Raw genomic sequence first — 144179 nt, 5'->3', positions numbered from 1 at the left:
CAATTGAAATAGTACGTGAATATATACCGGTAGTCCTCAACGTATGACCACAATTGAGCACATTTCTGCTGTTAATTGAGATGTTTGTTAAGTGAGTTTTGACCCACTTTATGACTTTTCTTGCCACAATTGTTAAGTGAATCACTGCAGCTTTTAAGTTAGCAACCCGGTTTTTAAGTGAATCTGGCTTCCCCATTGTTAGAAGGTCGCAAAAGGGGATCACATGACCTTGGGACACAGAAACGGTCATAAATATGAAGCAATTGCCAAGCATCTGAATTTTGATCACATGATCATGGGGATGCTGCAAATGTCATAACTGTGAAAAACGGTCATAAGTCATATTTTTCAGTGTGCCGTTGTAACTTTGAATGGTCACTAAGTCAAAGACTACCTGTATTATTAACCAATATTTATGCCTTTGTTAGGTTTGAATAGGAAAGGCCTTCTACAGTGCAGAGGAGATGGAGATTATGGTTGGGGTCTTCTTAACATGTTCATATTGTAAGGGTACTTTTTAAGAACCCCTTTTCTGGCATCACAGGAGGGGAAGCACCCCAGAGTTGCAATAAATATCTCTGAACTTGTTACCTTTTCAAGACTTGAAAGCAGGGAGTGCAGAATCTTCTTTTTGTGCCTTTCTTCACTTTCTCCAGTTTGGGAGGGGAAGAACCCTCCTGGCTTGGCACATTTTAATGGGGACAAGGTTGGCTTTTGGAGATTTTACTTAATTCCAGTTTTCACGTGTTTCCAAACGGAAGAAAGTACTTTCATTGAGTTTCAGCAGTTGGGACTGTAGGAAGCTTCAGAGAACCACTCATCCATTTATTTAGTATTTATTCTAACATTTCAACAGATTTTTGGTTTGCATAAAGGTTCAATATCGCTTGGGCTAAATTGAAAAGCAATGCAAGATTATGTTGTGCTTTCCTAGGTTAAAATGTTTCTATTTTATGGGTAAAGTATTAAAAAGCTGGCTCACTAAAGGTTAAACTGCTAAATGTGTGTGTATGGATAACACATACCCATCTACCTCACCCACCCCCAATCTATTTATATTAGCCACTATATATAATATCTTACATACCCATACTCACATACTCACCCAGTATGCCTGGCCAATTGTTGTGAACCATATCTCCTCTCTGACAATTTTCCAAAAAGAACTGGCTTTGCCAAATTCTGTACCAAGGCTTTCTTGCATTTGCTGATTGATAATTGTATCAAGATAAAAGTGTTGTTTACTGGGTCATTGAATGGAAATTTGTTCACTCTGATTACAATGAACTAATGATAAAGAACCAAGCTTTATACAATAAATGGGAGTAAACTACATTCAAGCATTTGAAATGTTCTTACAATTCCATGCTGACCATATTACTAAATCTTTTTTGTTTTTATTTTGGTTGTTTTTATCAATTTCTGTTTTATTGTTTCTATTAAACATATACTGTCCTGAAACAAGTTGAATGGATATCAAATTTTTAATAAATAATGCTCTCATTAAATAATTTTGTTCTTTCTTTGAATAAATGACTTCAAGCCACTTCCATCTGCCTGATCCAAACATTAATTCCTGTAGTAGCTTTAAAAAGTGTTCATTTTCCATTCTAAAGGTACTCATGTCCTGTTTTTGTGCATTTGGCTTCAAGCCAACAATTGTCTTTTAATATAAGTGGCTTTCACTTTGTTTGATGTTCATACCATAATTCGATTTATGGAGACAGAGTGTCCACCTTCAGTTTATAGTCTGCAAGAGTAGACATTGTAACTTTTCTGTGTTTCCCAGGCCAACCTAAATGCCCTTTTATGAGCCAAATCCAGTTTTCCTTCATCTTTCTGAAAAATGTCAACCGGAAATGCCCTGTTCCAAATGTGGTCTTTCCACTGTCTTATATAAAAATTCCAATATTTGTACATTGGTGGTTATATTAAGTCTCATCAGAGCAAGTATTTTTGGACAAAAATATCTGGTTTTGGTTTATATATATGTATATATAGCAGCCCAAAGATTAAATTTACTAACTTAGAATTCACACTGATAGTTTATAGAGGGGCTGAATTAATCCAGTTGTGTTTATTTATACAATATATTTATTTAATCATGGTCTACACACCCACACCCACCAATACGCAACTGGATTTACAGAACCTGCTAAATCACAGTAATCCATTCATATAACACATCAAGGTATAAACTATATTATGTTAACCCAGCAATTCAGTCACAACCAGAGCTTCTTTAACTTTCTCATTCCTTTGCTTTAAATTTGTTTTGCTGCTTCCTCAAATGGTAACCACAGCATCACTGTTCCCTTCCCAGAGATTCTAGAATAATTTTGTTTCTCTCAGAAGCCCTGGAGACAGCATAATTCATGGGGCACATTGAGTAAAAATAGTAAGTCACCAAAAAAAAGGACAGTGTTTATTAAAGGCTTACATTTCCCCTAAGAGTGTTGCATTTGGACTCACAAGAAGAATAAAATGGTGGATCAGCTACAAGGAAGATTATTTGTTTCTACCTATGATGCAGTTGAACACTACATAGTCCTCAGCTTCTAACCAATCACTCAGCAACTGTTTGAATTTATAACAGACCTCTCCAGAGTTATTTACATCCCAATTTTGAAGTTCTGACAGTCCTCCCCCCCCCCGGTCATGTGATCACATTTTGAATGTTGGCAACTGGCTCACATTTACTGCAATTTGCAGCATCTTGCAGTCATGTGACCATGAGAAACCAGCTTTTAGTTCTGGTTTCTGGCAAAAAAAAGCTCATTGGGTATAATGGTTCACTTAACAAATATGTGCTTGCTTAACAACCACTGCTGCAAAAACAGTCCTAAAAATCAGATGAGGTCATGTGATTATACCTGATTGCCATGACTTACAACCATAATTCTAGGCTTAATTATGATTGTAAGTTGAGGAGTATGTCTTTCTCTTTATACCTATCATTTTTTAGCCATTAAGGCAAATGGTGAGAGACAGATAAGGGAAGAGTCTTCAGTAGGGCTACCAGACATCCAGCAAAAGGTGAGCGTGCCCTTTCTTTTATCCTCACATCTGCTGTCTGACCAGCATAGCCTCAAAATCAAATATTGTCCAGCTTTTTGAATGTCTTGGGTTTTTTTGGACATGCAAACTTTCATGTATTGTGACCTTATAAATTGTCTGCTGCTCATGTGTTGACAGTCTCAACAACCTTGATTTACATTATTTTATTTATATACCGATTTCAGCAATCAGCTTCAATCCAGTCCCTTCAGATCTATGATCATTCTAGTCCAGACATGTCAAACACAAGGCCCAGGGGCCAGATCCGGCCTGCGAAGTGGTTTCATGCGGCCCGTGAAGCCATCCTGGAAACAGTGAGGGAACGGCCCCCACTGCCTTGGCCCTGGCCCAGAGACCCTCCTTCTGCCAGAGACCCTCAGATCTGTCCCACTCCAGCCCAGGCCCCCATAGGTACCCTTGATGCGAACCATGTAGAGTTGGCCACACCCACCCAGTAGGCCATACACACTCTAGCCACGCCCACCCGGTAGGTCATGCCCACCCTGGCCACACCCACCCGGCCCCCTGAGGGCAACCGCAATGCTGATGCGGCCCTCAATGAAATTGAGTTTGACACCCCTGTTAGTCGATAGATCATATGACTCCTCAAATGTTTTGATGATGAAATTTGAAAAGCACATCATCATTGATTCTATATTATCGCTAACACATTCTTGAAAATAAAGATTTATTGGAAAAACATTGCCACAGAAAAACTATTGTTTCTGATTTTGAGAAAGGAATTTCATATAAATGTAGACTTAAGTACGTTTAAGAAAATGAAAAGAAATGAAGAAGCTTCTTGGATGAGAAGTGAAACATTTTCAAAGAAAAAAAAATCAGAAAGTCCAGTTGCCTTTTGGAAAAAGCACCTTTGGGATGTATGTTTCTATTGTTAATAAAATGAGTCTCTTTTGCAGACAAAAGGAACTTCCTCTTTCTCTCTCTCAGGTGGGATTCAAATATGTGAACAACATGTTCTCTGTGTGGATGCTGCATCCGGAAGTCCATTCTGGGCCTGGGCAACAAAAAATTAGCTACCGGGTCTGCCGAAGTGGTGCGAACTGGTTGAATCCCACCACTGCTTGGTGCCTTCCCTTCTTCAAGATGTAATTTATAAGTTAGTGAGCTTTTTCCTCTCCTCATGTTTTCCTTCAAAAGCCTGCTTTTCACTTCAAATGTAGGGAATATCCATGACATTCATTGATAGCTGAGCTGGGGCATCTACAGGATCCAGTTCTGTTGTCAAAATGCCGAAAGCAGGATTGCAAGGCAAGTAACGCCCCCTTTTGTACACTCACATGACATGACAATGCAATATACAAAAGGGGAAGAGCTTGTCTCACAACAAGATGCTTGTGTTTTGAGAATATGATGCTGCTTTTGTCATTTTACCACCATCTGCCCTCCTCCATGGATACTTCTGGGCCAGACTAAGTCTATAAATCTGCATACAAACAAACATTTTACCTTTGCTGTGGGGAGGAGGAATATCCTGCTACTTAATTACTTGGTATTCTCTCAGCAAATGTTCAGCAGCAACATCCTTTTAAAAGGTTCTTGCTGAATTCCTATTTTCAACAGCTAACAACAAAATAAAGTTTTAAAAACACTACACGCTGCACTCATTATACCCTGCCTCCCTGCCCTAAATGTCACTTTTTTCTTTTGTTTGTCTGGAGATAAACAAATAGCAAATATGGTACTTCCTTGCCACTTATTGGTTGTGACTGCTTTCCTGTAGATTGACTAACTCTGCTCTCTAAAAATATTGTCTTCCTAGAATTGCTTCTTCCTCTTTTCCCTGGAATTAAGTCTCAAACAAACCACTAGTTCGGATGAACACAATTTCAAGTGGAGGCTGACGAGTGGCCCTGCTAAGACTCATCTTTTCTAGGAAAGAAAACTACCATCTTGTAGAATAGCAAACTGTGACTGATTGCTGGAATATGTGCCATCAAATTGTTATCAGCTCCTAGCAAGTACATTGATAGATTTTCTCCATAATGATCTATCCCTAACCTGGTCCTTCAGCTCTTCCAAACTGCACCCTTCACCTCTATAATTGACTCCATCCATGTTGCTGTTAGTCATCCTCTTCTTCTCTTTCCATCCACTTTTCCCAGCTGTAAAGCCTTTTCCACACAACTAGGTTTGGGCATAGAGGTAGTCTTTGCTTACAACCATTCATTCAAATTACCATGGAACAAATGATAGTTATGACTGGTCCATAAAGTTACAGCTGATGCATTGCCCACCCACTTTTACAACCACAACAGGTACTTCAATGCCCATCTCCCTGCCATCTCTGTCCTTTTGACTGCCCTGCTCTCCAGTGGTGCCACCTGTTTTCTTAATGTCGTTGGCTTCCATTTCTTTCTTTCTTTGTTGATTCCTTGTGTCTTTTAAATGTTAATCTCCATTAGGTAGGGAGTTCTTGTTGTATCATTTCTTGGCAAAATGCTACATAACAGACTTTTATATTTAGGTGTAATGAGATGTAGAGTCTGGAGTCACAAGAGGGAGGGGGAGGGGTCCTTCCCAGAAGGAGAAGAGATGGTGGAGCTTGGAATGTCTAGTGGGCAAGAAAAGAGCACAATCAGACCCTCCCTATCAATTCACAGAGAATACCTGTAGTTATGCAGACAGTAGCTTTAATCTACCAACATTCTGTTTGTAGGTGAAATAACAATAAAGAAACTATTCAGAAGCAATTCCTCATGTTGTTGCTTGGTTGATATCTAGGATCTTCTTGCATATTGTTCTGCTGTTTGAGGCTCTGCTCTCACTTTTGGATTGATTTAAGGGCCAGGGGAAGGACAAAGGGCATGAACATGGAGCAACTTCACAGTGGGGAGAGATCATTACAAGTGATGCAAAGCTAGTCTCTAATCTTACTGCCATATGTAAAAAACTTCCCCACTTGTTCCTGGAAGCAATATGGATTTGAGCCCACAGTTTGTGAAGCTGTGAAAGTATATAAAAGCATTCCTGGAACCCATGTTGTTGAAGCTACCAGACCTTGGCAGTGCTTCTATTAATTTTGGTGAGACTGACTTGGTCTTTGGCTTTAGTGTAGGCTTCCTTGATGGGAGACAGTGAAGTATTAGTGGAATATTCCAATTGCCATTTAGAGGACAGTGCAGGCCTTCTATGAGATAATTTTAAAAATCACCAGTTAGCTATCTCATCTTAAATTGATAATTTCAAGATTCTGATTATGACTGCTGTCAAGAATGAAAGGAACAATGTCGGCATATACCCAGAAACTTGGCTTCAGTAATTTTGTGTTTTCTTTTGTACCTCCTTCCCCTTCTGATCATGAGTCTGTGTTTCTCAGGAGTTCATGGGACACATCTAGACCTTTATTGTCTCAAAATAACATTTTGTAAGTGCTAAGGATGCTGTCCCATTGAATCAGGATTCTAAGAGTCACTGATACACGTGGGCTAGGTGATGGGAATGCTATAATGAAAAGAATAGAAATAGCACTTAGATTTATATACCACTTCATAGTGCTTTTAAAGCCCTCTCTAAGTGGTTTACAGAGTCAACATATTGCCCCCAACAATCTGGGTCCTCATTTTACCAACCTCAGAAGGATGGAAGGCTGAGTCAACCTTGAGCCGGTCAAAATTGAACTCCTGGCAGTGAACAGTGAGTTAGCCTGCAATACTACATTCTAACCACTGTGCTGCCACAGCTCCTGACATGAGGAATGGCATGAGAATGGCATAAGTAGAAGCATAGGTCCCCCTTTTTGAATTGCAAATGAGGTAGACTGCAATTGTCCTTTCATGACTGCAGTTGTCCTTTCTCTGCTCACATAGCCACATTCATAAATTTTGTTTTGTCCAGAGCACATTTGGCCAGGATGACTCATACCATCCTGTTTGGTCTATTGGAATGAACTCTGTGAAGAGTTGCTTAAGGAAGAGTTCAGAAATTTCAATTGGTTCAACATTTTAGACCCAGTCTATTGACTAAATCTACATACAGATCACATCTGACCCTTATAACTTCTTCATAGCTGAACGATAAGGACACTTAATTTTGGCTTGAATGTGGGAAACAGTGCTAGTGAGCTAATTATTCTAAGGTTTGGAATACCGGTACTTTTACAAAGAACTTTGATTAGCGGTATCTCTTGTCCTTTCATTAGAGAGATAATATTACTAATATAGAGGTTGCATTTTCCAACTATATTTGTTATATCTACAGTATGTGTTGTTTCTTGTTACCTACCCTGGATACACATCACAGGGAAAGGTGCAAAAAGAAAATCTATGTTTCTGCTTGTCCCATTATTTTTTAAGGAATATTTCTTTTCTTTATTTGGTGTTCAAGTCCAAAGAGTCCAGCTGAAGAGGGAGTCATGGACTAGGGTAGAAGAAACAAAGGATGTGGAAAATACAGAGGGAAAAAGAAGTCTGGAGACACAAAAAGAAAAGGAGTCAGAAGATTGGAAATGGCATCAAAAGATCAGAAGGTACAAGAGCAAGGCTAAAGAGATGGCAACATGGAAAACCAGATGGGGCTTTGCTTGTTTGTGTGGACCGGTTGCTGGCATGCCGCAGCCCGGTACTGGTCCACAGACCGGGGGTTGGGGACCCCTGGTCTAATGGGCTTCAAGACTGATCATGAGAGAAGAGAATACTAAGCAAATATTAATAAATCTATTCTTTATGTAAAAAAAAAAGCTATGCTTGAGAAAAGTGGGAAGATCCACTGATCATGTTGTTCCAGAGTCTAGGATGAATCTCATCACCACAAGGACTTTTAAAAAAATTATTTACCATGGAAACTTGGTATTTCTTCTTTCGTAAGCTAGCGTTTCAGTCTGTGGGATTGGTCCAGTTCTGAACATGTTATTAAAGCATTATTTTGCCTGGGAAAGCATAAAAGCAGGTTTGCTCCCACGTTCAACCTCATTTGTGACTTAGCCAAGCATTTTCCCTGCTTAGGCTGCATTTAGCTTAAGGTTCTTTGTGACAGAAAATATCAACAAAGTCCTTTTTAAATTATAACTTAATACTTGAAGTTAGGATTTGTTTTCTATTGGGGTTCATGTCCTTATTTTTCATTTGGGGTCCAAAAATATGGATATGTGCCTCATCGAAATAATTATTCTGTACAACATATTGTCATGGTTCTGATAGACAGAGGTGAATAAAGCAGAACTCCAAGGCTTGTGAATTCCTCAAAGAACATGTTTATTGGCTACAAAATATCAGCAAGGTCAAAAGTGAAACCAAGTCTGAAACCAACCACAGAGTTGACACATATAACAGATTACGACAAAGTTACTTTGTATCTCTTTCTCATGTTTCCTTTTCCTCCTCTGTACTTGAAAATCTGTTATGTAATGGCCCTGTTTCATCCTTCGTCCATTTTGTTGTCTCTTCTGTCTTCCTAAGGTCATTTAGGCATTCTCTCACACAAATGAAGTGGCTTGCACTTTCACAACACAGGGACAATTTGAAGTTTCCAAGAACTCTGGGCTGCACAATCCAATGAATAAGAGCCTGTCTCCTATACTTATTGACTAGATCACAGGTCTGCAACCCGCGGTTCCAGAGCCGCATGCGGCTCTTTCAGCCGTCTCCTGCGGCTCCCAGTCCTCTGCCATGTGCAGTCCAAAAAAAAAAGTGGGACTAAAAAAGTTCAACCAATCAATTCAAATATGCAGGGTAGGTGCATATCTTGCCTTGGCTCCACTCTTCAGTCAAACCCTGTTCTGCGCATGTGCGCATGTACGCGCATGCACACACATTTTTTTGCAGCTCCCAGTTTTTCCTTTTGTGCGGGAACCGGTTCCGAGTGGCTCTTTCACTGTTTCAGGTTGCTGACCCCTGGACTAGATCACCAAAAACAGTAGTAATGAGGGTAACATCAACAGAAATAGCAGAAGTGCTTTTTCTAATCTTCATTCTCCCACAGTGCAATGCTACAGTATGAAATATAGAAAGAATGAAACATTATACAATATTTTAGATCAGTGATGAAATGGAAAGTGCTTGTTTTTCAACTCTATGAGAATCAGAGCTTCATGTTTATAGAGATTCTCAGCCATCCAGGTCATGGTTATCCCAAAGGTGCTTTTTCAAAAGGCAACTGGACGTTGTTTTTCCTTGAAGAAGTTTCACTTCTCATCCATGGAGCTTAATCAGTTCTGACTGAATGGTGGAGGAAGGAAGGAATTACCGGTACATTCTTTGCAGTCATCTGGTTGTTAGCACTCTTTCTGTAAGTCATTGAGGTCACTTGGAGGTTTAGATGTGCCCTCAGTAGGTATGGGGCCTTTTTGGAACTGCTGAAAGGACTGTGTTGTAAACAGGAGATAGGTGGTGCCATAGCCATACCCCTCTGTTGAGAGACAGCTGGTCGGTCTTAATGTAGATGGCCTCTTTGACCTCTCTTTCAAACCAGTGGTCCTCTCTGTCTTGTCGTAATGGGTTTATTCTCCTTTGTTGGGCCATACATTTGTAATAATAATAATAATAATAATAATAATAATAATAATAATAATAATAATAATAATAATAATAATAATAATAATAATAATAATAACAACAACAACAACAACAACAACAACAACATCTGTCAAATACAGACAGATCGCCATTTGGAACACAACACACCAGATATGGCAGTCATAGAGAACCGAAGCGTACAGCTGATTGATATCGCTGTACCAGGAGATGCCAGAGTCGAAGAAAAAGAACTGGAAAAAATAATGAAATACCGCAATCTGGCCATCGAAACTGTGCGATTATGGATGAAATGTGTAACAGTGATACTCATTGTCATCGGGGCACTGGGAACTATGTGCAAAAACTTTGCAAAATACATCAGGAAATTCCAGCTTCCTGCAATAACTCCAGCAAAGCTACAACATTTTACATTTTAAGGAGATACCTGGTTGATACCTAGGATGCTGGCAGCAGCCCGTGTCAACCATTAGTGCCAGTCAATTTGAGTGTTCAGTTGACTGAGTTTCCTGTTTTATGAAAAAAAATAAATAAATAACAATAACAATAATATTGGAAGGGATCTTGGAGGTCATCTAGTCCAACCCCCTGTTCAGGCAGGAAACCCTATACCATTTTGGACAAATGGCTGTCCAGTCTCTTACGAAGTAGTTGTTTTGTTTCTCCAATATACAGATCTGTACATGTCTCATTGCTGATATATGCAATATGGATATGTGTCTCACCGAAATAATTATTCTGTACAACATATTGTCATGGTTCTGATAGACAGAGGTGAATAAAGCAGAACTCCAAGGCTTGTGAATTCCTCAAAGAACATGTAGGCTTGTGAATTCCTCAATGAGACATGTACAGATAAGGTCAAGATCCCGCAGTCCATCTGCATTTGAAAGACAAAGGTCACTCTTTTGAAGACAGCAAAGTCCACATTCTGGAAAGAGAGGACAGCTGGCTTGAAATGCCTTCTACATTAAATAAAGTCCAGTTGCCTTTAAAAAAAACACCACTTTGGGGATCAGGGCTTCATGCACTGGGATCAATATCATGAATTAAATCTGTGGCCTCACGTAGCTAGTATATTATATTCAAAACTACTGATCAGGGACATTGGGTGGGTTTTTTAAAAAAAAATGTCAGGGTGACAGTTGGGACTATGAAGTCAAGGTCCCACTCTTTTTCATCTATGCCATAGTTGCAAGGAGTATTAAAAAGGGGCAGGGCTTTGATCACATGGCTGTAGCTGCCACTTTCCCTTTTTTACTCTCTGCAGATAGTCTCCCATAGATGCCATTTGACAATCTGAGCTTTGATCTGTACACCATCTGTTATGTATGCAGGCACCTGCATAGCAACAGCCACCAGGGGGCGTTGGCCTGGACGGTTTCGGCGGGAAACCCAGTTTCGGTGGGAAACCTAGGGCCAACCCCATTGGCTGTCCGCTTACCTGGCTAGGTATTTAAGGAGGCCAGGTAGCCCTCACTCCCCAGTTCACTACCCCCCTTCAATAAAGAGCTGAACTCACACACCGGCTGGCGTCTCTTCCTTGCGTCGGACCCACTACACAATACCATCCATACTGCCTTCAAGGGTGGCCAAACTTAAGGGCATCGCAGCTGTTGAGATGGAGAACTCTCTTAGTCCTTGCCAAAAGAAGAGTCCAGTCAAAGATTCTGCTATCAAAACATTTGGAAGACCAGATTAATTATCTGCAACCTGAATCTCAAACATGAAAGCTACCAATCAGCTTAAAGATGAATACCAAGAAATTATGGGCAGGTGAGGAAATAATACATATACAAGTAAGGAAATATAGCAAAATGTTATAAGATAACATTGCTTTCTGGATTACTAAAATGCTCTTCCAGATTATTCTTTCCTCTCCTGACTTTCTATCTCACGCTCAGTAGGCAGGAAGCATTTTGTAGCTACTGAAGGCGCAGAGTCCTGATAGCACTTATTTATTTGCTTGCCCATCTTACAGATGCAACCAGGCAATTAACAACATTATTAAAAAAATAAAACAAAAAATAACTATAAGAACAAAACATTAAAAAAACCTACTACAGTTGCCAAGAACCAGTCTCAATATGACAATGTTTCACCTCACGGACCATCTAACTTCCCAATTCCCACGTCCTGGACCACTTCCAGGTCTTCAGTGCTTTGGAAAAGGCCAGCAGGGTTGGGGCCAATCTAATCTTGAGAGGTAGGGTGTTGGGTGCCCTTCATTTAAAAAAAATGACATTGTGAACTTAATGCTGGATGATATATGTGGATGGTGCTATTTTGAGATGAGAAAACAACAGAAAATCAGTTTTTTTTTATTAAACAGTAGCAGTGTGACCATGTTATAAAGTGAAGAATGTAGACTTGTCAACAGTCTCAGAAGAATTATGGAGTTGAGGATGTAGTGAAAGTTACAAAGAGTTAAGCTTCAATAAAATTAACTCCCCAAAAATGAAGTCTGCTGATCATGAATTGGAATGGTGAGTTAAAGGTGATGTAAGTTGTTACATTTTGTCAAGAACAATTTAATAATATTCTTTAATGTAGTATTTTATGGAAAGTGAAACTTCTTTGATTACTCATGTTTAATCCACAAGGTAAACCTCAAGAAATATAGCTCCAAATGGACAAGTCTCTACATCTCCCTGTTCCAAAGTGCTTGTCTCGTTCGTCACAAGATCGGCTATTGGGACAACAATCCCATTTGGCAGATATTTTGTGTTGTCTTTGCTTAAGCAAATTAAGTTGGGGGGAAATGTAACTGTGATGCATTGTAATACTAAATTTATTTTGCTTTGAGTAACGTTTGGGTTCATTTGCTCCCTTAAAATGTCTGCTTTGTCCTGTTACGGAATAGAAAGCATGTTGAAACAAAAATTGGTTAATTTTCTCCACTGCAGCATGATTCTTAGTTGTGCAAGGATTTCAAATAAGACTATTTAAAAAGACAGCACATAAAGAGGGCTATCTCAAAATAAAACAATGAATTAATTTCATGAAATATAGTGTTATAGGGGCACAATGGGACCTCAGAAGCTAAAACTGTTTCTCTGGCCACTTAGTTTTTCCCACTTTGAGAAGGCTCCTTCTCTCTGTCCTGTGGGTATACCAGCTACATGCCTTACACCTAGAGAATTGTTGTAGCTCTTAGTCTCTTCTTCCATTCTTCTAATTTTTCAGCCAATGCTTTAAAATGAAAGTGCATTATGTAAGATTTGACAAGGTGGGAGAGGTGGATGAAAGCAGGAAATCAACATTAAAAAAAAGATTGGTTTAAGAATAATACTGTTTTTATTGATATCATGCCCAGTTTCTCTTCAAAACACATTATGCTTTCTAGTCTGCCACACTTTGTACGGGACAGAAAAAATAACCTTGAGGAACAAGAAGAAAAGTAATAACCAAGACAATTGGTAGATACAAACCTATCAACCTGACCTCAATAACTGGGAAGATTCTGGAAAAGATAATCAAACAACAAATCAGCGAACATCTTGATGCAAACAAAGTCATCACTAAAAGTCAACATGGGTTTGTCAAAGACAGATCATGCCAGTCAAAACGTATTGCATTCTTTGACCAAGTGACAAAACTAGTGGACCAGAGGAATGCTGCAGATATAATTTACTTGGACTTCAGTAAGGCATTTGATAAAGAAGATCACAACCTACTACTTGATAAGATAGAAAAATGTGGGTTAGATAACATCACCACCAGATGGATTCGTAGCTGGCTGACAGGCCATACTCAGTGTATGGTCCTCAATGGAACTGCATCTACATGGAAGGAAGTGTGTAATGGGGTGCCCCAGGGCTCTGTTCTGGGCCCAGGGCTCTTCAACATCTTCATCAACGATTTGGATGAGGGAATAGATGGGGAACTCATCAAATTTACAGGCAACACCAAGCTGGCAGGAATAGCCAATACTCCAGAAGATAGGCTTAAAATACAGGAGGATCTGGACAGACTCAAACACTGGGTGCTATCTAACAAAATGAAATTCAATGGTGAAAAAAGTAAGGTTCTACATTTAGGCAGGAAAAATCAAATGCACAGGTATACCATAGGTGGTACCTTGCTCAATAGTAGTAGCTGTGAGAGGGCTCTCGGGAGTCCTAGCAGACAATCACTTAAATATGAGCCAGCAGTGTGCTGCAGCTGCCAAAAAAGCCAACACAGTGCTAGGCTGCATTAACAGAGGGATAGAATCAAGATCAAGTGAAGTACTAATACCACTTTACAATGCTTTGGTAAGGCCACACCTAGAATACTGCATCCAGTTTTGGTCACCACGATGTAAAAAAGATGTTGAGACTCTAGAAAGGGTACAGAGAAGAGCAACAAAGATGATTGGGGGACTGGAGGCTAAAACATATAGGGAACAGTTGCTGGAATTGGGTATGTGTACTTTAACAAAGAGAAGGGTGAGGGGTGACATGATAGCAGTGTTCCAATATCTCAGGGGCTGCCACAAAGAAGAGGGAGTCAAGCTATTCTCCAAAGCACCTGAAAGTAGGACAAGAAGCAATGGATGGAAACTAGTCTAGGAGAGAAGCAACCTAGAACTAAGGAGAAACTTCCTTACAGTTAGAAGAGTTAACCAGTGGAACAACCTGCCTCCAGAAGTGGTGAATGCTCCAACACTGGAGGTTTTTTAAGAAGAGACTGGACAGCCATTTACCTGAAACGGTATAGGGCACAGGTCTGCAACCCGTGGCTCCGGAGCCGCATACGGCTCTTTCAGCTGTCTTCTGTGGCTCCCAGTCCTCTGCCATGTGCAGTCCAAAAAACAAAAGTGGGACTAAAAAAGTTCAACCAATCAATTCAAATATGCAGGGTAGGTGCATATCTCGCCTTGGCTCCACTCTTCAGTCAAACCTTGTTCTGCGCATGCGCACATGTACACGCATGCGCACACATTTTTTGCGGCTCCCAGTTTTTCCTTTTGTGAGGGAACCGGTTCCGAGTGGCTCTTTCACTGTTTCAGGTTGCTGACTCCTGGTATAGGGTTTCCTGCCTGAGCAGGGGGTTGGACTAGATGACCTTCAAGGTTACTTCCAATTTATTATTATTATTATCATAAAGAAAGCTGAGTCCAGGCAAGGATGGAAACCCAAGTAAGTTTCTCAGACAAGTTCCTCTTTAGTTCTGAAAAAGATTAAGGGAGGGGGGGAAGCTACTCAGACTTGCAAAATTGATGTCAGCATTCAAGGTAAACCAGACTAAGAAATCAAAGTTATGCATGCTAATACTACTTTTATTATAAGGTTACAATAACAGAATCTTGTCTGAATGTGCTTCTCCTTCTCCTCCCTTTATTTTAATGTAATCGTATGTGGGAAAGACCTTTGGGGGATGGGGCAAAGAGATGCTGCCTGGGGAATGGTCAGATAAGAGAAAGCATAGCCTGTGGCTGTACAGTGGGCAGAGAAAGAGGCTCAGAAAGAACCCTCCTTAGTTTTAGAGACTGTAAAGGAGAAAGCAGGAGAACTGCATTTTTAGACTTTTAAGATTCTGTTAAAGCAGCTTTACAATAAAGTGGAATCTTCTTATCTGGTTGTGTTTCCTATCTGGTTTACTTAGTAATGCCGCCACTTAATGAGAACTAGAGAACTTGTTTGAGATACTTGCTCAGATTACAGTTCTACTCCAGGCGTATTTCTTTTATCTGGGTGTTGTTTTGGTTGTTGATTCTTCTTCCTGTTCCTCAAGGTTACTCCTTCTTTCCCTTATACACTTTTTCTTATACAGGCTCTTTGCTCAAAAAGTGTACTCATCTCAGCTCAAAAGCAGGAATATTTTGCTTTCATTCCATGCTTCCATTAGCAAGTTCCCTTACCAACCGAGCTTGGAATCAAATAACTGGCAGTGCTAAGAATACAGCAGTTGGCCTTTTACAGTCTGACCTTGCTAGAAACCAAGCTAATTGGTGGTATTGGACAAGCTTTCCCGTTTCTTTGTTCTGGTCACCTTCTTCTCTTGAGTAGAGGTAGGAGAATAGATGAATAACACACAATAAGGATAACAATTTTTTCACATTAAAAAAAAACCCCTAACAATTAATGTAGTCAATTGGCTGGGATTTTGAATCAATAGTAGAGAATTCAGAGGGTTGAGGAGAACTTGTTGAGGAAAAATCAACAATGCATTAAAAGGCAGGACTGAACCAGTATAACTGCAAAGAAAGTGAAAACTGGCAAATTTAAATTCGGCTCCTCCCTTCCCCTGATCCACTTAGATTTCCAACTTTGATGAAACTTGATGTAAAATAGACTAAGAGGAAGGAAGGATGACATAATTTTTTTAAAAAGGGAGAAGAGTTTTATAATTCACACACCTAATTAAGGCATGAAATATGTATTTATTTTCATTACTATGGCTTTATATGATATCTTTCTGTAGAAGCCCTGGAGGTAATGGATTTACTTCATTTTATCCACACAGCAACAATTATGTGAATACAGCTGGAGTAAGAGGAGTTTTTTATTTGTTTATTAAATTTATTTGCTGCCCATTTCATAGTTCAAAGCAACTCTTTGAGTTAGCCCCAAATCATACAGCAAGTCCCAAGGAAGACTTGAACATTGGTTATGCTTGATCACAACATTATACTGTATCTTATTTAGTTTGGTCTTCAGGTATTTTGGTTTATTCAGTAACCCAGAGTTAAAGAAATCATGGCTTTAATTCATATGTGAGTTCAAAACAAAAACCTGAGTGTAATTCCCTTATCTGTGCCAGGTTTTTTGCATGATAAATTGGTTAATTAGTTTTAAAAGTGTTTTCAATTACTAAAAAAAGATCTCTCCTATTAACTAGCAAGATTTGGGCAGTGGGCCGGTATGAAATATGTCGATTTCTACTCAATGGCTGTTTTAGCTGAAATTAAGTAGGGAATTCTCACATCTCCAGAAGTTCATTTGGCACAACATTTTCCTTAATTTAGAGAAACATCATAGTTTTATACAGTATGAAATTAGGCTTCTGGAAAGCCTGCAAACTTTTGAGAGTTAGGCTTTGCAGAGATAAGATGAGGAAGGAAAAGACTGAATGGTTTTATAATCTGCAGTAGACTCTTAAGGAATGTGTTCTTGTTTCCTTTGATTACACACTCATAGCTAATTTTAATTCTTTTACACGATTGTTTAGTGCTGGGGATCTTTTACCCAGAAAAGTTATGTTTAGTCAGGAAGACTGTGTTAAATATTCAAATAAATTTTCTTATATGAAGTTAATTCCATCCACCCCTTTTGATTTTTTTTTCTGGTGTCATAGTAAACACTACACAACAAACACTTTGATTGAAAGTGATGTGAACAATGATAGGAACGGTGGAGCACCTTTTTCCATTTGGGAAAAAACAAACAAAAGCAAAAAAGGCTACAAGTTTGCAATGTGTTCTAATACTGACTTTGTAACCTTTGCTGAGGTTTCTTTTCTTCCATATAATTTGTGCCTGATTTCCAGAGACTGCCCCAACAAGTCCCTGCAGTCTTCATTGCAAGGTTTTTCAGAAGTGGTTTGCCATTGTTTCTTTCCTGGGCTGAGAGAGAGTGACTGGCCCCAAGTCACTCAGCTGGTTTTGTGCCTCAGGTGAGACACTACTACTCATTTTTAGCCTGATGCTTTAACTCAGGAGGTCTTCAAACCTGGCCCTTTTATAACTTGTGGACTTCAACTCCCAGAATTCCTCAGCCAGCATTGCTGGCTGAGGAATTCTGGGAGTTGAAGTCCACAAGTCATTCAAAGGCCAAGTTTGAAGACCCCCCTGCTTTAACCACCACATCAAACTGGTTCTCGACCTACTTGCTACTTTATTCTAACAGAGAAGGTAGCAGCAGAGAATTAATACATGTAAATATGAATAATGCTTATAAATAATGCAAACAGGAATGTATGTGTGTGTGTGTGTGTGTGTATTTGTGTGTGTGTAATGTGTTATGTGTTATGTTTATTATATAATAACCATTTCATGAGAAAACTTAATTGTTCCATCCTGTTGCTGAATCAAAAAACAACAACAACAAAGTGCACAGAAAGTTCCAAGAATTCAACGCAAGGGAAAATGGTGACAGAGGAAGTGAAATGCATTAACTTGTAGTGCCATCTAGTGGTAATTTAAAGGACTCCCCCATTGATTTTGTAAGCAGATTGACTTGAATACCATGATGATACATAACAAATACAAAGCCCACTTTTATAAGCAGTAAAAAATAACTATGTGAGGCTTATGCTTAGATACACAAAGAGGAAAGTGCATAGTTTACAGCTATTGAATGCCCCAACTTCTACTGTGCTGGCGTTCTTTTGGGAGGGACGAGCAAAGAAGTTCAGATGTATATGCTAGGGATATAGATTCCCAGAAGGGTCACCCAAGGTGTGATGGTCATCCCATATAGCCAGATAAAGCAAGCAGACACATATATCAGGCAGCAGCAATAGAGGAAGACCCTGGAGGCAGTTCACTTTGGTGACAATTGTAAAGGCTTCAATTCATACACATAGTCCTCGACTTATGACCACAACTGAGTCTAAAATTTCCATTGCTGAGCAAGGCAGTAAATTAATGAGTCCTGAACAATTTTGTGAGCTTTTCCCCATGGTTGTTAGTTAAGTGAATCACATGGTTTTTAAGCAAATCCAGCTTCTCCTGTTGACTTAGTTTATTGGAATCCAGCTGCGAAGGTCGCAAATGGTGATCGGACGACCCCGGAATGCTGCACCGTTCATAATTTCATGCCTGCTGCTGAATTTTGGTCACATGACCATGGGAATCCTGTGGCAGTTATAAGTGCTATCATTTGCAGTGCCGTTGTAACTTTGAAGGGTTGATAAAGAAATCGTTGTAAGTTGAGGATCACCTGTGCTGTGTGAAAGAAGGTAACAGGAATCCATTTCTGTATTTTACCAAATGGGCACACAAGGTAAAATGATTGATTATATAGTGCTGGATGCTGGGCCTCTCAAAATGGAAGACATTCGATATGATGATGGGAAGATCTGAAGATAGAACATAGAATAATAGAGTTGGAAGGGACCTTGGAGGTCTTCTAATCCAACTCCCATGTGGTTGTCCAGTCTCTTCTTGAAAGCCTCCAGTAATGGAGCACCCACATTTTATGATGCAGCTAGATTGAAGCCTTCAGGATGTTTAGTTGCTGATGTTGTATGTAGGAAAAGAAAGTTCAATGCTGTAAAGAAGAGAGCATGAAAAGCATGAACCCAGGAAAGCTCAACACACTGCAAAAGGAAATGAACTGACTACACATTGAAGTCTAAGATATCAGAGATGGACTGGAACTGGACACTTTTGGTCAGAAGATCATAATGTTTATAAGGACATAAGAAATGAAAAGGAACACCGTTCTTTCCGTAGTCAGAAATGATGCAGCATTGGCTACAATGTGGTCAGTGAACAAATAGTTAGACTTTGCAGGCAATCCTCAATAGGATGGCTAGCTAAGTTTAAACTCCAACCCCTGATGCAATAAAAGGGAAGTTGATGAGTTTAATGGTAAAGTTCAGTATGAAATCAACAACACATGCAACACACATGCTGCTTGTGGTTGGAGCAAGTACCAAGTTTGAAATAGGTGGGTTTATGAATAGGGCACCTGGCAGCATGCCAGGAGGGATGTATGGGGATATTTCTACCTGCCCCGCCACTATTTATTCTTTCTGCAGCCTCCTTCCTGATCTGGCCCATTTATAAACTTAATGCTCCTCTTGCTTTTTTTTATACCCCCATTTCAAATTTAGTAATATTCACTTCAGTTTCTGGAAAGCTGTCACATTGGAAAGAATAAACAAGATAGGGACATTTGCAGAGCAGAAATTATGGAGTTTTTTTGTTTAAGTAGCATACATGATTGAATTTTCTTCTGCGAAATGAAGAAATATGTGTCTCTGTGTGACACTAGTTAGAATTGGTTAATACGTGTGCCTCTGAGCATTTTATTTGGATGTGAGAAAGTGTATGTGTGGGGGTCTAATCAGGATAGAATCAGTATACATGTTTATCCTGCCCACTCATATTGTGTTGCTTTACGTATACATGTATGGGTGCAATTGGAAACACATAATAAGCTGCATACATGGTGCTCTGGGTCATGTAACCAGAAGGGAGAAGGGAGGGGCCTTCGAATGGAGGATCTGGCCACATTCTGAGCCCCTCTCCCATAGGCATGCATTGGGTGGGTGGGGTCTATCTAGGAATATTTTTCTTTTCTGCTCCTGGCCTGATCCAGCCCATTTTCATTCCATATTTTGTTCGCTGCCTTCTTCACCACATCAGATAAGGCTTTATTCTTTCCTGTTTTCAGAGGGTTATTATGGACAGATAGGCTGATGAACAGGGTTCTGACCTGGTTTACATAGTTTCTTTCCAACATTTCATTGGGCTGCAATGAATACAAATGCTCAGGAAATTCATTACAATTTCACGATAAAGCATTCAGAGCTGTGTGGGGCTGGCTTTAAGTCCTAAATTATTTTCTTTGAACTTGATCCATAATTATACATCCCTGGAATTATTACAGAGAGTTCATTTATCATGTGAAAAAAATGTGACAAAGTATATTTTATCTCATCCCCACAAAGAGTCACCTGAAATTTTCACAATGGGAATATCCCAAAGTTTCATTTAGTCAATTTATAGGGCTGTCTGTTTAATACAAGGGACAATTAAAAGAAACACAAAAAAGAACAAAAATAAATAAATGGACAATTGGCAGCTTAAATAAATACAGCCCCCCACACAAATATGTCAATACACTACACTGCACTACAATACACTACAAATATTTCTTAAAACTAAAAAGCATAAACATAATATATGAAAATTACAGAGTAATCTCTCTTGCAGCACCATCCCCAAAATTTAGGGAGTTGGGATAAGAATAATGCAATTGTTTCCCAGATTGTTTCACGATGGGGCGGACACAACTTCACAACTAACAACGACAAGAAGTTCCCAGATACAAACACTGTATGATTCCAAGATTTAGTAACAATACAATGAAAATGTACCCTAACATGTTTTTGCCTTTTCACATTTTTAATTACATTTATTACAAAGCATTTTATTGGCTGCAATCCAAGTTCTATTTCAGAACTGTGTCCAGAAAACAAGCAGTATTCATTTCTATAAAGTGCAAAAATATGCCTTATAATTTTCGTCTTTGAGATGCACTCTCTAGAATATGATTCCAATCCATACACTTACGGGACTTATTTTACACATTCTAAAACACCTTCATGCAAGTGCTTTCCTTGAAATAATATGGAAACATGTGTCTGAGGATTCTTATGAATAAGGACTCAGTTAAGGGTTGTGTTGTTGTTTTTTGCTGTGTTCGCCTTCAGGGCAGCCAATCAAAATTTTGAGCAGCCAATCAAAATTTCACTGTGATATTGTTTATATATACAAGCTTGGCCCTTGATGATTGCACCTTTGAAGTGATTTTGCACAGGTAGATGATTGTCACTGGTCCAACACTATAGATAGAGCTTTCATATAGCAGCAAACTACACATAATACACCTGCAGACAGAACCTCCACTTATCCCTTCTCAAGTGAGGTTATTTGCACCAAGAAGGAAAGGAAGTATTTTGTAGGATTCTTTCTGCAAATCTTATTCCTTCTCTTTTTTTTCAAACCAGGAGAGTTCACGCCATGCAGGCAGTTAGAAACAGATTTGGAATGAAATTTCCTTTTGTTTTGAGCTTGAGATGCCTCTACTGCTTGGTCCCTGAAAGTTACCCCTGCCATTAACAAAAATGCATTAATTTGACAGCTCTCATTTCAAATCTGAATCCAAACTGCATTCCTCAGCGACCCTGATTGCTGGCTTAATTTCTGGACTTTCTTGTAACAGAGCCATCCTCCCCATTTTGTAACCCTGAGGCCGACCAAGAACCACGATGTACATCACTTTAATTCTTGCATATAATACCCATCTGCCATTGTTGCACGCTTTACATCCGTATACAAATAGAATCATGAAGGAGACATACCACTTCTCCACATCACCTTCCAAGAAACTTTCTGTGGGTCTTTGAGTTTATTTATTTATTATTTATTTATTAATTGAATTTCTATACCGCCCTTCTCCCGAAGGACTCAGGGCGGTGTACAGGGCAATAAAAGCAATTACATACAAAAGTTAAAAATAAAATTAAATTAATTAAGCCCTAACAATAAATAATTAAAAATACCCCAAACCCTTAAACCATGCCGGCCTGTTCAAATAAATAGGTTTTCAGATCACGGCGGAAAGAGCAATGGTCGGGAGCCATCCGGAGCTCAACCGGTAATTGATTCCAAAGGGCTGGCGCGCCCACAGAGAATGCTCTCCCCCTGTGGGCCGCAAGCCGACACTCTCTGACTGACGGCACCCTGAGGAGGCCCTCTCTGTGGGAGCGCACAGGACGAAGGGAAGATGACGCCGGCAGCAGGTGATCCCATAAGTAATCCGGACCCACCCTAAAGTTAGCTTTAGGGTGCTGTTTTTAGCAGTGCTAAAGCAATGTTTAGCTTGAAAAAGGGCTTGATAGATCCTGGAGTGGAGGCAGCAGTGGTAACTTTAAAGTCTGAAGACTCTCTCTCTTTCTCTTTCAAATCGTACAGTAGCCAAAAGATAAGTTTAGATCAGGGGTCAGCAACCTGAAACAGTGAAAGAGCCACTCGGAACTGGTTCCCTCACAAAAGGAAAAAATGGGAGCCGCAAAAAATGTGTGTGCATGTGCGTACAAGCACGCATGCGCAGAACAAGGTTTGACTGAAGAGTGGAGCCAAGGCGAGATATGCACCTACCCTGCATATTTGAATTGATTGGTTGAACTTTTTTAGTCCCACTTTTTTTGGGGGACTGCACATGGCAGAGGACTGGGAGCCGCAGGAGACGGCTGAAAGAGCCGCATGTGGCTCCGGAGCCGCAGGTTGCAGACCTGTGGTTTAGATTCTTTTAGAAGGATGCTAAAATCATGTTTTAGAAATACTCATCAAATCAGCCTTGACTCCTTAACAAGTCTCTTGCTGTTTTTCTTGCCAAGGTTTTCCAGAAGTGGTTCGTCATTGCCTCCTACCTAACGTGTGTCCGGCCCAAAGTCATCCACCTGACTTCATGACTTACAACAGGACTAGAATTCATATCTCCCATCTTCTAGCGTAGTGCCTTAAACACTAAGCACCAAACTGGCTCTCTCCCACCCTGTTTTAGGAAAGCCTGAGAAAGCCACCAATCACATTTTTTAAAACTGTAAGAACAACTTCAGTTGCCAACCTTGGTGCTAAGGCAGGGGTTCCCAACCAGGGGTGGTTGCAAGACCCTGGGGGGGGGTGCAAGACTATATTCCAGGGGGTGTGAAAACTTGGGTTTTCAAAATTATAGTGTATATGCATAATTCATTGCTGTTATTTCAAACATTTGTAAGGGGTGCGAAAATATATCAGAAGCGTTCTAGGGGTGCTGGGTATAGGAAAGGTTGGGAGCCACTGTGCTAAGAGAAGGTTAGGAAGTCATGGCTGAAAATTTTAGGCTGCATATTTTAGAGCTCAAAGACTGCCGAATTGCACAATACTTCTCAATCATTGGCTGGGCCTGGTGGAGACTATCTGTGGCACCCATTTCAGGAGTTTGCAGTTCCCTGTTTGAAATTAGTCAGATGGCTCCAATTAGAGCAGCTAATTAGAGAGTGCAATCATTTAGCTTTTTTCCTCCAGTTCTGTGCAGTACTGAGTTCAAGGGACAAAAAACAACAAGAGGCAGAGAGAAAAACGGCATTGCACTTTTATCTATTTTTACAATTTATTGAGCTAATCGAAAGCCTATTGATTGAAATCCCTGACTACAGGTAACGGTTTTGTCGGAGGATTGAACAGCTCAGCCCAAAAAAAAAAAAAAGGTTATTTAAAACGAATCTGAAGAAACGACGAGATGCTAGGATGTGCTGGAGAGAAAAACGCCGGGATCTTCACTTTGAAGCGAGAAACAAATCGCTCCGTTGCAAAATAAGATCCTTGGTGGAGCAGTGGGCTAATGCCTCCTTAAGTAACACCAGCTGCCTGCAATTAGTGCAGGTTCGAGTCCCACCAGGCTCAAGGTTGACTCAGCCTTCCATCCTTCCGAGGTAGGTAAAATGAGGACCCAGATTGTTGGGGGCAATTAAGCTGACTTTGTAATAATGCCGCTTGTGGGGGTGTGTGAAAGCCCTAATAAGCAGGCATATACATAGAATGAAGGCTATTGCTAAGCACATTGGTTTGTGCTTAAATTGTAAGCCGCCCTGAGTCTTCGGAGAAGGGCGGGATATAAATGGGATTTAAAAAAAAAATTGTCCGCTGAGAAGCACCTTTTTTATTTTTTTTATTTAAATCTAAGGGGCTTCCCAGGTCAGCCTTTCGGCGGAATCCCCGCCTTCCTCCCCGGCACCGCGGAGGCTCCTCCAGGGCCCGGGAGGAGCCTTCCAAGAGCGCATCGGGGCTTCCAGGAACGCGGTGGAAAGACGAGCTTTCGCAACTGAAGTTCCTCCGCGGGTTTCTGCAGAAATTGGGAGGGTTCGCACAGACAGGCTGAGGCGGGGGATAGGACCGCGAAGCTCCACGTGACTTATCCCCACGATATTCACGGGAAGCTGGGAGGACTATTCGCAAAGTTTTGTCCCACCGCGGACCTAAGGGCAAGAATCGCCTTCCTCCTCCTCCTCCTCCTCCCCCCCCCAAATTTCCCCCCTTTGTTCTCGGAAAGCTATTAAGGGTGGGGAACCGAGGGGTAGCAGACGGAAATTGGAATTCTCTGCGATTTGCCCTTTCCCCGACACGTGTTCCTCGTGTAACGTGTGAACGGAGTACAGCGGGCCGGCAAGGGTCTCTTCCCTCTCCCCTTCCTCTCGGGAGCATCTTTTACGCCCACCTCGCCGACTGAAGACGTGAGTACCTGAGATCCTCGTCTGAATCGGCCTCTTTTCCTCCCGTGTCTTTTCCTTTTGACAGCTGACCGGGTTTCGGTGCTCTGGCTGGACTCGCGGGTATTTAGCGGCGGGTCGAAATGTAAACGCTCCGCTCTTGGATGGGAGAGAGGCTGCTAAGGAGAGCCAGCAGCTTCGTCCATCTGACGAAGACTGGCCAAACTTTGTTAGGTTTTAATTTTAGGAGCAAGCTTATTTATAGGTCAGGGTGTAAGACCCAGCTCTTTTCCTAAGTTTTGTTTAGCCTCGTTGAAATTGGAAGGGGAGACATTTCCTGCCTTGTTTTGAGAGAGTTTCTCCCTCTCAGCAACTTAAACGTTGGTGAAGTTGAGAAACTCTGGTCAAGGGGAGCCAAAGAATTGCTTTGGGGCTGCAAACCTGGTTCCCCCCAATTTGATGCTTTGCACCACCTCAAGTGCCCTTCGTCTTCATCTTCCTCCAGCCTAACAGGAGCTGTTGCCCAGGTCTTGCTGGCATCGCAGGAGGGGAAGTGCCCCAAAGTTTAAATATTAAATTTATTTGCTGCCTATCTCCACGTGGGGCTACTCTCACCACATTGACAATCGAGAAATGAAGTGTAAGCATAACAGTAGCAAAGTAATGGAAAAATAGAATAGGCACCTGCTTGCAACTTGGACATCTACAAGATTGCACTCTTTTATACATATACATATACATATACATATACATATACATATACATATACATATACATATACATATACATATACATATACATGCGTGCGCCTTTGGCGTCTAGTCATGCCGGCCACATGACCACGGAGACGTCCTCGGACAAGCGCTGGCTCTTCGGCTATGAAACGGAGATGAGCACCGGCCCCTAGAGTCGGAAACGACTAGCACGCATGTGCGGGGGAACCTTTACCTTTACCTTATACATATACATATACATATACATTATACATATACATTGCTCAAAAAAAAATAAAGGGAACAACACAATGTACTGTATTTAATAGTAGGATGTCTTATTTTCTGTTCCCTTTATTTTTTGAGCAGTATACATATACATATATATATAATTTTTATAAAATAACATTTTTTAGTATTTAGCAAACAGCATGTTGTCTGGATTCATGTGTTTAAAAAACAATCAGTAATAAGTTTTTATATGTTCATAATATATTAGTTAATATATTTCTTAAATCTTCTCTTCACCTGATGGTCTTACTAATACATATTTAATGTTATGTAGTACGTGTTACGTTCCTTTCTCTCTAACTTGTTTTTCTAGCGATTGATTAAAAATTGTCCCATGTTCTAAAGATTGCACTCTTCACTTGCTAACTTTTCAAGTCTTGAAAGCAGGAAATGTCCCTGTGCCTTTCTTTCCTGAATGTCTACCCTCTCCAAACTGGGAGGGGAAGAGCCCCCCACCCCTCCCTGAGGAGGCCTTGGCTTTTGGAGATTTTGCTTACTTATAGTTTTTATGTTTTTCCTGTGTCCAAAGGGAAGAAATTACTGCAATGAGTTCAGCAATTGGGGTTGTAGAATATTTTTGATAAACATTTATTTATGTATTTATTTTAAGATTTAAACATAAAGATTCCAGGCAGCTTAGGATAAGTTTAAAAATACAAGGTCATGTTGGGCTTTCCTCGTTTAAAATGTTTGTATTTTATGAGTAAGATACTAAAAAGGTGGCTCATTGAAGGATGCTATGTGAGTTTGTATTTTGTCTATACAGGTAGTCCTCAACTTACAACAGTTTACTTAATGACTGTTCAAAGTTACAACGGCACTGAAAAATGTGACTTATGACCATTTGTCACAGTTACAACCTTTGCAGCATGCCCATGATCACGTGATCAAAATTCAGATGCTTGGCAGCTGGTTTATATGTATGACCATTGCTGTGTTCCAGCATCATGTGAATACCTTCTGCGACTTTCTGACAAGCAAAGTCAGTGGGGAAACCCGGTTCGCTTAACAGCTGGGTGACTGATCCACTGCAATCATTCACTTAACAACTGTGGTAAGAAAGTTCGTAAAATGGGACAAAACTCACTTAACAAATGCCTCAACAGAAATTTTCAGTTCAATTGTGGCTGTAAGTCGAGGACTGCCTTTATATACTGGATATCCAGTATCCATACATAATCATAGATAGTATGCATGAGTATACAGCACTGTGCAAAAGCGTTAGGAAGTTGTGCTGTAAATGAAGAATGCTTCCAGAAATTGAAGGGTTAATAGTTTATCAATTGACAAAGTGGAAAGTAAATGAACAGAAGAGAAATCCAAGTCAATTCAGTATTTGATATGACCGCCCTTTGCCCTGAAAACAGCATCAGTTCTTACAATTGCACAAAGTCAGGGTTTTTTTGTAGGATTAGAGTCAGGTGTATGATTAACCAATTATACCAAGCAGATGCTACCATAATGATATCCATTTCAGATGTAGGTTGAAACACAGTTATTAACTGTACGAGGCTTAAAACTGAGTGAGGAACAGCCAAACTCTGCTACTCAGGTGAGGCAGAAGACAGTTTCATGTCACCATGGCAAAACTGAGCACAGGAACAAGGCAAAGAGTTAGTTATAATCTTTGTCTCTCCCAGGTAAAGATTTTAAAGCAGACTGGGGTTTTTAGATGTGTTGTTCAAGCTCTTTGGAAGAAGTGCAAAGAAATGAGCAACGTTGAGGACTGTAGACAGCCATGGAAACATAATTCAGCAGATGGAAGTCACATCATGCTTACTCCCCTTTGACATTTGAAGATGTCCAGCAGTGCCATGAGCACAGAACAGGTACACCCATCTACTGCCTGGACAAGTCTGGCCAGAAGTGGTCTTCTTCAAAGAATTGCACCCCAAAAGCCACACTTCTGAGGTGGAAACAAGGCTAAGTGACTCAGCTATGCATGAAACTGGGGTGGGGTTGGTTGGGGTGAGGGCAGAAAAATGGCAGTAGGTGTTCTGGACCGATGAGTCAAAATTTGAAAGATTTAACTGTAACAGGAGGCAGTTTGTTCATTGAAGGGATGGAGAGCAATATAATAATGAGTGTCTGCAGGCAAAAGTGAAGTTTGAAGCTGCATGTCTGCAAATGGACTTGGAGATCATCGAGTCTATTTGGGCTTACATGAAGAAAGAGAAGGATTTGAGGCAGCCTACATCCACAGAGGATCTGTGATTAGTTCTCCAAGATGTTTGGAACATCCTTGAAGGAATCTGGCCGAGTTTTTTCAAGAATGTGCAAGTGTACCTAGAAGAATTGATGCTGTTGTGAAGGCAAAGGATGGTCAAACCAAATATAGATTTGATTTAGATTTCTCTTCCATTCATTTACTTTCCATTTTGTTAATTGGTAACATAAACTATTAACACTTCTATTTCTGAAAGCATTCTTAAGTTACAGCATTTTTGCACAACTGCCTAAAACTGCACACTACTATATATGTATAGGATCCACACATATTAATACACACTTGCGTGCACACATAAACATACCACACACAGAGGCATCAGTGAATGGCAAGATGTTAAATTTAAATTTGTGACTTTGCTATTGCTTTATGCAGGGAATTACTCCTTTAAATTATTCCTTAGAATTCCACCCAAATATAGTTTACACTAAGCTATTAACTAGTGTCAATGCAATCTGTAATGTGACAGAGAAGGAAAATTATTAAAAACATTAATTGCATTAGAATACAATAGAGCTGGAAGGGATCCTGGAGTCCAGCCCCTGCTCAAGCAGGAGAACCTACACCATCTTGGACAGGTGATTGTCCAGTCTCTTCTTAAAGATCTCCAGTGATGGGGCGCCCACGATTTCTGAAGGAAAGCTGTTCCACTGGTTGATTTTCCTCACTGTCAGGAAGTTTCTCCTTAATTCCAGGTTGCTTTGCTCTTTGACCATTTTCCAACCATTGTTTCTCGTCCTTTCCTCTGGTGCTCTGGTGAATAACGTAACCCCCTCTTCTTTGTGGCAGCCCTTCAAAAACTGGAATACTGCTATCATGTCTCCCCTATTTCTCCAAATCCAAGTCCTGCAGCCATTCTTCATATGTATTAGCCTCCAGACCTTTGATCATCTTAGTTGCTCTTCTCTGAATGTTTTCCAAACTCTCAGTATCTTTTTTGTGACATGGTGACCATTAATTCATTAAAATTAAAACTAAACCAAACCCCTTTTTTGTCCTGGTTTTATCCACATCTTAGCCCTGACCTAGACCACCTCTTTTAATGTAAACCTAGCAAGCCAATTGCAGTCTATATGCAGCCCTCCCCAGCCTAAAAAGAATCCAGTTATGTATCCAGCCACATTCCATAAGTTACACTGGACAAGACCATGCTAAATTGCAGGGTTGTATGATCCTTAGGTGCAATATGCTGATAATACTGGCATTATTTGTAAGCCAAGCCTCAAAGGTTGGTTTTGGCAAGCTGCAATAAAAATAATTTTGGCTTAGCGCTATACATGAGCCAAGTCTGTGTATAAAAATGAGTTCTGTGCCCCTGTTGTATGTGAGCTGAAAAAGGATGGGTTCTATGATAATTCAGGCTTGCATTTTACTCCCCAAAAACTGATTTTTGGGGTGTGGGGATTTCCATAAGTAGTAAAACTATATTTGCATTGCTACTTTACAACCACTGTTTTATTATCCATAAGTATTTACAAAGTGTGTCTAGATGTACATAAGGAAAAAGTGCAAAAATGCCAGTTTACATGGATGTAAAATAAAGCATTTTAACTTTTTTGATCCCTATGCAGATCCTTGAACGAGGCCTCCTACAGGCTATTCTTCAGAGCCCATCTTGGCCTTGATTTGTATCCAGTTAGTATAAATTATGATAAAGCAGTTCCTTAGATATTGTTTCCTGAATAAGAGGAAGTATTATTTCACCAGTTCCCAAATATGAGAACTGTAATTAGTACAGTCCCATTTCCCCCCTGTATAATTTATCATATTTTCTGTCTTTCGCATGTTGCCAACCCATTTGTTCCAACTTCCTCTTTTCTGACTGTTTTCCCCCCCCTCCTATGCTAACAACTTATGAGAAAGACAATGATCCATCATGTGCACGTATTTCTTGATTTCAGAAACTTTAAGCTGGATGAATACAACTCCCAGAATTTAAGCTTGGTGGCCTGTAAGCTGGATAGACTTCAACTCCCAGAATACCCCAGCTGGTTGGGGAATTATGTTGTGTGGACTTCAACTCCCAGAATTCCCAAGCCAGCACACATAGTGCCTGGGAAATTCTGGGAATTGAAGTCCACCTGCTTAAAGTTGCTGAGGTTAAGAAACACTGATATTTGCAAATGACACAAATCACAAGGAAATGCATGCTGCTGTTTGTTTGTTTTTTCCATACAAATTTGTTCAAGCTGCCATGTATTGTTTGAATTTTAAGCTTCTGTTCAATCTTCCTGACTTTGCCTGTTCTTTTTTTATGGGGGGGGGAAGAAATGAGTGTCAGCTGATGATTTACATAGAAAGGGCTGCTGTTTACATTCTGAATGTTTTCCGTTTCACTAGGAACCCATTTCTCCTGTTGGCAAGGGGGATTTGTAATTTTTCTAACATGCTGACCTTTCCCACAGCTGCTATTCAACCTCCACAGGCTGGTAGATGTAGCTAAGCATTGCCAAAAAAGCAGGTGACCTCTTTGGAGAAGTGGACTTAGATGGGCAGAAAATGCTAGGAAACCAATTCAACGCAGGCAGTCCTCGACTTATGATCACAATTGAGATCCAGATTTCCATTGTTAAGCAAGGCGGTTGTTAAATGAGTCGCACCTAATTTTACAGCCTTTTTTTGCCACAGTTGTTAAGTGACTCACTGCAGCTGTTAAGGGAATGATGCTTTCTTTAAGCAAATCTGGCTTTTCCAATTGACTTTGCTTGCTGGAAGCCGGGCTGGGAAGGTCGCAAATGATGATCACATGACTTCAGGATGCCACCATTGTAAATACATGCCAGATCCCAAGCAACCAAATTTTGATCACCTGACCATGGGAATGCTGCACTGGCTGTTAGTGCAAAGACTGCCTCTAAGTCAGGGGTCCTCAGGGCTGGCTGAGGAATTCTGGGAGTTGAAGTCCACAAGTCTTAAAGTTGGCAACGTTGAGGACCCCTGCTCTAAGTCATATATTTAAGTGCTGTTGTAACTAAATGAATGGTTGTACGTTAAGGACCACCTGTATTCCTTCACCCAGAATCCTAGTTTGGATCCACAGACTCAGTGTTAAAGAAAACATTAAATGCATTTAATTTGTCTTTAGTTTATTAAGTTTCATTATAAAACAAAAATGTAGAAGAAACAAAAGTTAGAAACACAAGAAAAAAAGAGAAAAGAGCAAAGAGAAAAAAAAAGAAATAACTTCTTCTTTTCTTCAGTGCAGTAGATTACAAAACTAAAACAACCTCAATCTTTTTCTTTATATTTCACAACATTTCAAGCAATTTCTATAATTCCAAAATCATTCGAATCATCAAAATCTAAAATCAAAGTTTCATTTTCTCAGTTTCAACCCAAAAGTCCAAAAGCGTTTCCCAAGTAGAAATAAAATTAGATAAATTGTCAAGAAACCAATAAATAAACTTAAAATATCTTTATATTTCTATTTTTATTTGAATTTATTTGCTTATATATAAAGTACAGTGTACATAAAGCAGTTGAACATTAAACAGAATACATCCTATTTTAAAGCAGTCTTACTTTGGCATAACCTTGTGATTCATGTTTAGGTTTTTTTAGATGGAGATTAGAAAAGGGCATATACTGGTGAATATATGTGTGAGTGTGTTGCGGATCAATAATGAAGAATCCTGCTGTGGTTAAGCTACTCTCTGTAGGTGGATAGTGTAGCATTTGGATACATTCTTATATTTTAGTGATCAGCTTATTCATGTCTGCTGATTCACACAGTGCTTAATGGTGTAGACCAGGGGTGTCAAACTCAGTTTCATTGAGGGCCGCATCAGCATTGCGGTTGCCGTCAGGGGGCTGGGTGGGTGTGGCCTGGGTGGGCATGGCTAAAGTGCATATGGCCTACTGGGTGGGCATGGCCAGCTCTATATTGTTTGCATCAAGGGTGCCTATGGGGGCCTGGGCAGGAGTGGGACAGATCTGAGGGTCTCTGGCAGGAGGAGGGTCTCTGGGCCAGGGCTAGGGCAGTGGGGGCCGTTCCCTCACTGTTTCCAGGATGGCTTCGCGGGCTGCATGAAACCACTTCACTGGCCGGATCTGGCCCCCGGGCCTTGTGTTTGACATGTCTGGTGTAGACGTTCACTATTGTGTAGACAAATGGACTATGTGCGTACTGACCCCTCAAATTTCTTAGCCTCATTTCTGGATCCCAGTTAGCTTCAAACGTGTCTAAATGATTGCATATTTGTCATAATAGAGAAATTGTGTATTATTGGGAAACCACAATGTTATGTCATTGGTAGAAATAAAAATTACTGGATGTGAGGGTTGAGAGAGAAATGCTTGTTCATTGTCTTTCATCTAGAAGATTGAAATAATAAAATGCAAGAAAAATCTTAAACACACATATAAACCCATTTGGAAATTTTCCACTCCCAAAACCATGAAGCCACTCCAGTGAAACAACTCAACTTTGACAGCACCATCTAGTGGTATTCCAGGGGTTCACTTATTGTTATTACTTAGATTTGTGAGTGGTTTATGTGGAGATTCTCCTTCATTTCTTCCTTACAAGTCCTGCCTTGTGATGTAAGTTGGTCTAAGAGGCAGTGATTGCCTCAAATCACTCAACACATTTCTGTGGCTGTGATATACCTGAGTCTCCCTGCTCCTAATTCACCAGGGTCAGCAAAAAGATAACGGCCAGCCTTATTTTGAAATACTCTTCTTCTTCCTAGTGTTATTCCCACATTAAGGCAGGGTCTATTCCTTTTTTGAAAGACTGAAGTGCTTTAAAAAGTCTTTCAGATCAGTGTGAATTGACTGACTGAAAACGACTTTCATTCTTACTTTCATACAGTAATAACCTGAAGAGATTCATGTAGTGCCTGAGAGAAACACCAGTCAATTCACACTGATAATAATAATAATAATAATAATAATAATAATAATAATAATAATAATAAAACTTTATTGTCAAAGTACAACGTGTGTACATTGAGATTAGCTGAGCCTCCCCCCATGCTCCCTCCCCCAACAAACCCTCCATCCTGTCACACCATGTGAACCAACTACACCACACACCGGCCTCCCAAGTCAATTCTGCATAAATTCACAGAGATTATATCCCATTCAAAAGCCTAACAGCCCACGGATAAAAGCTGTTTTTCAGCCTGTTGGTATGGCTGGCTATACTCCTATATCTCCTACCGGATGGTAGGAGAGTAAAGAGATACCGTCCAGGGTGTGAGTCGTCCCTGAGAATTTTCCTCACACTTCCAAGGCAACGAGCCCTGGCGATGTCATCCAGTGGTGTCAGGGGACAACCCACAATGTCTTGTGCTTTGCTCACTACCCTCTGTAATACTTTCCTGTCCGCGGCTTTCAGACCAGCATACCAAACCACAATACCATATGAGAGGACGCTCTCTATAGTAGACCGGTAAAAGAGGGTCATTAGCTGTTGTTCTACCCTGTTCTTCCGCAAGATCCTAAGAAAGTGAAGCCTCTGTTGGGCCTTTCTAGCCACCTGGGTTGTGTTAACTTTCCAGGTCAGATCTTCACAGAGGTAGACTCCCAGAAATTTAAAGGAGGAAACTCTCTCCACACAGTCCTCCCCAATGTAAAGTGGTGCAGGTTCCTCCTTTTTTCTCCAGAAGTCTAACACCATCTCTTTGGTCTTGCCGATGTTTAGGTGCAAGTTGTTGTTACTACACCATATGGATAGTTTTTGTACCTCCGCCCTGTATGCTGTCTCATCCCCACCTGTAATAAGACCCACCACAGTTGTATCATCTGCGAACTTGATTATTGCAGTGGATGGGTCAGATGATACACAATCATATGTGTATAAAGAGTACAGGTAGGGGCTAAGCACACAGCTCTGTGGCGTGCCGGTGCAAAGCTTCAGGGAGGTGGACAAAGTAGACTCGACCCTCACTGTTTGTAACCGGTCCTAAGAAAGTCTTGAATCCAATCGCAGATGGTGGGGGAGAATTTCAAGTCAGTCAGCTTCTCGATGAGAATGCTCAGCAAAATGGTGCTGAAAGCCGAGCTGTAGTCAACAAAAAACATCCTGACATAACTTCCAGGTTTCTCGAGATGACTTGCTACAGAGTGTAAAGCAGTAGCTATGGCATTGTCTGTCGACCTATTCCCCCTATAGGCAAATTGATGTTTTATCAAAATCCAGTGGGAGGCATGTCCTAAGATGTTGGAGAACCAATCTTTCGAAGCATTTCATGACTACAGACGTTAATGCAATAGGTCTGTAGTCATTCAGTCACTCAACTGCAGTTTTCTTGGGGACTGGGACAATGGTAGCTGCTTTCCAGCACGATGGTATACATGCCGTTTGCAAGGAGATGTTAAAAATCCTTGTCAGGACCCCTGCTGATTGGTCGGCACAATTCCTGACCACTATCCCCAGCACCCCATCTGGGCCTGCGGCTTTGCTGGGATTCACAGCCTTCAATACAGCTCTCACTTGGTGTTCACACAGGGTGAGTGGCTAAGAGTCAGAAGGCCGGCCAGCAGAGGCTATGGGGTCTGGTCTTTTAACCTCGTAACGGGCGAAGAAGATATTCAGCTCCTCAGCCAACGAGGCATCGGTGTTTGCCATGCTCCTCGTGCTGCCCTTATATTTGGTTAAGTGCTGCAGTCCCTGCCATACTTGCCTCGGATCGTTATCTGCTAAGTGGTTCTCCACCTTTTGTTTGTATTGTTGTTTTGCCATCCTAATGCCTCTTCTGAGATTTGCCCTGGCCTCTCTGTATGCGTCCCTGTCCCCTGCTTTAAAGGCAGAATCCCAGGCTCTCAGGAGTGTTCGTATCTCTGCAGTCATCCTGGGTTTACAGTTCCCGTAAACTCTAATGCACTTACCTAATGCACTTATTCAACCTTCTAATCCTTTCCTGATCAAAAGTCCTCTGTGATATCATAACTCTCAGGCAGTTCAGTCTGGCTGGAAATCTTAGGCACTGTATTCTCAAATTTTTGTTTCTGATTTCTGGCAGGACAGCAACTAAAGAGTAGAGGAAGACATCCAGATTAGAAGTTTCCATTACATCAACTTCCACCAAACAAGACTATATTCAGCAGAAGAGCCAAAAGTTGAACTTTAAACAACAACGAGGTTGAAGAACTCTGTTGATGTGAAACTTAGAGTGTGGTTGTGTGAGGCATGTATGATTTCTTGTATCTTCATTTCTTTTCCTGGAAGGCTGACTAAGTGAGCAATGAGAATCAACTAAGTCCAAATGAAGTCAAGAAATTATGTTTGATCATAACCAGCAACAGTTCTGCTGGCATGCAGAGTGAGTGAATTCTTGAAGTTTCGATCAGGCTATTCAAAACAGATTCTGCATCTGTCAGCCTGGAGTTCTAGTGGAAAAAAGAAATAGGAAAAAAAGGCTTAAATAATAAAGCAATAGCAGATTTTTAGAGCTATTAAAGAAATCAATTTTTGTCCAGGGTTTATACACCTGGCCTTGCAATATAGTGTTTTATGGAGTGCTTTGTGTGCACCACAGACTGTTGAGGTTAAAAACTGAAAGTTTGTAAGTAGGATTGAAAAACCCTTTTAATGTACGGTAACCACTTTTTAAAAATTACAGTCCAAAATTTCATGAGCTTTTAGATGTAGAAAGCAAATATGTTGCACCACCTTGACTGCCATTTAACTTTTTAAATAACAACATAATAAACATTTTGGGCAGCAAAAAAAAAACATCTACAGCTGTAAAGCATAGCAGGCCTCCCATTATAATGTATTCAGTTTTTATTTTTAGTCATTGGGAATAACCTTTTTCTCAGATAAAGTTTTCAAACTGGTTCTTCTTCATGGGGAAAAAATGCATTTGTCTTTCCTTAGTCTCCTATCTGCAGTTGACCTTTCTTCCACCCTACCTTCCTTCTTTAGTTTCCCTTTCCAGCATTCATGTTTCTTATATTTATTATTGATTTTTTTCTTATTTGTGTTTTTCTTTATCAGTAAAAGCTTTGGAATGTTTGAAGGTTCAAGAACTCCGTGAACCAGAATCACAAGAGGATAACCTGTCAAAACCATGCTGTGAATGTCATCATTTCAGATCACATAATATCTCTGGAACTGGTAAATATTTGTGCCCTCTTCTCTTATAATTTCCCCATTTCCTTCTGCATTAGGTCAAGAGCACGTCTCTACCTTTTAAGTTTGCTCCATTTCACCTATGTGTCAACAGTCCCCTGTTGTCTTGGACTAGGTTCACACATTTGTTTAACAATGGCTTGTTGAATAAACCATTGTTAGCTGGGCTTGGAGAACATGCTATTGCAAAAGCAAGCAAACTGAATTAGAGTTTATTTAATGTGTGAGTCCAGAAATTCCTCATTTATTTTATATGCGTTTCTGAGTTCATTTTACTTTATTCAATTTGTTGTTGTTAGCTGCGAAGTTGTGTCCGACTCATCGCGACCCCATGGACAACATTCCTCCAGGCCTTCCTGTCTTCTACCATCTTCTGGAGTCCATTTAAGCTCACGCCTACTGCTTCAGTGACTCCATCCAGCCACCTCATTCTCTGTCGTCCCCTTCTTCTATTGCCCTCGATCTTTCCCAGCATGAGGCTCTTCTCCAGTGAGTCCTTCCTTCTCATTAGGTGGCCAAAGTATTTGAGTTTTAGCTTCAGGATCTGGCCTTCTAAAGAGCAGTCAGGGTTGATCTCCTCTAGGACTGACCGGTTTGATCGCCTTGCAGTCTAAGGGACTCGCAGGAGTCTTCTCCAGCACCAGAGTTCAAAGGCCTCAATTCTTTGGCGCTCAGCCTTTCTTATGGTCCAACTTTCACTGCCATACATTGCAATTGGAAAGACCATAGCCTTGACTATACGCACTTTTGTTGACAGGGTGATGTCTCTGCTTTTTAGTGTGCTGTCTAGATTTGCCATGGCTTTCCTCCCAAGGAGCAAGCGTCTTTTAATTTCTTGGCTACAGTCCCCATCTGCAGTGATCTTGGAGCCCAAGAAAACAAAATCTGTCACTACCTCCATTTCTTCCCCATCTATTTGCCAGGGATTGAGAGGGCCAGATGCCATGATCTTGGTTTTCTTAATGTTAAGTTTCAACCCAAGTTTTGCACTCTCCTTCTTCACCCGCAACAAGAGGCTCTTTAGTTTCTCTTCTAAAAAAGAGGTTAAAAGAATTAAATAATTATGCCCAATATAATACAATAATTAAAACTATGTTAAAATTAGATCCAACCCTAAACCCATCAGACCAGGCCAGATTGTTCAAATAGATAAGTTTTTAAATCGCGCCGGAAGGAGCAAAGGTCGGGGGCCATCCGGAGCTCAACCAGCAAGTGGTTCCATAGGTCTGGCGCGCCCACAGAGAACGCCCTCCCCCTGGGGGCCACCAATGAGGTTGAATGTTCTTTTAGGCTACCCCAAAAACTCTTATGATGTAGCATCTACTGAATTGAGGAGATTAACTCCTGTGTTATTTTATAAAGGTCGGAACAGAGTGGTATGTTTACCAAGTGTTACACTTGCAAAAGTGACCTATCTCTTTGGTGAGATCACACCACCACGAGTGGCTTTCTACTTTCTCCCAGGTGTGTGTGGGGGGGGGATGAGGGGCTGACCTACTGGGAATTCCTTCCTTCAGCAGTCTAGTCCTATGTTTCTCAGCTTCAGCAACTTGATGGCATATGGACCTCAACTCCCAGCAATCCCCAACCAGCATGCGGGATGGGGATTTAGCATGGGGATCTAGTGACCCAAAAGATTGACAGATTTCTGATAGCATAGAAGAGTCCACGGATTACACATTGATGCCTCAAGGGCAAGATTTTGTGCAGCTCAAAATGAGAGAAGGGCTGGCTTATCAGGTTTGAAAATAAAAGAAGCAATATAGACGGCCATCTTAAGAGGAGATAATTTACAATTAGGACCCTAGTCAGTAATGGTCCATTTGCAGCCTTGGGTGCAGCCCTCTTCAATAACAATATTATTGTTCTCTCTTGTGAGTTGAGCATAAATATTTTCTTTTAGATCAGATTATGCTTACTCAACAGCTAAGATGTTTGTCTTATCAGCAACTTTTCTTAAGCCATTATCATTACAGTTGATAATGTGGCTTTCAAGTTACTTGCTGCATTTCCTTTGCTTCTGACATTAGTTATTTATTATCTTTTCCTCTTACTGAACAATTTGTGTGTATTTTAACATGTTAACATTTTAAGATGTTTCATGAATCGGAGCTGGAGTATAAAGCACCAAACCTGGAATCTTAAGCAGGCAGCTGGGGGGCTTTCCTATTCTATATTAAATATAATGACTAAAAAGCTCAAGTTAGAATGAATATGTTAAAGGACCTATTTTAAATTGTCCATTAGAGAGGCAGAGTTATGCACAATCACTCCAATTAAAAAGTTACTTTCATAGTCCCATGGATTTCGATGGATTGTACCCTCAAAGTGTTCAAGAACCATCAATGTGATGGATGCTAGGGAATTTTGGGAGCCATAGTTCACACATCGTAAAGTGGAAAATTAAAAAAATGCTGATTTAAAGAAATATTTCCCAACCTGATACCCTCCAGATAAGTTGGTTACAATTTCTGTACTTTTCAGTAATGTCGATTTGGATTTAAGGCATTGTAGCCCAATACCTTAGGAAGCCTTATATGATGATGGCTCATCTTATTGTATAAAACCCACCAACTGTTTTGATGTTTGTTTATTTTAAGGTGCATGAAAATTAGTATCAGATTGCTGAAGAACTGGACAATATGATTGATAAAAAACCTGTATTCTGTTATTGCTTGTATCTTTCAGGAGTAACAGATGGACCATTGGGTTTTTCAAACAATACTTCTCTGCACACCATTATTTCTTGGTCTGGTTCAGAATCAAGGTATATACAGCAGTGTTTTTAATGGAACTACTAAATTCCTGGACTCTTTAAAAGAACTGTGAAAGAATTGAGTTTAAAGGACATGCTTAAATTAGGCAGCTTTGTAGCCAATGACAAAGTATTCCCAATGCAAGACAACTTAGGATGGTCACTCACTTAAAGTAGTCCTAATTGATCCTATGCTTAACTCAGAGATTGATGATGGCTGGATACATTTTAGACTGAGCTGGGGATGGTAGCAGAGAATAAAGTCTCAGGTGGATTAGAAGCATAGCTGGCTGCCAGGGGGTAAATTAGGGAAATATCAATATGCCACAGAGCAGAGATGAGCAGAGCAGAGATGTGGAAACCAATTTCTTGGCTTGGGCTCAAGTTTTGTTAATCTGATTGTTGCTTTGTTAGCATGTTTTCTCTTGTCCTTGAAGGCCATCCACTATATTCACTACACTGTAATACTGCAGGAATCTTTAGTGACATGACTATTGTCCCATGAAGCTTCTGGTTCTACTTGATCTCAGTCCTCCTCTGAAGAAACATATTCTAGGATCGTCTCCCATTCTAAGAAGTAGTGTGATAGCCAGCTCTAGATCAGGTCTGAAGGCGATGAACGTGGAATCTAAATATAAATGCCATGTCTAAGACTGTAAGAACTATCTCCTCTCTTATGAATTTCTGTGAATAAGCAAAAAAAAGGTGGATCTGGGGGAAATTTATGGATTGTCATTTTTCTCAGCTTAATTTTCTTTTTCTATTATGATTGCACTTTGGTTTTAATTGATTGTTTGCTACTCAGAGTCAGCCATTTGAGATGGGCAGCCATATTGAATGAATGAATAAATGAATGAATGAATAATTTGGGAGATGATGAGTGTTGGTGTTTTCCTGTGTTGGTCTCTTCCATTCTAATGCATACATACTGTTAAGTCTTGGTTTTAATCTTTTCTCCCCATTTTAATCACTCTGAGCTAGTGGGTGGGGAAAAAGACCAAAATTCAACCTGAATCAGACTCATGGCCCCCACCCCCAAATGTTTTGGCTCTTAATTAAAAGAGCATATTAAATTAAAATTAGCATGTAAACCGAACCTTCAGATTAAGGAAAATAATTTGCAGAAATAAATGAGATTCTTTTTGTATAAATGTTACAACCTATAACTACTTCATAGATTCATCTGTCTTAGATCAGACTTTCTCAGCAAATTTCATATTTGTGGTCTTTGAGCCTGGAATATCCCAGCCAGTCATGCTGGATAATTCTTGGAGTTGAAATCCTTATATTTTAAAATTGCTGAGGTTAAGAAACACTTTGATCACTCATTATTTTTGCATTTTTCATTCTTTTTTTTCCCATCAGGCAACCAGGTGTTTGAACCAAGAAACCTTAGGATTTACTCAAATAATTCAGTTCAACGACTGCTACTGGAATGGGATGTTAGTGATTACTCTAATTCCAAAATAGACATTGTTTTTAACATCCAAATTCGTTTAAGAGAAGAAAATGGAACAATTATTTTGAATGTAAGTATCATTTTCAAAATGGGGCTCAGGAATTTATACCACCTTCCTCTTGAATCCAAGTCTTCGGTGGAAAGAAATGTTCAAATTCAACCTAAATCCAAACTAGATGCATAGATTTCAGAGGTGGGAGTTATTTACCTGGTCCTTAAGATGCTCTCCCTCTTTTTTTGTTAAAGAACAAGTTCTCATAGCTGAAACAGGAGACAAAATAAGAATTTGCTATTATGCCCATGTTATGAGAAATGCCTGTTCCTGTATTTCTGTAGTTTTTCCTAATGCATAAATAGTGTTACAGGTAATCCTCATTTTACCTTGTTTAACAATCATTTACAGTTCTGAAGTTGATAAAAAATCAACTTTTATGACCAATTGTCACATTTACATCTTCGCCAGTCTGCAAAGCAAAGCTGAAGTCAGATTATACAGTAAGCTCAGTTGCAGTTTAGTGACTGCTCCATTTAATGACCCAAGTGTGGTTACTAAACACAGGCTATCTGTAGCAAAATTCCATCTTAGAGAAACAATGTCCTGATCAGTTTTTCACAGAATGGCATATGACTAAAAAAAAACAACTTCTGGAGGGAAATCATTGCTGCCCCTTTAAAAGAATTCTAGACTTTTAGTATAGGTGTGATTGGGGAGGTAGGAGTAAGTTTATTTATTTTGAGGGTACTGAAATTTTAAAGATTGGGAAAAGATCATGCCATTGCATGATCATTGTTACATTGAAGTGGCAAAAAATGAGATAGCAAATCAAGAGTCTGAATTATGTTAGCTTTGCAAGATAGTGCAGTGTTGTTCTACAGAGTTCCAAAGTTCCAAAAGTCACCCCCAGGGTCACATGAATTGCACTTTGGATGCTCGGCAACAAAGATGCATTTACAACTATTTGCAGCATTTTGTAGACACATACTGTAACTGTGTGTTATGGTGGTTTTGCAGACAACCAGAAGTTACCTTCTGTTTTTGGCAAAAGCACATCATAGCAAATGATGGGTTTGCTTAATGATCACAGTGTCAAGTCCCGGCTGAAAAAGCCCAGTCAAGCAAAACACCAGAGTCATTGCATTCTCTAATGTAAATTATTATTGGACAAGAATCAAACCAGCATAACTGAATTAAGGCTAGCTCTGAGGAAATGGCGGGAAACAGATAATTAAAAGAGTAAAATTCTCCCCCCCCTCTCTGACTATTCAGGTCACATTGTCCAATACATCTTCTGATAAGAACCTTCAGTTCGCCAAAACAACTCCTCAGCTCTCACAGCGATAAGAGCAAGAAGAATTACAGTGGTCCTAAAGGCAGTAGATTTCGTAGCTTGAAACACTGTTCGTTTAATGACTGTGCAGTTCATTTTATGACTGCTGCATTTGCTTAATGATAGCCCTAACGGAGGTCAAAAATGGTCATTTTGCAACTGTCATAACATACAACTGTAATGAGCACGCTCCATTAGGGTGATATGTCAAGGGCTATTTGTATTTTATGTGAGAAGAAGCAGAGAGGTGTGTAATGGCTGACTTATATAGTCTTCTAATACTTTTAAGGGAAATATCTTGGGAGTGGGAAGAAGTTGCAGCTGATTTGTAAAGCTGTGAAGATGTGAGGTTTTGTTACAACAGCCAATACTGGTTTTAGATGTCAGTTATATTTCAAGCAATAACACTGTCAAAAAAGGAGTCCAAGGCGTTGCTCTGCTTCATATTTTGTAGTCAGTATCCTAACCCAAATGGTTCTGAATTTTGCTATATTTGTCTGGCAGTCTGTCTGTCTGTCTATCTCATCTGTCAACTATTTATTTATTTACCAGTTTTATCTGCCATCCTAGCCAAAGTCAGTGGGTAAAATTTTACACCAGTAATTCAAAATTGTATTCATAAAATTCATTGCATCCGGAATACAGAAAGAGTGAAATCAAAAGACCCAAAGTCTATTCTCTCGTTGGTTTAGGTTCCTTTTTAATTAGCTTTTCTTATGGTGTACTTTTAGGCGAATTATACAACAGTTCTCAATCAATCAAGACAACCTCACCAATGGAGTTTTATCTCTGAGGTGCCTTTGCAGTGTGCAACTCATGAAGCCAGAATAAGGAGCAAAGTGGCACCTTCTAAAATTTGGAGTAACTGGACTGATTGGGTAGCAGCAGATGGTAAAGTCCAATTACCAGTAGAAAGCTGATGCATTGCATTGTGCAGCTTCTCTAACCTCTCCTTTTTTTCAGACATGTTGAATTTCTCTTCCTGTTTTCTCTCCCTCTTCACAAATAATTAGCTTATTATTAGGACAGGGACTTAGTGTATGTAGGGTGACAGTGAGCAAACTGAAGCTCAAGGCTGGTTATGCCCCACTTCCCTCACTAAAATCTGAGCCTCTGAAGGTTTGGAAATGCCCCTTGAGAATGATCATTTTAATAAACTTCAACAGTTCTTGAAGTATTGCAAAAGTTGCTTTCTTCTTAAAGGTTTCCTTCAGAGGCATTTGCCCATACTCCATGTGCAAATCTAAGGTAGACAAGTAATTAGCCTCACTTAACGGATTTAATAAGTCACGTATTCTGGCCAGAGGGAAACCATCAGGTTTTTTTTTCCCCTAGCCTTCAACCAGAATCCACCTACCTGCATTCTGGGATAATAGAAATCAAGTGTAGTTTATGTTCTTGAAAAGGAACATGGGGCTGATTAGAATTCTCCTCTCATGGGGAACTCCTAGTTGTAAGTCTGCACACATGTTATTGTATCTACAGTTCAGTTGGTCCCCATGCATTTTTCCACAATAACACATATGTTCAAAGATAGCACAAGATTTCTCTCCCCTGACTTGAGAAATACTGTAGCATATTATACTTATTTCTGCAGTTTGAATCTTATTTCTCCCACAAACTCTCTCAGTCCATCTAACTGTCAACTCAGTCTCCCAGTTGGTCATATGGGGAATAAACAATAGCAATTAATTCTATGGCAGTATTTTCCAACTCCACATGTTCCTGGGACCTGCAGCTGCCAGAATTCCAAGTGAAAATTATGTCACTTTGCTCAAATGGAGGTTTTTCATTTTTCTGATGTGAAGAACTCTTTGAACAATAAAATAATTAAATGAAGAAAAATAAATCTGTTTTTCTCTATTGCTTTGTGCAGGCCCAGATGCTCTCAATAATGAAGCAATTCACATCTTTCCTCAAAACAAAGTATTTGAGCGAGGTTCCAACATCACATTTTGCTGCATTGCAAAGAAAAATAAAACTGTAACTAGTTTTTCATTTTACAACGAAAATGTGACAACAAAACAGCAACGAATATTATTTACTAGAAAGCCTACATCTTCATTCCCTCTTTGCTTTCAGCTCAGTTGTGGTTTTCCCGAAGCCCAGGATAATAATTCAACTTATTTCTACCTCACCAGTAAGCAGGAAATTTTCAATATTATTGTTTGTCACTATGAACATTCTGGGTTGTCGCAAAAGGTCTGGACTTAGTAATCCCAACCAACATGGCTAGTGATCAGAGATTATGGGAGTTATGATCTAGTAACATTAGGAGGAGCCCACATTGCTCACCTCTGCTAGAGAGAACAGGATTGTTTTAACCACTTTAAATTTGAATCTTAAAAGTTGTCTTTGTGATTATGCTAAATTTTCTGGAATACTAAAAGATTTCATGCCCTAAAGTGCGTGGACCTTAGATAATTCTACAAAACACAAAAATCTGGTTTTATTTTGCTCGCCAAAAGGGAGTGGATCATTAATTTCCTATGGCTGCTTATGGAAGTAAATGTCAAAGACAGACTAGAAATAAAAATTAAAATAAGCAAGAAAATGTTTTTTTCTATTGCTCAATCTAGTCCACTATTCTAAGATTTTCAGGTATTCTCCCATCCATTTCTAATAAGGGCCAAACCTATTACATTTTGCAGAGGTCAGCAATGATTGACCAGATGCCACAACTACAAATGACTTTTCCTCTTGCTCTCTGCAAATCAATGATCATTCTCTCACTTTCCCAATGGGAAAAAGATCACAAAAGCCACAAAAGAAGGGAACATATAACCAAAAGTTTTCTTATGCTGTGAACCCACTTGGATAATTGCAGATAATCTTGAACATATGTAGCATTGGCTAGGAGATGAGTATGTGACTTTCTTGAGTGGGTATAATACAGTCAGAATAGGGAGACTCAAGTTCTAGCCTGATCTCAGAAGCTCAGTCGGTCACTTTGGTTGACCCACTAGGCTAGAAGGAGGGGCCAAGCGTGTCACTGCATTTTTGTGTTTGTCAGCTAAGCACATTGCAGTTTGCTCTTTGCCAGCTGTGTTGTTATCATTGTAACTATGGTGTTTGTCACATATACAACTATGTTTTTTAGTTTAATCTCTGTCTCTACTATTGCGTGCACATGTCTTTGATTTAATTTCTGACTCTACTGCGTGTGCATAAAAGAAAAAACAATTGGTTTTTTCCCTTCTCTTTGTGCTGTTCGGTAAGCCAAAACATGTAGTCAGTTAAGAGTTTTTTGATTAAAGTGTTGTTATAGTAAATATGTTTCGGGTTTTCTTTATCTTACTTGTTTTGTACCATGTTTCGGATGAACCACGGCTCATCAACCTCTGATAAACAAAGATACGGGAGTTTTTGATTTACACTCCTGACATGGTAGCAGAGGATGGTTTGTTTTTCACATTCAAGAGATAATTTTTTGATGCTGATAAGCGTATAGGCTATTAGTCGGTTAGTTCAGCAACTGAGGAACGCTGTGATTAATTACCAGAATATGCCGAGAAAAAAGAGCAGGCAGAAAGGAGGCTCATTATCAGTCTGATGAAGAGGATGAGCCCACTTCACAGAGGTGTCTCCCTTCAAGTTTACAGACTCCACTTGCTTCTGCAACGCGTCTTGGAGAAGAAACTGCAGCCCCTGTCGATGATTTAGTTACACCGTCTTTGGATTTTACAAACTCTCAAGCAGTTGCCCCAAAAAGAGTTTATACTCAAGAGGCCTATGCAGATTATGAGATGTTTGGTGCTAGACCTAAAGTTTCACTAGGAAAAGTTGAAATTCATTATTCACCTCTTAGCCTGCATGGGAAGGCTGTGCAAAGTTATTTTGACCAAATAGAGGCATTTGAATAGGGGCTGCTTCAGGCAAAGGTATATGCATCATTGATTAAGCAGAATAAGAGGGATTCTAAAGTGATTCAAATTCCAGAATCCACCATATTGCCTTCTTCCAAGCCAAAGTCATTCCCACAAGCGGGTATTGTGTCAGACGAATGGGAACAGAAAGCATCTACATCGCAGTCCCATGATGCTGTGCAGGATCAAATGATACACAACATTGTCAAGGCTATAGTGATGCCTGAATGTAATGTTATAACACCATCTGCTGGAGAATCTGTTCTACAAGATAGAAATGAATTACTATATGTACTACAGGAGCAAATACAGAGATTGCAGCACATTTTTTCACAGATGTCTATTAATCAATCATTGCTCCAAGCTGCAACATCTCCTCGAAACGTTGTGCCTGTACAGGGGTCGGTCCGTTCATCGGGGGCTTCGGCCCCTGATGGTGCTGGAGTTCCTATTAATGTCGCTACTGTTCAGGTTCCTGTTCCAGATGGAGCACAGCGGTGTTCAGCCCAAGTGCAGCTACCACTGGGCTCTCAAATACAAAGACCAGCACCATCTGAAGGCCGATTTAATGTTTCAGCTCAAGCACCAGCGCCTCCTGCTGGCCAGGGTGGAATTGCAGCTCATTTACAGCTACAGCCAGCATCGGTACCTGCGACAGCTTCAACTCAACTGCCGCAAGTCCTGGCACAGGCGCCATTGGTGCCTCCTGCAGGTCAAGTACGAATTGCGCAACCTGCACAGCCAGTACCTCAAATGCATGTTTCTCAACAGGCATCTTCTATTGTACCATTGGTTGGTGATTTGAAATTGAAGCGGTCAGGACAAAACTATAAGGCATGGGTCAGTGAAGTTGGGCTTTTGCTCCGCAGAGAAGGTACCCATTGCATGGTTTTTAATCCTGACCAGCCGTGGACTCCTGATATATGGGACTTAAATACTAGAGCATGCACAACATTATTGATGTCAATGGACACTGAATTACAGCTCACTTTTTCACAAGATACAACTGCCCAACAAATTTGGAATCAATTAGAAGCATGCTATCGACCTACTTCAATTGAGTCTACATGTGTACTTTTGTCTGAGTTCCATGGTTCGAGATTAAAACCTGGTGAACATATTGGAGAACATTTAACTAAAATGAAAGGAATAAGAAAAGAACTGGGTGAAAAAGGCTATCCTATTGATGATTTTCAAATGAGCAGCATTATTATTAACTCACTGAATTATGAATGGAAAGATGCTATTAGAAAAATTAATCAAGTACCCATTACTCAACGCACAGTGGATCATGTATGCAGAATTTTAACTGAAGAAGTGGCACTTATGCAAGCCATGCCATATTTAAGAGGACCACCTGTATCAAGAGCTCCAGCGAGATGTCCTTTTCGTGGAAGAGCCTATGGCAGAGCCTACGTTCCAAGGATGCCAAGATGCTACGTCTGCAATCGTGTGGGATGTTACCCGGGATTGTTTCCAACGATCTCCAGCGCCCCCCATGTACCAGCCTAGAAGACCAGAGTCCAGAGGGGGCATAGGTAGAGGTGGACGACAAGGTCGTCGTGGTCCCAGGCGTGATCCGCAAATTCCACTTGCCACATTAGCTTTAACCAGCGATCCACAATCTCAACCAGAGTACGACAGACGACTACTTTGGACTTTAGACAGTGGAGCAGCATTACATGTTACTTATAGAAAGGAGCTTTATACAGAAATGCACGAGCCTGAATCTGAACTTCGTGAACTTTACTCTCTTTCAAATCTTCCTGTTCAGGTTATGGGAAAAGGAACTGTTTATATTGAAGAGCTCAATGCATTTATTCCTGATGTTTATTATGTACCATCAGCAAATAGTAATTTGCTTAGTCAGAGCCACTTGTCTAGAGTATTAAAATTTCAGGTCCACCATCTTGAAAAAGCAAGCTATTTAGTTAAAGACAGAGATATTATTTCTGAAACCATGTTGATTGGTGGTGTTTATTACATAAAGCCAAAGTTTAAGCCGCAAGAGCAGGCAAATATACAAGATCCAAAAGAGGAGAGCGCAGACACAGTGAGAGATGTTCCAGAGAGAGATTCTGTTGCTACTCCAAAAGCTCCTAAAACCAACAAAAAACAAAATAAGACACAGATTGCTCACAGCAAGCCTGAGGTTTTTAATAAAAATGTTAATGTTAAGAATTCACTAATAGGTAAACCTTTGCATTACAGATGTATCCATAAGTGGCATAGACGATTGGGTCATGCCAGTTTTCGTGTTCTTAAGAAGATGCCAGAATTTGTAAGAGGTTTAGATCTAAAGGGGTGTAAGGTGTTTTTGGATTGTGCTGTCTGGAAAAAATCCAACTCCAAAGCAGCAGCCATTTCAAAGCGCACTACACGCCTGTCAACATGCATTTTTGATTTGGTACACACTGACATAGTGGGTCCTTTTGCGCCAACAATTGGTCGTAAAAATATTTTTTGACAATTGTTGGTAATTATTCTAGATATGGATATGTATTTCCTATGAAAGAAAAATCTGAGACCTTTCAGATCTTTAAAGACTTTGCCGCTCTTGTTTATAGCCAACACGATGTTAGCATAGCTAGAATTCAGAGTGATCGCGGTGCTGAATTTATGTCTCAGCGTTTTCAGGACTGGATGCATAAGAATGGCATACTACATCAGACCTCAGCTCCTTACACTCCAGCTGAAAATGGAGTGGCAGAACGTAGAAATGGGGTTTTGCAAACAATGATGCGTTGCCTCCTTGAAGATGCCAACCTGGCTGTTAAATATACCAATCATATTATCAACTGTACTTGGAGTAGTGTAATAAATCAGATCCCTTTTACTTTATGTTATATTGATACAAGCCTGATCACTTGCATCTCCATATTTTTGGTTCATACACTATGGTGAACATTCCTTTAGCTCAAAGAAAGAAAGGAGGTCCTGCGGCAAAAAGAATGAGGTTTATTGGTATTGATGATAATTCAAAATGGACCAAATATATTGACTCCACTCATGTAATAGTGATTTCCCAATCCGCTACTTTTGAGGAAGATGCTGATTGGTCCAGGATTCATTCTAACAATCCTGGAGTTTATTTTCCTAGAGATGATGCTGTTGATACCACGCAGCCTGATGATCATGATTCACAGGCGAATGTTCCTTCCACAAGTTCTTATCAACCTACTGTTCCATCTTCGCAAGCCGCCGATGCTAATGCTAGCGACAATGATGAAGACGAGAACAAAATGGAAGAAGAATGGATGGTTGTTCCAAGACGTTCCAAGAGGACCACAAAGGGGATCCCTCTAAAACGGTATTCATGGCAAGTAACAAAAGCACCTTTACCTTTGATTTGTAATGTTACTCTTCCTCCTGATAAGTTCATACAAATCAAACATCTTCCTGAACCAGAGCAAGATAAATGGTATGAGGCAATGCAGGCTGAAATGGACAGTCTAAAGAAACTTCAGGTGTTTACGCCTGCAAGCCCTCCAGCAAACAAGAAAGTTATTGGCACTCGGTGGATTTACAGAATTAAAAAAAAGCTGAATGGTGAGTCTTGTAGCTTGTAGCTCACGGTTTCACTCAACGTTATCCTGAAGATTATACAAATACTTATTCACCGACAGTTCGCAATGTGAAAATTGCCTTAGTCACTGCAACTATTCTTGATTTAGAAGTTTTCCAGTTCGATGTTGAAACAGCTTATCTACATGCTAACCTAGATGAAGAAATCTACATGAAAGGTCCTCCAGGATTCCGACAGCAAGAAGGGGATACGTGGTTCCTACACAAAAGTCTTTATGGTCTGAAACTTATGTCTTTCTGACAAACTAAATTCAATGGCCTTTATTAAGTCCGAATCTGATGAATGCGTGTTTACTAAAAGATCTGACAATAGGTATGAGATAGTTCTTGTTTATGTTGATGATATTGTTTATATTGGTCCAAATAAGCAGATGAGTGAGAACTTTGCTAAAGCTTTACAAAAGTATTTCACATTGAAGTCTTTAGGATATATTAATACTTATTTGGGTGTTCAGGTTGTCAAAACGCAGAAGGGGTTTAGTCTCTCACAAGAAGATAAAATTGAACAACTTTTGCATCACTGTAACATGAAGGATGCTAAAACAGTGAGTATACCCATGCAAACTGATTTTCACAACTTGGCATATGAACCAAGTCCTGAGTTTGAAGATCAAACACTTTATCACTCAGTAATTGGGTCACTGTTGTATATTAGTAGTTGGACTAGACCTGACATTGCAATTAGTGTTAATCTCTTATCACAATATGTAGGCAAGGCAAAACAGTTTCATTGGACATGTGTTAAGCAATTATTGAGATACCTAAAACACACTAAAAACATAAATTTATTATTAGACCCCACATATACTGATTATGTAGAACTATGTTGTTATGCATATTCTGATTAGGTGAGTGATAGGAAATCACATAATCTGGACACACCTGATTCGACCAATTACTGTGATGGAAGACAATGAATCTGGTTTATATATCTGAAACACGATTTACAGGTTCTAGGTCTAGACACATTGACATCCGTTATAAAAATATAAAACAAGTAGTTAAACATAGCTTGTGAAATTGCAGTATGTGTCTACACATGATCAGATTGCTGATATGCTTACTAAGCCACTTCCTACAGCTCAGCATGAGTATCTGCGTAAGAAAATGTGCCTTACCTGAGTTCTGCTTTACTGACAAAAGAAGGGGTTGTCACTGCATTTTTGTGTTTGTCAGCTAAGCACGTTGCAGTTTGCTCTTTGCCAGCTGTGTTGTTATCATTATAACTATGGTGTTTGTCACATATCCAACTATGTTTTTTAGTTTAATCTCTGTCTCTACTATTGCGTGCGCATGTCTTTGGTTTAATCTCCGTCTCTACTACTGCGTGCGCATAAAAGAAAAAACAATTGGTTTTTCCCCTTCTCTTTGTGCTGTTCGGTAAGGCAGAACATGTAGTCAGTTAAGAGTTTTTTGATTAACATGTTGTTATAGTAAATATGTTTCGGGTTTTCTTTATCTTACTTGTTTTGTACCATGTTTTGGATGAACCACGGCTCATCAACCTCTGATAAACAAAGATACGGGAGTTTTTGATTTACACTCCTGACAAAGCGAGGGGCCAGCTCAGAGTTGTTTCACAGCTGCAAGCAACATAAGCCTAATAATCTTCCCCCAAGATCCATTATGTGGTTGTTTCCAAGGGAGGACAGTTGAGATTCTTTTATCATAAGTAGTAGATAATATAGTTGCTGCTGTTAGCTATTTATAAGTGGCTCTGGTTGCTTGTGCCTGACATTCTGGATAAAAACAAGATGACGAAGCACTATGTATGCTTTTCTGAATTCCTGGCAAAAAAGCAGAATATAATGTTAATAAAAATGAATGAAATACTTAGGTGAGCCAATTTCGCTTTCTAAATAAAGCAGGGGCAGGGAAAGTACAGTTTTCTATCATCTTTATTGGCCAACGGTCATTGGAAACATCCTTGAATAAAGGGGACAGGATATCCAAAGATGGGGAGGGATTCAGTATCTGTTCTCAAGGCTTGCATTTATCATTTTTCTGCTGGTGGGGGGTGGGGGGGAAATCAAGGCGATCAACTTGATTTGTTTGGAAAGTAATTGTATAGATGAAATATATAAGAAAATAACATATGAATCTGAACTTGTTTTAATAGACCAGCCTGATAAACCCCAAAATCTAAGCTGTGAAACTGAAGACATGATTAATATTAGATGTACTTGGAATCCTGTTTATGTATCGAAAGACTGTTTCTTTAGGGAAGCCTGTCCAATGGAATTTATTTTGTCTGATGTGTAAGTATTCTCAAATCAGTCTTCCAAAGTCAATCCAAAGCATAATATGAAGGAACTTAGATTAGTTGTATCAGGATTTATGGGGTATCTTTGAAAGGAATATTTGGGATTGTTGAAGACCTTGATGCCAGGAGACAAAATCTGTCTTGGATAAAAGAGATTGGTGATTATCAGAAAGTTAAAACAAATAAGCTATTTACATATTTAACTTGAATAGACGAAACCTTTGACATTTTGCTTAAGGTCATTGTATGCCTGTAATACAGACATTTATAGTGGCTTAGAGATAAATCTTAGTTTAGGATAAAGCTTGAACTTGTAGGCAAACATCATTTTTTAATGTATTATTTTTGTCTGTAAATAAAATAAATATTGTCTTTTCTCCTTCCCATGCTATTTTTGATAGCTCTTCTACAAAAATATATTGCAGTACAAAATTCCAAAATAGCTGTTCATTCAAGATGGGAAACCAAGTCCTATACAATGTAAGGTTAACCGCCAGAAATTGCCTTGGACAGAAACATGAGCAGCTTAGTTTTAATGTAATGCACATAGGTAAGGGTTGATTTTGTTTACTAATTTTTATGTTTCATCCTAATGTCACAGTCTAACTGGATAAAAATGTAAAGTAAAATTTAGGAACAGATTAGCCTGTACTTGTGAGAGCTCAAGATAATATATTGATTGGTTCTTGCTAATAGAATTGTCTGTCCCACAAAACAAAGGTCTGGAGTAGCTGAAATTGCAGGAATCTGCTGTTTCTTCTCCTGTTATGTTTCCTCACTGATAAATAAAAATTGATGATTTCTCTGATGTTGAGAAAAGCAGAACAATTGAAAACTTGGTAAAGAAACATGACATTTAGTCCATTCTTATCTAACCTGATGACCTACATGTTAAGTCTTTCAGTTGTGTGTGTAACACATCTGGAGAATACCACATTGAGTAGAAATCAGTGATTTTCACAAAAGGAGGTGAGGGTCAAAAGAGACATGTCATGATGCCCCTTTTTATTTATTTTTTATTTTTTATTTTAATTCCATTTATATCCCGCCCTTCTCCGAAGACTCAGGGCGGCTTACAAGCTTAGCAGTAGCCTTCATTCTATGTATATGCCTGCTTATTAGGGCTTTCACACACACCCCAAGCGGCATTATTACAAAGTCAGCTTAATTGCCCCCAACAATCTGGGTCCTCATTTTACCTACCTCGGAAGGATGGAAGGCTGAGTCAACTTTGAGCCTGGTGGGACTCGAACCTGCACTAATTGCAGGCAGCTGGTGTTACTTAAGGAGGCATTAGCCCACTGCTCCACCAAGGCTATTTTTTTTTACACACAACATGTACAGAAAGGGCGGGGCTTGTGCTGTATTGTGTGCAGGGTCTTGCCTGTTATGACCTTTCTTCCTACAGATGCCACTGGGTGATTTAAGCAATTTAGAATTTCTAGTTTGTGTAGCTGCTCCCATTGCTTTTCTCCTCCTGGTTTACTTTAAGCTGCTATTGATTCAGCTTTTGGGGTTCCTTTAGTTGCCCTTCACTCTTCATGGTGATTCGTCACCCAGAAGAGTCAAGTTACAAAAATCAGCAACATGGTATGTAGATTGGATTCCTTTGAGCACCATCATGCCAGGGAAATTATGATTACCCTCCTCATTTCTGCAGGAGGAGAAAGAGATCTTTTTTTCATGTCCTTCTTTTCCTGTCTTTGGGAAGTGCACCGACTGTGTTGGGAAACAGGGCACACTTCTCCGATGGGAATGAAAGAGAAGAGAAAGCAAGTCTGGAGCAAAAGAAAATAAGTTGAAGTGGAGGAAGTAGGAAAAAGACAAAACCTAATAGATGGTTGCCATAATTTTTGTGCCTGAAGATCTTTTGGAGTTTCATGACAGAGAAGGGAAATCCAGGGATAATAAAGCAATTTTGGAGGGGTTTGTTTGTTTGTTTGTATTGTTGTTTTTATGTTCCAAAGTATTGATTTACTTTCTTTTCGGAATTCTCATAGTCCTTCATTTTTCTCTTTTCAACCAGTTCGTCCTGTAATTTTCAGTAAACCATCTGTCGATTATCAAAATACTACCTTTATTCAGTTATCTTGGGATATAAACCCAATAAATGCAAGTCTATCGTTGTTATGCCAAATCAGTGCTGCAAATGGTGGTGGGACTAAGCAGGTGAGAAGCATCTATATCTAAATAAAATAATAGCAACTCTCCCTACTGCATTATAAATCTTGCATGAGAAGTCAGAGGTTCACATGTGTCTTGTTTAATTCAGAAACCCTTTTAGTTTTCTGTGTGACAATTGCAAAACAGAACAGACTCTAACCTTGAGACACACTACAACCCAGTCTCAATCATGGAACAGTTCATCTTATTGCAAATAGTAAATTCATTAGCCTTTATGAAGCCACCAAATAGTGGCTTACAGTATATCTAGTGGGGTCCTTCTCTTAGTGACCCAGAAATTGCTAATGTTACCTTGTCTGCAGAGCCCCCAGATCTGTTCCAAAGAATGAGAGGAACCCTTTGGACAAACATTGGGATTCAATGTGTAAATTAAACTTTTCAGAGTTTAAGTTGATTGGAAAGGTGGATAGGAATGCACATAATGAAAATGTTTTCAAATCAAATTAAAATCTTGCTAGCTTCATAGATATGTCTGTGTAGGTTCTTGGAAGTAATATATAGATGTGGCCTGGAGTTGCTGCTTTTCAAGATTTGTTGTTTAGATTTTTCAGTGTAGCCTACAGCTCTGGATTTCCAATAAACTGAAGTCCAATCCAAAAGCAGATCTAACCCTGCTTATTTTTTAATTTTTTTGGGGGGGGGGGAAATCAGTCAAAATTGATAAAATGCTGCCATCTGCTGTCGGTGTAAAATATGTGGTTACATTTCAGAAAAAAGTTATCTCAGAGAAAGACAATATTTGACCTTTTAACAGGTTTACTCTTTTATGTTTTGCAGTACAATATCACACTGCAGTCCAATTCAGATTTCCCTCCCCACTTCCAGCTAGGTGGACTGCAGCCTGCTACAAAGTATGCATTAAAAGTACGCTGTGCTGCAGATGTTGGTCCCTCCTGGAAATGGAGTAGCTGGACGGAGAATATAATTTCTGAGACTCCTGAAGCTGGTGAGCATTCTGTTGTGGAGGAAAACTTTAAAGGAAATGGAGCCTAGAGTTTTGTCATCTTCTCTATCTGGTATCCTCCAAGTACTTGGACTACAACTTCCATTATCTCCAGCTAGCACAGATAGAGGATGAAAGAGTGCAGGCCAATACAGACCACAATTGAACCCAACATTTATGTTGTTAAGTTATGCATTTCAGTCAATATAAAAGGGGCGAAATGACATTACCATAGGTGTATACTTTAGGCCGCCTAACCAAGCAGAGGAAATAGATGAACTTTTTGCTAGTCAGCTAACTAAGGTATGTAAGAAGCACATCACGATAGTAATGGGGGACTTTAATTACCCTGATATCAACTGGGAGACAAACTCTGCACCAAGTGGAAGATCAAACAGATTCCTGTCAAACCTAGCAGACAACTTTCTCTCCCAAAAAGTAGAGAAGGGAACTAGGGGATTAGCCATATTGGATTTAATTCTCACAAACAGAGATGAAATGATAGAAGGTGTCGAAGCCACAGGAACCTTGCGGGGAAGTGATCATACAATATTGGAATTCAACATTCTGGAGGCACAAGCAATAGAACACAGCCAAACTAGACTCTTGGACTTTAAAAGAGCTAATTTCAATAAACTTAGAGAGACCATGGGAAGAATTCCATGGATGAGAATCCTAAAGGGGAAAACAACTCAAGAAGCTTGGGAAATTTTGAAAAGTGAGATAATAAAGGCCCAGTCTAGCACAATACCAACAAAGAAGAAAAATAACAGCTCTCAAAAGAAACCAGCATGGCTGCATAAAGAACTCTCTGATAAATTGAAAGATAAAAAGGACAAGTATAAGATTTGGAAAAAGGGGCACATAACTAAGTCAGAATATCAACAAATAGCCCGTGCCTGCAAAGATGAAGTGAGGAAAGCTAAGGCTCAAAATGAACTAAGGCTTGCGACCAAAGTCAAAAATAACAAAAAATGCTTCTTTCAACATATAAAAAACAAGAAAAAAGTTAAGGAAATGATTGATCCATTAGTGGGGGAAAGTGGCAAGAAGGTGACAAGCAATAGGGAGAGAGCAGAACTATTTAACTCGTTTTTTGCATCTGTCTTTACACAAAGGGAAAAAACAGTCCAACCTACCAAAACCAGTGCCATAAAAAACAGAATAGAAACGCAAGTTAAGATAGGCAAAAAAATGGTAAGTGAACACCTGTCCAGCCTAGACGAGTTCAAATCACCAGGGCCAGATGGATTACATCCCAAAGTTCTCAAGGAACTGGCAGACGTGATCTCAGAACCACTGAACTATATTTTTCATAGATCCTGGAGCACTGGGGAACTACCAGAGGACTGGAAGAGAGCTGATGTAGTTCCCATATTCAAAAAAGGGAAAAAAATAGATCCAGGAAACTACAGACCTATCAGCCTGACCTCAATACCTGGGAAGATTCTGGAAAAGATAATCAAACAACAAATCAGCGAACACCTTGATGCAATCAAAGTCATCACTAAAAGTCAACATGGGTTTGTCAAAAACAGATCATGCCAGACAAATCTTATTACATTCTTTGACCAAGTGACAAAATTAGTGGACCAGAGGAATGCTGTAGATATAATTTACTTGGATTTCAGTAAGGCATTTGATAAAGTAGATCACAACCTACTACTTGATAAGATAGAAAAATGTGGGTTAGACAGCATCACCACCAGATGGATTCGTAGCTGGCTGACAGGCCGTACTCAGTGTGTGTTCCTCAATGGAACTGCATCTACATGGAAGGAAGTGGGTAGTGGGGTGCCCCAGGGCTCTGTTCTGGGCCCAGTGCTCTTCAACATTTTCATCAATGATTTGGATGAGGGGATAGATGGGGAACTCATCAAATTTGCAGACAACACCAAGCTGGCAGGAATAGCCAATACTCCAGAAGATAGGCTTAAAATACAGAAGGATCTGGACAGACTCAAACACTGGGCACTATCTAACAAAATGAAATTCAATGGTAAAAATAGTAAGGTTCTACACTTAGGCAGGAAAAATCAAATGCACAGGTATAGGTGGTACCTTGCTCAATAGTAGTGAGAGGGATCTCGGAGTCCTAGTAGACAATCAATTAAATATGAGCCAGCAGTGTGCTGCAGCTGCCAAAAAAGCCAACACAGTGCTAGGCTGCATTAACAGAGGGATAGAATCAAGATCAAGTGAAGTACTAATACCACTTTACAATGCCTTGGTAAGGCCACACCTGGAATACTGCATCCAGTTTTGGTCACCACGATGTAAAAAAGATGTTGAGGCTCTAGAAAGGGTACAGAGAAGAGCAACAAAGATGATTAGGGGGCTGGAGGCCAAAACATATAGGGAACGGTTGCTGGAATTGGGTATGTGTAGTTTAACGAAGAGTGAGGGGTGACATGATAGCAGTGTTCCAATATCTCAGGGGCTGCCACAAAGAAGAGGGAGTTAAGCTATTCTCCAAAGCACCGGAAAGCAGGACAAGTGCGTTTTGCCCCATTTTCCAACCTTTTCTGCCACAGTAGTTAAGTGAATCATTGCAGTTATTAAGTTAGTAATGCAGCACTAAGTTAATCTGGCTCCTCCACTTAAAGTTCTGCTTTAGGCACAAAGCCAGCTGGGTGACCTTGGGCCAGTCACACACACTCAGCCCTAGGATAGAGGCAATGGCAAACCACTTCTTAAAATCCTTGCCAAGAAAACTGCATGGACTTTTAGAGCCAAGAATCAGATACAATTGAATGGAAGGAAAAATAAATCTCCAGAAAGGCTGTACATTTTGCCCTGCAGTTATTGCTATTCAGTTTTCAAAATGTTCTTTTAATATAAACATTTTTATGGTTAATCCTAATTTTTTGTGGAGTAGGCTAAGGATGGTTTTGTTTAATTTATGGTTTGAAAATTTGATCTTTTTTTTCTCTTTGTGAATAGCTGGTACTACAATATAAATAAAAGTAACCTTTCTACTCAAAATGAGAGATTTTGTTCTTATCTGCACTCAGTTTGATATGTACAGTATTAATACTGTATTGTGAATTTATATCCTCTTTTCTTATTTCAAGAATAGCCATCACCTCTTTCACAAAGACAATTCAAATAAGAAAGAAATGGTTATCAGGATGAAACTTTTGTAAGCACTGTCAAAGAATGCAAGTGTCCATCTTAAGGTGTCTGTGACTTGTGAAAGTGTAGAATATATTATATTAATATAACAGTGTATTTACATAATTATACTCTTTCTGTTTGATTATTAAGCCTGCTTATATCATGTGTTGCATGCTTTGATTTTCAGCTCCATCAGGATTGCTTGATGTCTGGAGATATATTAACCCAGACTTGGAGCAACATAATGTAACTGTATTCTGGAGGGTGAGTCTGGCCATTCATATAAAACTGATAGGACATATAGAAACATATATAAATAAATAAATAGCCATCACACTATTCCTGTTTGAGGTGAGCAACACTGTGCTAAGTGCAGAAGGATAACAAGTATAGCAAGAAACAAACATTCAATAATTTAATAGATTAAAATGGACAACAGATGGTCCATAAATATTGACTTCCTTCATTGATCTTGGATTTGGTCATTCATGCTTCCATATAATGCAGGGGTCTTCAAACTGGTTTGAATACCCCTGATATAATGCTTTTTAGAAAGACAAAGAATGGTATCAGCCTTAGTTACAGGCAACATTCCCTAGTAAAGATAAAGGCCTAGCGGTCATAGAAAAGTGCATGCAGGAAGATGAAATTTTGAATGATAAAAAAATATTCCACTTGTCACAGCAATAATATTCATAGACTAGAATTATATGGCATATTATACAACAAGCTTTGCACACTACTGAATGATATTTCTTTGGTTGTGGGTTTTTTTCTACAGTAAATTACTGTGTGATAATGCAAAAGGGAAGTGCAGCATTTTCATTTTTAACAATTGATGCCTCACCATTAAGGACAACTGAGGTGTTAAGTCTTTTCTATTAAAAGTGTCCATATCCTGTCATGAAAGTGTCCAACAGAATCATGTATAGTTTAGCCACTTGCTTGATGTACCACATAGCTTACTCTGTTATCACACACAATAAATACAGTAAATAAATCTGGGTGAGTTTGGGGTGTATGAAAGAATAGCATGAAATTCTCTTCTCTTTGTGGACCCAAATCTTGAATATAAGGATATCTATTTTCTGTAAGGCATTGTAGAAGAGATGTAGTGTTATCTTGTATGTTCTTTCTCACACAGTGAGAAAACTGATAACTTCTGTAACGAAAAGCAATCTGAAACTATTCTAGAAAAGTGCATTGATGAGAAATGTTTTTTAAAGATAATTTTGCTTTCCTGCCCATAGGAATCCTCAGAATTTCATGCTAATGGAAAGATCCAAAAATATCACCTATCCTTGGAAAACTTAGAGGAACCTTCTACGCAGCGTCACAATTACTCAATTTCTGCATCACAGAAATCCTCAATGATTTCTCTTGGCAACCATTCTTACAAAATCCTTGTCTGGGCACACAACAAAGTATCTGCATCTTCTCCCTCAGCGATTATCATCCCAGCAACTAATAAAAATGGTGTGTTCATTTAGACATGTTACTCTAATGAATCCTCCTTTCCTGAACCAGAAAGTAATGTGAAACCACAACCCCAGATTTTTTTTTATTTCCATGATTACATAGTAAGAGTCTACTCCTATTGTATTGTTTGTTTGTTTGTTTATTTAATTTGTATCCTGCCTTTTATTATTTTTACAAATAACTCAAGGTAGAGAATATATCCAATATGACTTCCTCCTCCTGTTTTCCTCACAACAACAATCCTGTGAGGTGAATTGGGCTGAGAGAGTGTGATTAGCCCAGGGTCACTTGTTGGCTTTCATGGCTAGACTTGAACACACCGCCTCCCATTTTCTAGGATGGTACCCTGGTAGGTAACCTTGACTCCTTTATGACTCATGGACTTCAACTCCCAAAATTCCTGAGCCAACATAACTCATAATTTTTAATTTTTAACTTATTGTAATTGGGTTTTTTAATCAGAGTTATAGGGGTTTTAGATTTTTAATCAAGGATAATTTAATCTATTTTCATTGTACAATACAACTTTTTGTATTGTAATGTTGTTTTAATTGCCTTGTGAACTGCCCTGGGTCCCACGGGAGAAGGGCGGTATATAAGTTCAATAAATAATAATAATAATAATAATAACCTCTCCCTGTCCCGTCAGCATGGCTGGCTTAGGAATTCTGGGAGTTGAAGTCCACGAGTCATCAAAGAGCCAAGGTGGCCTACCCCTGCACTAGACCAAACTGGCTGTCTTATCAAATGTAATAAACTGGTTTGACTGAATGTTTGGGATTTCAGCCTTATATGTCAACTTATATTCTGCTGCTCCCTGAACATGACATTTTTTTAACGCATTGTAATGTAAAATGTTTAGCAATTTGCTCACTGGTTATATTATGCATTTAAAACATTTATACACATAAAGCTTTCTTTTAAAATTCTGCATTGTTCATTTCATTTTCCACAAACCCAGAGAAGTTCCAGGGTCTGTGCTACAAAGAGGACAATGTAATTTTAATAATCTCTTCTCAAAAATAAATCCTATTTAATTTCATGGGATATACTTTCACATGAATGGAGATGGGCTTTTCACTCAGAGTCCACCGAATGAAAAAGCACTGAGAATTACAGTGTGGTTTATTTGATTGAATTCTTTAAAACAAACAGGGAATGGTGAAATGTAAGTCTTTGCTGGCAGAAAACAAAACAACTAATTCTACTGTTTTATTTATTGCGTGTATATCTAGGGCTTGTTCCTGGTTAGACTTAATTACAGTTCAAATATGCCAGGCAAACATTTTTTTTCTGGAAGTCCCCATAACATTGCCTGGAATTCATAGTGAATGAGAATGCATGTTTACCAAAGGTTGACAAAAATTGTTGGAGGATCAGCAGAACATTTGCATTTTGTATACGTCTCTCCAGAAAGCTGTGTGAAAGAAAGATAAATATTATGAATGAAATTTAAAGATTTTGGTGCTGATGCCTAAAAATTGTTGCATTTTTTTAAGGTAAAGTGCATTATAGTGAGGAGACCACAGATAACAATACAGAACATGGAATTTATATTTCTTGGAAGCCTCAAAGCAAGTTCAGTCAATATGTTGTTGACTGGTGCAACCACCCCACAGGGCATGCGTGTGATTTTCAATGGAAGAAGTATGAGCAAAACAAATCCAGTGATCTCATTACATCTGGTAAGAAGAAGAAAAAAGTTTGCTAGTGAATAATTCCAGAGAATATTGCTGTCTGGTTGTTAAAGCTACTGTAACAATGGATTTTTCTTTCAGTCAAGATTGAGTGACTTTATGGACAAATCTATAGCTTCCTTGCCAGCAATATAGAAATGATTAGCCCTTGTTTTCTTCTGGAATATTTTTTCAACTTCTTAGTTACTGTGAAGTTTTCCTACCCAGTGCTTTTTTTGTAAAAGAAAAAGGTGCCGGAACTCACCCATGTTATAACGCGCCTTGCCTACCCTACAAGGTTCCATCCAAAAAAGGTGCCAGAACTCCATTCTGGGCGTTCTATGACAAAAAAAGCCCTGTTCCTACCTGAGAATTAGCAAGGACTGGCCCATTTCATAAAACCAATGTAATATTTACAAGGATACATTTATCAATCAATTAAATCTTTATTATGGTCACAGACCAGCATAAGAAGGTGCAATATAAAATATTTAAATAACTAAAAAATAAAAATACACAGAGTTAAAAAATTAATTATGAAATGTACAAGGATATTGCTACTTCCTCCAGCCTGGATGTTCAGCTCCATTCTGACACACAAGTTCAGAAATTAGTTTCTCAAATGAGGAAGAAGGGGAGAAGGTGTTCTTTCAAAACTGGATGAAGGGACAGAGGCCCAGTCTACCATGTTCATTTCCTCAGAAAGGGTTGTTGCCAAAAAGATCCTTAGTGGAAGGTAGACTGTTCTGTGAGGACTACATTGTGGGCATAAAGGTTCTTCTACACAAGGATTTAAATGGAGACCCCACAAGATCAACAGAAGTACTGTGTTTTCCTTTTCCAATGTGAATTCACTCCCTATCACTCTCCAGCTTTTGTAATTAACCACACCTGGCAGCCATTTTGTGCTAGTTTTTCATCTCGTAACAACTATATTTGAGGTAAAGCCCATGACATTTGAAAAGAAAAAATAAATCAGAAGCTTTATATAGTTCTTAATATTTTAATCAATAAAATCAATATTTTTCAAGTTTCCCTAAGATCATCACTAGCTTCCACTTGTAATCATACATGTTATATTCCTAACTCTTGTTGGTATATTTCTTGAAATATATTTTAGATGCCTTCAGCCGTGGAGTAAGATACACTTTTAATGTGTATGGAATACAAGAGGATAGAAGTTATTTATTGGAAAAAAAGGTTAAATATCTCAAAGAAGAGGGTAAGTTATGCTAAACTTGTATATCTTAAATTAGACTGTGCTTGCAATTTGTTATGCCCATGTATAGCACACAGGCTCTGTGCCAGTGCAGAATTCGCTTTGCACCTCAGTTTTGTTGTATTGTGGTCTGTGTTCAGCAGTGATTTTATTGTGTAACTTGCCTCATTGCAAAAATGGAACACTGAATAGCTATGTGGAATGTGCTTGCCCTTGTTTGCTTCCCAATTACTGAGCTTCAGCTAACACAAGTTTCTGTTCACAGAACCTTAAAAGAGAAATATGGTTGAACAGTTGCTTAGGTCCTTGTTCTCTGTTCCAGCACAGATTAATTTTGCATAAGAAAAGACAGATGTGCACCATTCTTAAAGATACATTTCAGATACATTTCTTAATTGTCTGTTGTAAATGTTTATAGTGGTTCTATCTGCCCAGTAGACCAGATGGTTGTACTAAAATGAACGTGGATAAAAATCCTGTTGTTCCCTTTCTTGTTACAAGTGGATTAGTTCAGGGCTTTTCAACCTTTTCACCCATTGTACCACTTTTAGGATATGGCAACATCCGAGTACCACCAGTCGCCTAGCAAGGTGTCAAAAACTTGATGACCAAAAAAAAAAAAAAGGAAAAAAGTGATCAAGTACAGGTAGTCCTCGGCTTACAACAGTTCACTTAGTGACTGTTTGAAGTTACAATGGCACTGAAAAAAGTGCCCCCCCAAGCCACAGCTGAACAAGACACCTGCCTGCCTGCCTGGCGGCGCTCTTCCTCCTGTCTGAGGTTTTCATTGTTGTGAGCATTTCTATTGAGGATTGGCAGTGGAGATGGGGTGGGGGGTGTTTGGTTTTTATTCCCCCCCCCCGCTCTGCTGGGTGGTTGCAGCAGGGTTTGGTCACTTCAAAAGCTGGGACACTGGTGACCGCCATAAATATGGGACACTGGGACACTGGGACCATCATAAATATGAATCATAATGGTCCAGATATCCACAACCACAAAATGTTAATCTCAGCACAGCACTGCATACTTGGGGTGGGGGTGGGGCAGATACAGAGGAGCAAGGAAGATTAAAAACTAGGAGAAATCCTAAGACCTAATATTAACAATCCATGTATGCGATAGGCAAGATCACGGGTAGGCAACGTTGGCTCTTTTATGACTCGTGGACTTCAACTCCCAGAATTCCTGAGCCAGCATGGCTGGCTCAGGAATTCTGGGAGTTGAAGTCCACGAGTCATAAAAGAGCCAACGTTGCCTACCCTTGGGCAAGATGATAGCAGGAAGTATTCACTGAATATTGTGTAGCTAATCAGCAAAGTTTGGCCAGCAGACCTTAATCAGCAACATTAGCTTAGTTCTATTTTTTATTTTCAAAGTTTGTGATGGTCAATTCTCAGAATGGAAACTTGCACTGGAAATTTAATCATAATGTAAAGACTAAGGATTAAAACTATAGCAAACACATAGTAAATGTTGTCAATTTTCTGTTTTCCAGAACCACTACAATATATCTTATGTAATATAGTTAATATCACTGCGAATTCATTAAGAGTAACTTGGGAACCATATGATCAAAAATTCAACTCTTGTTTTATTAGAGGTTATGTACTTTACATGAAAATGGATAATCAGAATTGTATGGTACAAGGCTCTGAACCATTTAGACATGCAAGTAAGTGATCCTCTTTTCTCCAGAATAATGTATCTTTAAGTGAGATGTGAGCATTATTTAGGAACTGGTACACAGTCCTCCTAAGCACAAAAGAAGTTGAAATATAGTTTATAACTCATGTTTTTTTTCATAAATAAATGAAAGTCATCCAAGAGGAAAAACAAAGTTGAAAATTCCTAATAGGAACTCAAGGTCTAAATCAGTGTTTCTCAACCTCAGCAACTTTAATTTGTGTGGACTTCTGGCTAGGGAATTCTGGGAGTTGAAATCCATACCTCTTAAAGTTGCAAAGGTTGAAAAATACTACTCTAGAGAGTTGCAATGGAGGAAAAGCTATGTAGAGAAACCAGAAGTATATTTTGATTTTGAAATGGGTCCCATATACTCTGCACTTCGTTTTCTCTGAATGTCTCTATCTTATGAAGGTTGGTATGTTTTCCTCTTCAAGCGAATTAGCTGATTGATGCAGACATTTTTTGTTTTCAATATTACAACATTCCTTTTTAAAATTTGAGGCTTTCGTCATCAAATAATGAACGTTATGAACCTACATAAAAGAGAACAACATTGACAAAACCTTGATGAAGCTTGATTATGATTGTGAAGTAGTAGTGAAGGTGATGCTAGGATGACATAAGAGCCTTTTGTCTTAAATAAGATCAATATTTGCAGAGATGTTTGAAGGAGGGGAACAAGTGAGACCGTTGTTTGTGGCCTAAACTTCCTTCTTGATTTCAGATAATCTAATGATATGCAGTTACAAAATTGAAAAACCAAACCAAACTGAATTCACAGTGAGACATTTGAAACCCAGAACAAAGTACTTGTTTGCTGTTCAGGCTTATGCTGTCAAACCTCATTATACTGACAATGGCACCTTTAAGACAGTGTTTACACCAGATGATGGTAAGTTCTCCTCATTTGTACCTATTTACTATAAGTACAAACATTGAACTTCTTTGAATTTTGGTAGCTTGAAAGATTGTTGTGGGTTTGGACCCATGTCTTTTATTTATTTTGAATATAATAGTTTGCATTTCTACATATAGTATATAAAAGTGAAGACAAAGGCTTCCCCTATCTAGTTGTGTCTGACTTTGGGGGTGGTGTTCATTTCCATTTCTTAGCCGAGGGAGCTGACAAGCTCCACGTCTTTAACCACTGAGCCATTTTGCCAACCACAGGTGACAACCACATTTTTTAAATTAGCCTTTGCTGGCATTTTGCAATTTATATCAGTGAAACATAACTCTTCATCAAGAAATAGATGATTACTAATGTTACATTTTTTCCTAAAAATTAATTGAAAAATCTTTTTTCTTTAAGTTTAGCCCAAGAAATCTGTCTTATTGTGTTGAAGAATTACAATTAAACATTTAAATAGAAGTGTACCTTATTTTCTTTCCAACAGAAAAATGGCTTTTCCATCTACTTTACCTACTAGTGATTATCCCATTGATGCTGATGTGTATGTGCTCCAGGAAAAGTAATCGGTAAGTGCACAGCAAAAAAAAAGTATCAATAGTAATAAGAAGCAGACATAAACATAACAGCAGTAGAGACAAAGCATATCTGCTTAACTCATTCTTTGCTTCAGTCTTCAGACAAAAAGAAACTATAGCCCAACCTATCAAAAACATAACTGTAAAAGACTAGAAATAAAAATTAAAATAAACAAAATGGCAACAGTACACCTGTCTGATCTTGACGAATATCAATCACTGGGACCTGACAGATTACATCCCAAAGTTCTAAAGAAGCTAGCAAATGTTATCTCAGAACCATTGTACCATATCTTTTAAAAAACATGAAACACTGGGGTATTACCTGAGGATTGGAAAAGATCTGAAGTGGCTCCCATCTTCAAAAAAGGGAGGAAAAAAACAGACCCAGGAAACTAGATTAATCAGCCTAACCTCAATACCTGGGAAGATACTGGAAAAGATAATAAAAAACCAGATCTGTGCATATCTAGAAACAAATAAAGTTATAACTAGAAGCCAGCATGGGTTTGTCAAATACAGATCATGCGAAACCAATCTTATTTCATTCTTTGAGAAAGTGCCTAAATTAGTAGACCACCAAAATGCTGTGGACAAATATACTTAGATTCAGTAAGGCATTTGACAAAGTAGGCCACAACCTACTTCTTGGCAAACTAGAAAAATGTGGGATAGATCATAAGACAGCATCACCACCAGATGGATTTGTAACTGGCTGATAAACCATACTCAACAAGTAGTCCTTAATGGTACTACATCTACATGGAGGAAAGTAAGCAGTGGGGTATCACAAGGTTCCTTGTCAGGCCCAGTACTCTTCAATATCTTCATAAATGACTTAGATGAGGGAATAGAAGGGGAACTCATCAAATTTGCAGATGACACCAAACTGGCAGGAATAGCCAATACCCCAGAAGACAAGCTCAGGATCCAAAAAGGTCTTGACAGATGTGAACAATGAGCCCTATCAAACAGAATGAAATTTAATGTGGAGAAAAGCATGCTTTACACTTAGTCAAGAAAAACCAAACAGATTAGGTAAAAAAAAACCAATACAGATTAGGCAAAACCTGGCTCAAAAACAGTAACTGTGGGAGGGACCTTAGAGCCCTAGTGGACAATCACTTAAATATGAGCCAGCAGTGTGCAGCAGCAACCAAAAAAGCTAGTACAATCATTGGTTGTATAAATAGAGGCATAGAATCAAAATCATATGAAGCATTAGTACTGTTTTATAAAGCCTTAGTAAGACCATACCTGGAATGCTGCGTCCAATTTTTGTTACCATATTACAAAAAGATGGTGAGACTTTGGAAAAAGTGCAAAAAAGAGCAACTAAGTTGATTAAAGGCCTGGAAATTAAAACATATGAAGAACGGTTGCAGGATTTGGGTTTGGCTAGTCTAGAGAAAAGAAGGACTAGGGGTGACATGATAGGAGTATCCCAGGATTTGAGGGGCTTCCACAAAGAAGAGGGGATCAATTTATTTTCCAAGGCACCAGAGGGCAGGATAAGAAATAACATATGGAAACTAATCAAGGAGAGAAGAAACCTGGAATTGAAAAACTTCCTAACAGTGAGGACAATTAACCAGTGGAACAGCTTGCCTTCAGAAGTTGTGGGTGCTTCATCACTGGAGGTTTTTAAGAAGGGACTAGATAGCCACTTGTCTGAAATGCTATAGGGCAGACATGTCAAACACAAGGCCCGGGGCCCAGATACGGCCCGCGAAGTGGTTTCATGTGGCCCGCGAAGCCATCCTGGAAACAGTGAGGGAACAGCCCCCACTGCCTTGGCCCTGGCCCAGAGACCCTCTTTCTGCCAGGGACCCTCAGATCTGTCTCACTCCTGCCCGGGCCCCCATAGGCACCCTTGATGCGAACGATGTAGAGCTGGCCACACCTACCCAGTAGGCCATACGCACTCTTGCCACGCCCACCCAGTAGGCCACGCCCACCCTGGCCACACCCTCCCGGCCCCCTGAGGGCAACCGCAATGCTGATGCGGCCCTCAATGAAATTGAGTTTGACACCCCTGCTATAGGGTCTCCTGCTTGAGCTGGGGGTGGGGGGGTGGGGCTGAACTGGAAGACCTCCAAGGTCTCTTCCAGTTCTATTCTGACAAACATTGCCAAATTAATCAAGGTTCTATTTATAAGACAGCATTAGGGTTCAGTTGTGTTTAAACGGAGTTGAGTTTTTGAAAAATGTTTTTCCCCTCATTATGAAGAAATAAGGTAATATCCCCGTCTCTTTTTTTTTCCAGCGTAAGGAATTGTTTGTATCCTACAATACCCCAACCTAAAGTGACTCCAATTTTTAAGGTAAGGTTATATCATTAAGAAATTGCACTTAAAATGCAAGAAATTGCACTTTCTCAATCTGGTGCCCTCAAGACATTCTGATAATGCAATCGCTGGGGTTCCCATCCAGGATGTGGGAGTGGGGATTCATGGATTTACACTACATTTAATAGAGGGCAACAACAGCATCACAGTATTGCAATACAAAGTCCATCTCTTCTGCATTAAGTTTTGATGTTGCATTGATATACGTAAAGGGCAGAACTTGTACCCTGATGCTGAATTCCTCATTTTTACTAAAGTAGTAGACTTTGTTGACACCTTGGAGCATTAGGATAAAAAGCAGGTTCATTTTGTGTAGCTTTTGCAAAAACAAATCTGTATACTGCCCTAAACATTTTGGAGATAGTGTATGAAAACAGATTAAAAGAATTAGAAAAAAAGGTAAGGCCCCCATTGAGGAATATCTACTTTATATTCAGAGTTTTTATTTATATTTTGTTACGGGACTCAGTCTATCATTTTCTGAGTGCATTCTTTAGATAAAAAGGTATTTTTGCCAAAAAAGTTATTAGCTGTTATAAATGAATACCTAATTGATATACACAGATTTAAAAGTAATTCTGATACTTACCTCAATAGCCATGTTAGGAAAAGTGAATTGGAATTGGTAAATTTTCCAAGTTTTCCAACACAGTATTCAATATAAATATGTAGGGCTTATACTTATACAGATCCTGAAGTTGAAACTCAACTACTTTGGCCACCTAATGAGAAGGAAGGACTCACTGGAGAAGAGCCTAATGCTGGGAAAGATTGAGGGCAAGAGAAGAATGGGACGACAGAGAATGAGGTGGCTGGATGGAGTCACTGAAGCAGTAGGTGTGAGCTTAGATGGACTCCAGAAGATGGTAGAGGACAGGAAGGCCTGGAGGAACATTGTCCATAGGGTCGCGATGGGTCGGACACGACTTCGCAACTAACAACAACAACATACTGTTTCCTTATTTAGATCTTTAGTGGTTAGCTACTAAAATGATGGTGATGGTTACAGTATATATTGGAATAATAAGTGTCAGAAAATAATTAACTGATCTGAGTATAGATAAAAGGCCTGTCTGTCTTTTCATGAGTGACCATTTCTTCTCCAATGTGCTAACCTCTCCTTGATTTAAAAAAAAAAACAGATTCTATCTTCTTTTAAATAAGAGGTAATTACCACTCAATGAATGGATGGACAGACCCCTGTTCTTGAATGGAGGGTGAGAGTATTGTACATTCTTATATTTGAATATCTGTTTTTCACTCTGTATTCTATCTGCTCTTTATGTGTATTTTTAATTCAGTTGTTATTCATGCACAGATGGGTCCTGGAATAACAGAAATGAATGATATAATTCCTGACCGATTAGTCATGCTGGAGAAGCCTCAGGAATTCAGTCGCAAACAATCTACTTTGGGAATACTATTAGAAAATTTGAGTTACTCTCAATCCACCTATTTCCCAGAAATGCAAACAGAAGAGAGAACAAACCAGAAATTCAATTCAGGACTAGCATCCTACAAACCACTTGAAGACTTTGGTTTTACAAGCAGCCCTAACCCCTGCACACCAGAAACACACCTCCTTTTGAAAGACCATTTGAATTACCTCTACCAAATGGAAGTGCCTCCCTCTATGATCCAGGGAACCAATTCTACTCATTCTGTACATTGGCTAGATTACAGACCTCAGTGCAGCCCAGTTTCCAGAAGAAATACAGACTATTAGATTAATATCCATATTAGTTATTAATATTCATTTCAGTTCACTATGAGCAGCTTCTAAATAAACAGGAGATATGTTTGCTGGGCATTATAATATCTGAATGTGAAGTAATGAATTTGGAAAATTCTGAAGAGGAAAAGATGGGACAGTCTTTTGAATTGGCTGACGAATCGTGCTATTCTAGACCAAATGTGTGCATGACATGCAGTAATAAGGGAACTTGCATACTTGAAAAAAAGAACCTGTCTCTCATGTCTTGAATGTGAAACAAGATGTATCATTTCCAGATGAATAAGTAAAAAAAAATATATAAAAATTGCTTGACTTCAAATGTCTTGATTTTTGTCTATAGTGTTTTATTAAACAACCAGTTTCTTTACAACATAATGGAAGTGGTTTGCTATTGTTTTCTTCTGGAAATTTTTAACTTCTCTGTCTACTCTGTACCCCTGGATATTTTTTTTTAATCTCCCATTGAGCTACTGGGTTACTGGTTGGAGGAGTCAGCCAAGATCAGTCACGTAGGCAGTACTAAAAATATGTTTCTTACTTTTCTTTAAAAATGTTTTCCTTTGGAGTCCATGGAGGGGCAAATGACAAACGTGTGATCACGCAAAGGCTACTTCCATCAGATGGTGGGACCAAGTATAAAACCGTAGCAATTGTGTGATGGAGTCATTATGTGTTGTTATTTTGGTGTAATGGTTTGCTGTAGATACCAAGTAATTGTATTTTTCCTTATTTCCCATCTTTGGGGAATGACACATCTAATAATTGTGTAGTTATAGAATTGACATAATAATTATAGGTAATAAATAAAGTTGAAGTTGTAATTTTTTAGTATTTCACTGTGTTGAAAAGAGTTGGAAGTCAACATCTTTTTTTAAATCCTCCACTTCCCTCTCCTTTTTAAAAATCTTTATTGTATTTTCTGCTACAGTAATAAAACTTTGAAAAAATAAAAGTGCAAATATCTCGGAGTAGCATCAGCAACAGAGAAATATATATGGTTTCTGCAAAGATGTGCTGGGGGGGGGGGTAGAGGGGCCAAGGAAATAAGCTGGCAATAGAACTGAACAACTGAGTCCTCTGGTTGCCATGAGATTAACCATACCTGACCATGGCCTTGCTGCCTAAGACTCACTGGGATTATCTGCCAGTTTCTGAAGAGCTATTATTGCTTAATGCATCTTTATTGGCAGAGGACTTAAGACTCCAATTGCAGCAGGAGGGGCTAAGTTGGAATGCTGTCAGGATTGCAGACAACTGAGGTGGAGAAAATACCTGGGTCCCTTCTGGGCGAGAGGTGGAGTGGAATCACGCACACTCCTCTCTGCCCTCCCATGAGTGGGGATTAAGCGGCTGAATTCCATTTGCTCCTGGAATATAATGGAGGAACATATATAGCATCAATGCTCAGTTCCACTGTGTCCTGCTGAGCTTCTGGTTACAAGGCAAGATGTGGATGGCCACGTCTAAAATCTTACATGGCATAGGGTCAAGTTATTGATAGGAATATTTCTGCTTGTCCCATCAGAGCCTGCTCCTGGTCCCTAAAATAACCTTAGCTTTCGCTAGGACCACTGCCAGTGTCATCAGAGTGAGTGTCCAGGATGGGGAGTTTGTTTATAAACCCTGTTGACTCAGTGCTCTACCCATTGATCGTGTAATGGGGCCATCTGTCCTAGCTAACCATAATTGCTTCAGTTGTCCCGCATCTCTTTGCACGTATTCCAGTCTTGCTAACTTTCTTTCCTCCTATTGTTCCTTTCTTTGCCCTTCCTACTCCTGTCAATCCTGCCTTTCCTTGCTGTGCCCCCTCTCCTGGTATATCTATCTACTCCACCTGTCCTTCTTGCGTCTGAATGTGAGCCTAAAGCAAGGTAGCCTTCCGCTCCAAAAAGTACTTTATGTGGCTAAAGTAGTTTCATAGTTAATAAACAAAGGCAATTCTACGTGCTGGTTATCACCTATGAAGCCCTTCATGGCACAAGTCCATGTTACTCTGGGATTATCTATCTCCCAATTATTTCTGCTTATCTTACTGGATCTAACAATGAGGGTATTTTCTGGATCTCCTTATCAGGCAACATCATTTAATAGGAAGGCAGAAGACATATTACTCCCTCTGCACATGCCTTATGGAACATTTCCCCAGAGATCTACAGTCTTAAAAGAACTGGCTTTTCCTCTTAATCCGAGCCAGAATGTTATAGGAAATTTTGAGCCAAACTAAGCAATGTGGCATTGCACTTAGTGTTGTCATAACTATTTTGTTTAGTTGTGTGCAGAGTTGGGTTAAATACAACGTTCTGCCTTCCTTATCTGGAGGTACAAATGGGCATCACATTTAGTTTCATTGGTCTGCATCTATCATCAATAAATTTGAGGGTGGATTCTGAAAAAGAAATGAGTAATTTTCCTCAACTATTTTAATGTTAACGGCACTGAAACAGAACGTCGCCAAGTGTCTTTAGCTATCTGAAGCAGGGCAGCCAGTACTGGGAGAGCAGCTAGGCTAGAGACTAAGAATCTGAATGAAGAACTCATGGATTCCTCTTCAAGCTCATAATGATACTACAATGTCATTGCAACCAAATGATAGTGACTCATGTTGGTTATGCCAAAGTAATCCTCAGGGCAACAGGGTTGGGGCCACAATGAATGAAATCCAGAATTTATTAAAAACAACCTACAGTATTTCAAAATTAAATTATCTAGGAATTTAATTTAATAATTTGATTTCTATACCGCCCTTCTCCCGAAGGACTCAGGGCGGTGAACAGGGCAATACACAATAAAAATATTATACAAAAATTAAAAAGCCATTAAACATTATGCCCTTAAAATTAATACATATTACAATTAAAACTATTTATAAAACCCAACCCCATCCCATCAGACCAGGCCAGCTTGTTCGAAAAAGAAAGTTTTGAGATCGTGCCGGAAGGAGCGAAGGTCGGGGGCCATCCGGAGCTCAACCGGTAAGCTGTTCCAAAGGTCTGGCGCGCCCACAGAGAACGCTCTCCCCCTGGGGGTCACCAATCGGCATTCTTTGATCGGTGGCACCCTGAGGAGGCCCTCTCTGTGGGAGCGCACTGGACGGAGGGAAGTTGACGCCGGCCGCAGGTGTTGCCGTAGGTAATCCAGACCCATGCCATGAAGGGCTTTGTAAGTCATCACTAACACCTTGAACCTCACCCGGAGAGCAACCGGTAGCCAATGCAGCTCGCGGAGCAAAGGTGTAACATGGGAGTATCAGGAAACTCCCAAGACAACTCGCGCGGCTGCATTCTGCACCAGCTGGAGTCTCCGGGTGGACCTCAAGGGCAGCCCCATGTAGAGAGCATTACAGTAGTCATAACATAGACAGTAGGAATAACGATTTCCAATGGTAGAAACTAAGGGCTGTCTTTTTGGCAATGATTTTTCTATTGTTTTTTATTTTCTATTATTCTATTATTTCTAAGGCTTTTTTATTCAACTTTCAATGTGAAAGGCAAAGCTAATATTTGACAAACAACAAGGCAAAGTGTTGGTGTTTAAAGTTCATTTTATTAACAATGTATCCCTTTGATAGGAAGATAATGCTTTAGGAGGCCTGTAATATTCATAGACATGAACTGTACACACTATACAAAACAAAACAAATTTCCAAAACAATGAAAACAACAAAAAGGAATCAAGGTGAGAAGAACCTTTTTGGGACAAAGCCTCTTTAAAATTATACACAGCTCATGAAATTGTCATACAGAAAATATATAAATACTTTTTTCTTTCTATGTTACAGGTATATAATATAAATCAGATTTCAAAGTTCATTCAATGACCTACAAACAACAGAACCTCCAAATATGTAGCAGCTTGTTAACTTATATGGAAAATTGACCATACAGGTTAGGGAAAATGAGTCTTTTCATAATCTCTCCCCCACCCATTCTGAATGACTAATTTACATAATTTGTAACCCAGGCATCATTTGGGTTATTGGCTTCTATTATCTGAAGAGTATTTTCCCATTTTGCACAATAATTATATCTACATATCATCCCACCCACCCCAGTTCTTGCATTCTGTGCTACTCTAACCTACGCAGTCGCAAAATGGCAGCAAGATATATTTTTTTTGGCATAAATTATATTTTCCCCCAAATTAAATAGTGTCTATTTTACAAGCAAGTCAGGCAAAAAAGTGCACTTTCTGCATGCTGTAGCATCGCTATCCAGCTATTTTACAAAAATAGTCCTAAGGAAAACCACATTCTTTACTTTTTGCTGAAAGTAAAAAGTTAACAAAAAACATGTAGCAAATCTGGAGTTTTAAGAATATACAGTAATTCTTGCTAAAATTCTAAAAAAGAAAAAGAAAATAAGGCTATTATTTCTAGATAAATTTCTAACGGGGATATGTATTAGAAACATGATTATCATACCTCTAAGCTGTGTAGCTTCCAAGGTATGTTAAGGGGAAGGGGACCTCATCCATTTACAGTGTCACATTACCCCATTCAAAATGCAAAGCACACATACTCAAAATCAAGGGATAATTATGATTATTGCAAAAGAGATTATTCAAGGGACGTTTTATTTTCCCTTGATTATAAAGAAAGGATTAACACATTCAAGGCAAGATTCAACTTAAGCAAGCACTCCTAATCTTAGAAATGCTTTGGCTGGTTGGTATTATACCTCCTCTATCTGAAATTAATGTTCATGTTATAAACTGGATACTAACTTTGCAAAAGCTTTGTTTTGTTATCCACTATTATTGGGGATGATCAGGAAGCCCACTGAGCTGTGTGGCTGATTCTAATTACGTCATATCTGAAAGCATTTTTTTATTCACAATAGTTACTAGAACCTATTTAGTAAAGTAAGTTCCTAATGATGCTATTCAGGTAACAACTCAAATGCAAATGGTCCCAAAACGTATGGATACAGATCAAATGACCATGTGTGTCCTTGCAGATAGTTTTCACTTAGCAAGTGTTGGAGGCCAATGTATATGCATTTTATGTCCCCACAGCTGAATGTCTAAATCTATCTTTTATTCATGTGATGTCTTTAAGTTCTTGACTTTGCTACTGTTATAAAATGGGACCTAGAATCATTCTGTGAGTGGACCATAAAAATGGAGCTTTTGTGACTCCTCCACAATCTGTGATCTGAAGGACTCTTGCGAATTATATGAAAGGTTGCAGTGGAAAAAGGGAGTGAGTAGAAATTGAGTGCTTTGATGTGAACAAAGACAACATAAGATTTAAATCTATGCTCCTTGAAAAATATGAAATAAGGAAAAAAGTTGTTTTGCAAGCTTATGTTAAACTCAAGGTACAGATGGAGATTCTGAATGTGAAGAATCAATTGGAAATTTGATTATTCACACTATTTATCCTTTTCCTCCCAGGAATGCATCATAAGGAAGATAGAAAATAACAATTATGCTTTGTCATTCATAACTTGCTATCTCTTTCATTCTCCTTCTCCCGCCATACATAAATACTCTAAGAAAGTCTCTTTAAACATCCCATGTACAAATAATTGCCAATGTTTGTGGCTGAGGGAAGTGGGTGTAGAGAGCCGTTTCCAAAACATAGCAACCTGCTATGAGGGTCCATTCCAAAGCAATCCCAAGCATTAAAAATCTTTGCAAATTATTTCATCCTTTCAGTAACAAGAAGGAGCATTTAGATAGGATTTTTTTTCAACAGCATTTCTGGATTATGCCATCCAAGCCTTTCAAAATGACAATGATATCAGGGTTGTGCATCATTTGAAAATTAATTCCAAAGAAGTGCTGTGATTGCCACACAGGTTAAGGCACAGCACTTCCGAATTCTTGATCAAAACTGCTCTTAGAGCCTAAAAAAAAGCCCATGCTGCTGCTTTAATGTGTCTTTAACTCTTAAAGCAAAAGTTTGAAAGAAGACATGGCTGCTACCCTTGCGTGAGGTTACAATGCTTCTGCCAAAATACTTTACAGAATGTACAGCCCTAGTACCATTCCCATCATACTTATAATCTGTAATGCAAGTGTACACTTCTTCCATGCTCTACTGTATTTAGTCAGGTACTATTATCCCAATTTTGGGTTTAGTGATCAAGGAGAAATTGCTTCAGAGAAGTACCGAAGCTGAAAGAAACCCATCATCTAACGGCAATCAAATAGGGGTCCATAAAACTTTTCATTCTATTTGCCAAGTGCAGAGGCTGTTGGTCTGTAGGTAGCTTTATGAGTACAAATAGGTTCATTAATGTAAGACGTTAATGACTGGCCATGTAACAGTAAGTAAAACCAATTCATAATACATGAATTTCTGTCCAGATTCCAGGTATGTTCTGTTACAACAAATTGATTAACAAAATAAGTATAACATCATATAGATGAAACGTCAGTTCAGATACTACAGCCACCATTGATTTGTATTTTAATACAAAGATCCAAATTCACTTAATGTTATTTTACAATTTTTTGGTGATGCTGTTGCCCTTACAGATAGGTCAATTGATCCTGGGCAGTATTCTGAACAGAAGCCAAAATTGTATTTTTTTTAGATGTCAAAAAGTTATGTATACCTATGTATTATTCTCTAAGTGGGTATATTAGTACATTTACCTGAATTAACTTTTTAATTTTCTACTGTAATTAAACTGTTTCTTCACTAAAACTATAATTGAAAGCTTAACCATCTTTGTTTTAAAGAAAACATTTTCCTCTACTTTTGCCTTGAAATCAAAAATGCAAAATACAGAATGAATTAATTTCACTTAAAGAGTTATTGATCTATAGATCTTATTACTCTATCATTACTGAGGTAGCATTCATAACTACTATGTACAATCATCTATTTGCTTTTTTTTACTGGAAGTTTTGTACAAATCCTTTGGAATTTACACCACCATTTGGTCTACTGTGACTGCCATTTTGGTTCTGCACAGGAGATTTATCACAGGAGTTTTATCTATGAACAAAGCATCTCTAAATATTGATGGAAAGTTATAAATGAACCCTGCGTGAGGAGCTGAAGCTCTTCATTTTTTCCTGACACACTTCTCCCCCCTCCCATTTTTTCCTCAGGAGGTTCTCATAGAAATCAGGGAACTACTATAACTTCATGGCTCTCCAGATGTTCCATAAATTATTGTAATGCAGTTTTTGCCAAACTCTCATGAGAGGAGAAGATGCTGAAATCTAGAGTCTCACCGGCACACCCTTCTCTCTGGATTATATCTGCTGTTATTCCCAATATAGAGCTTTATTCCATGGTTCAGAAACAACAACCATACCAACAGGAAGCAAAGAGCACAAACTATAAAAAACAAAAACAAACCCTCACCAGCTTAAAATACTGTATCTAAAGATATCCCTAACCTGAGAATGAAATATTTGAAATTTCTCCAATTTCTCCTTTTCTCAGTTGTTCAGTTCCTAAATGGTCACTAAAGTAGAGAGATAATAAGAATATTCCCAATAGATAACTCAAATTTCATGTCTAGAAATGTAACAGCAAAACATCTTCAGCTCTGGCTGGGAATGGTAAAACTCCTTATGACAATTCTCTAGGTTATCCAAACTTCATTGTCTATGTACCAAAGTAACATACCCTAATACCTTAGAGAGGATTATATTGACTCAAATATTATTCCGATGTATCTCCCACCTAGAATGTGTTCAAAGCAGTATAATGAAATAATGTAAACATCTGCTTGGAGAGGTAGAAGGCATGTATTTCCTTAAAAGGTCTTAGGAAGAGGAAGAAAATGCCTCATCCATAATAACTGTGTTCCATATTCTTATGTAGAATCTTTATCTGGCTTGTGGGTCCTTATTGGTTGAATAACCTGTTCTTGAGATAGGTTAGAAGCCAGAATACCAATTACCGGTAAGTTAGGTATCTTAGAGGTAACTTTCTTTTGGGAATCATATATATGGACCAGAGTGAACTGACTCTCTTGTTCAGGCCAGAACCTTCATTCAGTTTTCTATTTCTCTACAAAAGTACCATCTTGGAAAGTATCAAATCCAGTAGTACTTCAATTTGTGGATTAGTTATTATAGTTCCAGCCAAAATAGCAGGAAGAGAATTTCAGGTTTATTCTAAGGATTCGGGGACTGATGCCTAATTCTTGCGAGAATTTTTTTTTTTAAACTGATCTAATGCCTTAAGTTCCAGATGTCCTACATGGCCATTTCAGGATGGCAAGGGAAAAATCATGTTTTCAAGTTTTATGTGTAACGATCTATCAATCCTGTTTCTTCAACTATGAGATTTTACTTATGATTATTAGTCCTGAAGATTCAATTTACAGATAAACCCTTGCTTCATTTTTCTTAGCCAACAGTAACAATGGCATTTCCTTTCTTCTAGAGCTGGAGAACAAAATCATATTTTGATATGACAATGTACTGAACCTAGACATTGACAGCTTTCATAACAAATGAAAATGTACATATGCCTCTAAGAACTCATTACACACACACACACACACGTGAATTAGGCTCAGTCAAAAATATATGTAAAACTGAGCTAATTTCATCTCAACAAGCAAATTTTTTGCATACTTTTAAGGGGAGATAAACTTTGATGGACATATTCCATCAGTCTACCTGAATTATTTCAATACACAAGAAATGACCAAATAACCCTACAGGTTTTGTAAACAAAACAATTATACATTTGTATGTACAGGTTTCCAGGTAAAAGTAATTTGATTCTAAAAGAGACATTTCAATTTGGAAATAAATTCAATTTGTTTCAACCTCATACTTGCATAAATTTGATATTGGGGAGAATGGAACTACATAACATCACTTTTACACAATTTGTGCTAATTTTATCAAAAAGACCTCTGAATTATAGCAATGTAGCACTTCAACACTGTATGTTTAAGGCTTTTCACTACAATTATTGGTATTATCTTGCCATTAATCTTTCATCTGTATGATTGAAGCAAATGATTAGGAATAAATTTAAAGCCATGGAATGTGAAATTATTTTGCATTTTTCTTGATAAAAAGCAGCAATATGTATTAATTTTACTTGATTTACCTGACATAAATTATTGTTTTTGAAAATTTACACTTAGACATATCACTTACTGGATGAACATTAATGTAGAACACCCCCATTACAATACATGCATTACATGGAGGTAAATCTGATTCAGGCGAATTGTTTTTTTCTAAACTCAAACTGTAGTGAAATTCATTAATTGGTTCAGTTTAACATAATTACATGAAACTGCAACAAAACTGGACAGACTGCTAATATTATAACAATAAAATAACTTAAGGTTACTCCCAAAGCTACTGAAGATTCTCTGAGAGCAGAAATTGTCCAAGTAGTGTTCACAAAAATTAAGAAACATATCAAGGAAATCCCCTAATTAATCCCCTAATGTCATGGTTATAGCATGCTCCATTGGGATACAGCTTAAGATACCATGTCTCTCAAATCCAGGGTAAACAAGCAAGGCATCAACTCTGTCCAAAACGGAAGTCAAAGTCAACCATGTAAACCAGGTCCCGTGTAATTTGTCCTCTATTTTTGTGACATTGCATTTAAAAATAAGTGAAATGAAAACCTGTATAAGTGTCTGGTGCTTCATTCTTCTTGCATATCTTGTTACTTTCATTGTTTTAACAATTCCCCTCAGGGCTCAGATGGCTTTGGAAGCAAGTTCCATCAAAGAAAAATTCTACAGCTGAGCATCCAATTTCATGTACCAGAATTCCTGGAACAATTCAGAAGATGATACTTCTCTGTTGCCCAGTCAATTAGGTGTTACTAAATGCTACTAGTAACTTCACATTTATCACATCATGGAAAACAAGAGGTCAGGATTCAGTTGATGGGCTATCTGTTTGCTGATTTGCCAGTGAGGCTAAAATAGCTTCTGCTTCTTCATGCATCTAGAAAAAAATAGCACGTGCAGAATTTTAAAAGCAACTTATATGCAGCACCAATTCAGTGCCCACTTTTCCCAGAGTTCATTAGATTTTATTCTACTCACCTGTAAAAACTGTACATCTTGAAAGAGTTCTTGAATGAACCGTCTAGATGGCAATCGAAAAGTGCAGTGAGCAAGCAAGTAGGATACTTCAGAGTAAAGGCATATATCATCAAATGCTTGGGGAAACTTCTCTTTAATTCTGGACCATAAAGAACAAGGAAGCATATTTTTAAAATGTCCCATTGAAGTAGTATGAAGTTTTAGAATATAACTTGAGACATGGATCTGATATTCAGGCAAATCATGAGAAATAAGCATTTGAATTAAAATACGAAAAAATACACAAGACAAGTAAGTTAGGTGCCTTAACTAAAGCTTAAGGAACCTAATCTAAATACAGATAGTCCTCGATTTACGACCACAACTGAGTCCCAAATTGCTAAGTGAGACTCTCTTAACCCTCTTAAAAGTCCATTTTATGACCTTTTGCCACAGCTGTTAAGTAAATCACTGCAGTTATTAAGTGAGTAACATGATTGCTAAGTGATTTGGAGTTCTCCATTGATTTTGCTTCCCAGAAGGTTGCAAAAAGTGATCACATGACCCTGGGACCATTGCAACTATCATAAATATGAGTCAGCTCCCAAAGCCTTTTCATTTTGATCATGTGACCATGGGGATGCTCCAAAGGTTCTACATTGGAAAAGCGGTCACGTGACTTTTTTCAGTGCTGTTGTAACTTCAAACAATCACTAAATGAACTGTTGTAAGTTGAGGATTACCTGTATAGGGTGTTCTCGACATATTGATGGTTCAAATTAATGACAGCCTTAGAAAGAGTGTGCTATGATCTGTAAAATACTTCAATTGCTGCTATCCTCTCTGTCCTCCACAGTCATGATCACAATCTGGTGCATGGTAACCTCTTTTCACTTAGACTAGTTGCCAAGACCCTCATGTTCATGGGATTTCTATTTTCAATCTTCTTTGCTACCCTCCCCAGAAAGCCAATGGAGAAGCTGGTAGGGAAAGGTGAAAGTTGCTGCCGCCTGCTGATAGGACTCCCTCTTGTCTCTGGGGGCTAGATGAAAAAGCTGCCTGCCACAGGATTTCAGCTCTATGCACTGAGTGGAGCTGAAAACTTTCAGTAGGCTGCAGTAATGGAGCTGAAAACTTCAGAATTATACTGCCATTCCTGCAGCCTCTTGAAGGATTTTAGCATCCCTCTATGTCTAGGTTGAAATCCTTTGACAGGCTGCAGGAATGGAGATGAAAATTTCCGGTTTCTAGCCTGATGCCTTAACCACTGCACCAAACTGGGTCACAGAGTGATAGTGCTGCATCAAAATCTTGAATGAACTTCATAAGCAGATAACATGTATCTCAAGTAGATGGAAACAGAACTGGAATTTCGCAGGTTCCTGTTTTTCAAGATTTATATGACAAAACTTATAAGACAGATTTCAACTACTGTAGTTTGAGTGAGAAATTAATGTTATTATTAATACCCACTTATTCTGAAATAACTTTTACTGGACCAGCAGTAAGTTTTACTGGAAATGATGTAGGGAAAATGAAGAAATAATGTGCCATCACTTCATCAATTTCCCCCAAAAGAAATCTTTCCCAGTTGCCAACTCATCCAAATTTGGCTATGACTTCGGACCAGCAAGTGAAAAGAAGTAGAAAAATGGGTATAATCCTCAGCAATTCTTTGGAGTCAACTTAGTCCTTTCAATTGTATCATTTCTAACATATTATTGTGAGTTCTATTTTGAGATACAACTTAAGAAGTGCCAGAAGTACACCTGAACTGATTTGTCTGCAATATAAGACACCACTGGATGACATTGCCAGGGCTCGCTGCCTTGGAAGAGTGAAGATCTCAGGGACAACTCACACCCCTGTTGGTACCTCTTTACTCTCCTATCATCGGGTAGGAGATACAGGAGTATAGCCAGCCATACCAACAGGCTGAAGAACAGCTTCTATCCATGGGCTGTCAGGCTCTTGAATGGGAAATAATTTTATGTATGACTGACTTGCGAGGGAAGTGTGTTGTGTGCAATTACTCACATGGTGTAACAAGATGGTGGCTTTGTTGTCACTGTGAGTTGTGGTGGTGGGGGGCACGAAGGGAGGCTCAGCCAATCTCAATGTATACATGGTTGTACTTTGACAATAAAGGTTCATTCATTCAATTCCATTTCCAATTCAAAGATAAAAGGAATATTACTTGTAAAAGCTAAAAACAATGGGAAAAGTTTCACTTACGTCAAGAGACCAGTTTCATGACCTTTAGTTCCTACTGAGCTACTCAAGTTGATTACTAATCGCAAAACTTCCTTTCTCAGTAGTATGCGGCATACTGGAGTATCATCTGGGATTGATTTCATGCCTTGAAAAAAAGACATTTAACAGTATGTTAAACTGAAACAGTATTTGTACTGACTGAAATATCACTGGAAAACATTGACAAAGTCTGCTATATATTTTAAAGATGCAGGCCAATGGGCATAAAAGCAATTGTCAAGTACAAATGTTACTTATTCTGGTTCAAGTGGACATACTTACTCATAAAGGGACCATGGGAAAACAAGTAGTAGAATGATCTAAATCCCAATCAAAAGCCCAAACCATATATAGCTCTTCCCAAATGGGAATGAACTATTCTGGAGGTGGCTATTGGATTAATAAAAGATCCCACCTTTCCCATGTGCTTCATGTTCCCCTCCTCACCATCTTTTAATGATATTTATTATTGTTATTTATTATTTTAATGTATACTAGTTTTAATGTTTGCAAGCTGCCCAGAGTCACCTCTGTCAAGATGGGTGGCACGTAATTTTAATAAATCAATAAATAAATATTGGGGAAAGATAAAAGCAAAAATTGTGTAAAAAGTGGAAAAAAATAGTAATGCCTGTATAGTCTCAGACAGTACATACATCATATTGATTATTCCGGTGTTAAGAAGCAGGGTGCAAAGCTGAGATTTCTGATGAAAGCATCCAACATCCAAGCAACAAGAAGCATCAGAAGCAACCTTTATGAAAAATAACTCACCTATGATGAGATCAGTACTCTTGGTACTACTAGCTGATCCATGGGATACAGCATCACTACATCCTGAAATTCCAGAAAACTTTGAGGAATGTGAAACCACATCCAAATGATTATGCATAGCCTTTCCACACCAGTCTGAATAAGGAATGTCTGAAAATTCTGATAAAGTTTGATATAAGATAGATGGAATAATTTACATAGAAAAAAACCAGCACGATATACATAATTTACATAAAAAGAAAAGAAAAACAATATGATACAGAACTGAATAACTTAGAAACAATCCAACCAAATATGAACTTCCTACTCTGATAACAATGCACTAATAAAGGAAAAGTATTGTGATGATGAATTTATGAGGCAGGCACTACACACCTCAAAAGAACAATAGCAATGGGAAAGGTTAGTTTCCACAGGATTTGCCACCCTGAGAAGTTAAAACATTCAACCAAGAGTTCTAGCTTTCAAGATTATGAAATTAATTTTGGATTTCTGTCTGAAACAACATCAGAAAACGGAAAAAGAATGGACAAAGCTTCCAGCCTTCTAATTATTGCAGATCAGATTCAAGTTGTCTGCCTGATGCAGACCTGGTGGCACTAACCTGTGTGACTATATGCAGAGTTCAGTTTGTTATTATGCTGGCAATCTAGGATGTGTGTACAAACACAATAGAGACAATTATCTTCAGTGTGTTCTTGGAGTCCAGTGTCTTCCATGTTTTCTAGGAACTGGGAGGCATCTGAACGGCTTGTGTTCATAATCTCCGTAAGACTTATTTGCTGACGAAGCATCTGGAAGGGACTCTTTACAAACTCAGCAGACTCACAAGGCAAACCTGGAAGCATTTGGTTAAGCAACAGAAAATAGAACATAATGAAGCAATACAATAGCACCGTCTGCAATTAATTGCCCAGCATTGCTTCAAAATGATATAGGTGGCAAATAAATTCAATAAATAAAAAAAATACTTCCTATAATGCTTTTATGGCATATAAAATAATAAGCCCACATCTGAATAAATGTCAGTTGTTAAGGGAATTGCTGTAGCCACATAAAGCTCATTGTAATAAATGTCAGTTTCCTTGTGTCATGCCCACCACTACAAAAATGTTAATATTTCATTAATCAAGTGATTCTAGAGAACATTTTGGGCAATCCAGTCCTCTATTGGGGCATATTCTGCTAATACAGGAATGGGCAAATTATTTTCTCAAGGGGCCACATGAGAATTGGACTGTTGTGGTAGGCCCCATTACCCCGTGGCCCCTGCTCCCTGCCACCAATGCTGCACCACTGCTGCTACCCAATTGCAACTCTGGGTCAGATTAGGATCAGCTGAGGGCCAGATGAAATGCCCAGGTCTGTGCTAGTATAACATAATCCTGACTTTATGAGATATGAAAATTAAGACACTGTGAAGTAATGTCCTACCATTGATTACCTCCCTATGTCTCATTTTTTATCTGCATGAAGGTAATTCCCTTTGAATATAAGCCACAATGTGCTTTGAATACACTCTCAGAAGTAAGAATCCCAAAATCTGTGGTATGAAACATGACCGTTGTATTTCAAATCACAGGGCTTAGAAATCAGCAGTCAGGTAAACATTTTCTTCCTAAAGGAGGAGGTGTACAGCTTAGCAAAAGTGGCAGGTGACCATGTAATCCAAAAGAGAATAGAAAGCATACCTGCAGCATCCTGGGCAAAGACTCGAGTGCCCCGATCATCAAATGAAGGCATTGTTTTCTTCTGGAAATATGGGGTTTCTTTTACCTGAAATATTTTAAGGCAAAAAATGATGCAGATCAAGTTTTAAAAACAGTCATTATTTCTGGAAATACTGGGTAGCTCCAGTGTGAAGTATTTAACCAGGGGTATTCATATGACTTGTCTACAAGTCATAAAAGGGCCGTGTTTGAAGAACCTGTATTTAACATTCAACAATATTCCTCTAAGTATAGTAAACTGCACTAGGTTCTCTACATACTGCTAGGGGTGAATTTGTTTCATGCAGAATAGCAACATGGTACTTAATATGACTAATTTGCTCACTTAAGATAAAAATATTGTCTACATACCTGAAATATTTCATTGATGTCAACCGGGAGAGCAAGTCCAATGTAATCGTCTGAACTACCATAGGTAGCATTAGACACCATGGAACGAACAGAAGAAGAACGCTGCAATGTATTTTGGTTTATAGGGCTTAATAAATCTTCTTTATCTAAGGATGATGCATAGCTCAAAGCTCTCATGAATCTGTTAACATACAGAAAGAGCATATTTAGCATAACAGCCCTGATTTTATTATAATGAGTACTATATTTTAAAATACAATGGATAATTTTAGTTCAAGTACCAATTTGGTTTAGTGGTTAAGGCATCAGGCTGGAACCAGAAGACCATGAGTTTTAATCCTGCCTTAGGTATAAAACTAACTGGGTGACCCTGTCATTCTCTCCCAGCCCTAGGAAGAAGAAAATAGCAAGCCACTTCTAAAAATCTTGCCAAGATAACTTCAGGGAGTAGTCCAGGCAGTCACCAGGATTTGAAGGATCACCCCAAAAGTACAAAATCAATATGCTGATTAATATTTATCTGGTCCTGATTAAATAAAATAGAATTTCTGATGCTTCCTGAATCTGAATGGTACCAAGCTGTCAACTAGAAGGTGGAACTGTCAGGGGTATCCAAAGGAGGGAAGGGGTTAAAATAAAAAAAGATGGATGGTAATAGCAGCACAAAGCCACATTCCTTTTGTATGTGAACTGACACCACACATATGAACAGAGGAAGAACCTTTAATAGCATTGCTGCAACCATCTTGTTTTCTCTCTCCCTCTCTCTTACACACACACACACACACACACACACAGAGAGAGAGAGAGAGAGAGAGAGAGAGAGAGAGAGAGAGAGAGAGAGGGAGAGAGATACTGTAAACATAGCAAAGAATATTTTTGCCATGGCAACACTCCCCTGTACCCAGAATGGATCATCTCCAAATTTCCTAATTCATTCTTCATTCATTTGGAATCATGGGCTACTAACACCTCTAAAAAACAAGATGATCAGAGAATAGCTAAATGTAAAGTTACATGAAAATTATTAATTTACTTAAATATGAATGAGCAAGGCCATTCAGATTAGAGCAGTTTCAATTGCTTTTTAACAATAAATCTGATTTTTCCAGAAATGTTAATAAGGACTTCATACTGCTAGATAATTGGTTTAATTGCAGGCAAGAAAAGCAGCATACACCTACATGAGATTTACTACTACCAAATATAGAAATCAAGCCCTAGATGTTTAATCTAGCCTTTTTACCTTTTTAAAGCCAATGGACTTTTGACTGTTTTTTCCCAGCTTTAAAACTGGAAACCACCTGTCCATGATTACACAGTTCTATCTGGTTTAAAGGTAAAGGTAAAAGTAAAGGTTCCCCCGCACATGCGTGCTAGTCGTTTCCAACTCTAGGGGCCGGTGCTCATCTCTGTTTCAAAGCCGAAGAGCCAGCGCTTGTCCGAGGACGTCTCTGTGGTCATGTGGCCGGCATGACTAGACGCCAAAGGCGCATGGAACCCTGTTACCTTCCCACCGTAGTGGTCCCTATTTTTCTACTTGCATTTTTACGTGCTTTTGAACTGCTAGGTTGGCAGAAGCTGGGACGAGTAACAGGCGCTCACTCTGTTACGCGGCACTTGGGATTCGACACGCCAAACTGCCAACCTTCTGATCAACAAGCTCAGCGTCCTAACCCACTGAGCTACCGCGTCCCTTCTATCTGGTTTAGGCAGTGCTAATTCTCCCTTTACTTCTTGACCCCTTACAGCTGTTTTAGCAGAGGTAAAAGTAAGATAAACGTCTTCCTGAAAAACAGATGTCCCTTAAAATGCACCGAGACAATAAAGAGATCAGTATTTCTTTAAAAAATAATTTCTCCCCCATGATAACTCAATTTTAATGAAGAAAAGCAGATGACGACATACTCACCGGTTGGGTGTTAGGCGAGAGTCTAGACTACCAGATTTCATTGTGATTGTGTCTGTGAAGAGTACATCCTTTGCTGGAGAAGCTAGGGCTTCAGAATGTGACAGAGAGGGATGCATCCTCTGTTGTTGTAAGCGTTTCAGGGTTGCATATCCAAATGCATCTCGGGAACTGGTGTAACTAAAATTATAATCAGCCAGGCTTTTTATAGTAGCAAGGGAAGGAGCTTTTAGCGACTGTGCTCTCCGAGGAAGCGTGTGCGAAGACCCCGGCGGTACCAGGGAGACAGAATTTGACTTTGACAGAGGGAGGTGGTTAGACTGTGGGGTTGAACACTGAATTGTTTTAAGGGTCTTGGTACTCACCACAGTACTCAAGCTCCCACAGTCAGTGTCTATATTGGTAGAATTCTCTCCCATAGTCTCCCGGGAAGGGCTCGAGCTCATTGAACTTATGCCACTTGTGGTCGTGTCTGTGTTGAAACTCAAACTACGACTTTTGAAATGAGTCTGGGTGGAAACTTCTATTAGTCTCTCTCGGCTGGAGTTTTCCCTATGGTTTTCATGGCCAAGACTTTTGGGAAGCTTAAGGTCATTTTCACCAAGACTTGGAGTGCTATCTGCATCTTCGTTATGCTTGCTCCCAACAAATGACGTTTCTAGTTTCAGAGTGTGAATCTTAGGAACCTTGAACACTGGGGTAAAGTCATCTCCCCGTGTAAACTCCATGCTGCTGCAAGGTTCGGTTACTGTCCGGTTTCGCCTTAAGCCCATCTTGTTCTCCGAGGAAGACAGCTTGCCTCCTTTGGGATCACTGCTGCTCCTCAGCTTTTTATTGGGCAGGGTAAGAGAATTCAAAATGCGATTCCTGACAAGTCTGCGGGAGGAGAAAAAAGGGAAGGGATTGCGGTCCTTATCCTTCACAGGGCCAGTATGGTCATAGAGATTCTGTTCTGCATCTTCTGAGATATTTAAGAAAAATGTACTAGTGGAGGAGCTCCCAATCCGGTCATCTTCCAGGATAAACATGCCTGAAATGAAAACAAATGTTCTTTTTTTTTGTGATCCACAAAGGTTTGGGTAAATAAGGCTAGTTCAGCAAAGAAGCTGAACATTATATGAAAGCAACAAGTATAGGGTGACTTCTTAACATATTTTAAAAGTCAAGAGAGTGTAAGAATCTACCGGAACTGAAAGGAAATCTTTACCAATATCATTTTACAATTAGGCCTATAGCCTAGGAAAATTTCCTCTCCAATTTAGCAATAAAATACCTGGATCTCATCTCAGCATCTTAATCATGACAACTATTTATGAAATTGTTTCACTAGTTTAAATTTTTACATCAGTGTTCTTATTTAAACATGCATTTGAGATTTAAATTTTCATGTACTTCACATGCATTTGAGATGCAATTTTCATGTACTTCTGACATTAAGAAATTTTAAAAAAATGTTGTTTTTTTAAACATCAATTATGCTTGAAATGAATCCCAGCATAGATTAAAAGTCTCATTGGCTCCTGTATTATGGTCCCAATCTGGATCTGCCACACACTTGCAATTTACTTCTTAAAAAGCAAGCAACTGCTAGTTATATGAATGGTTTCTGGACTAATATTGATCTCAAGATCTTGAAAAACTAAATCATCCTTTCCAAAAATGAGTTCACAATGGTATATACTTAGGATTTTCTGGCTAAGAAACCACGGATAACTACTATCAAAGCAAGCAAACAAAAATAATCAACAAATACATCTCAAAAAAATGACGTTTGCCTACCTCTTTGCTAATTAATGACTGGATTAATACATTATTAACATTAACTTATTAACATTAATTAAATTATTGAAATTAACATTATAAACCGGTCAGTCCTAGAGGAGATCAACCCTGACTGCTCTTTAGAAGGCCAGATCCTGAAGCTAAAACTCAAATACTTTGGCCACCTAATGAGAAGGAAGGATTCACTGGAGAAGAGCCTAATGCTGGGAAAGATTGAGGGCAAGAGAAGAAGGGGACAACAGAGAATGAGGTGGCTGGATGGAGTCACTGAAACAGTAGGTGTGAGCTTAAATGGACTCCAGATGGTAGAAGACAGGAAGGCCTGGAGGAATGTTGTCCATAGGGTCGCGATGGGTCGGACACGACTTTGCAACTAACAACAAAAAATTTGGAATAATGTTCCTTGTCCACAATAAACAAAAATTATTAATTAAGTTTAAAGCAGTTTGTTGTTGGCTTACAATATGATCTAAGCTACCTCTGCTCAATAGGAGGAAAGCAAAAAAACAAAAAAACTTATGAGGTAGCAATCTATATTGCACATTATGAAGTACATGCAAAAAGCTGACCCTTCTAGTCTACATGTTTTTCAAAAAAAAAAAAAAGGAAGACATTTGTTAGCTACTAGTGCTGTCAAATAGCTTACTTGATGGTGCAGATTCACTTTCACTGTTATGTCTTGAACTGGTAGATTCAGAATTCAAGCTAAGTGTGCTGGGAATGGAAGAGAGTTCATTGCAGAGTTGCTCCACATCGTCGGGGACAACTGGCCAAGGTTGCCTTCGACTGTGTCTTACTGCATCCCAATTGTGATGCTTCAGAATATCACAGCCTTGCTTTGTTTTGGCTATTAGGCCAAGCACATACACACAAGTCCTGCGTTTAGAAAATAAGACAAATGAAAATCTATTAAAAAGTTAAATTAAGTGGGAATGCAATGTAGTTAAACTACAGAAAAATGCCTTTTCTGTTCCTTTTGGCTTTGCTGTCCTAGGTCTGCCTAGGGATCTTGAAAATAATCAGTGACACCCCCCCCAGAAGACACTCCAAACATTACAACAGTACTCAAGTTTTTAATGCAATAAAAACACAGAACTACTAAATATATGGGGAATAATATCAACAGTTTTAATTAATGCATTTCTTTTTTTCCTTACCAAATTACACCTGAATGAATAACAGTTTTAACTACTTACTGTTAAATAGTTAAACTATTTACTGTTTTATTGCTTGGTTTCTAGGCTTCAGTTATATATTTCCTATATTATCATGGAGATTGTAGATAGAATAGATGGTAAACAAGAAACAGTAACACACCAAGAAAGATCAGGAAGATTTAAAGCACATAGGGATTACCACAAGGGGTTTACAAAATATTTCATTTTAAAAAGATTCAAGGGCCAAACTTTACACAATGCTCTAAGCATGAAATGGGTTATTTTAAGTAGCTGGACACATTTAGAACTTGAAACAGAGCAACCTGCTTAAGCTCCAATACCTTCCAAATTGCTTTAAGTAACTGGGCCCTTTTATGACTTGTGGACTTCAACTCTCAGAATTCCTCAGCCAGGCACTCATCAGCAGTTGGAGGAAGAAAAATGGCTGGAGTAGCAGAGCACAGAGTGGATGGAGCTGTGGAGTTAAGGGTAATGAGAGTGGCTGCTACTGGGGTAGCCAGTCTTTGCTATGGTAAGAGCCAGGCCTACCTCATCAACACCAGGGGGAAGAACAGAGTGATTGGTGCATTCATCCTAGTCTTCTTTGACCATTCAGTGGCTTTCAATATCATCAATCATGTAATCCTTCTGAGAGGCTCTGGGGATTGTGGGTGGATGACACTGTATTGTGCTGTTTATCCTTTTTTCCAGGGTCAATAACAGCTGTTGGTGCCAGGGAGGGAAGAGACCCTGCCCATAACCCCTACTGTGTGGGGTACTGTAGGGTTCAGTACTCTCTCAACTCTTTTTTAACATCTACATGAAGCCAATAGGTGAGCTGATCTATCACTATGGGGTGAGGTATGAGCAGCACACTGATGTTACATAATTATACATCTCTGCCCCTGGCAAATTAATATACAGTCATGGCCGAAATTGTTGGCACCCCAGAAATCTTTCCAGAAAATCAAGTATTTCTCACAGAAAAGTATTGCAGGAACACATGTTTTGCTATACACAGGTTTATTCCCTTTGTGTGTATTGGAACACAACAAAAAAGGGAGGAAAAAAAGCAAATTGGACATAATGTCAAACAAAACTCCAAAAATGGGCTGGACAAAATTATCGGCACCCTTAACTTAATATTTGGTTGCACACCCTTTGGAAAAAATAACTGAAATCAGTCGCTTCCTATAACCATCAATAAGCTTCTTAAACTTGTCACCAGGAATTTTGGACCACTCTTCCTTTGCAAACTGCTCCAGGTCTCTCTTGTTGGAAGGGTGCCTTTTCCCAACAGCAATTTTAAGATCTCTCCACAGGTGTTCAATGGGATTCAGATCTGGACTCATTGCCGGCCACTTCAGAACTCTCCAGCGCTTTCTTGCCATCCATTTCTGGGTGCTTTTTGACGTATATTTGGGGTCATTGTCCTGCTGGAAGACCCAAGATCTCAGATGCAAAGCCAGCTTTCTGGCACTGGGCTCTACAGTGCGACCCAAAATCCTTTGGCAATCCTCAGATTTCATGATACCTTGCACACATTCAAGGCACCCAGTGCCAGAGGCAGCAAAACAACCCCAAAACATCATTGAACCTCCACCATATTTCACTGTAGGTACTGTGTTCTTTTCTTTGTAGGCCTCATTTCATTTTCGGTAAACAGTAGAATGATGTGTTTTACCAAAAAGCTCTATCTTGGTCTCATCTGTCCACAAGACGTTTTCCCAGAAGGATTTTGGCTTACTCAAGTACATTTTGGCAAACTGTAATCTTGCTTTTTTATTTTCTGTGTCAGCAGTGGGGACCTCCTGGGTCTCCTGCCATAGCGTTTCATTTCATTTAAATGTCGACGGATAGTTCGTGCTGACACTGGTGCTCCCTGAGCCTGCAGGACAGCTTGCATTCCTTTGGAACTTTTTTGGGGCTGCTTATCCACCATCTGGACTATCCTGCGTTGCAACCTTTCATCAATTTTTCTCTTCTGTCCATGACCAGGGAGATTAGCTACAGTGCCATGGGTTGCAAACTTCTTGATAATGTTGCGCACTGTGGACAAAGGCAAATCTAGATCTCTGGAGATGGACTTGTAACCTTGAGATTGTTGATATTTGTCCACAATTTTGGTTCTCAAGTCCTCAGACAGTTCTCTTCTTCTCTTTCTGTTGTCCATGCTTAGCGTGGCACACACAGACACACAATGCAAAGACTAAGTGAACTTCTCTCCTTTTTATCTGCTTTCAGGTGTGATTTTTATATTGCCCACATCTGTTACTTGCCCCAGGTGAGCTTAAAGGAGCATCACATGCTTGAAACAAACTTGTTTATCCACAATTTTGAAAGGTTGCCAATAATTTTCTCCAGCCCATTTTTGGAGTTTTGTTTGACATTATGTCCAATTTGCTTCTTTTCCTCCCTTTTTTGTTGTGTTCCAATACACACAAAGGGAATAAACCTGTGTATAGCAAAACATGTGTTCCTGCAATACTTTTCTGTTGAGAAATACTTGATTTTCTGGAAAAATTTCTGGGGTGCCAACAATTTCGGCCATGACTGTATATATTGATGTCTTATCCCAATGCCTGGAGGTAGTGGGAATCTGGATGGGGAACAACAGCCTTCAACTAAACCCTGGCAAGACTGGGGAAGCTTTGGTTTTTTGAGCTAGTTGATTCTGGGATTATGCTATCTTGATGTTGGATAGGATTGCACAGCCCCAAACAGCCCCAGTGCACAATAATTGCAACTGAAAAAGCCATGATTAAATCTGAAAGGAAGCAAGTTCATGCTAGACATATTTTTCCCCTGACTACAAATTGTCAGCTGTGGAACAAAAAGTAGCTAGTTCTCCATGGTGATGTTCTCAAGCCATAACAACATTTTAATTGAAATGTGACCAATTCTTTGCTAGAGGCCTTCCAATGGGCTGAATGGTCATATATCTGAGATGCTCTACTAGATTTTGCATTTTGCATTGACCTCTGAGGTCTCTTTCAGCTTTATATCATAAAAATCTAAATATATTGATGTCAGAGAAAATAAACTGTTCACAGATGTTTTACAATGCATTTCCAGTTTTCAAATTCTACTTACCCTCTAATGCATAGGACCTCACAATGCTGGGCAAGTGCCATTATATCAGGTATCACATTTTCCTCCTGAAGCAAATTCAATCCCCAGTTTGAAGATCCAATATTTCCCTTAAATATAAATAAATGTCAATAACTAGAAAATCAAGGAATGTTTGAGAAAACATAGTGATTTATAAACTTAAACCAGATTTTGCATAACTGCTACTGTTTCTACTTGAGCCACCAAAGGATATTCTTTTAAAAATATTGGCATTCACAAGGAATATGCTTTTTAAAATTTACTTCATTTTATTACTCTCACCAATAGAAAATTATGGTTAATAAGATTAATATTACAGACTTGAAAATTCCCTTCTTCTACTAAAGGTGTAGGAGTGTTGGGAACCATTGGATTCAACCCATGTACAAAACCCAACATTTAACTTTGAAATCAACAGTTTCTTCCTTGGATTCACAACCCAAAGTCAAGTGCATAAAACCATAAATCTGATAGCTAACAGTGTGATATCTATGACTTATGAACTAAGAAAAAATGGTATTTCTCATGATGACACAAAATAATTTGGGCAGCCAACTGCAGCATGTTTTTCTTTTATTTTCAGGAGATGTTTGCGATACTATTCTAATGTTTTCTTTGTGATTCTGGTAAATTAAATCAGAACGTTTGGTTTTCTTTTTCTCACCGGAAACAAGCAGGACACAGGGCTACTAATGTTGAATGGCTTGGGCCAAATTTTGACAATCTTTATTTATTGGTTTAATAGACACAGATCAATGTAATCTCTGAACTTGTGTAGTGAAAAAGGGAGAAACCATAAAGGCTGCAGTTATCATTGCCAGACATAATTTAAAATTAATTCTTTTCCCAAATTATTTGCTTTTATTTTTTACAGTTTGCATGCTCTCCTTCAAAACCTCTTACAACCAGGGGTGTCAAACTGCCGCCCATTGGCCGGATGCATCATAGCGAAACCGCACCCACCCCATTGCCATTTTGAGTTTTGACACCCGTCTTAGAGGAATATAAAAAGCAGTCTTCTTAATGACTGTTTTAAAGTCCTAAATCCTTCCAGCTCATCTTCCAAGCTAAAAATATAACACAGTTCTCCTGACAATTACATTTTCATTCAGAAAACATTTGCCTTCTTATAAGTTCACTTGTCTGTCTAAATACAAATATATTATTTATATATTCCATTCATAATTTATTTTAATTATTTAACATTTTATTATCAGCTGCTTTAAACATCATTTGTAGTTAAAAAAAACCACAGAATACAAACAAAGCCTAAGATATTATTTTACTTCTTTATAGTAATCTACAAACATTTTGGAATAGAAACAAACTGGTGACCACAACTGATACTTAGTTACAGAAATATATGTTAAAATATATATATGTAAATATTAACTAACCAGTGCCCAAAGAGCAGCTTTTACTTGCTTAATCCCCTCCCAGTTTTCCAGCATAGGGGAACGGACAGTGTAACTCAGGTCGGGAACAATACTCTAAACAGGAAAAAGAACAACCACAGTGCAATTTATTTATCAAGCGTTCCATTCTGTTTTCATATGACAGCAGCGCTAATAATAAAATGCAAATATTTATGCTTTTAATCACATTTCCACATCTTGTAGAGGCAAAACAAGGTCACTGCAATAGAGGGCATCTATTTCTGTAGGCTAAAGAAATGGGGATTAAAATATCAAGCATAAAGGAGCAATAAGCTGAAGTATTTTTTTTTAGCCTTATAAAACAATTTTATACAATCCTCAGAAGTTATTCCCATTAGTTAAAAGGAGAGAGTACGTGCATGAATTCCGGCAATTCTTTAACTTTATATGTGATTTCACAATTCCTGACTTGCTTATGGGGCCAATCTAGGTAAGCCAAGTCAAAGTGTCTCGTAGTGTGGATTATGCTACATACCTCTGAATCAGTAATAAGCAATTAAATGCTAAAGATAGTGAAAAGAGTATAGCATTTTATTTAATAATTTATTTGAATCAATTACATTAAATTTCTTCACCTGAGCTTCCAACAAATGACAGCCTGTTTTGTGGTGTACTAGTTGGCCATAGAGGTGAACTGGCAAGTAGACATGTGGCCGCTGTAATCTGTGGGGAAGAAAAAAGTCTGTTTGCACTGAGTTAATTCTAACCATTTTAAAACCATCTGCATACCTATAGGCATTGCTTTAACAAATGAGTCAAGGTGGCTTTACCTTTGGTTGCTCCGACGAACATAATTATCACCATCAACAGGTTTGCGGTACGTTGTAAGTGCTTCATTTAATTGTTCTTCTATCAAGTCGACATATTTTAAATTGTATTCCTAGGATATAATGGAATGCAGAGATCTTCAGAAAAACATTTTCTCTAGCAATAATTACATTAATAAACACACTAGATGGTGACCTAGGTAAAAAGTGTTCCTTAATACCAGTTTGATAAAATACTGGAAGCTGATTCTATAATCAAAATGCTTCAAAAACATGTCTCTGAGAGACAACAAGATTGAGCAAGATCAATACAGTACAATTCCCATTGGTTCATCACAATTTTACAAAGTAAAATTGAGTATCCTATACAATTCTCCTATTTGGTTATAAATTTATTTTTCTATAACAAATTGGAATAGTTGGTATCAATGATAATGCCTCCCCATTCATTCATTACACCAAGATGTTCATTGTGCAAAGTAGTCAATAAGCTCTCCTATTATTAAACTTTCAGTAGGGCAATACTACTACAGGTTATGTGGAAATGTTAAGTTTAATTTCAGTAGGCACTTCTACAGAAAGGGGCAGTTTGGGGTAGGACTAATTTAATGTGGAGAATGTGGGCCAATACATCACTTTTTAAAATTGCTTTGTCTTTAAACCCTTAACTTTCCTCTTCCATCCAAACAATATTACATATAATCTACCTCCAAACAATTTTAATACTATATTGGTTTCCAACAAGGGCTGGCAAATAATTCTGTTTTTTGTGGACCACTGAGAGGGTCTTGCTCCCTCAGGAGTCCTAGGACCACATTTTTAAGAAATACTGATCTAAGAAGATTATATCCTAAGAATGGTACTCCCAAAAATACCATTTAAAAATCATTTTTTAATAAAAATTAAATACTAAGTATAAATAAAGCTATTTTTAAGAGTCCACAAAATTTTCATATATGCACTATATACCTCTTAACTGAGCTCCAAGAAATGGCTCTTTAAAATTTTAATTTAAATATTGTTAATCCTACTAAACTATTAGTTTATTCAAACTAATTACCTAAGATAGACATTTAAATATAATTTTTCCAAACACCAGCACTTCTAACCACAAGAAGTTACATAGAAGGAGCTGAATAGTAGTAGTAATCCGTGTTTAACAGAACTAGGGCCAGAATTTCCATCCTTAAATGACGTGATCTTTAGCTATGTATCAAGTTACCACACTTTTTAGTGACAGAATATTCAATAGTCCTGTTTGTGGTCACTAGACTAGAACTGCACTCTTGTTAGGCACGGATCTTACGTTTTTCCTGCCCTGCTCAATTCTGTTTAAACTCCCCCCACTCCACGAATCTCTCTCCATCTCTGCTGTTTTGGCCACCCTGCTGTTTTCTTCCTCGTACTGTCATCATAACTTCAAATAATCTCTGAATGTATGGTTGTTAAGTGGGCACTACATGTATTTTAAAATTATTCTGAAATCAATGCATTGATAGTGTTTCTTGTAAGCACTTGTGTCCCTAATATTTGCTGGTAACAAAAGAGGCTCAGGTAAAGCCGCAGCATAAGAGCTGATGCACATAAAACAAGAGTTCCAAGGAATGATTCCGATTTGATAATTAAATACCTTCTGCCATTTCTCCATTTGTTTTGTTACATAGCCTCGTTCATTTAAATAGGAAAACCCTTTGGGGATTGACAAAAATCTGAAAAAAACCAAAACAAAACAAACAACTATTGTTTATAAAATATTTACATAGCAAATGTTTTCACCTGAATAATACAATTAATGTTTACCTGAGCAGCAGAAGCATACCCTTGTCTCCTAGATGAGAAAGTGCTGGTTTCATTTGAATGAGGGCATGAAGATTAGCCTAAACAAAGAAGATAAGAGGGACAAAGTCAATATGGCATAATAACAATATAATTATTAATACAATATCTAAGCAGGATTAAGAAGGTTAAAATAAGGTTTATTTTTTCTTCAACTAAAGAACGAGGAAAAAGTCTCACCTTGTCTTCACATGCCTCATCAAGGATATCAAGTGCTTCAGAAGAAATGGCTTTATTTTTGTCATGAAGCTGTGTGACAAGTAACTCAATTCCCCAATTACTGAAGAACTCCACATTGGCCCTCAGAAGTACTCGGAGGTGTTTTGTAGCATATAACCTACAATTCTATGAAAGAAAAAATGAACAGATCATTGGAAAACCAGAAAATGGAACCTGATTAGAAATTGGGTTTACATATACAACATGTCATTGTACAGTTAATGTCAATTTCAATATCAGAACCAAGGTTGGAGTCTACTTGATATATAGCTTCTGCCTTCCATAACATTTTCCAAATATAATATTTAATTGAAAGAAAGATTAAAAAGAAATATTAGGTCCCCTGCTTCAATATTCTCCTTAAATGGGGAGGGGGAAGAGATAACATTAGTTTCATTATAACTTCAGTAAAAGACACAAGCTTTTTCTACCAACCTTCTAGTGTTTTTTGGGGAGGGAGGAACAGATTTAATTCAGAATAAGATTTCTTTGGGTTAATTATGATACGTGTAAGTGTTTGAGTGTGTGTATATATATATATTTGTTTTCTGAGGTTTTCGCGGGTGCCTGTATGTGGATCCTTGGTTTTTCGGGTTTTTCCCCGCGTAGAACTAAAGGTGTAGGCGCAACGTTGAAACGTTGCGCCTACACCTTTAGTTCTACCCGGGGAAAAACCCGAAAAACCAAGGATCCATATATATATATATATATATATATATATATATATATATATATGTATGTATGTATGTATGTATGTATGTATGTATGTATATGTATATGTATATGTATGTGTGTGTGTGTGTGTGTGTGTGTGTACAATGGTGATTAAAAATTTGTGAATCCTTTTGAATTTTCAATATTTCTGCATAAGTGTGACCTAATCTAACTTGGGCAGATGGATAAACGAAAACAGAAACGGTAATTGACATTCAAGAATTCCTTGAGGAAATGTATAATCTGGTCACATATAAAGCAGCTTTATAAATTCATCTATTTTCCATGGCTCCGTGTAAAGGTTTACTTTTGTTCAGCATGATTCAATTTTATTGTAACTGAATTTAATTAGTGCAGGTTTGCATCCCACCAGGCTCAAGGTTGACTCAGCCTTCCATCCTTCCGAGGTAGGTAAAATGAGGACCCAGATTGTTGGGGGCAATTAAGCTGACTTTGTAATAATGCCGCTTGGGGTGTGTGTGAAAGCCCTAATAAGCAGGCATATACATAGAATGAAGGCTACTGCCAAGTTTGTAAGCCGCCCTGAGTCTTCGGAGAAGGGCGGGATATAAATGGAATAAAAAAAAAAATCTATTTTCCATGGTTCCGTGTAAAGGTTTACTTTTGTTCAGCATGATTCAATTTTATTGTAACTGAATTTAATTAAAATAGGTTATATTTATATGATTGTATAACTATGCCTGTATTATATTTCATGGCCTAAACCAGCTGAGTAGCCATGAACTTGACAGATGGCTAAAAATAAATAAATAAATAGCTTATTTTTACAAGTTTATCTAGAGTATTATGATGTATTTAGCTCTTACCATCTTTCAGGACACTCCTTCATAAGGATATGAAGGGTGAAAGAAAATGGCTGACTCAGGTCACCCAGTTAGTTTCAAGTTTATGTCTGAGAAAGGATTCAAACATAGTTCATCATTTCAGCTTCTATACCATACTTACATCGGTTGATGCTGTTAGGATTTTAGAAAGAATGACTCTTGCTAAACCATCTCTGCTATAGTCTAAACTAGAAACTGTCAGTTTGAGTAAGTGATCTTGATTCTTCAAGGAACACAGATTAAGGAGACTGTAAAGAAACAAAAAATGAATAGAATTCTAGTAAGTTATGGATATATTCTTATAACTAAAACATAATCTAAAAAGATATGTGCCTAGTTAAGAAAAGCAGTGTGATATTTAAATTTCTTTTATTTTTCTGTTATTCCATCAATGTCTCTGCCAGTGTTGAATTCTGAAGTTACTTGGGCCAAAGAATAACTTTGCCTAGGCTACTTTCCAACAAATTTTACGTATTTATTTATAGGAGTTCTATAGCTGCCCAACTCAATAAGTGACTTTGGGCAGCATACATCATAAAACATGTAAGAATATTATTGTGGCATTTAAACAATGCACATTGATTTTTCCCCACCATTTTTCCAGGAGAAATGACAAGTGCTTAGCTCTCATTACATTCTATAAATATGAAATGTTTACTCAGAAAGCATTAAGAATATATTTATCTTCTTCAACAGTCTTTAAATTGCTGGTAATTTGTGTTCAACATTTTTACAAATAAAAACTAAAATAACATTGCTTCTCCAAAAATAAAGACTTAATGTCAACTAGTCACAGCTAACTATAGTTTACCATACATTCAATTCTATATAAATGATGACACACATTAAGATAATTTCTGTTTAAGTTTCAGGAACTTCAACTTTTCAAAAACTATTTTTGTAACTAAATACATACCACTGAAATACATTACACTTTTCAAGCATTTTCACTCCATGAGGATGACAGGAGAGGGTACCAAAAAATAAGAAGTAGTGCTGACTAAGAGTGTTAAGTAACCCATTGTTCTGGAGACTGTGTTCTGGTTTCATTCCAGAAGAAATGTTAAGCCAGTGCACAATATCTCTTACTAACTCTTCGAGGTAGCCATGCCCATCCTGCTTTAAAAGGAAAGAACAAAAACTTTATTCAGGTTACTTTTAACAAATTTTCTTTGCTCAATTAAAAAACCCCACAATGATACATTTACAACTTTTCTTGGTATAAAATAAAGAACTGCTTAGTTTCCTAGAAAAGCAAAGCAAAAGGAAAATATTATAAAAATTCTGTAACATATTTTAAAATCTGTGCTTAAATCGAAGGAATACAGAATACAGAAAAAATATAAAAAAATGTATGTGACAATGCTAGGAAGTTCTTTTTAAGAAATTTAGACTACACGTGAAATGTGGACACGGTCAGTCTTGATAATGCCTCAAATGATTTTGACACAAATTGAAAGTCATTCCTATGGGGATTACGGCAGTAATAAACATAAACAATCCACAGGCAATCCACGTTTTTTTCCAAAGCTAACAATGAAAATAGAAAAGTGCCAAGTCAAGGCTAGGTTTTCAGCAAAAGTGAACTTAATCTTCTGTTGTTTTCTTCTACACATTGAGTTTTGTCAAAGAAAATCAAGCGGAAAAAAAAAAGGAACCGGAACAAACAATTCTGGTTACCTTTTGCACATCACAGAAAGTTAGGAACGCAAAAGGTGAACATGTAGAAACTGTAGATAATTGTTAAGTCTGTATCTACCTTTTGTTGCACCTGCCTTCCTTCCTTCTTTCCTTCCTGTCTTCCTTCCTGAGGGGCAAAAGGGCATGTTGATTGACCTATGTATCACTTCCACTCAATCTTCTGAAGCAGATCAGGCCAGTGCATCAAAACCATGCCACCTTTTAAGTTTTAATTTCTAAATACATTATTATTTCTTAAAATGCATCTTCTGAAGCATGAAAGACATAGGTTTCTTGGCTAATGTACCAACTAAGGCAAGACTTAGGAGATTTAACTAGCATTTTATTTGTTTCTGAACTGACTGCATTTTCTGTTTTATGTGTTTTGATTAATAAACTTTGAAATTGATTGGTCTGCATTAATTAGTTATTTTTTTTAAAAAAAATTAATGTGGTTGTTCCAAAATATTGTGCTGCCTCTGGTATTTAAACAGAAGGTGTGACATTTCTAATTGACAAGCAGTCAGACTGAGTGGCACCATTTAATTACATTTATTTTATATTCCCCTGTAGTGCAAAGTTAAGAAGAGGAATAAACATTTCACCAAAGGATTTTAGGCATGTCATATTCTTTTAATATTTATTTACTGAAGCAAAACATTACCAATATCTTTTATATTACATTTTCTACTATGCCCCAGAATAAGCAATGTATTTTATGAATTCTATTTTTGCCCCAAATTAAGCTGCATTTCCTACTTAATTGTAAAGATTCGAAATTAAATTCTTCCACTGAAGTATTTCAAAGTATTTCCAATTTTGTTAACCTGGTAAAAATTGTATGATTTTGCATTTAGAATACATCAACAGGAATCTGCCAGTCTTTAATATGGCTAAAAAAGTAAACAAATTTTACCTCTTCAGATTCAAGGAGAAATTCAGTAAATTGACAACCAACCACTGTGAGCTGTTTTGACTTTGCATAATCGAGATCTAGATTGGCATACAATTTACTGCTAGGCTTGTAAAAATACATCAGCCGTCGTACAAATCTAACATCAAACAAAAGAATGAGGCAATTAAAAACATAATTAAAGGCTTCTGACAATGTATGTTTATAGTTATTTATATTACAAGATAAAGAGTTTGATCAATCTTAGAATCAAAAGGAATTTTTTACAAAATCAGTGACATTAATTCTAACTTGTCCCTGAGGGCTACTGTCAAAACTATATTCAATAGGCCTCTGAGAAATCACAGAAAACTCTTTCTGTGGCTGTTTCTTCTTTGTAAGACATTTACTTCCACAAATGATTAATATGACCTCTGTCACTGGTTCTCCCTATTTAACAAATCTTCTTTCTTCATTCCAACAAGCATTTTTTCAGACTGAGGATTTTTCTGCAGTAATCCTTTTAGTTCTTTATACCTGCAATCTACTGTTTCTCTCAGTTAAAAACACATTAGATATATTAAATATGCATCTTAATAGGTGAATAAAAATGAATACTTCTGCCATCCCCAAAAGGAGCATGTATGTTAGTGAAGCAATACTTCTGAACCCATCCAAATAGGCAAAGATATTTTATATTACAGAAATGATATTATAAAATCTGATGCACTTTACTTCTCTGACAACGTAACAGCTAAAGAAGACTGCACATGTGCATTTTCAACTCTGAATCTGTTATTGTTTAAACCCAACAAATCTTTCTCCTTTATGTTGCTTATCCACAAATGTGAACCAACCAATTTTTCAAATCCCTTTGCTAACTTCAAATTTGTGTAATCTTTTTCCTGAATAGACAGGATTCAATATGGAATTTTGAGAGGAATATATTATTTAAAATTAGCCAGTTAGAATAACATTTTTTTTAATTGGTGGAGGAAAAAGGAAAATGAAAATCTTTTGTGTGCCATCTTGCACTTACAGAATCTGATTTTTAATTAAATGAAATATGTGAGAAATATAATGTAAAAAATAAGATAATATAAGAAAAATGCATTATATGGGAATTGGGCATTATTAGAAAGAGATATTCTTTAATAAAATAATGCCACAAATTGATGGAACAAAAATACTCCAAAAATACATTTTGAAAGTTGCCTGCATGTCAAAGAGTATATTATCACCAGTATTGCTGCTGTTCTTGGATTGTTAACACCGTGTATATTATTATATATAGTATTATATATTTGTGTGAAAGCATGAATAGACATATAAGAAAGATGGAGTCCATTAAACCACTCAGAGCAGTGCAGAAAGGAAGAAAAATTGTTCTAGTAGAAATCAGTTGTTGCAGTAAGTAGAAAAATAGTAAAATGAATATTTCTCTGAAGATACAAAAAATGCTAAGTGATTCTCAAAACAAGACAGTTCTTACTGAAAGTTATAAAAGTAGATGGAAACTGTAATACTTTATAGCCATCATGATATGAGGTATCAAGAGTGGTGGGCATCCCATTCATGTTTTTTGCAACTCAAACCTTGCCTAGCTAGCTAGATTTTAAACCATGTCGGTGTATATCACTATCCTTACGTATGAAATTTTAGATCAGAAAATGGCCAACAGAATACTTATATAACTGGAAGCATAATAAAGATCCTATTTTATGACCTACTCTGTGACAGGATCTCACAAACTCAGTGGCTAAGACAATAGTACAATTGTTATTTTACTTTTAAAACCTATCCATTTGTTCAATACCCTTAAGAATAACCTCTTGTGTTTTGTATAGAGAGCTGTTAGTTCAGCATCTGAAAATAATTGTTTAGACCTGTTTCCTTCTTATGTGGATGCCACACTAGATTTATGTTTCTTTCTGGATCTAAAATAGTTTAAAATAATTTCATTTACAAAGAAACTAAATTCAAAATTATTGGAAGAAAAGACAACCTGATTTCTTTTTATCTACCGTATATACTTGAATATAAGCCGACTCGAATATAAGCCGAGACCCCTAATTTTACCCCCCAAAAATGGAAAAAGTTGGTGACTCGAGTATAAGCCGAGGCTGGGAAATGCAGCAGCTCACCTTATGCTCCTCTCCAGAGATCTTCCCTCAGCAGCGGCCGGCAAAGTAGCTCGCACGCGAAACAAGCCCGGCAGAGGAGCCGGAGCGGCGAGCAGAGGCGCCCGGCCCAGATCCTGCAAGGCCCGGCCGAGACACGCCCCCAGCAGCGGAGCTGCTCCGGCTCCTCTGCCGGGCTTGTTTTGCATGTGAGCTACTTTGCCTGATGCTGAGAAGACCCGCTTGGGCACTCGGGTTGCTGTCAGTCTCCGCAGGCCCTTCTCGTTTCCAGGAACGTCAAGCGCGCTTGGCTCTCCACCCCCACGGCAGGGCAGGGCAGGGCAGAGACTTGCTCGCCCTTCTGACGGCCCTGAAGAGAAACGAAGGGCTTGCAAACTCCCCGCGAGAAGCTGGGCGAAGCGCGCGGCTGGGCGAGTGTGTGCCTGCGCGCGTATTTACGAAAGAAACGCTCCGAGAGTTCTTCTTTCTCCGCCCCCTTGGGGGGAACTCTAGCGACTGCTGTAGCCGCGCTTCTCTTCTCGGCTCCGAAAATAGGGATTTCTACTCTCTCTCTCTCTCTCTCTCCCCTCCCCACCCCGCATTCTCCTGCCTCTTCGATTGCGACAATAAAAGGGCGAAGGGTGCGCTGGTTTCTTCCTCCTTCCTCCCCCCCTCCCCTCCCCTCCCCGATTGTCAGGTGAGGCAGCTGGAGGTCTGGCCGGGAGATTGTAGCCGTTTTGAAACGCCGCGTCTTGAAACGCCCGATCAGCTGATTTTCGGGTGGAAGAGCCGAGGCTTGAATCTGTTTGCATCTGCCTGAATTAGACCGAAACGGCCTGAATTTGACCAGAGTTGCTTTGTAATGGCTGGAGGAACTGCAGAGGAGGTCTTGCCGGGAGATTGTGGCCGTTTTGAAACGCCGCGGCTTGAAACGCCCGATCAGCTGATTTTCGGGGCGGAAAGAGCCACGGCTTGAATCTGCTTGTATTTGTTTGAACTTAACCAGAAACGGCTCGTAATGGCTGGAGGAACTGCGGAGGGAGTGAATGCTCCAGCCTGGAATATTTGGAAAGGCTGGGGGAACCAGATGAACTGCAGCTTAAGCGACTGTTGCCGGAGGAGCCATGGCTTGAAACGCCCCAGTTTTGGGGCAGCGTTTGCTTGTTCCCTCCCTCCCTCCCTCCCCTTTCCCTCCTCTCTAAATCCTTCCTTCCTTCCTTCCTTCCTTCCTTCCTCCCTCCCTCCCTCCCTCCCCTTTCCCTCCTCTCTAAATCCTTCCTTCCTTCCTTCCTTCCTTCCTTCCTTCCTTCCTTCCTTCCTTCCTTCCTTCCTTCCTTCCCCAGCCCTAATCCGGAAAGTGGAAGGAAAGAAGAGTAAAGGCTGGGCGGAGGAGGAGGGGAAGTTTAAAAAGGGGGCGGCGTTCCCTTTAAAAAGCCGCCCGCCACGCCGCGCTCCCTCGCAGCACTCGCGGCGGCTGGCTTCTTGGCTCCCGGTCTCCCCCAGGCTTCCCGGCTGTGATTGGCGAGCGAGCCTCCCGAGCTCCGGCGGCCGTGACATCAGCAGAAGCGGAGCAAGCAAAAGCGAAGGGGGAAGGAAGTTCACCAGCAGCACCTCGAGCCCGCTCCGAGCGCTGGCGGACGCGGAGCCGAAAGAGAAGCAGCATCTCTGCGCGCCCGGGCTGCTGGGGTGAAGTTGCAGCCGCCGCACCAACCAGCCGAGGAGAAGCAAGAGAAGGAAGTCGCCGCCGCTGCCCAGGCTGGGTTTCCTTGAAGGCTGCTGTTTGCACCCGGGAAGGAAAGTGCAGGAAAAAGGGCAAAGTGGCGAGCTAGCCCGGCATTCAACGTTTCTTCGCCGCTGCCATCCCCGAGAAGGCGAAGGGCTCCTATTTACAGCCACCCATCCGAGAGAAAAGCGGCTGTCGGTGCTTCGTCGGCCTTGATCCGGGACGCAGCCTGACCTCCCCTCGTCCCGGGAGACTCTCGCTTCCCCCCACCCCCCACCCCCCACCCTCCCTACATCCCGAGCCTTCCAGATCTTCGCCTGCCTACTCGCGAGCAGGCATGTTTTCCAGCCAATCCGGGCCTGGGAGCAGGGCGCCGGCGGCACGTCCACTTTCCCCGCACTCTCCGTTCAGACGGCGCCCTTTGAGCCTGGAGTGATGCGGACGTCGGAAAAGGGCGCCGGGCGAAAGCAGCGAAGCGGGATCGCCGCGTGCCCCCCACTCCTCCTCCTCCTCCTCCTCTTCTTCTTCTTCCTCCTCCTGGTCGGCTTGACACCCCCATTTCTGCTGCTTCGCAAACTGCTTCCTCCACCCCACCCCACCCCACCTCACCCCTCCCCGCAAAAGATGCCGGGGTCGACAGCGTTTTTTCTACCCGGAACAAGCAAATACGCAGGCAACCCTGCACTATTCAGCTCAGTGAAGTCACGCTTGAAACGGCTTGAAACGCCCGATCAGCTGATTTTCGGGGCGGAAAGCGTGCGGTGTTGTTGTGTTTTTTTTCCTCCCCCCGAAAGTGAACGGCAGCTTTCCGTACTAGTGTATTGGCATGTCAAGGCAACCCTGCACTATTCAGCTCAGTGAAGTCACGCTTGGTTAAAAAACAGATTTAATAATAATAATAAGAAGAAGAAGTTGGGCTGATCAAATGTTTCAATAATGACTGAAGGAGAGCTGCTTGTACCTTGGTCTTTGTGCTGGTGTCTTGACATGCCAATACACTAGTACGGAAAGCTGCCGTTCACTTTCGGGGGGAGGAAAAAAAACACAACAACACCGCACGCTTTCCGCCCCGAAAATCAGCTGATCGGGCGTTTCAAGCCGTTTCAAGCGTGACTTCACTGAGCTGAATAGTGCAGGGTTGCCTGCGTGTTTGCTTGTTCCGGGTAGAGAAAACGCTGTCGACCCCGGCATCTTTTGCGGGGAGGGGTGAGGTGGGGTGGGGTGGGGTGGAGGAAGCAGTTTGCGAAGCAGCCGAAATGGGGGTGTCAAGCCGACCAGGAGGAGGAAGAAGAAGAAGAGGAGGAGGAGGAGGAGGAGTGGGGGGCACGCGGCGATCCCGCTTCGCTGCTTTCGCCCGGCGCCCTTTTCCGACTTCCGCATCACTCCAGGCTCAAAGGGCGCCGTCTGAACGGAGAGTGCGGGGAAAGTGGACGTGCCGCCGGCGCCCTGCTCCCAGGCCCGGATTGGCTGGAAAACATGCCTGCTCGTGAGTAGGCAGGCGAAGATCTGGAAGGCTCGGGATGTAGGGAGGGTGGGGGGTGGGGGGTGGGGGGAAGCGAGAGTCTCCCGGGACGAGGGGAGGTCAGGCTGCGTCCCAGATCAAGGCCGACGAAGCACCGACAGCCGCTTTTCTCTCGGATGGGTGGCTGTAAATAGGAGCCCTTCGCCTTCTCGGGGATGGCAGCGGCGAAGAAACGTTGAATGCCGGGCTAGCTCGCCACTTTGCCCTTTTTCCTGCACTTTCCTTCCCGGGTGCAAACAGCAGCCTTCAAGGAAACCCAGCCTGGGCAGCGGCGGTGACTTCCTTCTCTTGCTTCTCCTCGGCTGGTTGGTGCGGCGGCTGCAACTTCACCCCAGCAGCCCGGGCGCGCAGAGATGCTGCTTCTCTTTCGGCTCCGCGTCCGCCAGCGCTCGGAGCGGGCTCGAGGTGCTGCTGGTGAACTTCCTTCCCCCTTCGCTTTTGCTTGCTCCGCTTCTGCTGATGTCACGGCCGCCGGAGCTCCGGAGGCTCGCTCGCCAATCACAGCCGGGAAGCCTGGGGGAGACCGGGAGCCAAGAAGCCAGCCGCCGCGAGTGCTGCGAGGGAGCGCGGCGTGGCGGGCGGCTTTTTAAAGGGAACGCCGCCCCCTTTTTAAACTTCCCCTGCTCCTCCACCCAGCCTTTACTCTTCTTTCCTTCCACTTTCCGGATTAGGGCTGGGGAAGGAAGGAAGGAAGGAAGGAAGGAAGGAAGGAAGGAAGGAAGGATTTAGAGAGGAGGGAAAGGGGAGGGAGGGAGGGAGGGAGGAAGGAAGGAAGGAAGGAAGGAAGGAAGGATTTAGAGAGGAGGGAAAGGGGAGGGAGGGAGGGAGGGAACAAGCAAACGCTGCCCCAAAACTGGGGCGTTTCAAGCCATGGCTCCTCCGGCAACAGTCGCTTAAGCTGCAGTTCATCTGGTTCCCCCAGCCTTTCCAAATATTCCAGGCTGGAGCATTCACTCCCTCCGCAGTTCCTCCAGCCATTACGAGCCGTTTCTGGTTAAGTTCAAACAAATACAAGCAGATTCAAGCCGTGGCTCTTTCCGCCCCGAAAATCAGCTGATCGGGCGTTTCAAGCCGCGGCGTTTCAAAACGGCCACAATCTCCCGGCAAGACCTCCTCTGCAGTTCCTCCAGCCATTACAAAGCAACTCTGGTCAAATTCAGGCCGTTTCGGTCTAATTCAGGCAGATGCAAACAGATTCAAGCCGCGGCTCTTCCACCCGAAAATCAGCTGATCGGGCGTTTCAAAACGGCCACAATCTCCCGGCAAGACCTCCTCTGCAGTTCCTCCAGCCATTACAAAGCAACTCTGGTCAAATTCAGGCCGTTTCGGTCTAATTCAGGCAGATGCAAACAGATTCAAGCCTCGGCTCTTCCACCCGAAAATCAGCTGATCGGGCGTTTCAAGACGCGGCGTTTCAAAACGGCTACAATCTCCCGGCCAGACCTCCAGCTGCCTCACCTGACAATCGGGGAGGGGAGGGGAGGGGGGGAGGAAGGAGGAAGAAACCAGCGCACCCTTCGCCCTTTTATTGTCGCAATCGAAGAGGCAGGAGAATGCGGGGTGGGGAGGGGAGAGAGAGAGAGAGAGAGAGTAGAAATCCCTATTTTCGGAGCCGAGAAGAGAAGCGCGGCTACAGCAGTCGCTAGAGTTCCCCCCAAGGGGGCGGAGAAAGAAGAACTCTCGGAGCGTTTCTTTCGTAAATACGCGCGCAGGCACACACTCGCCCAGCCGCGCGCTTCGCCCAGCTTCTCGCGGGGAGTTTGCAAGCCCTTCGTTTCTCTTCAGGGCCGTCAGAAGGGCGAGCAAGTCTCTGCCCTGCCCTGCCCTGCCGTGGGGGTGGAGAGCCAAGCGCGCTTGACGTTCCTGGAAACGAGAAGGGCCTGCGGAGACTGACAGCAACCCGAGTGCCCAAGCGGGTCTTCTCAGCATCAGGCAAAGTAGCTCACATGCAAAACAAGCCCGGCAGAGGAGCCGGAGCAGCTCCGCTGCTGGGGGCGTGTCTCGGCCGGGCCTTGCAGGATCTGGGCCGGGCGCCTCTGCTCGCTGCTCCGGCTCCTCTGCCGGGCTTGTTTCGCATGTGATTCCGGGCCAGGTGCTGCTGAGGGCGAGCAGAGGCACCCGGGCGACCCCAGCAGCATCAGGCAAAGTAGCTCGGCCGCGCGCAAGTCCTCGGTAAGTTCTTTTTTTTTGTTGTTGACTGGAGTATAAGCCGAAGTGGATTTTTTCAGCCCAAAAAGTGGGCTGAAAAATTCGGCTTATACTCAAGTATATACGGTAATGTATCAACTGCTGGCCAATATATTATAATGACAAGAAGAAGAAAAGCCCAAGACAAAATGAAATATTTTTGTTATTATTTTCTCAATACAATAGATAGTTTCATACCTGTGCAACTGTTCATCCTTGTTAGTCTTTAAGTTAATATTTGGCCACTAAAAACAGCAAATACAAAGCATGGTAAGAATTATTTCAATTAATTTCTTATATTCGAATTCTTAAATGCCAACTAGGATATCATCGTACTGTACATCTTACCTTAAGTATGGTCCCTATCAGATTCCAATTCCATTCCAGATTTTCTTTGTGATGAAGAACTTGGCTATCTCTCAGATTCATTAATAGTGCTTCTTCAGTATCCTTCAGCAGCAGAAAGGGAAAGAAAAATAAGTTAATCCCACTGTAAAGTTGCGTCTGCATTACTAAACACAGTCCAAATTGAGCTTGTCGATCAGAAGGTCGGCAGTTTGGCGGGTCGAATCCCGAATGCCGCGTAACAGAGTGAGCGCCTGTTACTCGTCCCAGCTTCTGCCAACCTAGCAGTTCGAAAGCATGTAAAAATGCAAGTAGAAAAATAGGGACCACTACGGTGGGAAGGTAACAGCGTTCCGTGCGCCTTTGGTGTCTAGTCATGCTGACCACATGACCCCAGAGACGTCCTCCGACAAGTGCTGGCTCTTCTGCTTTTAAATAGAGATGAGCACCGGCCCCTAGAGTTGGAAACGACTAGCACGCATATGCGGGGGAACCTTTACCTTTACCTTTAAGAAAATGAAACCCAAACCCCAGAGCTGAATTAGTATCTACTAAGACAGGTTCCCATACAAATGGAAAAAAAAGTTAACTTTGAATTACTACCCATTATGAAAGGAAGGTTTAGATTAAAAATTATATAAGTTCTATGTTCTTTTGAGGACAAAAAAACGTAAGATAACTCTACCTTAAGAATAAAGATATCTTTCTGCACGCGATACTGATCTCTTCGCTGATGTGTTGACATAGCTTTCTGAACAATGTGATCTAGATGAAGACTGTAAGGTTTAGGTCCTCTTTTCTTCATTTCATGAAAGCGTTTCAAGCAGTTCAGTGCAGCACTGGCTCGTCTACCAGAAGAACATGAAAATGCAATTAGTTATTGGTATAATCTCAGGGATTTTTATGCCTAAATGGCTTTAAAGTTTATTGATTTGAATCCAATACAAACCAAGTCCCATTTCAGGAGTCTAAATGAAATAGCAATTATATTGCTCTGATATTTATGCAGGTATTGAATGTTTTCATTTGTTTCATTAACAAGTAATTATCAGATACAGATAAGTCCTCAACGTACAACAACAATTGAGCCCAAAATGTCTGTTGTTAAGTGAGTTAGTTAAGTGAATTTTGCGCCATTTTACAACCTTTCTTGCCACGTTATGTGAATCATTTCAGTTGTTAAGTTACTAACATGGTTGTTAATTGAATCTGGCTTCTCCATTGACTTGGGTTGTCAGACTGTCACATAACACAATCCTGCCATAAATATGAGTCGCCAAGCATCTGAATTTTCATCACATGACCATGGGGATGCTGCAACAGTTGTATGAAAAATGGTCATGAGTCACTTTTTTCAGTGCTGTTGTAATTTTGAATGGTCACTAAATGAACAGCTGTAATTTGAAAACTAGCTGTATAAACAAAATTATTTGAATATAATTTACATGTAGTTCTATAATAATTGATTTTGCAAATTTTTGGTTCTTACACCAAGATTTGCTGCAGTGGAAAGGAAATTGTTTAAAAATGAAAATACTATTTAAGGATACAGCATTCAACTTATGTAGTTCTAAGTTTAAGTCATAGAGAAATAGCTTCTGAAAATGTTAACTAATACAATTAAAAATGACAAAACCAAAATACAATCTTGTAAAAAAATTAGCTCACTACCATTAGTCCTCTCTGGACATAAACAGAAAAAAAAGGAAAGAAAAGCAATGACCTTTGAATAAGTGCTGCTTATGTAGAAATATGCCAAATAAACTTAATGAAAGATGTGCTATTTAGACAAATACTGAATATGTTGTTTGCCTCACAGAATATATATTATAAAGTGTTATGAATCGTTGCAAACTTGCATCTAGAGTCTAATTGAAATATAACATGAAAGGAAAACAACTGGCAATTTCAAAACAAGAAGATTATACTTGCTTTCTTTTGAAAATAAAACACAATCTGTCTTAAATCACTGTTTTGGCAAAGGAAATTTTCAGATGAAAATAGTACAGGGAGCAAAATCTGCTGAGCAGTGTTATTTATGCAACTGGTGCTAATGGAAAGCTCTTTGATAGAGCAGGGTCTACCATCAACAGAAAAAAGGAGGAAACTTTCAGTGAGAAGTAATTCTCTCTCTCTCTCTGACTCATCGGTATTCTATTTTGATAAGTAAAATGCGTAAATATGTACTCTGATGTGCATATTTGAATGTATACTTTTATCTTAGTGTATCTAAGCATGTTATTAACATTTATGCTTACAGTCTCTTCTCCTTTACAATGTCAAAAGAAGCTGCCATATTCATTAAAGTTGGTAAGCAGTGTAAATGATGGCTGTGACAATGTGGAAGAATGGTGTTTGCCTGAAAAACAGAAACAGCTTTAGAGGTTTTGAAACAAAGTCCACTGTATTCCACTTACTCACTCCCACCCTCCTGCGAAACCTGTTTTATTTTAATAAAGACTAGAGATTACTTCAAATAATATAATTAATAAAAAACGTTATTTTAAAAAATGGTGGAAAAACTATTGGAAAACACTTTTTCCTAACTGCTTGCTTGCAGCAAAGGAAATAGTCTAGTAGATCTCATGGTAAAGCCATTCACAAAATATTACTTAATTACAGCAGGCAACAAGCAATTGATCAATCCTAATCTAAAAAGGATAACTTGCTGAAATGATGAGAGTAGAGCAGAGGTGTCAAACTTAAAATGTCACATAAAAAGAGCCTTGGTGGAGCAGTGGGCTAATGCCTCCTTAAGTAACACCAGCTGCCTGCAATTAGTGCAGGTTCGCATCCCACCAGGCTCAAGGTTGACTCAGCCTTCCATCCTTCCGAGGTAGGTAAAATGAGGACCCAGATTGTTGGGGGCAATTAAGCTGACTTTGTAATAATGCCGCTTGGGGGTGTGTGTGAAAGCCCTAATAAGCAGGCATATACATAGAATGAAGGCTACTGCTAAGCTTGTAAGCCGCCCTGAGTCTTCGGAGAAGGGCGGGATATAAATGGAATTAAAATAAAATAAATAAATAAAAATAAAATAAATGTGTCGTGACGTATCATGACTTTTCTTTCCATTGCCGGCAATGGGGTAGGCGTGGTTTGACACCCCTGGAGTAGAGGAAGATCTCAAGTTAATAAAAGAAACTTAACTGTGTTGTCTTAAACCAAGAAAAGAGAAAATTTACAGGATCACCAGCAAAAAATTGAAAACAAGAAAGGATTTTGCAGTAAACTGCCCATCTTTTACAGATGAGGCAACTTGGATTTGTACACCTAACCTAGAAAAAGCCTTAGATTTTAAGATGGAAGGGAAAGTTGCTTCTGTTACTATCATTTTTTGCTAATGTAAGACAGCAACTTGAACATGTCTTGGCATCAGTTTTTTTAAATTTTGAACATTATTTCCTTGTCCTTCACTACTGGAAATGAAATCCAAGCCTTAGTGCTTATTTCAAAGTGAAGAGCAGCTAACCAGCAAAAGAAGATAAGTCTCTCTTACCATATGCAAAAGTTCCCCCAGTAAGATAGTTGCTCTGACAGATATATGATCATTGCTGCTTGTGATTACTTCAACTAGACCCTGGAATAATTAAGAAGTAAAATTGTAGATATGTGATGCACATATGACATCCACACTGCTTTACACTGAACAAACTGTACTAAAGAACAGAATTTTTTTTTTTGCAGTTTAATTTGAACTTACTTCTAAGAGTCCATTTCTAATGAAAGCAGAGAGAACCAGGGCCAAGTAATTGTCCATGAGGTCAGGCCTAGGTAAAATGAAAAATAAATAAATTTTAAAAATGACAATCCTTCATACTGACATTTTTTTTTAGAAAAATCTATTTCAAATCTATTTCTTTATCAAAGTGAGGCAAAGCATGTGTATTCTGCTAGGGTAATAGTTAAGTACCTGGATCTGGCTCGGTGAGGTAATATAACTTTAGCTTCTGCAGCTACAAAGCCATCAGAAAGTCTCCAGCTGTCCTGAAAACGGCTTGGATCTACACAAATAAAAATGTGGAAAAATGCTAAGTTTAAAGGTGGACAGCTGAAAACCCTGTAAAATTATTGCATGGCCTTTCTCATGTGGTTTGGCATTATTATTTCTCACTGTTTCCTTAGCAGTTTTTCCTCCTATTCTGCAGTGCTGGGAGAGAGTTCATGCTTGTCTTGCCCACATCATAAAAACCCTTAAGTTTAAAATATTTCATGCATGATAGTGATGATTCAAATATAAATTTTTAAAAGCATTTCATATATTAGCAATTTAGAGAACAAATGATTTCCCTCAGAGGGGCCTTTTACATGTCATAAATAAAATGCTGAAGAGATGTATGCCACGATTAAAGTTTATCAAAGCAAGATTACTGCATAATTACTGCAATTCAGCTACGGTTAAAGTCCCCAATACAGTACCAGATAAAAGGAATGCTCTTCGATCTTCCCAGCAAATACCATGGAGCATTTCCCTGCTTCCAATACTAACCTACACTGAGAAGTGCTTCTATAAATTCTTCTGTCACAACAGGAAGAGGAAGGCGAAATATATCATATAGAACTTCAAGCAAGCCTCGCTGTAACATAAACAGGAATAGGATTACAAAGATCGAGTAGAAATATATTTCTATGAAGCTAATATCAAAAAAATACAACTCAGGCATTAAAAATTATGGACCATCTTCTTCAGGGTAGCTAATATCCTGCTATAATTGCCAAAATGTTACCCGTTTATTAAACATTTACAGCAGGAAACTAGTTTTTAAACAGTGGGCACATTATGAATGTTGAGAACATGTGATGGATGTATTGACACTCTGTCAGGGAATGGGGCTGCCCAATCACAAAATGGCTATCTTGGTGGGACATCTAAAGCAACTACTATTACAAGGATGTGACTTGGCAAATGTGGCTCCTTCTCCCAGGATACTTTGTACCAATCTGATTTATTTTTGTTTTTCTAAAAAGAGGGGAACAGGTAGGCATTCTGCAAAATAAAACATTAGATTGCATACGACGTACATGTTTTAGGAGTCTTTTCTTTTTTTAAAAAAGCCATCTTTTCATAATGTTCTTTCCCAGCCATACGTCTAGATTTAATCAACTGCTTTTATTTTGCTTTACTCTGATTTTTTTATGATTATAATAAATTGCTTTGGGATGTTTTGTAATAGAAGTTCTAGAAAAATATTTGTAATGAATAAAAAATAAACAATCTGCATTGGGCTAAATAATGTATGGCAGGCTGGCAGCTAATGTACAGTATGCCAAAATGAGTAGATTAAGTTTACTGAATATGATGGGAATTCTCATGTTTCCATTAAGTTTTAAAATTCTACTGAACTTTAAACCAAATTGTGATTTATAACCACTTAAAACTTAACGTAAGCAATCGCTAGACATACTGATGGCAATGTCTGGCAGTGCCTTTGACATGTCCTTGTAAAGAATGTACATGCCTAAGAAAATGGATATTATAAATTTCCTAGATTAACATTATTTTGAGAACTGAGCATGGACTGTGAAGAACATTCAAATCTCACAATTCTAACTGCAGAAGTTGAAAACATACCCGTACTTCCATGTTAGGTATACATAACACTCCAATAAGAGATTGGATCCCAGAATTTCCAGGCTTACATAAACTAATTATACCTGAAAACAAAATGAAAGGCATAATTATATAATGGTAGAGTAGCATTCTGTGTTATGTTTTTACATCTGAACACATAAGCAGACACTATTGTTACAGTTTCAGAGTCTGTTAAAGCCCAGAGTCCACTGGAGTTAGGCAGCCAATAAAACCACGCAGGTAATCCTCGACTTACAATCAGTCACCTAGTTTAAAGTAATGATGCACCTCCCTGGTATACTTTCAACCCAGTTCCAAAGTTATGAGACCCACCCCCCTCCAATCATACGGCCACACTTTGGGCACTTGGCAATGGGCCTGCATTGTAGACATTTGCAACATCCCACACTCATAACTATCTTTTACAATGTTTTTGCCCAAATGTCAGCATTTACTTCTGGTTTTTGCAAAACTGGCCCATAGTAAACAATTAGTTTGCTTAACAACCATGGCGTTCACTTAATGACCATTGCAAAAACAGGTCATAAAATCAGATCAGCATTATGGGTGATCCATTTTATGAATGTCACGACTTATGACCATAATGAGCGGGCTTCATTACAATTGTAAGTTGAAGACTACTAAAGTAAAAAAAAAATCAGAAAAAACGTGCCATCAATACCTTTAAACCATCGACTTGTCTAATGCATGTTATTGTTTTTTCTGCACTGAAAGCCAAGCACTTAATTCATCCTTTCTTACCTAAAGAATTTTCCAATCTACATACTACTAAAACTCTGCTCCATGTAACCTTTAACTGGGGGAACCATGGCACCGCAAATGGGTTAATTTACAGAAAGCATTCTAAATCAGAGATCCACAACTCCCGTGGAATTGAAATTTGGTAAATTTTATAAAACATTTTATGACATAAATATTATCACAAAGCAGTTTATTATTTATTTATTTATTTATTTATTGCATTTATATACCGCCCTTTCCCTGAGGACTCAGGGTGGTTTACAGGGAGTTAAAATCAACCATACAAAAGTTAAAAAACCAATTTAAAAAAGATTAAACCAACCCTGTACAATTAAAAACCCCAATTAAAATAAATTTCTCCTCAGCCTGGGCCCGAGAGCTCAAAGAGCCAGGTCTTCAGGCCCCGGCGGAATGATCGGAGGTCGGGGGCAGTCCTCAGCTCCACTGGCAGCTGGTTCCAGAGGGCAGGCGCCCCCACTGAGAAGGCCCTATCCCTGGGTGTCACCCGCCGGCAATCTCTTACCGGCGGGACCCTGAGCAGACCTTCCCTGTGGGAGCGCACTGGGCGAAGGGCATTTGATGCCGGCAGCAGGTGTTCCCTCAAATACCCCGGACCCAGGCCATGTAGGGCTTTATAGGTGATAACCAGCACCTTGAATTTCACCCGGAGGGCAACCGGAAGCCAATGCAGCTCGCATCTATGCTGATGCTTATGCTGTACAATTCACCATGAGCTAAACAGTTTATGACATAATATGGAATGCCATAAAACACTTCCTATGCTGATGTTTGACTATGCTAAACAGTTCAATGTGGGCTATTTTCAAAGCCGAGAGGACACAGGTATATGTGGGTATGTGTGTCTATTATTCTACTTACTAAGTTCAGTTAAAATGAGAACAAATAACCTACCTGCCCATGATCGAAATGCTGCCACAATTCCCATTTTACTAGCAGAAAGCCGTGCTTCTCTGTCCTCTCTGTTAAAAAAAATAAAATAAGTAAAGACTTATTTTTGTTTTTTTAAATGGTATTGTTGTAAACAGCTTATTCCAAATTAGGAATCTGGGAATATCAGAGGATAATTGTGTACTTACTTGAGCTGTCCTTCTGCAGTGTCTGGATTATGCCTGTAGTGAAAATCTGTGTATGGAGCTAAAATCCTCTACAATAAAGAAGATCGGTGTCATTCCTATTACCTTTTCATACTTTACTATCATATTTAAATCTATTTAAATGCTTTTAAAAATAACATCTTCTTTTTCTGTATAATTATCTGTATATTTTGTCAATCAGAAGCTTCTTACTTTTTAATAGAACTGGCAAGATACAGTTGATCTGGGATTTTAACATGAAAATATGTATCTTATCCCTGCATATAAACTCATCTAGTTTCTTATTTTTAAAAGAAATAGTGTTTAGAAAGAAAAGACACTGGGAGATGTTATAAACTAATTTGGTTTATAAATTAGTTTATAAACTAATTTTATAAACTTTATAAATATTAACTAATTTTGAAAAAAGAATAATTTACATAAACATGTGCAAGTATCAAATTTCAGTGTTAATAGATAATATTCTGTTATTAAAAGCCAAAACTTCAAAGCTGTAGTTCAAAGTTGCAACATTGTTGAAAAAATAACTTTATGATTAGTGCTCATACTTATGACTGTCACAGTATGCTATGGTTATGTAATTGCCTTTTGCGCATTTCACAGTTTGCTTCCAACAAACATAGTCAATGGAGAAGCCAGCAGTAAAATCAGACTACATGATATATTCCTTAACAACTATAGAAGTGAGCTAGTAAGTCTATCATGGTCATGTGATGTCTTGCTTAGCAACAAAGTGGCAGCTCCCAATTGTGGTTGCTAAGTGAAAACTACATGTAAATAAGCAATTCAAGGTTAGAACAAATAAGCACATTAATGCAATTATATTTAAAATTACCTCTAATTCCACATCAGCTCGCACATATTGTCGTGTATTTGGATGATTAAGAAGATGTAAAACAGTTGTTATGAGAGCTTCATTTATACGGCTTAATTGGCAATCTATTACATTTTTCAAAATGGTACTTAGACCACCACGGAAAGCAACAATTTCTGGATTTTGAATTGCTGAAAGAGATTATTCCATTTTAAAGAGTATTAAATATTTTAAAATTTTGATAATATTTAATCACATTTCCACAGACAAAAATCTTACATTTAAATGCTAACATTAAATTACTTCTTAAATTCATTTTTCAAAATGTTATAAAATAGTTCTAAATGCCTTAAATCCTTCCAAGATTATGTAATTCATCACCAATCCATACTATACTCCTTAAAGAAACTTTTAGAACTTTTATTTAAGACTCATTTCAAGTTGTTCAAAAACATACATCAGAATAGGTATTTAAGATTTAGCAACAAGTTTAAATTTGTACAATGTGTCTTTCTCCCTGGTTATGTTGCATATGCCATCTATACTGAATATATATATATATATATATATATATATATATATATATATATATATATATATATATATATATATATATATATATATATATGTATGCATGTATATATGTGTGTGTGTATATATATATATATGTATGTATATATACACACAAACACATATATGTATGTATGTGTATTATATATATGTATGTATGTGTATATATATGTATGTATGTATGTATACACACACACACACACACACACACACACACACACAGAGTCATTCTTGAGTATTGTCACCTGGATTATTATACTTGGCACAGAATGCAAATCTAAGTTTATTTCCAAAGACGTATGGGAAGGGGATGCAATCAAAATTACATATATTTGCAATCTATTGTATAGACTGCCCATTCATTCCAAGAGATTGATAATTCTCTCTACTAAATCTCATATTTAACTGAAATAATTTTTAAAATGTTTACCTAATTCACAGATAATAGCAATACACGCTCGAACCATCCTATCCCTCTCTTGAAGGCCATCATTTCCAACAGCTATCAAAGAATTGGTAACTGAACTGGGAAATAATGAAGCATTGACTGTAATCATCTGCAAAGAAACATAGAAAGAAGGAAGTATTTGCTGCATAGATGGCTCAATTAAGGAACAATGCAAAATATTCAATTATTCATAAAACAGTGTTTCACCTTTTGAACATTTTGTTTTGGTATTCTGTTCTTAATCTGTAACATCTTAATTTTTAATTTTATTTTTCAAAAGATAACTGATGTACTACAGCCATACAAAGAAGCAGCCCTAAGAAGGGAAAAAAATTGCTGCTAGAACATCTTCAAGATCTTTTTATTCAATTTACCCACAAAAATATATTCAAAAGCTACCTCATGAACTGCTGAACTGTGCCCCAATAATTTCTCCATCTGAAATGGTCATATAAATAATATCTACGGAAAAGCTAGGAGTATGAGACCATTATACAGCTCCAAATGTGAACCTAGAAGTCCTGTCTGCCCAGTTAAAAATAAGTGATTTAGTTAGAGGCCAATTTGATTAATTTTCTTAGATGGAATTTTAAACCATGGACATCAATAAGGTAACAAAGTAGAATGGTACATTTTGAACCAGAGTTTAAATGCAGCTAATCATGTCCCAACTTCCAATAAGCTTTTTCCAATTCCTAAAGTGACCGTAACATTTGGTACACAGCTGATCAATGTTAAGTAGACTCTCAAAAAGTGGGCCTGAATATTACAGAGTCCTTGAGTTATTATATTTATCCACTAGAAGCTCCACATAGCAGAAAATGGACCTAAATGATACTTTATGCTTCTTTTATGTGATATTTCTTCATCCTATCTTAAGCTTTTCTTGAAAGTCCATTGACTTTGATTGGTTTTGGAAAGTCATGGGAACTACATGGAGTATGCTGGTACAAGGTGCAGTAGCACAAGAAGTTTTTTTGGGCCCACACATGTTGCATCATTCCTTCCCGAGCTGCACTGGCTGTCAGTTCGCTTCCAGATGCAGTTCCAGGTGTTGATTATGACATTTAAAGCCCTCTATGGCATAAGTTCAGATTATCTGATGAGCCATCTTGCCCCACTAAGCCAAGCCCACCCTACTTAAGCCGGCAGAGGCAGCCTGCTGAGGATCCCATGAGTCACGGAACTCCAATTGATAAGATCAGGAGAACAGCCTTCTCTGCTATACCACCAGCACTCTGGGACATGCCGGGCGGGATGAGATTTGTCTTTATCCCCCTATCCTTCCGCAAGGACTTGAAGACCTAGCTCTGCCAGTTGGCCTGGGGACCAAATGGGAGAATAAATCACTGAAGTTGGTTGCTGGACTAACTTGCTCACCCCACCTTCCTCCTCCCATACTACTCATCTTTTAAATCTCATATTATTGTACTTCCACTGCTTATTTTTATTGTTTCATTCATTTACTATCGTTATTTTTACATGTTTATCATTTTTCCCCATTTTATTGTTGTAAGCTGCCCAAAGTAGCCCCATGATGAGATGGGTGGCAATAAATTTAGCAAATAGGTCAGAACTGTGACCACAGATAAGGGAGGTAACCAAACAGTTATATTTATTTATATATTTGTTTTGTACTTGTAATCTTGTTTATACAATGTTAACTGAATTTCATTACCAGCACTGTTTTCTACATCAAATAGTCAAGCTATTTGCAATATTATTTTAGTCATATAAAACGTGAGATGTATAATTAGTAAATAACCATATTATATTGTGAGTTTTCACATACCTTTCTGACTAAACGAAGTGCTTGTGTTCGTTCTACTTCATTACTTTGCTGTATATCTATGCATCTAAAATTAAATACATATATATTTATGTACTTAGATTTTTAACTATCTATAAAACATGGTTTATTTTTTAAATGTTTGATGTATTAGTTCCTTGTATTTGGGATTCAGACATTAACATTCAGTATTATTGGATCCAGAATTTGCCTCTCAATACACAAAGGCTTCCTTCCTTCCTTCTCTAAAAGTTGATCTGTAGAATACTTCTGATGGAAAAATAGTACAGGTGACATTTTACTACTCCTCTTGAAAATCTACTTCCAAAAGATTAGCAGGAAGAAGTGGAATCTTCTAGTACATGGGTGGGAATTGCATAGGGGTAGCATAGGGAAGAAAGAATCAGCAAGTACTATGTTTTTCACTTCCTCTCAAAGTAAAGGTAGAGCACTACTAGTGTCTAAAAATGCTCAAATCAACCCAAAATTATTTTACCGATTATAAGATCCAACTTCTAAACATTACTGTGGTAAAATAATCCAAATAGATAATCCTTGATTTATGACAAGGATTTATTGCGGTTGGGATATCAATTAAGCAAGATGCCCACATGACCGCTCCACTCAACAACCACACTCTTAGCTCTCTGTTGTGGATCATTAGGCAGACAAAACGAAAGAGTTGTCTGCCACAGGCAGGAAAGCAATTCCCTTCCATGTGCAGAAGGGAACTCCTGCAATGGGGCTCAGATCTTTAGCAATAGCACTTATATACTGTTTCATAGACCTTTACAGCCCTCTCTAAGCAGTTTACAGAGTCAGCATATTGCGCCCAACAATTCAAGTACCACGGGCGTTCCCTTCCCCTCCATGTGGAAGAGAATGCCTGTGATTGGCTGGAGAAACAAAACTCGGATCTATGGAATGCATTTCTCTAGTCCCTCTTCTCATTCACAGAAGGAAACTCCTGCAGCAGGTTGCAGAAACAATGATCAGATCTGAAGATCTGAGTTTCATTTCTGCAGCCCAATGGATTTCCATCTACCCACCCTGCAGTGCATGGAGGGGAAGAGGAATGCTTAGACAGGTGACAGCAGCTTGCAACCTTCCCTGCTGGCTTCCCTACTGACTTTCTGGGGAGATCATTAGAAAAAATTTGGACAAAATATTATTGGGACCGGACTCTAAACAAATAAGGAATTTTTATAAATTACTTTTGGGATATAAGCTGTTTGAAGAGCAAGTGAAAGACCCCATGTTGATCTGGGCTAACAATTTAGGACATAACATCGACCTAGATACTTGGCAAACAATTTGGGATAGGAATAAAAGGATAACACTGGCCTCATCGTATAAAGAAAATTTATTTAAAATGTTTTACCGATGGCATCTCCCCCCAGCCCGCTTAGCAAAAATGTACACAACAGTATCTCCCAAATGTTGGAAGTGTTCTGAAGAGATAGGCACATACTTCCACACGTGGTGGTCTTGCAGTAAAACACAAAAATTTTGGAGAATGATTTGGATTTGGCTGAAAGAAATATTGAAACAAGATCTGGAGTTTAGTCCAGAACTTTTCTTGTTGGGAATCACGAAAGAGAAATATCCTAAAGATGTGCTATACTTAACGATCCATATTATCACAGCAGCTAGAATATCATTTGCGCAAAAATGGAAAAAGAATGAGATCCCAGGACAAAAAGAGGTTATTAGGAAAATTTGGGATTGCGCTGAAATGGACAGATTAACTTTGGAATTAAAGAATAAAGATCAATCAGACTATTATAGAATTTGGAACAAATTGTATCTTTGGATGGATAAAAAGAAAGGTCTCTATTAGGTTTTACAGACTAGCTCACTGTTTTAATTATTGTGGTATTTCACCGATTTGTAATCTAAGTGTATTTAAGTGTATTTTTGATGTACATATATACATGTATATATATATATATTTAAACATTGTAGACAAAAAGGTTTGTCAGCTCGCTGGTACTGTGTCCAATGTTTTTAAATAATAAATTTAATAAAAAAAAAAAAAAAGAAAAAAGAAAAATGTTTCATCCTTTACAACAGGTGAAACACCAGAGCATTTTTAAAAATGCAAATATGTGTTTGTGTGTATGTACACACACACACACACAAACATTAAAGCGAACTATCAAGTAGTTTAATTAAAACCACATATTTCCTCTCCCCTATTACTTATATGCCACTGAATAAAAATATTCATCCAAAAAAAAAAAAAGAAAAAAATTCAAATGGCAATCACACAAGTGTGAACAGGTTACCAAGCACCCAGAACACAATCATGGGAAAGGAAAGGCAACGTTTTATGATGGGCAGAAGTGCTTTACAGATCATGAAGCACCCTTTCCAAGCTATCTTAACTTCAAACAGTTGTTAAACAACCAGTCATAAGTCAAAGATGACCTACATTTGCCTCAAAGCCTCCATCATGAACTGCTCCAGGCCGTTCCCTTATAAATGACTGTAGCATTATTGCTGCAAATCATAGTATCAACAAGATAATATCATAAGAAGAAACAACCCAAGAATTACAAAATATGCAGCAGGCTCTGTAGCTGCTTTTATTAAACTAATATGTGGCTAGTGTGCCCAAATACTTTTGTTTTCTTATGTGACTGAAAGCAGAATTTCTGTAAATATGTGAATCCTGTACAAACACTGAATATGCATAAAGCAGTGGTTACTAACAATTTTGGCATCGGGAACCAATTTTGTGAAAGACAATTTTTCCACGGATCATGGGGGACGGGGGAGAGGCGCACACGATCTATATCCCTCGCACGCGCAGTTTACAGTGACACGGAGCTGAGGTGGTGATACTAGTGCTGGGGAGCGGCTGCAAATACAGATGAAGGTTTGCTCGCTCACCTCCAGCTGTGCACCCGAGTTCCTAACAGGCCACAGACCAGTACCAGTCCATGGCCCGGGGACCCCTGACATAAAGGATGGGATCATGATTCTTGTTGGAGGAGGATCAAGCTACAAATTTAATAATAGAAATGGACAGCTGATGGGTCATATAAACAACAGATACTTATGGAAAATCCAAGCAGTTCCAAATCACATTACTGTAATATTATTTTGGCAATTACCTGGCTATTAAGTAATCCACTTTCAGTTTTAATACCTTCTGTAAAATACTGGAGTCTCTGATTAGATATCGAAGAGCTCGGAGTCCTGCTGCTCGCACCTCTTTTGCTTCATTTAATAAAGCTAACCGCAAACTGTGATGATAAATAAGTCATTCAGGCTATAGAGGATCAAAGTACATCCATTCTATATTCCCCAACCCCATTTTATGTGAATAACTAGCTGCATCTAACTATTTTTTAACACTGTAGTATCCAAAATGTGTTTTTACAACATCTATTCACCAGCTAATAATGTATAAATGATACATTATAATGTATAAAATGCCACTAAAAACTGTTAAATATATAACATATTATATATTTAATCAAATTAAAAATATGAGTCTAGAGAATGACATAAACATAAAACATTTTACACTTTGCTGTACACATTGTTGAAATTAAGTCAGAATTACCATAGAAAAAACATCTCTGCAACATTTAAGGAATTATATAATCCCAAACTTGCAAAGTTTTTAACAATTTAATCTACCAATCCCAATTATTTTTTTCTTAAAAAGTTCTAGAGTTTAAATTCTCCCAAAGGTTATCTCTATAGTTCCAAGAATACAAACAAAGGCTACGGTAATTATTCACTGCTTTCAATTAAGGAGATAATTACCCTTGAAACTTATGGCCTAATAGTGATATGTGTTTTTAGATAACCTTGGAAACTATTTTTTTAAAAAAATATTAAGATTTAAATTTAAAGATTTAAATAGCCAAAGGGCTATTCCATTTTATAGCCAGTAAAGATTAACTTCAGACTTAAACAGTACTAGTTTCTGTTGTCTGGATTCATTTGCAGTTTATCAGAATGATCAAAAGTGAAATCATTATGAGGTAAAAATCACTACAAAGCTAAATGTTTTTAATATTACGCTGGTATTTTAATATTACGCTGGTTTTAATATTACGCTGCTAAGCTTGTAAGCCGCCCTGAGTCTTCGGAGAAGGGCGGGATATAAATGGAATTAAAATAAAAATAAATAAAATAAATATCATATTTTTCCCAGAGGTTTTAAGCTCAGCACATTTAAGATTTTGAAAGTCAGAAGAATGGCCAACTGGGTAAAGAAGCACACGGAATAATGTTTGCATCTTCTAAAAAGAACAGTGCTTTTTTCTCCATTTATGATGGCCTTTAGAGTGCAGAGTTGTTAAGTTTATACTATCAAAGTTCTAGAGGACTTTTCTGGAATTAGATTTAAAGTACGGCATTGTTGTGATACTTACGTAAATTAAATCTCCAATAAACACAATAATGTAATTTTAAAATTATAAAGAATAAAGTTAATCTTTAATCAAATATATCTAATCTTGAGACATAGGTAAGATCAATAATATCTATTTGACATCTTTAACAGATATTTTTATTAATATACCAAATAAAATTGGTCTTGTTAAAATTGTTTCTGATGGTAAGACATTATTGCCTGCCTTAGCTGTAAATAGAAAGAAAATACATGCAAATTGTAAAATACTAAATTTCTCTAAAAACTCCAAAATGCAGATAGCCCTCGCCTTCCTTCCTTCATTTAGTGACTGTTTAAAGTTACAACGGCACTGAAAAATGTAACTTAGGACCATTTGTCACAGTTATGAAACTTTGCACAGCACTGAAGCATCCTCATGATCATGTGATCAAAATTCATATGCTTGGCAACTGGTTCATATTTATGACTGTTGCTGTGTCCCAAGGTCATGTGATCACCTTTTGCAAAGTCAATGGGGAAGTCAGATTTACTTAACAACTGGGTTACTAACTGCAGTGATTCACTTAACAACTGTGGAAAGGAAGGTTGTAAAATGGGGCAAAACTCACTTAACAAATATCTCACTTAACAACAGAAATTTTGTGGTCGTAGGTCAAGGACTACCGTTATGTCATGCTAACTACTTTAACATATTAATATTTCCTGTTTTAAAAATAGATCAAATCATAGCATATTCTGTAGTATTTATCTGCTTATCCACTGTTTATAATTATTTAGATTCTTTACTATCCCAATATGTGGCTAGTAAAAATCTGGATATTTTAAACAAAAACATTTTTAATGATTTTCTTTCAGGTCTTTAACAGTAAACAGGATATACTACACAACAGGCTTATGTTTAAGGTACAGGGAGTGCAGAATTATTAGGCAAATGAGTATTTTGACCACATCATCCTCTTTATGCATGTTGTCTTACTCCAAGCTGTATAGGCTCGAAAGCCTACTACCAATTAAGCATATTAGGTGATGTGCATCTCTGTAATGAGAAGGGGTGTGGTCTAATGACATCAACACCCTGTATCAGGTGTGCATAATTATTAGGCAACTTCCTTTCCTTTGGCAAAATGGGTCAAAAGAAGGACTTGACAGGCTCAGAAAAGTCAAAAATAGTGAGATATCTTGCAGAGGGATGCAGCACTCTTAAAATTGCAAAGCTTCTGAAGCGTGATCATCGAACAATCAAGCGTTTCATTCAAAATAGTCAACAGGGTCGCAAGAAGCGTGTGGAGAAACCAAGGCGCAAAATAACTGCCCATGAACTGAGAAAAGTCAAGCGTGCAGCTGCCAAGATGCCACTTGCCACCAGTTTGGCCATATTTCAGAGCTGCAACATCACTGGAGTGCCCAAAAGCACAAGGTGTGCAATACTCAGAGACATGGCCAAGGTAAGAAAGGCTGAAAGACGACCACCACTGAACAAGACACACAAGCTGAAACATCAAGACTGGGCCAAGAAATATCTCAAGACTGATTTTTCTAAGGTTTTATGGACTGATGAAATGAGAGTGAGTCTTGATGGGCCAGATGGATGGGCCCGTGGCTGGATTGGTAAAGGGCAGAGAGCTCCAGTCCGACTCAGACGCCAGCAAGGTGGAGGTGGAGTACTGGTTTGGGCTGGTATCATCAAAGATGAGCTTGTGGGGCCTTTTGGGGTTGAGGATGGAGTCAAGCTCAACTCCCAGTCCTACTGCCAGTTTCTGGAAGACACCTTCTTCAAGCAGTGGTACAGGAAGAAGTCTGCATCCTTCAAGAAAAACATGATTTTCATGCAGGACAATGCTCCATCACACGCGTCCAAGTACTCCACAGCGTGGCTGGCAAGAAAGGGTATAAAAGAAGGAAATCTAATGACATGGCCTCCTTGTTCACCTGATCTGAACCCCATTGAGAACCTGTGGTCCATCATCAAATGTGAGATTTACAAGGAGGGAAAACAGTACACCTCTCTGAACAGTGTCTGGGAGGCTGTGGTTGCTGCTGCACGCAATGTTGATGGTGAACAGATCAAAACACTGACAGAATCCATGGATGGCAGGCTTTTGAGTGTCCTTGCAAAGAAAGGTGGCTATATTGGTCACTGATTTGTTTTTGTTATGTTTTTGAATGTCAGAAATGTATATTTGTGAATGTTGAGATGTTATATTGGTTTCACTGGTAAAAATAAATAATTGAAATCGGTATATATTTGTTTTTTGTTAAGTTGCCTAATAATTATGCACAGTAATAGTCACCTGCACACACAGATATCCCCCTAAAATAGCTATAACTAAAAACAAACTAAAAACTACTTCCAAAAATATTCAGCTTTGATATTAATGAGTTTTTTGGGTTCATTGAGAACATGGTTGTTGTTCAATAATAAAATTAATCCTCAAAAATACAACTTGCCTAATAATTCTGCACTCCCTGTATAACCTGGACATAAATTCCAACTGTGCATCAGGGACAGGAGTAACAAATCCATAGTAATCTATTTCCACCTTTAATACCCATCATAACTTAGAATTTCTAGCCCTTTGTTCTTATACGGTCATCTTCTCTGGATAAAACTGGTTTCTGATTTGTTATTACTTTAATACAGAATTTCAATCATCAGATTACTATTTACAATACACAACACAGCACTTACCATATGATGATATCTTCATACGTAAAACCTAATTTTTCTTCTGTATGACCAGCATTACAAAGAAGCTGCAAGATATAAATTTCAATGCTTTCAACAACAGAATTAAAACTATTTTCGGTAAGAAAGTTCAACTAATCATTTCCTCACATTTGTATTACTTCCCAATTAACCAGCCTGAATATTTTTTCAGGATATTATTAGAAAAGGAAGAAATGGCTTGGTTGAATTATTGCCATTACTTTTTGTCAATTATTTTGAAAGATTATTTCAAAGCTATATAATAGTAAATAATTTTCAATGCTTTTCACCATATTAAGCTTTCTTTCTTTCATTGTTACTTCAACTTTTTAAAGCTCTTAAAAGAGCTGAATAGAATATGTAATTTGTACATCAGTATCTCAGTTTTTCTATTAAACAGCAATAGCAATAGCAGACTTATACAATGCTCCATAGTGCTTTATAGCCCTCTCGCAGTTTACAAAATCATCAGATTGTCCCCAACAATCTGGGTCCTCAGAAGGATGGAAGGCTGAGTCAACCTTAAGCTTGAACTCCTGTTAGTAGGCAGAGTTAGCCTGCAATACTGCATTCTAACCATTGCGCCATCACAACTCCTAATTCAAAAACAGTTCTTGAATTATATAAAACAATTTTCAGACTGCCTCCACATGGTCTCTACAATATCAGTGAAGTCCCATAATCATTTCTTGCTGAAAATATTATTTTTAAGAACATTGGGAAGTTTAATTATAAGTTTCACTATATGAAGCATCCTAGTTTTATCTATTTAATTCATAGAATTTCTAAATTATATCAGAAACATTTGTTTTACATATTTCCTTTCTTCTTTTCAAAACTAGCATCATGTTAACCATAGAAATATTCCAATAAACCAAAGAACTCCTACATAAAACATGGGGGCAGCTCTTTTGATATTTAAAAATATGCTTGAAATCTCTTAAAAATTACATCTAAACAGAGTAAAAGCAACACAAGAAAGAAACTGGCCATATGAATGACCCACCATCCTTCCATATTTCAAACCTGTTTTAACATTTTGATAGTAGAGGGGAAATTTGGGTGGAGAATTCTACAGTAGCTGTATACTCACTTGAATACAAGTAGAAAATGCTATATAAAGTGAAATAAAGAGAATGCATTTGTAAAAAAATGCAAGAAAAATGCAAATAAATTAACCTGCCTTTCTTTGGAATTCTAGAACATACCTACAACTTAACTGTACTCAACATCACTAGTACTACTATGCACGTTCCCAATTTTTTTAGTTTTTTAACCAGTGCCATGCGGCTTTTGGTAACTGGAACAGCTCTCCTCCCCCAAAGATTCAGATAGCAGCCTTTTTCCTGGGATTCTTAAAAGCTCATCTTCACAGTCTCTTCCTTCACCATACATCACTTTGAAGAAAAGATTAAACATCTCTTCAGAAATACCTGTCTCCATTGTCAAACCTTAATTTCTACTTTAACAAACTGAAGAGAATAAGATAAGAATTGAAATTATTTCCCAATTCCTTCTCAACTGCTACTGTTTTGTTCAAAGGTTCATTCTTAAATACCAAATTAGGCTATTATCTCCATTAAACAATGGAAAGAAAAATATGAGATGATGTCCTGGGCCTTAAATTTCGTAAAATTGACAAAATGTTACTGAATTTATACCTGAAGTAAAAGTGTAAGAGAGCAGCTCAAATACCAATTTAGACACTTCTCTTCCACTTTACGTATGTGCTTAATTTTGTGAAGGAAGTTTATAAAATAAGCTTATATGTAAAATAAAAGTAGGGAGAGCTTCAGTCCGAATAAGCATTGATCTATGGCAGGGGTGTCAAACTGGCAGCCCGCAGGCTGGATGGGTCATGTGTAGGCCATGCCCACCCCGGCTCTGCAAAGGCGAAAAGCACTGTGATACGTCACGAGATGCGATCAAGTTTGACACCCATGACCTAGGGCATCAAAGCTTTGCGGGCACCAATACAGCCTCCTCTTCTGAATGATTCTAAAAATTCAAACCTTCACATTGGCAGCATATGATACCAACAGTCAGTGTGTCTTAGGAGTGTCATATCCCCTTGAACTAGCATTGTTCCAACGGTCTATGAACAAAATTTGTATTAGGGAGCTACGCTGGTTATCATGTGCAATTCAAAGTGCTGGTTGTTATCTATTATATACACTACAACTCGAGAGTCTGAGTACTTTAGAAACCATTTTGCCTGCACAATATAGGAGACCAGGGGACAACTGCTGTGACAAGGTTCAATTGGAGGGAGCTTGATAATGAATTTATTTATTTAGAAGATTTGTATTATGGCTGCCCATCCAAAGCAACTCTGGGCAGCTAACAAAAATAATTAAGCCAATAAATAAAATAATAAAAACAACAATCACCCTGTGCCATAACCATCCCCTTTGGGATATCCAACAACAGACTCAGCTACCCTCCTAGTGAATGCACCCTGTGAGATCTCCCTCTTATCCCAAAACACAGACACCTCTCCCTCTCATAGTTCTCCAGCAGGTTGTAAACAACTGGCTTTTTGAGAACAGATTGATGTAGAACCACTGGCAGATGGATGCTTTTTATTAATCTGTGTTATTTGGAATTATGATTTATTGTTGTTTTATTATCAGTTACTGCATGTTGTATCTTGCCTAAAATACCAGTAAACTGGACTAAATAAATCCTACAAATAAGTCATCAGTTTCTATCTTAAAAATGTATTCTTATATGGCTGAACATATGGCTGAACAGGCTTCTCCGGATCTGCAAAATGGAGACAGGAAATAGCTGCAGGTTTAGTTGACTGCTTCATGACCCTTTCAAGGTCTTCACAAGAACGCATATATTCAGAACATATTTCTGCTGGAAGCACATCCAGAGTTGTTTTGTATACATCAAATAATATGCATATGCTTCTTCAACATGGTTCATTATCTAGCAGTCCACATATTTATTCAAGCTCCCCAAAATTGTGGATATCCAAGTTATTCAAGCTCCCCAAAATTGTGGATATCCAAGTAATTTAAAACAATTTAGCAATCCTATTACTACTTGATGACATTATCATCCCATTGCTACATCATTCAACCACCATTTTTCTAAAACAAATATTCTTTGATTCACTAATAAAAATAAAATATAATGTTGTAATAGTCACTAGATTTCTTACCTTTGTAAAATTATTCAAATGGCCAAGTTTTCTCATATTTGAAACCCCTTGCAATTTGGCCACATTTTGAAGAATCTCTCTCAAGTTATCGGAGGGGTCTACAAAAGAGATATGGTATAGAATGAATTAGAGAAACTATACAGTCCCCAAAACAATGAAAAATATATCCCTTAGGAAACAGATCACAGTGTAACTCCTTAAATTATCTTAATATTTGTCTTTGAGAATTCCTGCCATGTTTTGACACACAAATTTATTCCATACTGGGGTTATTATGTTATTTATTTATAAATTTCTGCCTTTTTCTGATCCAAAAGACAAAGTTCAATGATTAACCACTTTTATTTTATGTTAGTCACCCTATAATCAACTCCTATGGTGCAGAACAATATTATAGATTCAGCTATCATCAGTCCAGTACAAGTAGTTCTCAGCTTAATGACAATTGGGACCAAAGCTTCTACCACCATTGTAAGATGGTGTGGTTGTAAGTTGAGTCAGACCCAATTTTACAAGTTTTATGCTGGTCATTAAGTAAATCACTGCAGTCATTGAGTGAATCAGTGGCTGTTAAGCAAATATAGCTTCTCCAATGTTTTTTTGAAGGAAATTGGCAAAAAAGATAGTAAATCACATTCTCATAACCACAGGACAGTGCAACTGGTCATAAATGTGAATTGGTTGCCAATTGTCCAAAATGTGATGTGAGCACAGAAGTGGTGCGATAGTTGCAAGTATGTGAATTAACTGTCACTTTTTCCAATGTTGTTGAAACTTTAAACCACTGTTAAATGAACAGTTATTAAGTCAAAGAGTACCTGTAAAAAAAGTTAACCTATTATTTTGTTACTGCTATAACATCAAGCAAAATTTAAAAAAATGGTGGGAAACTTTTAAAATACATTATTTTCTAAATAGTAGAAAAATTTGAGATTACAAAGATTCTTTTAAAAATGAAAATAGCACTTCCATAGAAAATGGGGAAAAAATGGAAAAAGAGAAAAAAAGTTAAGACAGAAAACATTTCATAAAATTTAAGAAGCAAAAGCTACAAACAAAAGAGATTACAGAGTTTACAACAGTATCGATATAAAAATACCACTATCATAATCTTTGATTTTAAGGATGCATAATAGATGGATCAAATTGCTGTCCTACAATTTAACATCATCAACAATATAATATGGGCGATGTATATTCTTTTGTTTTGAGCATTTAGCAGAATATTGCCAAACTAATTCTAGATTCAAATAATTTTGCTATAAAATTATTTAGATTTCAACTGCAAGTTCATAGAGTTATGACTTAGAAAATCTTATTTCACTGGTATAATAATAAATCAAACTACAGATAAAAAGGTAAAGGTTCCCCCGCACATGCGTGCTAGTCGTTTCCAACTCTAGGGGCCGGTGCTCATCTCTGTTTCAAAGCCCAAGAGCTAGCACTTGTCCGAGGACGTCTCCGTGATCATGTGGCCGGCATGACTAGACGCCAAAGGTGCACGGAGCGCTGTTACCTTCCCACCGTAGTGGTCCCTATTTTTCTACTTGCATTTTTAAGTGCTTTCGAACTGCTAGGTTGGCAGAAGCTGGGACGAGTAACAGGTGCTCACTCTGCTATGCGGCACTCGGGATTCGACCCACCAAACTGCCGACCTTCTGATCGACAAGCTCAACGTCCTAACCCACTGAGCCACCGCGTCCCTTAAACTACAGATAGTCCTTGTTTAATAACCACAACTGGGACCAGCAACTCAGTCAATAAGCAAAGTGATTGCTAAGTAAAACTGTGACTGTGTTTATGATTTTAACTTCAGCTTTCATTTGCTTTATAGACCTGCAAAGGTAAAAAATGGAAGGAATGGTTTGAAAGTTAATTCTTCATCACCCTCAGTAACTGTGAGCAATCACTGTTCTGCACAGTTGCTAAATGAGGACTACTTGTTCTTTCTCAATAAAGCTTCACAAAACAGAAACATTCCAGCTTGATCAAATAGCAGCCAAAATGCAATTCTATTTCCTTTTTCTCAAAGTAGTAATAAAATGTCCTCTGGTCACAAAGGTTTAAAGGCATGTATGATATATTACAAGGAGCAAGAGTACCTCGGTTTTGCAATGGTTCTGCTTCTTCCTCAATGGACAATTTTAGTCTGCCATAGCAGATGGAAGGAGAGATTGACCCACTAGTGGCTAATGGGTGAAGTCAATTCAATTCTCTCTTCCCTGTTTTTTAACATCTATAGTAAACTGATGGAGATTATCTAACAATTTCGGATGTGACAGCAGTATCCTGGTGATGCCTAATTATAGACTGCTATCCCATCCTGTAAGAGAGATGTGGCTGATGTCCTTTTGTTTATTGATCACATTTAGAAACTGCCCATCTCCCTCACAAAGGGACCCTGTGTACAAATAAGCGCCTGGAGCATGTGAAGACTTGGATGAGAGACAACGGAGAAAATCTGAACCCATGTAAGACAGAATTACTGCTTGTACATTGGAATTCTTCTGAATTCATACCTCCTGCCTGAAAGCTGGTAGTAGCCAGAAGAACTTAAGTTTTAACTCCGGACAGTAGGGGTTGCAGCCTTTCTTACTGCAAGGATACCTAGCTATAGTAGCTCCTTCCCTCAATACCAACCAGTTAGACTACTGCAATGCAATTTACATGGGGTTGCCCTGAAACTGCAACTGGTCCTGAACATTTGTTTAACAAGTTAACCATTGTACATCACTTGTATATGAATTGCACGAAAAAGGAAAATATGCTACATAAAAAGATTTAGTGTATTAAAATAATTTAATGGATAACCCCATTCAGAAAATCTTGCAAATGTCACCTTGTGTCTTCATTGAGACGAATGAATACAGAACTTTAAAAAAGTAATTCATGCCATTAAGTGTTAACACCAACTTGATGGCACCTACTCCAGCAATCCACTCGTGTCCATGCTGCACAAAGAACATGCTAGTTATAATGGTATCTTAAAAAACAACCGAGGCATTATATAATGCTAAACAAATATTTCAAAGCTTGAAATGATTTTTTTCATAATCCAGAAGCATTTAAGTTTGTTGCTTTCAGAACCTTAAAGGCTAGTTGGCATCAGCTGTTCCAGTTTCTATAAATTTCAGATCGAGTCACTAATACCCTTTAATGCACTCTAACTATGACTTTTCTCAGAAACTTCAAATGGTTCAAAGTGCTATAGCAAGATTACTTTAGTATTTGTCATATTTATTTTCAATTCTATATTTTTGTTGCATCATACTTCTAGCTAATATTTACTGCAAATAAACTAGGTGCTGAGCCATTATTTATATATGAAGATACACATAGATTCATATCCCCAACCAGCCAATACATTTAACTGTTACCACAGAGAGTTCTGTGTGGTATAGCAGTTTGAATGTTAGACTAGCAGCAGGTTTTAGTCTAAGGTCAAACACTGAAAGTCACTAAGTTGGGTTTGAATCAATCACTCACTCTCTCACCTTATAGGGTAATTTTAGTAAAGAAAAATAGAAGGAAGGAGATCATATATACTAACTTAAGTTTCTAAGTAAAAAACAAGATATAAATCTAACAAATACATTAAATGTATTTTATTCATTTGGCAATTGAAACCTGGGATAGAAAATATAACAAATAAAGACACTATCAGGAGATGACAAGAAAACTTCGATAATTAATGCATTTTTTTATCTCTCTCTGATCTTATGCTTTCTTATCCTTTGTGGCTGCACTCCAGTGCAATAGTTCCACAAGATAAGAATAGTTTTACAAGGTGACAGAAAAGTTACTGTATGTTCCATAACATTTCATGAAACTCAATTCTATTATTCTGCATCTGCATAAAAAAGCAATGCCCTATCATCCCTAACCATCTGTTGAATTTGCCTAGGTAATCTTGATTAGAATTATTCTTAATGATAGTCTGGATCTTGCAACTAGTCTAGAAATAACTTATCAACCAGCAATCATCATTAGGTATATAAATTTTAGTACTTAAACAATTTGATTTGCTGCTGATTTACTCTGGTGATTCTGTGCTGATTCTGATTCTAAAACTTTGCCTACCAAGATCTGGAAAATCTGAAAATACATTCATTCCATACAATTGTCTAAATCAGCGATGCCGAACCTATGTCACACATAATACCGGACAACTATACTCCAGAGCACACCCCATTCTCGTATAATTTTTAGAGACTGTGAGGGCCGTACAAGAATGGGCCAGACTCCAATGTCCTGAAATTGTGCGAGGCCATGATCTCATGCACTCTCTGAAGATACTGAAAATTGTGCAAGAATGGGTTGTGCTTTCACAGTTTTCAGAGACTGCAAAGGCCAGAGAGATTCATTCTCCAAGTTGTTTCACAAATGTAGGCCTTGGTGGCCCTGGAGCAGTTTTGGGTAGGCTGCAGAAGCCTCTCAGCGGGAGTACATGGCAGATCCTGGGGAGCATTGGGCCATGGGGGCAATCAGGCCATTCACCAAGGCTCATAAACCTTGGGGAATGGTGCAAGGTGGCTTTTTTGAGTGACGGGATGGTGCTACGGCTGAATTGAAGTATGGACCTCTACTTCAGGCTCAGTTTCAGCACTGCTGTTCAGTGCCGCTGTTCAAGGTAGCCTAGATGGTACTTGTTCGGGTGGGGGTTGTATGTGGGGGAGATATTTTTGTTCAGGGGGATGGTGTGACACACCAGCAGAGTCAAGTTAGGCATGTTCCAAATTTTTGGCACAGCTGGCCCAAAAGATTTGCCATCATTGCTCTACATGGAATCTTGTAGATGTTTGTGGTTGAATATTAGGGTAGCATCTACCAGAAACAGGATTTTTTCCAATAATGAAAAAATATTCATTAAATATTTGAAAATCAGCAAAATAAATATTCTTTTGAATGATTTGTGACTATTTTTAGAGAGAAATCCTTTTAAAATTTATGTGCTACTGTTCCTCAACAACTTTTTATAAGTTATTTTAAAACCGGTGACATACACACATAAATATAAAACACTTTCATTATGGCTATATAGTTTATATATTAGTTTCAATAAAGTAACCCCATGGATCTTTTTCTTTAAAGTTTACAATTATTGTACAAACATGTAATTTATATTAGCAAAAATATCTATGCTATAATATTGAACAGACTGCATAATTGGACTTGAAATTAAAGCATGTATTTACTTCTACAAAGTACCATGGACACCTGTTATTGCCCAGACTACTAATATTATGACAGATTTTCATGTAAATTGGCATTAAAATCAGGCATCTAGCATTGACAAGATTTTCTTTATAAGCACATATTTAGAATTTATCTTTTACTACTGAAAGTACCCCCTTCATGGATTACTGCCTTGTCATGTCGAAGGGGCTTGCGTAATTCAATGAAGCTATGAGCTATACCGTGAAGGGCCACTCAAGATGGACCAGTCATAGCAGAGAGTTCTGACAAAATGTGATCCACTGGAGAAGGAAATGGCAACCCACTCCAGTATCCTTGCCATGAAAACCCTATGGACACTACAAAAAGGCAAAACGATATGATGCTGGAAGATGAGCCCCTCAGGTCAGAAGGTGTCCAATATGCTACTGGGGAAGAGCAGAGGGATAGTACTAGTAGCGCCAGAAAGAATGAAGCGACTGGGCCAAAGCCGAAAGGACACTCAGCTGTGGATATATCTGGTGGTGAAAGGAAAGTCCGATGCTGTAAAGATTTTTTCTCCATAGGAACCTGGAATATAAGATCTATGAATCAAGGAAAGCTAGACGTAGTCAAACGAGATGACAAGACTGAACATTGACATCTTAGGAATCAGTGAACTAAAATGGACAGGAATGGGTGAATTTAATTCAGATGACCATCAGGTATATTACTGTGGGCAAGAATCCCTCAGAAGAAATGGAGTAGCCTTCATAGTCAATAAAAGAGTAGGAAAAGCAATACTGGGATACAATCCCCAAAATGACAGAATGCTCTCAGTTCGAATCCAAGCCAAATCATTCAATATCACTGTAGTCCAAGTCTAAGCCCCAACCACCGGTGCTGAAGAGGATGAAACTGACCAGTTCTATGAAGCCCTACGGCACCTTATAGAACTAACATCAAAACATGATGCCCTTATCATCATGGGGGATTGGAATGCTAAAGTAGGAAGCCAAAAGATAACTGGAATAACAGGCAGGTTTGGCCTTGGAGTACAAAATGAAGCAGGGCACAGGCTGACAGAATTTTGTCAAGAGAATATGATGGTCATCGCACACACTCTTTTTCAACAACCCAAGAGATGGCTCTACACATGGACATCACCAGACGGTCAACACAGAAATCAGACTGACTATGTGCTCTGCAGCCAAAGATGGAGAAGCTCTATACAGTCAGTAAAAACAAGACCAGGAGCTGACTGTGGTTCAGACCATGAGCTTCTCATTGCAAAGTTTAGACTTAAACTGAAGAAAGTAGGGAAAAGCACTAGGCCACTCAGATATGAACTAAATCATATCCCTGATAAATACACAGTAGAGGTGACAAATAGATTTAAGGAATTAGATCTGATAGACAGAGTGCCTGAAGAACTATGGACAGAGGTTCACAACATTGTACAAGAGGTAGCAACTAAAGCTATCCCAAAGAAAAAGAAATGCAAGAAAGCAAAATGGCTGTCTGAGGAAGCTTTGCAAATAGCTGAGGAAAGGAGGGAAGCAAAAGGCAAGGGAGAAAAAGAAAGATACGCCCAATTGAATGCAGAATTCCAGAGAATAGCTAGAAGAGATAAGAATGCCTTCTTAAATGAACAGTGCAAAGAAATAGAAGAAAACAATAGAATAGGGAGGACCAGAGATCTCTTCAAGAAATGAAGAGAACGTTTCATGTAAAAATGGGCATGATAAAGGACCAAAATGGCAGGGACCTAACAGAGACAGAAGAGATTAAGAAGAGGTGGCAAAATTACACAGAAGACCTATACAAGAATGAACTTAACGTCCCTGATAACCACGATGAGGTGGTCAATGACCTCAAGCCAGACCTCCTAGAATGTGAAGTGAAGTGGGCCTTAAAAAAGCTGAGCAACAACAAAGCTAGTGGAGGTGATAGTATTCCAGCTGAGCTATTCAAAATCTTAAAAGACAATGCAGTAAAAGTGCTACACTCAATTTGCCAGCAAATTTGGAAAACTCAACAGTGGCCACAGGATTGGAAAAGATCAGTTTACATTCCAATTCCAAAGAAAGGCAGTGCCAAAGAATGTTCAAACTATCGCACCATTGCACTCATTTCACGTGCTAGTAAAGTCATGCCTAAAATCCTACAAGCTAGGCTCCAGCAGTATGTGGATCAAGAACTACCAGAAGTACAGGCAGGATTTCGAAGAGGCAGAGGAACTAGAGATCAAATTGCCAACATACGCTGGATCATGGAGAAAGCTAGGGAGTTCCAGAAAAACATCTACTTCTGCTTCATTGACTATGCTAAAGCCTTTGATAGTGTGGATCACAACAAACTGTGGCAAGTTTTAAAGAGATGGGAGTACCAGACCACCTTATTTGTCTCTTGAGAAACCTATATGTGGGTCAAGAAGCAACAGTGAGAACTGGACACGGAACCACTGACTGGTTCAAAATTGGGAAAGGAGTTCGGCAAGGCTGTATACTGTCGCCCTGCCTATTTAACTTATATGCAGAGCACATCATGAGAAAGGCAGGGCTAGATGAATCAAAAGTTGGAATTAAGATTGCCGGGAGAAATATCAACAACCTAAGATATGCAGATGATACCACTCTAATGGCAGAAAGTGAAGAAGAACTAAAGAGCCTCTTGTTGCGGATGAAGAAGAAGTGTGCAAAAGTTGGCTTAAAACTTAACATTAAGAAAACCAAGATCATGGCATCCGACCCTCTCAATTCCTGATGGGGAAGAAATGGAGGTAGTGACAGATTTTATTTTCCTAGGCTCCAAGATCACTGCAGATGGGGACTGTAGCCAAGAAATGAAAAGACGCTTGCTCCTGGGAATTAAAGCCATGGCAAATCTAGACAGCACACTAAAAAGCAGAGACATCACTCTGTCAACAAAAGTGCATATAGTCAAGGCTATGGTCTTCCCAGTTGCAATGTATGGCAGTGAAATTTCGACCACAAGAAAGGCTGAGCGCCAAAGAAGTGAGGCCTTTGAACTATGGTGCTGGAGAAGACTCCTGCAAGTCCCTTGGACTGCAAGGCGATCAAATTGGTCAGTCCTAGAGGAGATCAACCCTGACTGCTCTTTAGAAGGCCAGATCCTGAAGTTGAAACTCAAATACTTTGGCCACCTAATGAGAAGGAAGGACTCACTGGAGAAGAGCCTAATGCTGGGAAAGATTGAGAGCAAGAGAAGAAGGGGACGACAGAGAATGAGATGGCTGGATAGAGTCACTGAAGCAGTAGGTGTGAGCTTAAATGGACTCCAGAAGATGGTAGAGGAGAGGAAGGCCTGGAGGAATGCTGTCCATAGGGTTGCGATGGGTCGGACACGACTTCGCAACTAACAGCAACAACAACAACAACTGCAAGTACAGTCCAATAACAATCTAAACACTGGAAAAGTGTACATGCTGGAACTTTTTTGCTGTTTATTCCAGTATGATTGTGAGCAGCTTTCATTCCCTTCCTATAGCAAAAGAGTGAAAATAAATAAAAAAATGAGAAGAAAATATCAGACCACAGTGAGAAATAACAAATTACTAAGAAAGAAACTAAGTTTGAGAACAAAAGCTTCTAACCACCTTAGGTTCTAACTTACAGTAAATCCCCTTCACAGGTTTTTATTAAAAATGCAGTATTTAAAAGATTTTTTTAAAAGTTTTAAATAATCAATGGAGTTCTTTTATTAAAATTCTGGAAGACTGTTGCCAAATAAGAACTGGGTTAAATGGATAATCAGGTATGAATTAGTTTGGATTTCCATTAAAATAAGTCACTGTATGAAACAAAATTCTACTGGAATAGATTTTGACTCTATCACTCATTCCTAAATCTCTGAATTCATGTAGCACTACAGAGGCATGGGATTTCTTTCCCACATCCTGGCATGAGACACCCATTATCATCTGCTTACTTTGTGCTTACATAAAAATTATATTGTCAGAAAAATTCCTAGACTGTGATTGTTTATAAATCCTATTCATAGGTTTTCTGGGTTTTTTTCTGCATTACAAAATGTCATAATGGTACTCAATTTGGAATGCCACATATTATTTGTGTCACCTATCATGTAAGTTTTAAAATTTAAAATCCATGTGAAATAAACAGGATTATGCATTTGTAATACATTAAGCCTCTCTCTATATAAACATACAAACATAAGTCATTTCTGACAATATAGAATTACTATTCTAATGTGACAGATATTCAGAAGTTAAATTTATATACACAAATTTTGATAAAGAAATTGTGGATTCCCATATATATTTTAGTTATCCAAGAATGTCACTTTATGTAAATGTGGGTGCACCTGCCCTCTGGAACCAGCTCCCTATTGAGCTCCGGATGTCTCCCGACCTTCGCTCCTTTCGCCACGACCTGAAAACTTGGTTATTTGAGCTTGCCAGCCTGAACTGACGGTCTGGGATTTTAAATTTTTAGAATGTGATTTACATGTTGGGGCTAATTTAATTTAATTTATCTTTAACCTTGTATATTGTGTTTTAACTGCCCTGTACACCGCCCCGAGTCCTTCGGGAGAAGGGCGGTATATAAATCCAATAAAATAAATAAAATAAATAAATATGGATTTAAAACAAAAGACTCTCTGTTCCTCACAAAAAACAAACAGAAAAACTTTACATTTTTCTTAGTTAACTAAAAATAGGCAGATTAGAAACTGCATTTGGTTTTGAGATGCTATTTACTTTAGGTGGAGAAGTATGCATACTTTTAGCTATTTTTCTTTGTCTCTAATTCCATCACATACAGACAGGTTCCTCTAATTTCCATTCGTAGAGCTAATTAATAATTGATTATCCAAGCAAATTTCAGTTATTACCAGCCCATCAACTGATCATGAGTCAATAAATTTGGATTTTTCAAGCAACTTGAGGATTTTAATGACTGACTTACTGGCTTACACTCAACTGGTGAGTTCTAAGTTACTGAAGCCTATTCAAAGGAATTGTAGGTGACCTGCACATTATATGTAACAATGGAAAGAACTGTCAAGGAAGTTTGCATGGTCTTTCTCCATGTTTTTTAATCTTCTTTTACATCTTACTTAGTAGGGAAGGAAGAAACATACCATATCACCAAATCAGCATACTCATAACTTTTTTTACTGATTATTTCAGTCAATTTACATGGCCACCCATCTCATAAACACAACTCTGGGCAGTTGATAAAAGTTAAAACCATATAGCCACTGAATTTTTTAAAAAAGGACAAGGTATTATGGCAACCAAGGAAATCAGCCTGGTTTCAATTTCTATAATTCTCTGACACACACACCCCATAGCCAGGTCTTAACAGCTTTCCAAAAGATCCGCAAAATAGAATCTAACCTACTATGGGATAGTATGGTTCGAAAGGGCAGGCGCTGTGACAAAAAAAGTTTCCCGAGTTCTACAAGACAGTAATGTCTAACTGATACAACCCAGAGAATAGAATCCCACAGAATATTCCCACAGAATAAAGACAAAAATGCAGTAGGCACCACTTCTGCATCATCTGTAAAGGAACTTAAAAATACTACCTGTGTAATTAATACTGCTAATGTATTACATAACAGTCGATTAAAAAGATGCAAATTATCTTTCTGATCATGTTCTGCTAAACATATCTAGCTGTCTCCAACCTTTCTTTCACCATTCAAAAGTAAAAAAAAAAAAGCAGGGGACACATTTAACCATTATCCAAGGATCTGCCTTCATGAACACACATAACATGGCCTATCCTACTGAAGCAAGTTCAAACAAATAATAGAATACATTACACTATGAAGCAAACATATTTGTAATAAGGGAATAATAGCAGAATAATAGACAGAATAATATAGGCAGAAGAGAAACAGAACATAACTCTGCAAATACATTTTCAGTATCCTCATAAAAGTGGTCACAAAATCCCAGAATCTACTTGTCATTTAAAAGACTTCAATATAATTTTCCTTTAATAATCTAGAAAAATGGCATATTAAATGGTGTATATCTAGGAGCTACAACATATCAAAATGGTGTATATCTAGATACAATCTGATTTTTTTTTAATTGCAGCATTTAAATTCATGACCATTTTCTCCATTGAATTTCATTTTCTAAAACAATTACCCCAATTTAGATTTTAGAACTGCAGTATGAAAATGTCCATAGAGAAGTCCAGCAATTACTGCAGTAATGTCCAAACATAGAAATCACATGCCCTGTGTGAATAAACACAGTAACTTTTCTATTATGTCATTTAGTCCTCACCATTTAGATGTTGGACTGAAAACATTTTTGGTTTCATTGTACACTTCTGGATTTATCCTGTGCTATCCTTTGTACTGCATATTTTGTCAGAAGCTTATGCGCTTATTCTCAATTTTTCTGATAAACAAAGACTGTACTAAATATTCCAGTTTACAAATTTCAGGATTTGCAGTTCAAAGGATTTGCAAATCCTAACATGCAGTACGCTAGATTATTATTTTATCTACCCAAAACTATCTAAAACAAATGCTATTTTGCCATTTTCTAGTGACAATTTGCAACTCTTCTTCTCAGAAAAAGCATGGTGGAAAAAGAAAAAAACAGCCCTGTTCATCAATTTGAACTAATGAAGAGAAGCTACAGTTTATCTTTCTATTTCAGAAAAAACACATTGCTCTAAAAACAGTTCTGAGACTGACAGTATGTACCTTCTGTGTTCTGCTTGTATTGTAATTTGTATTATTTTAATGCAATAGATACTACCTTAAGGAGTATGAATTACTGAATATACATGTTAAATACCAAGCAATGAAATAAGTTACGCTAAATACTGATAGTTTTGTTTATATAGCATGTCTGTAACATTTTACTACAACTGTGTATATTTTAAGTTTAAAAAGAACATATTCCTATAAATTAGCTCTGAAAATTGAGTTTTTCAAAAATGTTACTATGATGATACTTCCAGCTGCCACCTGGCCTTAATTTCTACACCTAATCATAGTAGAAGGCAGTTTGCTTATCTACAGAGACTGTCAGGGAAGCTTGTATAGCTTTCAACAAGCTTTGGCCAAAAGAAGGCCTATTTCCAAGGAGACTGACTCACCAAATCAATTTGCAAGCTGAGTGTAGGAGGGGAACAGAAATCCTTCAGAAAGACCATTGAGATTTACATAGTGCTAACATAAGCACTCAAACCCTTAACCCCTGCTAACTAACAAACTGAGGTTAAATAACGAACCTGAAATAGATTAAGTTGCACAATCTAGGGTAGTGAGAACATAATACAGTACTTGTCAATAACCTGGTAGTTACTTGTTGTCCTCATGCTCCCCCTTTCCTTGTCAAGCCTATCTCAGCAAGCAACTCACCAAAGTGAAGCATCCCTGGCATTTATTGTCCTCCCATAGAACACCATGACTTTCACTATTTTCAAGGCAGATTTTTTTTTTAAAAAAAATAGAGTTTGCCTTTCATCATATCAACCCAGACTTCACATTCCTTCCCTTTTCAAGAGGCCCAACAAATACCAACTTATTTTAAGCAGGGTAAAACGCCATCGCACAACGGGGGCGGGGGGGGGGCAAGACAAACAAACACAAACACACACACACACACAAACACACACACACACGGTGTACGAGGGCTTATTTCTTCAGAGCCAAATCGTCTTGCAAACAGGCAGACCAATAACGGAACGGCAGGGCCCTCCATTGAGGAACTAATTTACTCCACAAGTCCGCTTCATATACCGCAACCAGGCTGAATGAAATATTACTCACAGGGAAGTGAACCATTCCAACCAAGCTTAGTTTTAAATGAGGGAGGAGGAAGGAGGCGGGGGGGGGGTTGTCCAACCATCCAACTATTCCAAACAAGCTTAGTGTTAAATAAGGGAGGAGGCGGTTGCGTATTGGCAACCTTTCCATCTCCAAAGGGAGCCGCTTCGAGGGACGGAGAAGCGGCTGGCCAGTGCTCTTAGGCGGCCCTCCCTTCTCCCCACGGAGGACCCCACCCTCGGCCCCAGACTCCATTCACTCCCATTCTGAAACTAGGAGCCGGCAACCCAAGAGGAGGAGGCGGTGTGGTGTGGTGTGGTGTGGTGTGTGTGTGTGTGTGCGTGTTCCCGGTCCGGCTTGGCTTTCGGCAGGCCGTCCGTTACCTCGGGTGAGATCGAGGGGGACGTTCTCCTCGCCGCTGTCGTTCCGGCCTGGAGGGGAGAAAAGAGAGACAAGAGCAGGAGCTTCAGTTAGGGATGGAAGCCGCAGCGGGGCCGCCGAGCAGCGGGGCTGAGGCAGGAGAGAGGACGAGGAGTTCGGAGACAGGCCGTTCCCTTGCCGCCCGCCCGCCCGCCTCTCACGGTCTGGGCCTAGCCCAGCTTCTCCTCACCTCGGATGCGGAGGTGCCTCAGCGAGCGGGCGCGGAGACTCACCGCCATGTTTATGCTCCCGCAGTCACAACACCGGAAACCTTGCCCGATCTCGCGAGAGCGGGCGGAGGAGACGCCGCTTGACTTCGCCCGCCGGACGCGCTCGGCCCGGCAGTCTGAGCAGGGCGGGGCGGCGGCTCTGGGGGCTGCCGGCGAGCGGAAAGGACCCGCCCGCGCTCAGCGGTGCCTGGAAGGGGCGAGAGGGAGCGGGGAAGGCTATAGCGCAGCCGCGCCTTCTTTAGCCAGGTAGCGGAGCCCGCGTCACCTTATTTACTACTCATAGGTGTGCGTGCACGTGGATAGCTTAAACATCTCCGTGTTTCCATGTATTTTCTCTCGGTGGCTTCCAGTCACTGCGAATCCTTGTATGTTTAGGTAAATACAGTAGTTCTGTGCGCATGTTTATATATGTATGTATATATATAATAAAATATGTCTGCTTCTTTGTGTGTATATGGATGGATGTTTGTTTCTTCGGAAGGACAGATACTAAAGCTGATGCTCAAGTACATTGGGTCAGCTTCTTTGTGTGTGTCTGTGTCTGTGCATGAATGCGTGTATGTTTCTTCAGGACAAATACTGAACCTGATGCGCAAGTACTTTGGCCACCAAATGAGGACTCATTGGAAAAGACCCTGATGTTGGGAAAGTCAGAAGGCGACAGCAGAGGATTGAGGTGGTTAGATGGTGTGAGTGAAGCAGTGAATGTGGGTTTGGGCAAATTCAGGGAGACTGAGGATGGTATGTGGGTTAGGGGCAATGGTAGTTATGGCCATTGTGGCTTAAAGGTAAAGGTCCCCCCCGCACATGCGTGCTAGTCATTTCCGACTCTAGGGGCCGGTGCTCATCTCCGTTTCAAAGCCGAAGAGCCAGCGCTTGTCCGAGGACGTCTCTGTGGTCATGTGGCTGGCATGACTAGACGCCAAAGGTGCACGGAACACTGTTACCTTCCCACTGTAGTGGTCCCTATTTTTCTACTTGCATTTTGACGTGCTTTTGAACTGCTAGGTTGGCAGAAGCTGGGACG

At 38.9% G+C, this 144179-nt stretch overlaps 3 protein-coding genes across 6 annotated transcripts; 1 reads left to right on the top strand and 2 right to left on the bottom strand.

The window, feature by feature from the left end:
• The first annotated feature begins 35367 nt into the window (after positions 1-35367).
• On the top strand, positions 35368-69719 carry OSMR (oncostatin M receptor). The gene is made up of 18 exons (XM_083356805.1): positions 35368-35754; positions 38458-38536; positions 39890-40053; positions 42043-42202; positions 43188-43451; positions 50882-51020; positions 51427-51575; positions 53052-53194; positions 53987-54155; positions 57457-57533; positions 58520-58745; positions 60248-60433; positions 61545-61646; positions 63139-63315; positions 64054-64221; positions 64727-64808; positions 67084-67141; positions 68484-69719. Exons 2-18 carry the CDS (start codon positions 38467-38469, stop codon positions 68889-68891), a joined length of 2742 nt encoding a protein of 913 aa, XP_083212931.1. The 5' UTR covers positions 35368-35754; positions 38458-38466; the 3' UTR covers positions 68892-69719.
• Positions 69720-72423: 2704 nt separating this feature from the next.
• On the bottom strand, positions 72424-122567 carry LOC310636727 (rapamycin-insensitive companion of mTOR-like). Of its 4 annotated transcripts, none has more exons than XM_083356797.1 (35): positions 122423-122567; positions 119307-119370; positions 117497-117623; positions 116518-116687; positions 115665-115732; positions 115480-115547; positions 113806-113888; positions 112723-112810; positions 112147-112237; positions 111937-112003; positions 111733-111813; positions 110492-110592; positions 108919-109081; positions 108237-108338; positions 108087-108133; positions 100361-100496; positions 99524-99571; positions 98681-98883; positions 97886-98012; positions 96167-96331; positions 95951-96027; positions 95781-95859; positions 94154-94263; positions 93959-94046; positions 93345-93437; positions 91930-92036; positions 88326-88555; positions 85901-86927; positions 83989-84169; positions 83599-83683; positions 82512-82745; positions 81908-82066; positions 81116-81239; positions 78902-79040; positions 72424-78800 (listed from the first exon to the last, which is right to left on the bottom strand). In XM_083356797.1, the coding sequence occupies exons 3-35, from the start codon at positions 117621-117623 to the stop codon at positions 78726-78728; spliced, it is 4743 nt and encodes a 1580-aa protein (XP_083212923.1). In that variant the 5' UTR covers positions 119307-119370; positions 122423-122567; the 3' UTR covers positions 72424-78725. The 4 variants fall into 4 exon arrangements, with proteins under 4 accessions (XP_083212923.1, XP_083212925.1, XP_083212924.1 ...); XM_083356799.1 differs by having other exon boundaries at positions 98681-98880; XM_083356798.1 differs by lacking the exon at positions 122423-122567 and adding an exon at positions 122199-122221.
• On the bottom strand, positions 122507-143161 carry LOC310636739 (rapamycin-insensitive companion of mTOR-like; the record flags this gene model as incomplete). Its single annotated transcript, XM_083356828.1, has 6 exons — positions 122507-122554; positions 126368-126432; positions 127479-127498; positions 129558-129655; positions 142886-142933; positions 143113-143161. The coding sequence occupies 5 exons, from the start codon at positions 143159-143161 to the stop codon at positions 126396-126398; spliced, it is 252 nt and encodes an 83-aa protein (XP_083212954.1). The 3' UTR covers positions 122507-122554; positions 126368-126395.
• Between the last annotated feature and the right edge of the window lie 1018 nt (positions 143162-144179).

Source organism: Vipera ursinii (assembly GCF_947247035.1).
Source record: "Vipera ursinii genome assembly, chromosome: 2".
Lineage (NCBI taxonomy): Eukaryota > Metazoa > Chordata > Lepidosauria > Squamata > Viperidae > Vipera > Vipera ursinii.
Note: the sequence above shows the minus strand (reverse complement) of the source record. Positions and strands in the feature narration are given on the sequence as shown.

What these genes read in the sequence shown, in the direction of transcription:
- OSMR (XM_083356805.1), top strand. Translation starts at nt 38,467, where the DNA reads ATGGACCATTGGGTTTTTCAAACAATACTTCTCTGCACACCATTATTT. An exon ending in CAGTGATCTCATTACATCTG is followed by an intron (nt 60,434 to 61,544) that starts GTAAGAAGAAGA and finishes AATATATTTTAG; the next exon opens with ATGCCTTCAGCCGTGGAGTA. An exon ending in AGTGTTTACACCAGATGATG is followed by an intron (nt 64,222 to 64,726) that starts GTAAGTTCTCCT and finishes TCTTTCCAACAG; the next exon opens with AAAAATGGCTTTTCCATCTA.
- LOC310636727 (XM_083356797.1), bottom strand. Translation starts at nt 117,623, where the DNA reads ATGATTACAGTCAATGCTTCATTATTTCCCAGTTCAGTTACCAATTCT. An exon ending in TGCTATTATCTGTGAATTAG is followed by an intron (nt 116,688 to 117,496) that starts GTAAACATTTTA and finishes AATCTCTTTCAG; the next exon opens with CAATTCAAAATCCAGAAATT. An exon ending in GAGCTGATGTGGAATTAGAG is followed by an intron (nt 115,733 to 116,517) that starts GTAATTTTAAAT and finishes TCTTTATTGTAG; the next exon opens with AGGATTTTAGCTCCATACAC.